This window comes from Schistocerca gregaria, unplaced genomic scaffold (genome assembly GCF_023897955.1).
Source record: "Schistocerca gregaria isolate iqSchGreg1 unplaced genomic scaffold, iqSchGreg1.2 ptg000244l, whole genome shotgun sequence".
Taxonomy (NCBI): domain Eukaryota; kingdom Metazoa; phylum Arthropoda; class Insecta; order Orthoptera; family Acrididae; genus Schistocerca; species Schistocerca gregaria.
In genome coordinates this window covers 9,888,808-10,032,986 of record NW_026061753.1, presented here as the reverse complement: position 1 = coordinate 10,032,986, position 144,179 = coordinate 9,888,808, and positions in this window count along the sequence as shown.

Here is a 144,179-nt window from a genome sequence, read left to right as displayed (position 1 = left end):
CGTTTCCGAGAGTAGAGCGGCCAATGTGACGATCTGTCTTTAAGTCGATTCGATAACAAATGACGAAAACGGACGGATTTCTCAGGTTTTTATTACATATGAACACTTTTCACATTCTCCCGTGCAACTCGGCTGCTAGTCCTCCTTTCATGCTGAATCTTAAGGTCCTAGCTCATGTCCAAGGCACCAAAGCCAGGTAAAAAGTCAATAATCGATACCCAAAACTTGAATTGGATTACTTCTTACTGGCTAGTACATCAACTTAGATGCTTCATCTGTTTCCTACTATGGTGATTTTAGTGTCTCCGCATACCGCAGCTCGCGACATAGCCTTGCAGACGATAAATACAAGCGTTTCAGAGAGAAGAGCGGCCAATGTCACGATCTGGCTTTAAGTCGATTCGATAACAAATGACGAAAACGGACGAATTTCTCAGGTTTTTACTGCATATGAACACTTTTCACATTCTCCCGTGCTACTCTGCTGCTAGTCCTCCTTTCATGCAGAATCTTATGGTCCTAGCTCATGTCCAAGGCACCAAAGCTAGCTAAAAAGTCATTAATCGATACCTAAAACTTGAATTGTACTACTTCTTACTGGCTATTATATCAACTTAGAAGCCTCATCTGTGTTCTACTATGCTGCTTGTAGTATCTCAGCATACCGCAGCATGCGACATAGCTTTGCAGACGATAAGTACAAGCGTTTCAAGGAGAAGAGCGGCCAATGTGACGATCTGGCTTTAAGTCGATTCGATAACAAATGACGAAAACGGACGAATTTCTCAGGTTTTTACTACATATGAACAATTTTCACATTCTCCCGTGCAACTCGGCTGTTAGTCCTCCTTTCATGCAGAATCTTAAGGTCCTAGCTCATGTCCAAGGCACCAAAGCCAGATAAAAAGTCAATAATCGATACCTAAAACTTGAATTGGACTACTTCTTACTGGCTATTACTTCAACTTAGAACCTTCATCTGTGTTCTACTATGGTGCTTTTCCTGTTTCCGCCTACGGCAACACGCGACATAGCTTTGCAGACGATAAGTACAACCGTTTCCGAGAGCAGAGCGGCCAATGTGACGATCTGGCTTTAAGTCGATTCGATAACAAATTACGAAAACGGACGGATTTCTTAGCTTTTTACTACATATGAACACTTTTCACATTCTCCCCTGCAACTCGGCTGCTAGTCCTCCTTTCATGCAGAATCTTAAGGTCCTAGCTCATGTCCAAGGCACCAAAGCCAGCTAAAAAGTCAATAATAGATACCTAACACTTGAATTGTACTACTTCTTACTGGCTATTACATCAACTTAGAAGCTTGGTCTGTGTTCTACTATGGTGATTTTAGTGTCTCCGCATACCGCAGCACGCGACATTGCTTTGTAGACGATAAGTACAACCGTTTCAGAGAGAAGAGCGGCCAATGTGACGATCTGGCTTTAAGTCGATTCGATAACAAATGACGAAAACGGACGGATTTCTCAGGTTTTCACTACATATGAACACTTTTCACATTCTCCCGTGCTACTCGGCTGCTAGTCCTCCTTTCATGCAGAATCTTAAGGTCCTAGCTCATGTCCAAGGCACCAAAGCCAGCTAAAAAGTCAATAATCGATACTTAAAACTTGAATTCTACTACTTCTTACTGGCTATTACATCAACTTAGAAGCTTCATCTGTGTTCTACTATGGTGCTTTTAGTGTGTCCACATACCGCAGCACGCGACATAGCTTTGCAGACGATATGTACAACCGTTTAGAGAGAAGAGCGGCCAATGTGACGATCTGGCTTTAAGTCGATTCGATAACAAATTACGAAAACGGACGGATTTCTAAGGTTTTTACTACATATGAACACTTTTCACATTCTCCCGTGCAACTCGGCTGCTAGTAATCCTTTCATGCAGAATGTTAAGGTCCTAGCACATGTCCAAGGCACCAAAGCCAGCTAAAAAGTCAATAATCGATACCTAAGACTTGAATTGTACTACTTCTTACTGGCTATTACATTAACTTAGAAGCTTAATCTGTGTTCTACTATGGTGCTTTTAGTGTCTCCGCATACCGCAGCACGTGACATAGCTTAGTAGACGATAAGTACAACCGTTTCAGAGAGAAGAGCGGCCAATGTGACGATCTGGCTTTAAGTCGATTCGATAACAAATGACGAAAACGGACGGATTTCTCAGGTTTTTATGACATATGAACACCTTTCACATTCTCCCGTGCAACTCGGCTGCTAGTCCTCCTTTCATGCTGAATCTTAAGGTCCTAGCTCATGTCCAAGGCACCAAAGCCAGCTAAAAAGTCAATAATCGATAACTAAAACTTGAGTTGTACTATTTCTTACTGGCTATTACATCAACTTAGAAGGTTCATCTGTGTGCTACTATGGTGCTTTTAGTGTCTCCACATACCGCAGTACGCGACATAGCTTTGCAGACGATAAGTACAACCGTTTCAGAGAGAAGAGCGGCCAATGTGATGATCTGGCTTTAAGTCGATTCGATAACAAATGACGAAAGCGGACGGATTTCTCAGGTTTTTACTACATATGAAGACTTTTCACATTCTCCCGTGCTACTCGGCTGCTAGTCCTCCTTTCATGCAGAGTCTTAAGGTCCTAGCTCATGTCCAAGGCATCAAAGCTATTTAAAAAGTCAATAATCGATACCTAAAACTTGAATTGTACTACTTCTTACTGGCTATTACATCAACTTAGAAGCTTCATCTGTGTTCTACTATGGTGCTTTTAGTGTCTCCGCATACCGCAGCACGCGACATTGCTTTGTAGACGATAAGTACAACCGTTTCAGAGAGAAGAGCGGCCAATGTGACGATCTGGCTTTAAGTCGATTCGATAACAAATGACGAAAACGGACGGATTTCCTAGGTTTTTACTACATATGAACACTTTTCACATTCTCCCGTGCAACTCGGCTGGTAGTAATCCTTTCATGCAGAATGTTAAGGTCCTAGCTCATGTCCAAGGCACCAAAGCCAGCTAAAAAGTCAATAATCGATACCTAAAACTTGAATTGTACTACTTCTTACTGGCTATTACATCAACTTAGAAGCTTCATCTGTGTTCTACTATGGTGCTTTTCGTTTCTCCGCATACCGCAGCACGCGACATAGTTTTACAGACGATAAGTACAACCGTTTCAGAGAGAAGAGCGGCCAATGTGACGATCTGGCTTTAAGTCGATTCGATAACAAATGACGAAAACGGACGGATTTCTCAGGTTTTTACTACATATGAACACTTTTCACATTCTCCCGTGCAACTCGGCTGATAGTCCTCCTTCATGCAAAATCTTAATTTCCTAGCTCGTGTCCAAGGCACCAAAGAAGGGTAAATGTCATTAACCGATACATAAAACTTTACTGTACTACTTCTTACTGGCTATTACATCAACTTAGAAGCTTCATCTGTGTTCTACTATGGTGCTTTTCCTGTTTCCGCCTACGGCAACACGCGACATAGCTTTGCAGACGATAAGTACAACCGTTTCAGAGAGAAGAGCGACCAATGTGACGATCTGGCTTTAAGTCGATTCGATAACAAATGACGAAAACGGACGGATTTCTCAGGTATTTTTTTACATATGAACACTTTACACATTCTCCCGTGCAACTCGGCTGCTAGTCCTCCTTACGTGCAGAATCTTAAGGTCCTAGCTCATGTCGAAGGCACCAAAGACAGCTAAAAAGTCAATAATCGATACCTAAAACTTGAATTGTACTACTTCTTACTGGCTATTACATCAACTTAGAAGCTTCATCTGTGTTCTACTATGGTGCTTTTAGTGTCTCCACATACCGCAGCACGTGACATAGCTTTGTAGACGATAAGTACAACCGTATCAGAGAGAAGAGCGGCCAATGTGACGATCTGACTTTAAGTCGATTCGATAACAAAGGACGAAAACGGACGGATTTCTCAGGTTTTTATTACATATGAACACTTTTCACATTCTCCCGTGCAACTCGGCTGCTAGTCCTCCTTTCATGCAGAATCTTAAGGTCCTAGCTCATGTCCAAGGCATCAAAGCCAGCTAAAAAGTCAATAATCGATACCTAAAACTTTAATTGTACTACTTCTTACTGGCTATTACATCAACTTAGAAGCTTCATCTGTGTTCTACTATGGTGCTTTTATTGTGTCCACATACCGCAGCACGCGACATAGCTTTGCAGACGATAAGTACAACTTTTTCAGAGAGAAGAGCGGCCAATGTGACGATCTGGCTTTAAGTCGATTCGATAACAAATGACGAAAACGGACGGATTTCTCAGGTTTTTACTACATATGAACACTTTTCACATTCTCCCGTGCAACTCGGCTGCTAGTCCTCCTTTCATGTAGAATCTTAAGGTCCTAGCTTTTTCAAGGCACCAAAGCCAGCTAAAAAGTCAATAATCGATACCTAAAACTTGAATTGGATTACTTCTTACTGGGTATTACATCAACTTAGATGCTTCATCTGTGTTCTACTATGGTAATTTTAGTTTCTCCACATACCGCAGCACGCGATATAGCTTTGCAGACGATAAGTACAACCGTTTCAGAGAGAATAGCGGCCAATGTGACGATCTGGCTTTAAGTCGATTCGATAACAAATGACGAAAACGGATGGATTTCTAAGGTTTTTACTACATATGAACACTTTTCACATTCTCCCGTGCAACTCGGCTGCTAGTCCTCCTTTCATGCAGAATTTTAAGGTACTAGCTCATGAACAAGGCACCAAAGCCAGCTAAAAAGTCAATAATCGATACCTAAAACTTGAATTCTACTACTTCTTACTGGCTTTACATCAACTTAGAAGCTTCATCTGTGTTCTACTATGGTGCTTTTATTGTGTCCACATACCGCAGCACGCGACATAGCTTTGCAGACGATAAGTACAACTTTTTCAGAGAGAAGAGCGGCGAATGTGACGATCTGGCTTTAAGTCGATTCGATAACAAATGACGAAAACGGACGGATTTCTAAGGTTTTTACTACATATGAACACTTTTCACATTCTCCCGTGCAACTCAGCTGGTAGTAATCCTTTCATGCAGAATGTTAAGGTCCTAGCTCATGTCCAAGGCACCAAAGCCAGCTAAAAAGTCAATAATCGATACCTACATATAATTGTACTACTTCTTCCTGGCTATTACATCAACTTAGAAGCTACATCTGTGTTCTTCTATGGTGCTTTTCGTTTCTCCGCATACCGCAGCACGCGACATAGTTTTACAGACGATAAGTACAACCGTTTCAGAGAGAAGAGCGGCCAATGTGACGATCTGGCTTTAAGTCGATTCGATAACAAATGACGAAAACGGACGGATTTCTCAGATTTTTACTACATATGAACACTTTTCACATTTTCCCGTGCAACTCGGCTGATAGTCCTCCTTCATGCAAAATCTTAATTTCCTAGCTCGTGTCCAAGGCACCAAAGAAGGGTAAATGTCATTAACCGATACCTAAAACTTTAATTGTACTACTTCTTACTGGCTATTACATCAACTTAGAAGCTTCATCTGTGTTCTACTATGGTGCTTTTCCTGTTTCCGCCTACGGCAACACGCGACATAGCTTTGCAGACGATAAGTACAACCGTTTCCGAGAGCAGAGCGGCCAATATCACGATCTGGCTTTAAGTCGATTCAATAACAAATGACGAAAACGGACGGATTTCTCAGGTTTTTACTACATATGAACACTTTTCTCATTCTCCCGTGCAACTCGGCTGCTAGTCCTCCTTTCATGCAGAATTTTAAGGTACTAGCTCATGAACAAGGCACCAAAGCCAGCTAAAAAGTCAATAATCGATACCTAAAACTTGAATTCTACTACTTCTTACTGGCTATTACATCAACTTAGAAGCTTCATCTGTGTTCTACTATGGTGCTTTTATTGTGTCCACATACCGCAGCACGCGACATAACTTTGCAGACGATAAGTACAACTTTTTCAGAGAGAAGAGCGGCCAATGTGACGATCTGGCTTTAAGTCGATTCGATAACAAATGACGAAAACGGACGGATTTCTAAGGTTTTTACTACATATGAACACTTTTTACATTCTCCCGTGCAACTCAGCTGGTAGTAATCCTTTCATGCAGAATGTTAAGGTCCTACCTCATGTCCAAGGCACCAAAGCCAGCTAAAAAGTCAATAATCGATACCTAAATTTAATTGTACTACTTCTTCCTGGCTATTACATCAACTTAGAAGCTTCATCTGTGTTCTTCTATGGTGCTTTTCGTTTCTCCGCATACCGCAGCACGCGACATAGTTTTACAGACGATAAGTACAACCGTTTCAGAGAGAAGAGCGGCCAATGTGACGATCTGGCTTTAAGTCGATTCGATAACAAATGACGAAAACGGACGGATTTCTCAGATTTTTACTACATATGAACACTTTTCACATTCTCCCGTGCAACTCGGCTGATAGTCCTCCTTCATGCAAAATCTTAATTTCCTAGCTCGTGTCCAAGGCACCAAAGAAGGGTAAATGTCATTAACCGATACCTAAAACTTTAATTGTACTACTTCTTACTGCCTATTACATCAACTTAGAAGCTTCATCTGTGTTCCACTATGGTGCTCTTCCTGTTTCCGCCTACGGCAACACGCGACATAGCTTTGCAGACGATAAGTACAACCGTTTCCGAGAGCAGAGCGGCCAATGTGACGATCTGGCTTTAAGTCGATTCGATAACAAATGACGAAAACGGACGGATTTCTCAGGTTTTTACTACATATGAACACTTTTCACATTCTCCCGTGCAACTCGGCTTCTAGTCCTCCTTTCATGCTGAATCTTAAGGTCCTAGCTCATGTCCAAGGCACCGAAGCTAGCTAAAAAGTCAATAATCGATACCTAAAACTTGATTTGTACTACTTCTTACTGGCTATTACATCAACTTAGAAGCTTCATCTGTGTTCTACTATGCTGCTTGTAGTGTCTCAGCATACCGCAGCATGCGACATAGCTTTGCAGACGATAAGTACAACCGTTTCAGAGAGAAGAGCGACCAATGTGACGATGTGGCTTTAAGTCGATTCGATAACAAATGACGAAAACGGACGGATTTCTCAGGTATTTTTTTACATATGAACACTTTACACATTCTCCCGTGCAACTTGGCTGCTAGTCCTCCTTACATGCAGAATCTTAAGGTCCTAGCTCATGTCGAAGGCACCAAAGCCAGCTAAAAATCAATAATCGATACCTAAAACTTGAATTGTACTACTTCTTACTGGCTATTACATCAACTTAGAAGCTTCATCTGTGTTCTACTATGGTGCTTTTAGTGTCTCCACATACCGCAGCACGTGACATAGCTTTGTAGACGATAAGTACAACCGTATCAGAGAGAAGAGCGGCCAATGTGACGATCTGACTTTAAGTCGATTCGATAACAAATGACGAAAACGGACGGATTTCTCAGGTTTTTATTACATATGAACACTTTTCACATTCTCCCGTGCAACTCGGCTGCTAGTCCTCCTTTCATGCAGAATCTTTAGGTCCAAGCTCATGTCCAAGGCACCATAGCCAGCTAAAAAGTCAATAATCGATACCTAAAACTTTAATTGTACTACTTCTTACTGGCTATTACATCAACTTAGAAGCTTCATCTGTGTTCTACTATGGTGCTTTTATTGTGTCCACATACCGCAGCACGCGACATAGCTTTGCAGACGATAAGTACAACTTTTTCAGAGAGAAGAGCGGCCAATGTGACGATCTGGCTTTAAGTCGATTCGATAACAAATGACGAAAACGGACGGATTTCTCAGGTTTTTACTACATATGAACACTTTTCACATTCTCCCGTGCAACTCGGCTGCTAGTCCTCCTTTTATGCGGAATCTTAAGGTCCTAGCTCATGTCCAAGGCACCAAAGCCAGCTAAAAAGTCAATAATCGATACCTAAAACTTGAATTGGATTACTTCTTACTGGCTATAACATCAACTTAGATGCTTCATCTGTGTTCTGCTATGGTAATTTTAGTTTCTCCACATACCGCAGCACGCGACATAGCTTTGCAGACGATAAGTACAACCGTTTCAGAGAGAATAGCGGCCAATGTGTCGATCTGGCTTTAAGTCGATTCGATAACAAATGACGAAAACGGATGGATTTCTAAGGTTTTTACTACATTTGAACACTTTTCACATTCTCCCGTGCAACTCGGCTGCTAGTCCTCCTTTCATGCAGAATTTTAAGGTACTAGCTCATGTCCAAGGCACCAAAGCCAGCTAAAAAGTCAATAATCGATACCTAAAACTTGAATTGTACTACTTCTTACTGGCTATTACATCAACTTAGAAGCTCCATCTGTGTTCTACTATGGTGCTTTTAGTGTCTCCGCATACCGCAGCACGCGACATAGCTTTGCAGACGATAAGTACAACCGTTTCAGAGAGAAGAGCGGCCAATGTGACGATCTGGCTTTAAGTCGATTCGATCACAAATGACGAAAACGGACGGATGTCTCAGGTTTTTAATACATATGAACACTTTTCACATTCTCCCGTGCAACCGGACTGCTAGTCCTCTTTTTATGCAGAATCTTAAAGTCCTAGCTCATGTCCAAGGCACAAAAAGCCAGCTAAAAAGTCAATAATCGATACCTAAATCATGAATTGGTCTACTTCTTACTGGCTATTACATCAACTTAGAAGCTTCATCTGTGTTCTACTATGGTGCTTTTCTGTTTCCGCCTACGGCAAAACGCGACATTGCTTTGCAGACGATAAGTACAACCGTTTGAGAGCAGAGCGGCCAATGTGACGATCTGGCTTTAAGTCGATTCGATAACAAATGACGAAAACGGACGGATTACTCAGGTTCTTACTTCATATGAACACTTTTTACATTCTCCCCTGCAACTCGGCTGCTAGTCCTCCTTTCATGCAGAATCTTAAGGTCCTAGCTCATGTCCAAGGCACCAAAGCCAGCTAAAAAGTCAATAATCGACACCTAAAACTTGAATTGTACTACTTCTTACTGGCTATTACATCAACTTAGAAGCTTCATCTGTGTTCTACTATGCTGCTTGTAGTGTCTCAGCATACCGCAGCATGCGACATAGCTTTGCAGACGATAAGTACAAGCGTTTCAGAGAGAAGAGCGGCAAATAAAACGATGTGGCTTTAAATCGATTCGATAACAAATGACGAAAACGGACGAATTTCCCAGGTTTTTACTACATATGATCACTTTTCACATTCTCCCGTGCTACTCGGCTGCTAGTCCTCCTTTCATGCAGAATCTGAAGGTCCCAGCTCATGTCCAAGGCACCAAAGCCAGCTAAAAAGTCAATAATCGATACCTAAAACTTGAATTGGACTACTTCTTACTCGCTATTACATCAACTTAGAAGTTTCATCTGTGTTCTACTATGGTGCTTTTCCTGTTTCCGCCTACGGCAACACGCGACATAACTTTGCAGACGATAAGTACAACCGTTTCCGAGAGCTGAGCGGCCAATGTGACGATCTGGCTTTAAGTCGATTCGATAACAAATGACGAAAACGGAGGGATTTCTCAGGTTTTTACTACATATGAACACTTTTCACATTTTCCCCTGCAACTCGGCTGCTAGTCCTCCTTTCATGCAGAATCTTAAGGTCCTAGCTCATATCCAAGGCACCAAAGCCAGCTAAAAAGTCAATAATCGATACCTAAAACTTGAATTGTACTACTTCTTACTGGCTATTACATCAACTTAGAAGCTTGGTCTGTGTTCTACTATGGTTATTTTAGTGTCTCCGCATACCGCAGCACGCGACATAGCTTTGCAGACGATAAGTACAACCGTTTCAGAGAGAAGAGCGGCCAATGTGACGATCTGGCTTTAAGTCGATTCGATAACAAATGACGAAAACGGACGAATTTCCCAGGTTTTTACTACATATGAACACTTTTCACATTCTCCCATGCTACTCGGCTGCTAGTCCTCCTTTCATGCAGAATCTTAAGGTCCTAGCTCATGTCCAAGGCACCAATGCTAGCTAAAAAGTCAATAATCGATACCTAAAACTTGAATTCTACTACTTCTTACTGGCTATTACATCAACTTAGAAGCTTCATCTGTGTTCTACTATGGTGCTTTTAGTGTCTCCACATACCGCAGCACGCGACATAGCTTTGCAGACGATAAGTACAACCGTTTCAGAGAGAAGAGCGGCCAATGTGACGATCTGGCTTTAAGTCGATTCGATAACAAATGATGAAAACGGACGGAATTCTAAGGTTTTTACTACATATGAACACTTTTCACAATCTCCCGTGCAACTCGGCTGCTAGTCCTCCTTTCATGCAGAATCTTAAGGTCCTAGCTCATGTCCAAGGCACCAAAGCCAGCCAAAAAGTCAATAATCGATACCTAAAACTTGAATTGTACTACTTCTTCCTGGCTATTACATCAACTTAGAAGCTTCATCTGTGTTCTACTACGGTGCTTTTAGTTTCTCCGCATACCGCAACACGCGACATAGTTTTACAGACGATAAGTACAACCGTTTCAGAGAAAAGAGCGGCCAATGTGACGATCTGGCTTTAAGTCGATTCGATAACAAATGACGAAAACGGACGGATTTCTCAGGTTTTTACTACATATGAACACTTTTCACATTCTCCCGTGCAACTCGGCTGATAGTCCTCCTTCATGCAAAATCTTAATTTCCTAGCTCGTGTCCAAGACACCAAAGAAGGGTAAAAGTCATTAACCGATACCTAAAACTTTAATTGTACTACTTCTTACTGGCTATTACATCAACTTAGAAGCTTCATCTGTGTTCTACTATGTTGCTTTTATTGTGTCCGCATACCGCAGCACGCGACATAGCTTTGCAGACGATAAGTACAACTTTTTCAGAGAGAAGAGCGGCCAATGTGACGATCTGGCTTTAAGTCGATTCGATAACAAATGACGAAAACGGACGGATTTCTCAGGTTTTTACTACATATGAAGACTTTTCACATTCTCCCGTGCAACTCGGCTGCTAGTCCTCCTTTCATGCAGAATCTTAAGGTCCTAGCTCATGTCCAAGGCACCAAAGCCAGCTAAAAAGTCAATAATCGATACCTAAAACTTGAATTGGACTACTTCTTACTCGCTATTACATCAACTTAGAAGCTTCATCTGTGTTCTACTATGGTGATTATCCTGTTTCCGCCTACGGCAACACGCGACATAGCTTTGCAGACGATAAGTACAACCGTTTCAGAGAGAAAAGCGGCCAATGTGACGATCTGGCTTTAAGTCGATTCGATAACAAATGACGAAAACAGACGGATTTCTCAGGTTTTTTCTACATATGAACACTTTTCACATTTTCCCCTGCAACTCGGCTGCTAGTCCTCCTTCCATGCAGAATCTTAAGGTCCTAGCTCATGTCCAATGCACCAAAGCCAGCTAAAAAGTCAATAATCGATACCTACAACTTGAATTGGATTACTTCTTACTTCCTATTACATCAACTTAGATGTTTCATCTGTGTTCTACTTTGGTGCTTTTAGTGTCTCCACATACCGCAGCACATGACATAGCTTTGCAATCGATAAGTACAACCGTTTCAGAGAGAAGAGCGGCCAATGTGACGATCTGACTTTAAGTCGATTCGATAACAAATGACGAAAACGGACGGATTTCTCAGGTTTTTATTACATATAAACACTTTTCACATTCTCCCGTGCAACTCGGCTGCTAGTCCTCCTTTCTTGCAGAATCTTAAGGTCCTAGCTCATGTCCAATGCACCAAAGCCAGCTAAAAAGTCAATAATCGATACCTACAACTTGAATTGGATTACTTCTTACTTCCTATTACATCAACTTAGATGTTTCATCTGTGTTCTACTATGGTGCTTTTAGTGTCTCCACATACCGCAGCACGCGACATAGCTTTGCAGACGATAAGTACAACCGTTTCAGAGAGAAGAGCGGCCAATGTGACGATCTGGCTTTAAGTCGATTCGATAATAAATGACGAAAACGGATGGATTTCTAAGGTTTTTACTACATATGAACACTTTTCACATTTTCCCGTGCAACTCGGCTGCTAGTCCTCCTTTCATGCAGAATCTTAAGGTACTAGCTCATGTCCAAGGCACCAAAGCCAGCTAAAAAGTCAATAATCGATACCTAAAACTAGAATTGTACTACTTCTTACTGGCTATTACATCAACTTAGAAGCTTCATCTGTGTTCTACTATGGTGCTTTTCTGTTTCCGCCTACGGCAACAAGCGACATAGCTTTGCAGACGATAAGTACAACCGTTTCCGAGAGTAGAGCGGCCAATGTGACGATCTCGCTTTAAGTCGATTCGATAACAAATGACGAAAACGGACGGATTTCTCAGGTTTTTACTACATATGAACACTTTTCACATTCTCCCGTGCAACTCGGCTGCTAGTCCTCCTTTCATGCAGAATCTTAAGGTCCTAGCTCATGTCCAAGGCACCAAAGCCAGCTAAAAAGTCAATAATCGATACCTAAAACTTGAATTGGACTACTTCTTACTCGCTATTACATCAACTTAGAAGCTTCATCTGTGTTCTACTATGGTGATTTTCCTGTTTCCGCCTACGGCAACACGCGACATAGCTTTGCAGACGATAAGTACAACCGTTTCAGAGAGAACAGAGGCCAATGTGACGATCTGGCTTTAAGTCGATTAGATAACAAATGACGAAAACAGACGGATTTCTCAGGTTTTTTCTACATATGAACACTTTTCACATTTTCCCCTGCAACTCGGCTGCTAGTCCTCCTTTCATGCAGAATCTTAAGGTCCTAGCTCATGTCCAAGGCACCAAAGCCAGCTAAAAAGTCAATAATCGATACCTAAAACATGAATTGTACTACTTCTTACTGGCTATTAGATCAACTTAGAAGCTTCATCTGTGATCTCATATGGTGCTTTTAGTGTCTCCACATACCGCAGCACGTGACATAGCTTTGTAGACGATAAGTACAACCGTTTCAGAGAGAAGAGCGGCCAATGTGACGATCTGACTTTAAGTCGATTCGACAACAAATGACGAAAACGGACGGATTTCTCAGGTTTTTATTACATATGAACACTTTTCACAGTCTCCCGTGCAACTCGGCTGCTAGTCCTCCTTTCATGCAGAATCTTAAGGTCCTAGCTCATGTCCAAGGCACCAAAGCCAGCTAAAAAGTCAATAATCGATAATTACAACTTGAATTGTATTACTTCTTACTTCCTATTACATCAACTTAGATGCTTCATCTGTGTTCTACTATGGTGCTTTTAGTGTCTCCACATACCGCAGCACGCGACATAGCTTTGCAGACGATAAGTACAACCGTTTCAGAGAGAAGAGCGGAAAATGTGACGATCTGGCCTTAAGTCGATTCGATAACAAATGACGAAAACGGATGGATTTCTAAGGTTTTTACTACATATGAACACCTTTCACATTCTCCCGTGCAACTCGGCTGCTAGTCCTCCTTTCATGCAGAATGTTAAGGTCCTAGCTCATGTCCAAGGCACCAAAGCCAGCTAAAAAGTCAATAATCGATACCTAAAACTAGAATTGTACTACTTCTTACTGGCTATTACATCAGCTTAGAAGCTTCATCTGTGTTCTACTATGGTGCTTTTCTGTTTCCGCCTACGGCAACAAGCGACATAGCTTTGCAGACGATAAGTACAACCGTTTCCGAGAGTAGAGCGGCCAATGTGACGATCTCGCTTTAAGTCGATTCTATAACAAATGACGAAAACGGACGGATTTCTCAGGTTTTTACTTCATATGAACACTTTTTACATTCTCCCCTGCAACTCGGCTGCTATTCCACCTTTCATGCAGAATCTTAAGATCCTAGCTCATGTCCAAGGCACCAAAGCCAGCTAAAAAGTCAATAATCGATACCTAAAACTTCAATTGTACTACTTCTTACTGGCTATTACATCAACTTAGAAGCTTCATCTGTGTTCTACTATGGTGATTTTAGTGTCTCCGCATACCGCAGGACGCGACATAGCTTTGCAGACGATAAGTACAAGCGTTTCAGAGAGAAGAGCGGCCAATGTGACGATCTGGCTTTAAGTCGATTCGATAACAAATGACGAAAACGGACCGATTTCTCAGGTTTTACTACATATGAACACTTTTCACATACTCCCCTGCAACGCGGCCGCTAGTCCTCGTTTCATGCAGAATCATAAGGTCCTAGCTCATGTCCAAGGCACTAAAGCCAGCTAAAAAGTCAATAATCGATACCTAAATCTTGAATTGAACTACTTCTTACTGGCTATTACATCAACTTAGAAGCATCATTTGTGTTCTACTATGGTGCTTTTAATGTCTCCGCATATCGCAGCACGCGACATAGCTTTGTAGACGATAAGTACAACCGTTTCAGAGAGAAGAGCGGCCAATGTGACGATCTGGCTTTAAGTCGATTCGATAACAAATGACGAAAACGGACGGATTTCTCAGGTTTTTACTACATATGAACACTTTTCACATTCTCCCGTGCAACTCGGCTGGTAGTCCTCCCTCATGCAAAATCTTAAGTTCCTAGCTCGTGTCCAAGGCACCAAAGAAGGGTTAAAAGTCAATAACCGATACTTAAAACTTTAATTGTAATACTTCTTACTGGCTATTACATCAACTTAGAAGCTTCATCTGTGTTCTACTATGGTGCTTTTAGTGTCTCCGCATACCGCAGCATGCGACATAGCTTTGCAGACGATAAGTACAACCGTTTCAGAGAGAAGAGCGGCCAATGTGACGATCTGGCTTTAAGTCGATTCAATAACAAATGACGAAAACGGACGGATGTCTCAGGTTTTTAATAGATATGAACACTTTTCACATTCTCCCGTGCAACTGGGCTGCTAGTCCTCCTTTTATGCAGAATCTTAAAGTCCTAGCTCATGTCCAAGGCACCAAAGCCAGCTAAAAGTCAATAATCAATACCTAAAACTTGAATTGTACTACTTCTTCCTGGCTATTACATCAACTTAGAAGCTTCATCTGTGTTCTACTACGGTGCTTTTAGTTTATCCGCATACCGCAGCACGCGACATAGTTTTGCAGACGATGAGTACAACCGTTTCAGAGAGAAGAGCGGCCAATGTGACGATCTGTCTTTAAGTGGATTCGATAACAAATGACGAAAATGGATTGATTTCTCAGGTTTTTACTACATATGAACACTTTTCACATACTCCCGTGCAACGCGGCCGCTAGTCCTCGTTTCATGCAGAATCATAAGGTCCTAGCTCATGTCCAAGGCACAAAGCCAGCTAAAAAGTCAATAATCGATACCTAAATCTTGAATTAGACTACTTCTTACTGGCTATTACATCAACTTAGAAGCATCATTTGTGTTCTACTATGGTGCTTTTAATGTCTCCGCATTTCGCAGCACGCGACATAGCTTTGTAGACGATAAGTACAACCGTTTCAGAGAGAAGGGCGGCCAATGTGACGATCTGGCTTTAAGTCGATTCGATAACAAATGACGAAAACGGACGGATTTCTCAGGTTTTTACTACATATGAACACTTTTCACATTCTCCCGTGCAACTCGGCTGCTAGTCCTCCCTCATGCAAAATCTTAAGTTCCTAGCTCGTGTCCAAGGCACCAAAGAAGGGTAAAAAGTCAATAACCGATACCTAAAACTTGAATTGTACTACTTCTTACTTTCTATTACATCAACTTAGAAGCTTCATCTGTGTTCTACTATGGTGCTTTTAGTGTCTCCGCATACCGCAGCACGCGACATAGCTTTGCAGACGATAAGTACAACCGTTTCAGAGAGAAGAGCGGCCAATGTGACGATCTGGCTTTAAGTCGATTCGATAACAAATGACGAAAACGGACGGATGTCTCAGGTTTTTAATACATATGAACACTTTTCACATTCTCCCGTGCAACTGGGCTGCTAGTCCACCTGTTATGCAGAATCTTATAGTCCTAGCTCATGTCCAAGGCACCAAAGCCAGCTAAAAAGTCAATAATCGATACCTAAAACTTGAATGGTATTACTTCTTACTGGCTATTACAGCAACTTAGAAGTTTCATCTGTGTTCTACTATGGTGCTTTTAGAGCCTCCGCATACCGCAGCACGCGACATAGCTTTGCAGACGATAAGTACAACCGTTTCCGAGAGCAGAGCGGCCAATGTGACGATCTGGCTTTAAGTCGATTCGATAACAAATGAAGAAAACGGACCGATTTCTCAGGTTTTTACAACATATGAACACTTTTCACATTCTCCCTTGCAACTCGGTTGCTAGTCCTCCTTTCATGCAAAATCTTAAGGTCCTAGCTCATGTCCAAGGCACCAAAGCCAGCTAAAAAGTCAATAATCAATACCTAAAACTTGAATTGTACTACTTCTTACTGGCTATTACATCAACGTAGATGCTTCATCTGTGTTCTACTATGGTGCTTTTAGTGTCTCCGCATACCGCAGCACGCGACATAGTTTTGCAGACGATAAGTACAAGTGTTTCAGAGAGAAGAGCGGCCAATGTGACGATCTGGCTTTAAGTCGATTCGATAACAAATGAAGAAAACGGACCGATTTCTCAGGTTTTTACAACATATGAACACTTTTCACATTCTCCCTTGCAACTCGGTTGCTAGTCCTCCTTTCATGCAAAATCTTAAGGTCCTAGCTCATGTCCAAGGCACCAAAGCCAGCTAAAAAGTCAATAATCAATACCTAAAACTTGAATTGTACTACTTCTTACTGGCTATTACATCAACGTAGATGCTTCATCTGTGTTCTACTATGGTGCTTTTAGTGTCTCCGCATACCGCAGCACGCGACATAGCTTTGCAGACGATAAGTACAACCGTTTCAGAGAGAAGAGCGGCCAATGTAACGATCAGGCTTTAAGTCGATTCGATAACAAATGACGAAAACGGACGGATGTCTCAGGTTTTTAATACATATGAACACTTTTCACATTCTCCCGTGCAACTGGGCTTCTAGTCCTCCTTTTATGCAGAATCTTAAAGTCCTAGCTCATGTCCAAGGCACCAAAGCCAGCTAAAAAGTCAATAATCGATACCTAAATCTTGAATGGTATTACTTCTTACTGGCTATTACAGCAACTTAGAAGTTTCATCTGTGTTCTACTATGGTGCTTTTAGAGCCTCCGCATACCGCAGCACGCGACATAGCTTTGCAGACGATAAGTACAACCGTTTCCGAGAGCAGAGCGGCCAATGTGACGATCTGGCTTTAGGTCGATTCGATAACAAATGACGAAAACGGACGGATTTCTCAGGTTTTTACTTCATATGAGCACTTTTTACATTCTCCCCTGCAACTCGGCTGCTAGTCTTCCTTTCATGCAGAATCTTAAGGTCCTAGCTCATGTCCAAGGCACCAAAGCCAGCTAAAAAGTCAATAATCGATACCTAAAACTTGAATTGTACTACTTCTTACTGGCTATTACATCAACTGAGAAGGTTCATCTGTGTTCTACTATGGTGCTTTTAGTGTCTCCGCATACCGCAGCACGCGACATAGCTTTGCAGACGATAAGTACAAGTGTTTCAGAGAGAAGAGCGGCCAATGTGACGATCTGGCTTTAAGTCGATTCGATAACAAATGACGAAAACGGACCGATTTCTCAGGTTTTTACTACATATGAACACTTTTCACATTCTCCCTTGCAACTCGCCTGCTAGTCCTCCTTTCATGCAGAATCTTAAGGTCCTAGCTCATGTCCAAGGCACCAAAGCCAGCTAAAAAGTCAATAATCGATACCTAAATCTTGAATTGGACTACTTCTTACTGGCTATTACATCAACTTAGAAGCATCATTTGTGTTCTACTATGGTGCTTTTAGTGTCTCCGCATATCGCAGCTCGCGACATAGCTTTGTAGAGGATAAGTACAACCGTTTCCGAGAGAAGAGCGGCCAATGTGACGATCTTGCTTTAAGTAGATTCGATAACAAATGATGAAAACGGACGAATTTCTCAGGTTTTGCTACATATGAACACTTTTCACATTCTCAAGTGCAACTCGGCTGCTAGTCCTCCTTTCATGCAGAATCATAAGGTCCTAGCTCATGTCCAAGGCACCAAAGCTAGCTAAATGTCAATAATCCATAATTAAAACTTGAATTGTACTACTTCTTACTGGCTATTACATCAACTTAGAAGCTTCATCTGTGTTCTACTATGGTGCTTTTAGTGTCTCCGCAAACCGCAGCATGCGACATAGCTTTGCAATCGATAAGTTCAACCGTTTCAGAGTGAAGAGCGGCTAATGTGACGATCTGGCTTTAAGACGATTCGATAACAAATGACGAAAACGGACGGATTTCTCGGGTTTTTACTACATATGAATACTTTTCACATTCTCCCATGCAAATCGGCTGCTAGTCCTCCATTCATGCAGAATGTTAAGGTCCTAGCTCATGTCCAAGGCACCAAAGCCAGCTAAAAAGTCAATAGTCGATACCTAAAACTGGAATTGTACTACTTCCTCCTGGGTATTACGTCAAATTAGAAGCTTCATCTGTGTTCTACTATGGTGCTTTTATTGTCTCCGCATACCGCAAAATGCGACATAGCTTTGCAGACGATAAGTACAACTTTTTCAGAGAGAAGAGCGGCCAATGTGACGATCTGGCTTTAAGTCGATTCGATAACAAAAAACAAAAATGGACGGATATCTCAGGTTTTTACTACATATGAACACTTTTCACATTCTCCCGTGCAATTCGGCTGCTAACCCTCCTTTCATGCAGAATATTAAGGTCCTAGCTCATGTCCAAGGCACCAAAGCCAGCTAAAAATTCAATATTCAATACCTAAAACTTGACTTGTACTACTTCTTACTGGCTATTACATCAACTTAGAAGCTTGATCTGTGTTCTACTATGGTGTTTTAGTGTCTCAGCATACCGCACACGTGACATAGCTTTGCAGACGATAAGTACAACCGTTTCAGAGAGAAGAGCGGCCAATGTGACGATCTGGCTTTAAGTCGATTCGATAACAAAAGACGAAAACGGACGGATTTCTCAGGTTTTTACTACATATGAACACTTTTCACATTCTCCCGTGCAACTCGGCTGCTAGTCCTCCTTTCATGCAGAATCATAAGGTCCTAGCTCATGTCCAAGGCACCAAAGCTAGCTCAAAAGTCAATAATCGATACCTAAAACTTGAATTGTACTACTTCTTACTGGCTATTACATCAACTTAGAAGCTTCATGTGTGTTCTACTATGGTGCTTTTAGTGTCTCCGCATACCGCAGCACGCGACATAGCTTTGCAATCGGTAAGTACAACCGTTTCAGAGAGAAGAGCGGCTAATTTGACGATCTGGCTTTAAGTCGATTCGATAACAAATGACGAAAACGGACGAATTTCTTAGGTTTTTACTACATATGAACACTTTTCACATTCTCCCGTGCAACTCGGCTGCTAGTCCTCCTTTCATGCAGAATCTTAAGGTCCTAGCTCATGTCCAAGGCACCAAAGCCAGCTAAAAAGTCAATAATCGATACCTAAAACTTGAATTGTACTACTTCTTACTGGCTATTACATCAACTTAGAAGCTTCATCTGGGTTCTACTATGGTGCTTTTAGTGTCTCCAAATACCGCAGTACGCAACATAGCTTTGCAGACGATAAGTACAACCGTTTCAGAGAGAAGAGCGGCCAATGTGACGATCTGGCTTTAAGTAGATTCCATAATAAATGACGAAAACGGACGGATTTCTTAGATTTTTACTACATATGAACACTTTTCACATTCTCCCGTGCAACTCGGCTGCTAGTCCTCCTTTCATGCAGAATCTTAAGGTCCCAGCTCATGTCCAAGGCACAAAAGCCAGCTAAAAGGTCAATATTCAATACCTAATACTTGTATTGTACTACTTCTTACTGGCTATTACATCAACTTAGAAGCTTGATCTGTGTTCTACTATAGTGCTTTTAGTTTCTCAGCATACCGCAGCATGCGACATAGCTTTGCAGACGATAAGTACAACCGTTTCAGAGAGAAAAGCGGCCAATGTGTCGATCTGGCTTTAAGTCGATTCGATAACAAATGACGAAAACGGACGGATTTCTCAGGTTTTTACTATATATGAACACTTTTCACATACTCCCGTGCAACTGAGCCTCTAGTCCTCCTTTCATGCAGAATCTTAAGGTCTTAGCTCATGTCCAAGGCACCAAAGCCACCTAAAAAGTCAATAATCGATACCTAAAACGCGAATTGTACTACTTCTTACTGGATATTGCATCAACTTAGAAGCTTCATCTGTGTTCTACTGTGGTGATTTTAGTGTCCCCGCATACCGCAGCACGTGACATAGCTTTGCAGACGATAAGTACAACCGTTTCAGAGAGAAGAGCGGCCAATGTGACGATCTGGCTTTAAGTCGATTCGATAACAAATGACGAAAACGGACGGATTTCTCAGGTTTTTACTACATATGAACACTTTTCACATTCTCCCGTGCAACTCGGTTGTTAGTCCTCCTTCATGCAAAATCTTAAGTTCCTAGCTCGTGTCCAAGGCACCAAAGAAGTGTAAAAAGTCAATAACCGATACCTAAAACTTGAATTTTACTTCTTCTTACTGGCTATTACATCAACTTAGAAGCTTCATCTGTGTTCTACTATGGTGCTTTTAGTGTGTCCGCATACCGCAGCACGCGACATAGCATTGCAGACGATAAGTACAACCGTTTCAGAGAGAAGAGCGGCCAATGTGACGATCTGGCTTTAAGTCGATTCGATAACAAATGACGAAAACGGACGGATGTCTCAGGTTTTTACTGCATATGAACACGTTTCACATTCTCCCGTGCAACTCGGCTGCTAGTCCTCCTTTCATGCAGAATCTTAAGGTCCTAGCTCATGTCCAAGGCACCAAAGCTAGCAAAAAAGTCAATAATCGATACCTAAAACTTGAATTGTACTACTTCTTACTGGCTATTACAACAACTTAGAAGCTTCATCTGTGTTCTACTATGATTATTTTAGTGTCTCCGCATACCGCAGCACGCGACATATCTTTGTAGACGATAAGTACAACCGTGTCAGAGAGAAGAGCGACCAATGTGACGATCTGGCTTTAAGTCGATTCGATAACAAATAACGAAAACGGACGGATTTCTCAGGTATTTTTTTACATATGAACACTTTTCACATTCTCCTGGGCAACTCGGCTACTAGTCCTCCTTTCATGCAGAATCTTAACGTCCTAGCTCATGTCCAAGGCACCAAAGCCAGCTAAAAATTCAGTAATCGATACCTAAAACTTGAATTGGACTACTTCTTACTGGCTATTACATCAACTTAAATGCTTCATCTGTGTTCTACTATGGTGATTTTAGTGTCACCGCATACCGCAGCACGCGACATAGCTTTCCAGACGATAAGTACAACCGTTTCAGAGAGAAGAGCGGCCAATGTGACGATCTGGCTTTAAGTCGATTCGATAACAAATGACGAAAACGGACGGGGTTCTGAGGTTTTTACTACATATGAACACTTTTCACATTCTCCCGTGCAACTCGGCTGCTAGTCCTCCTTTAATGCAGAATCTTAAGGTCCTAGCTCATGTCCAAGGCACCAAAGCCAGCTAAAAAGTCAATAATCGATACCTAAAACTTGAATTCTACTACATCTTACTGGCTATTACATCAACTTAGAAGCTTTATCTGTGTTCTACTATGGTGCTTTTAGTGTCTCCGCATACCGCAGCACGCGACATAGCTTTGCAGACGATAAGTACAACCGTTTCAGAGAGAAGAGCGGCCAATGTGACGATCTGGCTTTAAGTCGATTCGATAACAAATGACGAAAACGGACGGATGTCTCAGGTTTTTAATACATATGAACACTTTTCACATTCTCCCGTGCAACTGGGCTGCTAGTCCTCCTTTTATGCAGAATCTTAAAGTCCAAGCTCATGTCCAAGGCACCAAAGCCAGCTAAAAAGTCAATAATCGATACCTAAAACTTGAATGGTATTACTTCTTACTGGCTATTACAGCAACTTAGAAGTTTCATCTGTGTTCTACTATGGTGCTGTTAGAGTCTCCTCATACCGCAGCACGCGACATAGCTTTGCAGACGATACGTACAACCGTTTCCGAGAGCAGAGCGGCCAATGTGACGATCTGGCTTTAAGTCGATTCGATAACAAATGACGAAAACGGACGGATTTCTCAGGTTTTTACTTCATATGAACACTTTTTACATTCTCCCCTGCAACTCGGCTGCTAGTCCTCGTTTCATGCAGAATCTTAAGGTCCTAGCTCATGTCCAAGGCACCAAAGCCAGCTAAAAAGTCAATAATCGATACCTAAAACTTGAATTGTACTACATCTTCCTGGCTATTACATCAACTTAGAAGCTTCATCTGTGTTCTACTACGGTGCTTTTAGTTTCTCCGCATACCGCAGCACGCGACATAGTTTTAAAGACGATAAGTACAACCGTTTCAGAGAAAAGAGCGGCCAATGTGACGATCTGGCTTTAAGTCGATTCGATAACAAATGACGAAAACGGACGGTTTTCTCAGGTTTTTACTACATATGAACACTTTTCACATTCTCCCGTGCATCTCGGCTGATAGTCCTCCTTCATGCAAAATCTTAATTTCCTAGCTCGTGTCCAAGGCACCAAAGAAGGGTAAAAGTCATTAACCGATACCTAAAACTTTAATTGTACTACTTCTTACTGGCTATTACATCAACTTAGAAGCTTCATCTGTGTTCTACTATGGTGCTTTTATTGTGTCCGCATACCGCAGCACGCGACATAGCTTTGTAGACGATAAGTACAACCGTTTCAGAGAGAAGAGCGGTCAATGTGACGATCTGGCTTTAAGTCGATTCGATAACAAATGACGAAAACGGACTAATTTCTCAGGTTTTTAATACATATGAACACTTTTCACATTCTCCCGTGCTACTCGGCTGCTAGTCCTCCTTTCATGCAGAATCTTAACGTCCTAGCTCATGTCCAAGGCACCAAAGCCAGCTAAAAAGTCAATAATCGATACCTAAAACTTGAATTGTACTACTTCTTACTGGCTATTACATCAACTTAGAAGCTTCATCTGTGTTCTACTATGGTGCTTTTCCTGTTTCCGCCTACGGCAACACGCGACATAGCTTTGCAGACGATAAGTACAACCGTTTCCGAGAGCAGAGCGGCCAATGTGACGATCTGTCTTTAAGTCGATTCGATAACAAATGACGAAAACGGACGGATTTCTCAGGTTTTTACTACATATGAACACTTTTCACATACTCCCGTGCAACGCGGCCGCTAGTCTTCGTTTCATGCAGAATCATAAGGTCCTAGCTCATGTCCAAGGCACACCAAAGCCAGCTAAAAAGTCAATAATCGATACCTAAATCTTGAATTGGACTACTTCTTACTGGCTATTACATCAACTTAGAAGCATCATTTGTGTTCTACTATGGTGCTTTTAGTGTCTCCGCATATCGCAGCACGCGACATAGCTTTGTAGACGATAAGTACAACCGTTTCAGAGAGAAGAGCGGCCAATGTGACGATCTGGCTTTAAGTCGATTCGATAACAAATGACGAAAACGGACCGATTTCTCAGGTTTTTACTACATATGAACACTTTTCACATTCTCCTTTGCAACTAGGCTGCTAGTCCTCCTTTCATGCAGAATCTTAAGGTCCTAGCTCATGTCCAAGGCACCAAAGCCAGCTAAAAAGTCAATAATCAATACCTAAAACTTGAATTCTACTACTTCTTCCTGGCTATTACGTCAACGTAGAAGCTACATCTGTGTTCTACTACGGTGCTTTTAGCTTCTCCGCATACCGCAGCACGCGACATATTTTTGCAGACGATAAGTACAACCGTTTCAGAGAGAAGAGCGGCCATTGTGACGATCTGGCTTTAAGTCGATTCGATAACAAATGACGAAAACGGACAGATTTCTCAGGTTTTTACTACATATGAACACTTTTCACATTTTCTCGTGCAACTCGGCTGCTAGTCCTCCCTCATGCAAAATCTTAAGTTCCTAGCTCGTGTCCAAGGCACCAAAGAAGGGTAAAAATCAATAACCGATACCTAAAACTTTAAATGTACTACTTCTTACTGGCTATTACATCAACTTAGAAGCTTCATCTGTGTTCTACTTTGCTGCTTGTAGTGTCTCAGCATACCGCAACATGCGACATAGCTTTGCAGACGATAAGTACAAGCGTTTCAGAGAGAAGAGCGACCAATGTGACGATCAGGCTTTAAGTCGATTCGAAAACAAATGACGAAAACGGACGAATTTCTCAGGTTTTTACTACTTATGAACACTTTTCACATTCTCCCGTGCAACTCGGCTGCTAGCCCTCCTTTCATGCAGAATATTAAGGTCCTAGCTCATGTCCGAGGCACCAAAGCCAGCTAAAAATTCAATATTCAATACCTAAAACTTGAATTGTACTACTTCTTACTGGCTATTACATCAACTTAGAAGCTTGATCTGTGTTCTACTATGGTGCTTTTAGTGTCTCAGCATACCGCAGCACGCGACATAGATTTGCAGACAATAAGTACAACCGTTTCAGAGAGAAGAGCGGCCAATGTGACGACCTGGCTTTAAGTCGATTCGATAACAAATGACGAAAACGGACGGATTTCTCAGGTTTTTACTACATATGAACACTTTTCACATTCTCCCGTGCAACTCGGCTGCTAGTCCTCCTTCCATGCAGAATCATAAGGTCCTAGCTCATGTCCAAGGCACCAAAGCTAGCTAAAAAGTCAATAATCGATACCTAAAACTTGAATTGTACTACTTGTTACTATCTATTACATCAACTTAGAAGCTTCATCTGTGTTCTACTATGGTGCTTTTCTGTTTCCGCCTACGGCAACACGCGACATAGCTTTGCAGACGATAAGTACAACCGTTTCTGAGAGCAGAGCGACCAATGTGACGATCTGGCTTTAAGTCGATTCGATAACAAATGACGAAAACGGACGGATTGCTCAGGTCTTTACTTCATATGAACACTTTTTACATTCTCCCCTGCAACTCGGCTGCTAGTTCTCTTTTCATGCAGAATCTTAAGGTCCTAGCTCATGTAAAAGGCATCAAAGCTATTTAAAAAGTCAATAATCGATACCTAAAACTTGAATTTTACTACTTCTTACTGGCTATTACATCAACTTAGAAGCTTCATCTGTGTTCTACTATGGTGCTTTTAGTGTCTCCGCATACCGCAGCACGCGACATTGCTTTGTAGACGATAAGTACAACCGTTTCAGAGAGAAAAGCGGCCAATGTGTCGATCTGGCTTTAAGTCGATTCGATAACAAATGACGGAAACGGACGGATTTCTCAGGTTTTTACTACATATGAACACTTTTCACATTCTCCCGTGCAACTCGGCTGCTAGTCCTCCTTTCATGCAGAATCTTAAGGTCCTAGCTCATGTCCAAGGCACCAAAGCCAACTAAAAGGTCAATAATCGATACCTAAATCTTGAATTCTACTACTTCTTACTGGCTATTACATCATCTTAGAAGCTTCATCTGTGTTCTACTATGGTGCCTTTAGTGTCTCCGAATACCGCAGTACGCGACATAGCTTTGTAGACGATAAGTACAACCGTTTCAGAGAGAAGAGCGGCCAATGTGACGATCTGGCTTTAAGTAGATTCGATAATAAATGACAAAAACGGACGGATTTCTCAGGTTTTTACTACATATGAACACTTTTCACATTCTCCCGTGAAACTCGGCTGCTAGTCCTCCTTACATGCAGAATCTTAAGGTCCCAGTTCATGTCCAAGGCACAAAAGCCAGCTAAAAGGTCAATATTCAATACCTAATACTTGTATTGTACTACTTCTTACTGGCTATTACATCAACTTAGAAGCTTGATCTGTGTTCTACTATAGTGCTTTTAGTGTCTCAGCTTACCGCAGCACGCGACATAGCTTTGCAGACGATAAGTACAACCGTTTCAGAGAGAAGAGCGGCCAATGTGACGATCTGGCTTTAAGTCGATTCGAAAACAAATGACGAAAACGGACGAATTTCTCAGGTTTTTACTACTTATGAACACTTTTCACATTCTCCCGTGCAACTCGGCTGCTAGCCCTCCTTTCATGCAGAATATTAAGGTCCTAGCTCATGTCCGAGGCACCAAAGCCAGCTAAAAATTCAATATTCAATACCTAAAACTTGAATTGTACTACTTCTTACTGGCTATTACATCAACTTAGAAGCTTGATCTGTGTTCTACTATGGTGCTTTTAGTGTCTCAGCATACCGCAGCACGCGACATAGATTTGCAGACAATAAGTACAACCGTTTCAGAGAGAAGAGCGGCCAATGTGACGACCTGGCTTTAAGTCGATTCGATAACAAATGACGAAAACGGACGGATTTCTCAGGTTTTTACTACATATGAACACTTTTCACATTCTCCCGTGCAACTCGGCTGCTAGTCCTCCTTCCATGCAGAATCATAAGGTCCTAGCTCATGTCCAAGGCACCAAAGCTAGCTAAAAAGTCAATAATCGATACCTAAAACTTGAATTGTACTACTTGTTACTATCTATTACATCAACTTAGAAGCTTCATCTGTGTTCTACTATGGTGCTTTTCTGTTTCCGCCTACGGCAACACGCGACATAGCTTTGCAGACGATAAGTACAACCGTTTCTGAGAGCAGAGCGACCAATGTGACGATCTGGCTTTAAGTCGATTCGATAACAAATGACGAAAACGGACGGATTGCTCAGGTCTTTACTTCATATGAACACTTTTTACATTCTCCCCTGCAACTCGGCTGCTAGTTCTCTTTTCATGCAGAATCTTAAGGTCCTAGCTCATGTAAAAGGCATCAAAGCTATTTAAAAAGTCAATAATCGATACCTAAAACTTGAATTTTACTACTTCTTACTGGCTATTACATCAACTTAGAAGCTTCATCTGTGTTCTACTATGGTGCTTTTAGTGTCTCCGCATACCGCAGCACGCGACATTGCTTTGTAGACGATAAGTACAACCGTTTCAGAGAGAAAAGCGGCCAATGTGTCGATCTGGCTTTAAGTCGATTCGATAACAAATGACGAAAACGGACGGATTTCTCAGGTTTTTACTACATATGAACACTTTTCACATTCTCCCGTGCAACTCGGCTGCTAGTCCTCCTTTCATGCAGAATCTTAAGGTCCTAGCTCATGTCCAAGGCACCAAAGCCAACTAAAAGGTCAATAATCGATACCTAAATCTTGAATTCTACTACTTCTTACTGGCTATTACATCATCTTAGAAGCTTCATCTGTGTTCTACTATGGTGCCTTTAGTGTCTCCGAATACCGCAGTACGCGACATAGCTTTGTAGACGATAAGTACAACCGTTTCAGAGAGAAGAGCGGCCAATGTGACGATCTGGCTTTAAGTAGATTCGATAATAAATGACAAAAACGGACGGATTTCTCAGGTTTTTACTACATATGAACACTTTTCACATTCTCCCGTGAAACTCGGCTGCTAGTCCTCCTTACATGCAGAATCTTAAGGTCCCAGTTCATGTCCAAGGCACAAAAGCCAGCTAAAAGGTCAATATTCAATACCTAATACTTGTATTGTACTACTTCTTACTGGCTATTACATCAACTTAGAAGCTTGATCTGTGTTCTACTATAGTGCTTTTAGTGTCTCAGCTTACCGCAGCACGCGACATAGCTTTGCAGACGATAAGTACAACCGTTTCAGAGAGAAAAGCGGCCAATGTGTCGATCTGGCTTTAAGTCGATTCGATAACAAATGACGAAAACGGACGGATTTCTCAGGTTTTTACTACATATGAACACTTTTCACATACTCCCGTGCAACTGAGCTGCTAGTCCTCCTTTCATGCAGAATCATAAGGTCCTAGCTCATGTCCAAGGCACCAAAGCCAGCTAAAAAGTCAATAATCGATACCTAAAACGCGAATTATACTACTTCTTACTGGATATTGCATCAACTTAGAAGCTTCATCTGTGTTCTACTGTGGTGATTTTAGTGTCTCCGCATACCGCAGCACGTGACATAGCTTTGCAGACGATAAGTACGACCGTTTCAGAGAGAAGAGCGGCCAATATGACGATCTGGCTTTAAGTCGATTCGATAACAAATGACGAAACGGACGGATGTCTCAGGTTTTTACTGCGTGTGAACACTTTTCACATTCTCCCGTGCAACTCGGCTGCTAGTCCTCCTTTCATGCAGAATCTTAAGGTCCTAGCTCATGTCCAAGGCACCAAAGCTAGCTAAAAAGTCAATAATCGATACCTAAAACTTGAATTGTACTACTTCTTACTGGCTATTACAACAACTTAGAAGCTTCATCTGTGTTCTACTATGGTGATTTTAGTGTCTCCGCATACCGCAGCACGCGACATATCTTTGTAGACGATAAGTACAACCGTGTCAGAGAGAAGAGCGACCAATGTGACGATCTGGCTTTAAGTCGATTCGATAACAAATGACGAAAACGGACGGATTTCTCTGGTTTTTACTACATATGAACACTTTTCACATTCTCCCGTGCAACTCGGCTGCTAGTCCTCCTTTCATGCAGAATCTTAACGTCCTAGCTCATGTCCAAGGCACCAAAGCCAGCTAAAAAGTCAATAATCGATACCTAAAACTTGAATTGGACTACTTCTTCCTGGCTATTACATCAACTTAGATGCTTCATGTGTGTTCTACTATGGTGATTTTAGTGTCTCCGCATACCGCAGCACACGACATAGCTTTGCAGACGATAAGTACAACCGTTTCAGAGAGAAGAGCGGCCAATGTGACGATCTGGCTTTAAGTCGATTCGATAACAAATGACGAAAACGGACGGAGTTCTCAGGGTTTTACTACATATGAACACTTTTCACATTTTCCCGTGCAACTCGGCTGCTAGTCCTAATTTAATGCATAATCTTAAGGTCCAAGCTCATGTCCAAGGCACCAGAGCCAGCTAAAAAGTCAATAATCGATACCTAAAACTTGAATGCTACTGTTTCTTACTGGCTATTACATCAACTTAGAAGCTTCATCTGTGTTCTACTATGGTGCTTTTAGTGTCTCCACATACCGCAGCACGCGACATGGCTTTGCAGACGATAAGTACAACCGTTTCAGAGAGAAGAGCGGCCAATGTGACGATCTGGCTTTAAGTCGATTCGATAACAAATGACGAAAACGGACGGATGTCTCAGGTTTTTACTACATATGAACACTTTTCACATTCTCCCATGCAACTCGGCTGCTAGTCCTCCTTTTATGCAGAATCTTAAAGTCCTAGCTCATGTCCAAGGCACAAAAGCCAGCTAAAAAGTCAATAATCAATACCTAAAACTTGAATTGTACTACTTCTTCCTGGCTATTACATCAACTTAGAAGCTTTATCTGTGTTCTACTACGGTGCTTTTAGTTTCTCCGCATACCGGTGCACGCGACATAGTTTTACAGACGATCAGTACAACCGTTTCAGAGAGAAGAGCGGCCAATGTGACGATCTGGCTTTAAGTCGATTCGATAACAACTGACGAAAACGGACGGATTTCTCAGGTTTTTACTATATATGAACACTTTTCACATTCTCCCGTGCAACTCGGCTGCTAGTCCTCCTTTCATGCAGAATCATAAGGTCCTAGCTCATGTCCAAGGCACCAAAGCTAGCTAAAAAGTCAATAATCGATACCGAAACGCGAATTGTACTACTTCTTACTGGCTATTACATCAACTTAGAAGCTTCATCTGTGTTCTACTATGGTGCTTTTAGTGTCTCCGCATACCGCAGCACGCGACATAGCTTTGCAATCGATAAGTACAACCGTTTCAGAGAGAAAAGCGGCTAATTTGACGATCTGGCTTTAAGTCGATTCGATAACAAATGACGAAAACGGACGGATTTCTCGGGTTTTTACTACATATTAACACTTTTCACATTCTCCCATGCAAATCGGCTGCTAGTATTCCTTTCATACAGAATGTTAAGGTCCTAGCTTTTGTCCAAGGCTCCAAAGCCAGCTAAAAATTCAATAATCGATACCTAAAACTTGAATTGTACTACTTCTTCCTGGCTATTACGTCAACTTAGAAGCTTCATCTGTGTTCTACTATGGTGCTTTTAGTGTCTCCGCATACCGCAGCACGCGACATAGCTTTGCAGACAATAAGTACAACCGTTTCAGAGAAAAGAGCGGCCAATGTGACGATCTGGCTGTAAGTCGATTCGATAACAAATGACGAAAACGGACGAATTTCTTAGGTTTTTACTACATATGAAAACTTTTCACATTCTCCCGTGCAACTCGGCTGCTAGTCCTCCTTTCATGCAGAATCTTAAGGTCCTAGCTCATGTCCAAGGCACCAAAGCCAGCTAAAAAGTCAATAATCGATACCTAAATCTTGAATTGGACTACTTCTTACTGGCTATTACATCAACTTAGAAGCTTCAACTGTGTTCTACTATGGTGCTTTTCCTGTTTCCGCCTACGGCAACACGCGACATAGCTTTGCAGACGATAAGTACAACCGTTTCAGAGAGAAGAGCGGCCAATGTGACGATCTGGCTTTAAGTCGTTTCGATAACAAATGACGAAAACGGATGGATTTCTCAGGTTTTTACTACATATGAACACTTTTCACATTCTCCCGTGCTACTCGGCTGCTAGTCCTCCTTTCATGCAGAATCTTAAGGTCCTAGCTCATGTCCAAGGCACCAAAGCTAGCTAAAAAGTCAATAATCGATACCTAAAACTTGAATTGTACTACTTCTTACTGGCTATTACATCAACTTAGAAGCCTCATCTGTGTTCTACTATGCTGCTTGTGGTGTCTCAGCATACCGCAGCATGCGACATAGCTTTGCAGACGATAAGTACAAGCGTTTCAGAGAGAAGAGCGGCCAATGTGACGATCTGGCTTTAAGTCGATTCGATAACAAATGACGAAAACGGGCGAATTTCTCAGGTTTTTACTACATATGAACACTTTTCACATTCTCCCGTGCTACTCGGCTGCTAGTCCTCCTTTCATGCAGAATTTTAAGGTCCTAGCTCATGTCCAAGGCATCAAAGCTAGCAAAAAAGTCAATAATCGATACCTAAAACTTGAATTGTACTACTTCTTACTGGCTATTACATCAACTTAGAAGCTTCATCTGTGTTCTACTATGGTGCTTTTAGTGTCTCCGCATACCGCAGCACGCGACATTGCTTTGTAGACGATAAGTACAACCGTTTCAGAGAGAAGAGCGGCCAATGTGACGATCTGGCTTTAAGTCGATTCGATAACAAATGACGAAAACGTACGGATTTCTCAGGTTTTTACTACATATGAACACTTTTCACATTTTCCCGTGCAACTCGGCGGCTAGTCCTAATTTAATGTAGAATCTTAAGGTCCAAGCTCATGTCCAAGGCACCAGAGCCAGCTAAAAAGTCAATAATCGATACCTAAAACTTGAATGCTACTATTTCTTACTGGCTATTACATCAACTTAGAAGCTTCATCTGTGTTCTACTATGGTGCTTTTAGTGTCTCCACATACCGCAGCACGCGACATGGCTTTGCAGACGATAAGTACAACCGTTTCAGAGAGAAGAGCGGCCAATGTGACGATCTGGCTTTAAGTCGATTCGATAACAAATGACGAAAACGGACGGATGTCTCAGGTTTTTACTACATATGAACACTTTTCACATTCTCCCGTGCTACTCGGCTGCTAGTCCTCCTTTTATGCAGAATCTTAAAGTCCTAGCTCATGTCCAAGGCACAAAAGCCAGCTAAAAAGTCAATAAACAATACCTAAAACTTGAATTGTACTACTTCTTCCTGGCTATTACATCAACTTAGAAGCTTTTTCTGTGTTCTACTACGGTGTTTTTAGTTTCTCCGCATACCGGTGCACGCGACATAGTTTTACAGACGATAAGTACAACCGTTTCAGAGAGAAGAGCGGCCAATGTGACGATCTGGCTTTAAGTCGATTCGATAACAAATGACGAAATCGGACGGATTTCTCAGGTTTTTACTATATATGAACACTTTTCACATTCTCCCGTGCAACTCGGCTGCTAGTCCCCCTTTCATGCAGAATCATAAGGTCCTAGCTCATGTCCAAGGCACCAAAGCTAGCTAAAAAGTCAATAATCGATACCGAAACGCGAATTGTACTACTTCTTACTGGCTATTACATCAACTTAGAAGCTTCATCTGTGTTCTACTATGGTGCTTTTAGTGTCTCCGCATACCGCAGCACGCGACATAGCTTTGCAATCGATAAGTACAACCGTTTCAGAGAGAAGAGCGGCTAATTTGACGATCTGGCTTTAAGTCGATTCGATAACAAATGACGAAAACGGACGGATTTCTCGGGTTTTTACTACATATTAACACTTTTCACATTCTCCCGTGCAAATCGGCTGCTAGTATTCCTTTCATACAGAATGTTAAGGTCCTAACTTTTGTCCAAGGCTCCAAAGCCAGCTAAAAAGTCAATAATCGATACCTAAAACTTGAATTGTACTACTTCTTCCTGGCTATTACGTCAACTTAGAAGCTTCATCTGTGTTCTACTATGGTGCTTTTAGTGTCTCCGCATACCGCAGCACGCGACATAGCTTTGCAGACGATAAGTACAACCGTTTCAGAGAGAAGAGCGGCCAATGTGACGATCTGGCTGTAAGTCGATTCGATAACAAATGACGAAAACGGACGAATTTCTCAGGTTTTTACTACATATGAACACTTTTCACATTCTCCCGTGATACTCGGCTGCTAGTCCTCCTTTCATGCAGAATCTTAAGGTCCTAGCTCATGTCCAAGGCACCAAAGCTAGCTAAAAAGTCAATAATCGATACCTAAAACTTGAATTGTACTACTTCTTACTGGCTATTACATCAACTTAGAAGCTTCATCTGTGTTCTACTATGCTGCTTGTAGTGTCTCAGCATACCGCAGCATGCGACATAGCTTTGCAGACGATAAGTACAAGCGTTTCAGAGAGAAGAGCGGCCAATGTGACGATCTGGCTTTAAGTCGATTCGATAACAAATGACGAAAACGGACGAATTTCTCAGGTTTTTACTACATATGAACACTTTTCACATTCTCCCGTGCAACTCGGCTGCTAGTCCTCCTTTCATGCAGAATCTTAAGGTCTTAGCTCATGTCCAAGGTACCAAAGCCAGCTAAAAAGGCTATAATGGATACCTAAAACTTGAATTGTACTACTTCTTACTGGCTATTACATCAACTTAGAAGCTTCATCTGTGTTCTACTATGGTGCATTTAGTGTCTCCGCATACCGCAGCACGCGACATAGCTTTGCAGACGATAAGTACAACCGTTTCAGAGAGAAGAGCGGCCAATGTGACGATCTGGCTTTAAGTCGATTCGATAACAAATGACGAAAACGGACGGATTTCTAAGGTTTTAACTACATATGAACACTTTTCACATTCTCCCGTGCAACTCGGCTGGTAGTTATCCTTTCATGCAGAATGTTAAGGTCCTAGATCATGTCCAAGGCACCAAAGCCAGCTAAAAAGTCAATAATCGATACCTAAAACTTGAATTGTACTACTTCTTACTGGCTATTACATCAACGTAGTAGCTCCATCTGTGTTCTACTATGGTGATTTTAGTGTCTCCGCATACCGCAGCACGCGACATAGCTTTGTAGACGATAAGTACAACCGTTTCAGAGAGAAGAGCGGTCAATGTGACGATCTGGCTTTAAGTCGATTCGATAACAAATGACGAAAACGGACGAATTTCTCAGGTTTTTACTACATATGAACACTTTTCACATTCTCCCGTGCTACTCGGCTGCTAGTCCTCCTTTCATGCAGAATCTTAAGGTCCTAGCTCATGTCCAAGGCACCAAAGCCAGCTAAAAAGTCAATAATCGATACCTAAAACTTGAATTGTACTACTTCTTCCTGGCTATTACATCAACTTAGAAGCTTTATCTGTGTTCTACTACGGTGCTTTTAGTTTCTCCGCATACCGGTGCACGCGACATAGTTTTACAGACGATTAGTACAATCGTTTCAGAGAGAAGAGCGGCCAATGTGACGATGTGGCTTTAAGTCGATTCGATAACAAATGACGAAAACGGACGGATATCTCAGGTTTTTACTATATATGAACACTTTTCACATTCTCCCGTGCAACTCGGCTGCTAGTCCTCCTTTCATGCAGAATCATAAGGTCCTAGCTCATGTCCCAGGCACCAAAGCTAGCTAAAAAGACAATAATCGATACCGAAACGCGAATTGTACTACTTCTTACTGGCTATTACATCAACTTAGAAGCTTCATCTGTGTTCTACTATGGTGCTTTTAGTGTCTCCGCATACCGCAGCACGCGACATAGCTTTGCAATCGATAAGTACAACCGTTTCAGAGAGAAGAGCGGCTAATTTGACGATCTGGCTTTAAGTCGATTCGATAACAAATGACGAAAACGGACGGATTTCTCGGGTTTTTACTACATATTAACACTTTTCACATTCTCCCATGCAAATCGGCTGCTAGTATTCCTTTCATACAGAATGTTAAGGTCCTAACTTTTGTCCGAGGCTCCAAAGCCAGCTAAAAAGTCAATAATCGATACCTAAAACTTGAATTGTACTACTTCTTCCTGGCTATTACGTCAACTTAGAAGCTTCATCTGTGTTCTACTATGCTGCTTTTAGTGTCTCCGCATACCGCAGCACGCGACATAGCTTTGCAGACAATAAGTACAACCGTTTCAGAGAGAAGAGCGGCCAATGTGACGATCTGGCTTTAAGTCGATTCGATAACAAATGACGAAAACGGACGAATTTCTTAGGTTTTTACTACATATGAAAACTTTTCACATTCTCCCGTGCAACTCGGCTGCTAGTCCTCCTTTCATGCAGAATCTTAAGGTCGTAGCTCATGTCCAAGGCACCAAAGCCAGCTAAAAAGTCAATAATCGATACCTAAATCTTGAATTGGACTACTTTTTACTGGCTATTACATCAACTTAGAAGCTTCATCTGTGTTCTACTATGGTGCTTTTCCTGTTTCCGCCTACGGCAACACGCGACATAGCTTTGCAGACGATAAGTACAACCGTTTCAGAGAAAAGAGCGGCCAATGTGACGATCTGGCTTTAAGTCGTTTCGATAACAAATGACGAAAACGGATGGATATCTCAGGTTTTTACTACATATGAACACTTTACACATTCTCCCGTGCAACTCGGCTGCTAGTCCTCCTTTATTGGAGAATCTTAAGGTCCTAGCTCATGTCCAAGGCACCAAAGCCAGCTAAAAAGTCAATAATCGATACCTAAAACGCGAATTGTACTACTTCTTACTGCATATTACATCAACTTAGAAGCTTCATCTGTGTTCTACTGTTGTGATTTTAGTGTCTCCGCATACCGCAGCACGTGACATAGCTTCGCAGACGATAAGTACAAGTGTTTCAGAGAGAAAAGCGGCCAATGTGACGATCTGACTTTAAGTCGATTCGATAACAAATGACGAAAACGGACGAATTTCTCAGGTTTTTACTACATATGAACACTTTTCACATTCTCCCGTGCTACTCGGGTGCTAGTCCTCCTTTCATGCAGAATCTTAAGGTCCTAGCTCATGTCCAAGGCACCAAAGCTAGCTAAAAAGTCAATAAAAGATACCTAAAACTTGAATTGTACTACTTCTTACTGGCTATTACATCAACTTAGAAGCCTCATCTGTGTTCTACTATGCTGCTTGTAGTGTCTCAGCATACCGCAGCATGCGACATAGCTTTGCAGACGATAAGTACAAGCGTTTCAGAGAGAAGAGCGGCCAATGTGACGATCTGGCTTTAAGTCGATTCGATAACAAATGACGAAAACGGACGAATTTCTCAGGTTTTTACTACATATGAACACTTTTCACATTCTCCTGTGCTACTTGGCTGCTAGTTCTCCTTTCATGCAGAATCTTAAGGTCCTAGCTCATGTCCAAGGCATCAAAGCTAGCAAAAAAGTCAATAATCGATACCTAAAACTTGAATTGTACTACTTCTTACTGGCTATTACATCAACTTAGAAGCTTCATCTGTGTTCTACTATGGTGCATTTACTGTCTCCGCATACCGCTGCACGCGACATAGCTTTGCAGACGATAAGTACAACCGTTTCAGAGAGAAGAGCGGCCAATGTGACGATCTGGCTTTAAGTCGATTCGATAACAAATGACGAAAACGGACGGATTTCTAAGGTTTTTACTACATATGAACACTTTTCACATTCTCCCGTGCAACTCGGCTGGTAGTTATCCTTTCATGCAGAATGTTAAGGTCCTAGCTCATGTCCAAGGCACCAAAGCCAGCTAAAAAGTCAATAATCGATACCTAAATCTTGAATTGTACTACTTCTTACTGGCTATTACATCAACTTAGAAGCTTCATCTGTGTTCTACTATGGTGCTTTTCCTGTTTCCGCCCACGGCAACACGCGACATAGCTTTGCAGACGATAAGTACAACCGTTTCCGAGAGCAGAGCGGCCAATGTGACGATCTGGCTTTAAGTCGATTCGATAACAAATGACGAAAACGGACGAAATTCTCAGGTTTTTACTATATATGAACACTTTTCACATTCTCCCGTGCTACTCGGCTGCTAGTCCTCCTTTCATGCTGAATCTTAAGGTCCTAGCTCATGTCCAAGGCACCAAAGCTAGCTAAAAAGTCAATAATCGATACCTAAAACTTGAATTGTACTACTTCTTACTGGCTATTACATCAACTTAGAAGCTTCATCTGTGTTCTACTATGCTGCTTGTAGTGTCTCAGCATACCGCAGCATGCGACATAGCTTTGCAGACGATAAGTACAAGCGTTTCAGAGAGAAGAGCGGCCAATGTGACGATCTGGCTTTAAGTCGATTCGATAACAAATGACGAAAACGGACGAATTTCCCAGGTTTTTACAACATATGAACACTTTTCACATTCTCCCGTGCTACTCGGCTGCTAGTCCTCCTTTCATGCAGAATCTTAAGGTCCTAGCTCATGTCCAAGGCACCAAAGCTAGCTAAAAAGTCAATAATCGATACCTAAAACTTGAATTGTACTACTTCTTACTCGCTATTACATCAACTTAGTAGCTCCATCTGTGTTCTACTATGGTGATTTTAGTGTCTCCGCATACCGCAGCACGCGACATAGCTTTGTAGACGATAAGTACAACCGTTTCAGAGAGAAGAGCGGTCAATGTGACGATCTGGCTTTAAGACGATTCGATAACAAATGACGAAAACGGACTAATTTCTCAGGTTTTTAATACATATGAACACTTTTCACATTCTCCCGTGCTACTCGGCTGCTAGTCCTCCTTTCATGCAGAATCTTAACGTCCTAGCTCATGTCCAAGGCACCAAAGCCAGCTAAAAAGTCAATAATCGATACCTAAAACTTGAATTGTACTACTTCTTACTGGCTATTACATCAACTTAGAAGCTTCATCTGTGTTCTACTATGGTGCTTTTCCTGTTTCCGCCTACGGCAACACGCGACATAGCTTTGCAGACGATAAGTACAACCGTTTCCGAGAGCAGAGCGGCCAATGTGACGATCTGTCTTTAAGTCGATTCGATAACAAATGACGAAAACGGACAGATTTCTCAGGTTTTTACTACATATGAACACTTTTCACATTTTCCCCTGCAACTCGGCTGCTAGTCCTCCTTTCATGCAGAATCTTAAGGTCCTAGCTCATGTCCAAGTCACCAAAGCTAGCTAAAAAGTCAATAATCGATACCTAAAACTTGAATTGGACTATTTCTTACTCGCTATTACATCAACTTAGAAGCTTCATCTGTGTTCTACTATGGTGCTTTTCCTGTTTCCGCGTACGGCAACACCCGACATAGCTTTGCAGACGATAAGTACAACCGTTTCCGAGAGCAGAGCGGCCAATGTGACGATCTGGCTTTAAGTCGATTCGATAACAAATGACGAAAACGGACGGATTTCTCAGGTTTTTACTTCATATGAACACTTTTTACATTCTCCCCTGCAACTCGGCTGCTAGTCGTCCTTTCATGCAGAATCTTAAGGTCCTAGCTCATGTCCAAGGCACCAAAGCCAGCTAAAATGTCAATAATGGATACCTAAAACTTGAATTGGACTACTTCTTACTCGCTATTACATCAACTTAGAAGCTTCATCTGTGTTCTACTATGGTGCTTTTAGTGTCTCCACATACCGCAGCACGCGACATAGCTTTGCAGACGATAAGTACAACCGTTTCAGAGAGAAGAGCAACCAATGTGACGATCTGGCTTTAAGTCGATTCGATAACAAATGACGAAAACGGACGGATTTCTTAGGTTTTTACTACATATGAACATTTTTCACATTCTCCTGGGCAACTCGGCTGCTAGTCCTCCTTTCATGCAGAATGTTAAGGTCCTAGCTCATGTCCAAGGCACCAAAGCCAGCTAAAAAGTCAATAATCGATACCTAAAACTTGAATTGTACTACTTCTTCCTGGCTATTACATCAACTTAGAAGCTTCATCTGTGTTCTACTACGGTGCTTTTAGTTTCTCCGCATACCGCAGCACGCGACATAGTTTTAAAGACGATATGTACAACCGTTTCAGAGAAAAGAGCGGCCAATGTGACGATCTGGCTTTAAGTCGATTCGATAACAAAAGACGAAAACGGACGGATTTCTCAGGTTTTTACTACATATGAACACTTTTCACATTCTCCCTTGCAACTCGGCTGATAGTCCTCCTTCATGCAAAATCTTAATTTCCTAGCTCGTGTCCAAGGCACCAAAGAAGGGTAAAAGTCATTAACCGATACCTAAAACTTTAATTGTACTACTTCTTACTGGCTATTACATCAACTTAGAAGCTACATCTGTGTTCTACTATGGTGCTTTTATTGTGTCCGCATACCGCAGCACGCGACATAGCTTTGCAGACGATAAGTACAACTTTTTCAGAGAGAAGAGCGGCCAATGTGACGATCTGGCTTTAAGTCGATTCGACAACAAATGACGAAAACGGACGGATTTCTCAGGTTTTTACTACATATGAAGACTTTTCACATTCTCCCGTGCAACTCGGCTGCTAGTCCTCCTTTCATGCAGAATCTTAAGGTACTAGCTCATGTCCAAGGTACCAAATCCAGCAAAAAAGTCAATAATCGATACCAAAAACTTGAATTCTACTACTTCTTACTGGCTATTACATCAACTTAGAAGCTTCATCTGTGTTCTACTATGGTGCTTTTAGTGTCTCCGCATACCGCAGCACGCGACATAGCTTTGCAGACGATAAGTACAATCGTTTCAGAGAGAAGAGCGGCCAATGTGACGATCTGGCTCTATGACGATTCGATAACAAATGACGAAAACGGACGGATTTCTCTGGTTTTTACTACATATGAACACTTTTCACATTCTCCCGTGCAACTCGGCTGCTAGTCCTCCTTTCATGCAGAATCTTAAGGTCCTAGCTCATGTCCAAGGCACCAAAGCCAGCTAAAAAGTCAATAATCGATACCTAAAACTTGAATTGGACTACTTCTTACTCGCTATTACATCAACTTAGAAGCTTCATCTGTGTTCTACTATGGTGCTTTTCCTGTTTCCGCCTACGGCAACACGCGACATAGCTTTGCAGACGATAAGTACAACCGTTTCAGAGAGAAGAGCGGCCAATGTGACGATCTGGCTTTAAGTCGATTCGATAACAAATGACAAAAACAGACGGATGTCTCAGGTTTTTTACTTCATATGAACACTTTTTACATTCTCCCTTGCAACTCGGCTGCTAGTCCTCCTTTCATGCAGAATCTTAAGGTCCAGCTCATGTCCAAGGCACCAAAGCCAGCTAAAACGTCAATAATCGATACCTAAAACTTTAATTGTACAACTTCTTACTGGCTATTACATCAACTTAGAAGCTTCATCTGTGTTCTACTATGGTGATTTTAGTGTTACCGCATACCGCAGCACGCGACATAGCTTTGCAGACGATAAGTACAAGCGTTTCAGAGAGAAGAGCGGCCAATGTGACGATCTGGCTTTAAGTCGATTCGATAACAAATGACGAAAACGGACCGATTTCTCAGGTTTTTACTACATATGAACACTTTTCACATTCTCCCTTGCAACTCGGCTGCTAGTCCTCCTTTCATGCAGAATCTTAAGGTCCTAGCTCATGTCCAAGGCACCAAAGCCAGCTAAAAAGTCAATAATCAATACCTAAAACTTGAATTGTACTACTTCTTCCTGGCTATTACATCAACTTAGAAGCTTCATCTGTGTTCTACTACGGTGCTTTTAGTTTCTCCGCATACCGCAGCACGCGACATAGCTTTGTAGACGATAAGTACAACCGTTTCAGAGAGAAGAGCGGTCAATGTGACGATCTGGCTTTAAGTCGATTCGATAACAAATGACGAAAACGGACGAATTTCTCAGGTTTTTACTACATATGAACACTTTTCACATTCTCCCGTGCTACTCGGCTGCTAGTCCTCCTTTCATGCAGAATCTTAAGGTCCTAGCTCATGTCCAAGACACCAAAGCCAGCTAAAAAGTCAATAATCGATACCTAAAACTTGAATTGTACTACTTCTTCCTGGCTATTACATCAACTTAGAAGCTTTATCTGTGTTCTACTACGGTGCTTTTAGTTTCTCCGCATACCGGTGCACGCGACATAGTTTTACAGACGATTAGTACAATCGTTTCAGAGAGAAGAGCGGCCAATGTGACGATGTGGCTTTAAGTCGATTCGATAACAAATGACGAAAACGGACGGATATCTCAGGTTTTTACTATATATGAACACTTTTCACATTCTCCCGTGCAACTCGGCTGCTAGTCCTCCTTTCATGCAGAATCATAAGGTCCTAGCTCATGTCCCAGGCACCAAAGCTAGCTAAAAAGACAATAATCGATACCGAAACGCGAATTGTACTACTTCTTACTGGCTATTACATCAACTTAGAAGCTTCATCTGTGTTCTACTATGGTGCTTTTAGTGTCTCCGCATACCGCAGCACGCGACATAGCTTTGCAATCGATAAGTACAACCGTTTCAGAGAGAAGAGCGGCTAATTTGACGATCTGGCTTTAAGTCGATTCGATAACAAATGACGAAAACGGACGGATTTCTCGGGTTTTTACTACATATTAACACTTTTCACATACTCCCATGCAAATCGGCTGCTAGTATTCCTTTCATACAGAATGTTAAGGTCCTAACTTTTGTCCGAGGCTCCAAAGCCAGCTAAAAAGTCAATAATCGATACCTAAAACTTGAATTGTACTACTTCTTCCTGGCTATTACGTCAACTTAGAAGCTTCATCTGTGTTCTACTATGCTGCTTTTAGTGTCTCCGCATACCGCAGCACGCGACATAGCTTTGCAGACAATAAGTACAACCGTTTCAGAGAGAAGAGCGGCCAATGTGACGATCTGGCTTTAAGTCGATTCGATAACAAATGACGAAAACGGACGAATTTCTTAGGTTTTTACTACATATGAAAACTTTTCACATTCTCCCGTGCAACTCGGCTGCTAGTCCTCCTTTCATGCAGAATCTTAAGGTCGTAGCTCATGTCCAAGGCACCAAAGCCAGCTAAAAAGTCAATAATCGATACCTAAATCTTGAATTGGACTACTTCTTACTGGCTATTACATCAACTTAGAAGCTTCATCTGTGTTCTACTATGGTGCTTTTCCTGTTTCCGCCTACGGCAACACGCGACATAGCTTTGCAGACGATAAGTACAACCGTTTCAGAGAAAAGAGCGGCCAATGTGACGATCTGGCTTTAAGTCGTTTCGATAACAAATGACGAAAACGGATGGATATCTCAGGTTTTTACTACATATGAACACTTTACACATTCTCCCGTGCAACTCGGCTGCTAGTCCTCCTTTATTGGAGAATCTTAAGGTCCTAGCTCATGTCCAAGGCACCAAAGCCAGCTAAAAAGTCAATAATCGATACCTAAAACGCGAATTGTACTACTTCTTACTGCATATTACATCAACTTAGAAGCTTCACCTGTGTTCTACTGTTGTGATTTTAGTGTCTCCGCATACCGCAGCACGTGACATAGCTTCGCAGACGATAAGTACAAGTGTTTCAGAGAGAAAAGCGGCCAATGTGACGATCTGACTTTAAGTCGATTCGATAACAAATGACGAAAACGGACGAATTTCTCAGGTTTTTACTACATATGAACACTTTTCACATTCTCCCGTGCTACTCGGGTGCTAGTCCTCCTTTCATGCAGAATCTTAAGGTCCTAGCTCATGTCCAAGGCATCAAAGCTAGCTAAAAAGTCAATAAAAGATACCTAAAACTTGAATTGTACTACTTCTTACTGGCTATTACATCAACTTAGAAGCCTCATCTGTGTTCTACTATGCTGCTTGTAGTGTCTCAGCATACCGCAGCATGCGACATAGCTTTGCAGACGATAAGTACAAGCGTTTCAGAGAGAAGAGCGGCCAATGTGACGATCTGGCTTTAAGTCGATTCGATAACAAATGACGAAAACGGACGAATTTCTCAGGTTTTTACTACATATGAACACTTTTCACATTCTCCTGTGCTACTTGGCTGCTAGTTCTCCTTTCATGCAGAATCTTAAGGTCCTAGCTCATGTCCAAGGCATCAAAGCTAGCAAAAAAGTCAATAATCGATACCTAAAACTTGAATTGTACTACTTCTTACTGGCTATTACATCAACTTAGAAGCTTCATCTGTGTTCTACTATGCTGCTTGTAGTGTCTCAGCATACCGCAGCATGCGACATAGCTTTGCAGACGATAAGTACAAGCGTTTCAGAGAGAAGAGCGGCCAATGTGACGATCTGGCTTTAAGTCGATTCGATAACAAATGACGAAAACGGACGAATTTCCCAGGTTTTTACAACATATGAACACTTTTCACATTCTCCCGTGCTACTCGGCTGCTAGTCCTCCTTTCATGCAGAATCTTAAGGTCCTAGCTCATGTCCAAGGCACCAAAGCTAGCTAAAAAGTCAATAATCGATACCTAAAACTTGAATTGTACTACTTCTTACTCGCTATTACATCAACTTAGTAGCTCCATCTGTGTTCTACTATGGTGATTTTAGTGTCTCCGCATACCGCAGCACGCGACATAGCTTTTTAGACGATAAGTACAACCGTTTCAGAGAGAAGAGCGGTCAATGTGACGATCTGGCTTTAAGTCGATTCGATAACAAATGACGAAAACGGACTAATTTCTCAGGTTTTTAATACATATGAACACTTTTCACATTCTCCCGTGCTACTCGGCTGCTAGTCCTCCTTTCATGCAGAATCTTAACGTCCTAGCTCATGTCCAAGGCACCAAAGCCAGCTAAAAAGTCAATAATCGATACCTAAAACTTGAATTGTACTACTTCTTACTGGCTATTACATCAACTTAGAAGCTTCATCTGTGTTCTACTATGGTGCTTTTCCTGTTTCCGCCTACGGCAACACGCGACATAGCTTTGCAGACGATAAGTACAACCGTTTCCGAGAGCAGAGCGGCCAATGTGACGATCTGTCTTTAAGTCGATTCGATAACAAATGACGAAAACGGACAGATTTCTCAGGTTTTTACTACATATGAACACTTTTCACATTTTCCCCTGCAACTCGGCTGCTAGTCCTCCTTTCATGCAGAATCTTAAGGTCCTAGCTCATGTCCAAGTCACCAAAGCTAGCTAAAAAGTCAATAATCGATACCTAAAACTTGAATTGGACTATTTCTTACTCGCTATTACATCAACTTAGAAGATTCATCTGTGTTCTACTATGGTGCTTTTCCTGTTTCCGCGTACGGCAACACCCGACATAGCTTTGCAGACGATAAGTACAACCGTTTCCGAGAGCAGAGCGGCCAATGTGACGATCTGGCTTTAAGTCGATTCGATAACAAATGACGAAAACGGACGGATTTCTCAGGTTTTTACTTCATATGAACACTTTTTACATTCTCCCCTGCAACTCGGCTGCTAGTCGTCCTTTCATGCAGAATCTTAAGGTCCTAGCTCATGTCCAAGGCACCAAAGCCAGCTAAAATGTCAATAATGGATACCTAAAACTTGAATTGGACTACTTCTTACTCGCTATTACATCAACTTAGAAGCTTCATCTGTGTTCTACTATGGTGCTTTTAGTGTCTCCACATACCGCAGCACGCGACATAGCTTTGCAGACGATAAGTACAACCGTTTCAGAGAGAAGAGCAACCAATGTGACGATCTGGCTTTAAGTCGATTCGATAACAAATGACGAAAACGGACGGATTTCTTAGGTTTTTACTACATATGAACATTTTTCACATTCTCCTGGGCAACTCGGCTGCTAGTCCTCCTTTCATGCAGAATGTTAAGGTCCTAGCTCATGTCCAAGGCACCAAAGCCAGCTAAAAAGTCAATAATCGATACCTAAAACTTGAATTGTACTACTTCTTCCTGGCTATTACATCAACTTAGAAGCTTCATCTGTGTTCTACTACGGTGCTTTTAGTTTCTCCGCATACCGCAGCACGCGACATAGTTTTAAAGACGATATGTACAACCGTTTCAGAGAAAAGAGCGGCCAATGTGACGATCTGGCTTTAAGTCGATTCGATAACAAAAGACGAAAACGGACGGATTTCTCAGGTTTTTACTACATATGAACACTTTTCACATTCTCCCTTGCAACTCGGCTGATAGTCCTCCTTCATGCAAAATCTTAATTTCCTAGCTCGTGTCCAAGGCACCAAAGAAGGGTAAAAGTCATTAACCGATACCTAAAACTTTAATTGTACTACTTCTTACTGGCTATTACATCAACTTAGAAGCTACATCTGTGTTCTACTATGGTGCTTTTATTGTGTCCGCATACCGCAGCACGCGACATAGCTTTGCAGACGATAAGTACAACTTTTTCAGAGAGAAGAGCGGCCAATGTGACGATCTGGCTTTAAGTCGATTCGACAACAAATGACGAAAACGGACGGATTTCTCAGGTTTTTACTACATATGAAGACTTTTCACATTCTCCCGTGCAACTCGGCTGCTAGTCCTCCTTTCATGCAGAATCTTAAGGTACTAGCTCATGTCCAAGGTACCAAATCCAGCAAAAAAGTCAATAATCGATACCAAAAACTTGAATTCTACTACTTCTTACTGGCTATTACATCAACTTAGAAGCTTCATCTGTGTTCTACTATGGTGCTTTTAGTGTCTCCGCATACCGCAGCACGCGACATAGCTTTGCAGACGATAAGTACAATCGTTTCAGAGAGAAGAGCGGCCAATGTGACGATCTGGCTCTATGACGATTCGATAACAAATGACGAAAACGGACGGATTTCTCTGGTTTTTACTACATATGAACACTTTTCACATTCTCCCGTGCAACTCGGCTGCTAGTCCTCCTTTCATGCAGAATCTTAAGGTCCTAGCTCATGTCCAAGGCACCAAAGCCAGCTAAAAAGTCAATAATCGATACCTAAAACTTGAATTGGACTACTTCTTACTCGCTATTACATCAACTTAGAAGCTTCATCTGTGTTCTACTATGGTGCTTTTCCTGTTTCCGCCTACGGCAACACGCGACATAGCTTTGCAGACGATAAGTACAACCGTTTCAGAGAGAAGAGCGGCCAATGTGACGATCTGGCTTTAAGTCGATTCGATAACAAATGACAAAAACGGACGGATGTCTCAGGTTTTTTACTTCATATGAACACTTTTTACATTCTCCCTTGCAACTCGACTGCTAGTCCTCCTTTCATGCAGAATCTTAAGGTCCAGCTCATGTCCAAGGCACCAAAGCCAGCTAAAACGTCAATAATCGATACCTAAAACTTGAATTGTACAACTTCTTACTGGCTATTACATCAACTTAGAAGCTTCATCTGTGTTCTACTATGGTGATTTTAGTGTTACCGCATACCGCAGCACGCGACATAGCTTTGCAGACGATAAGTACAAGCGTTTCAGAGAGAAGAGCGGCCAATGTGACGATCTGGCTTTAAGTCGATTCGATAACAAATGACGAAAACGGACCGATTTCTCAGGTTTTTACTACATATGAACACTTTTCACATTCTCCCTTGCAACTCGGCTGCTAGTCCTCCTTTCATGCAGAATCTTAAGGTCCTAGCTCATGTCCAAGGCACCAAAGCCAGCTAAAAAGTCAATAATCAATACCTAAAACTTGAATTGTACTACTTCTTCCTGGCTATTACATCAACTTAGAAGCTTCATCTGTGTTCTACTACGGTGCTTTTAGTTTCTCCGCATACCGCAGCACGCGACATAGCTTTGTAGACGATAAGTACAACCGTTTCAGAGAGAAGAGCGGTCAATGTGACGATCTGGCTTTAAGTCGATTCGATAACAAATGACGAAAACGGACGAATTTCTCAGGTTTTTACTACATATGAACACTTTTCACATTCTCCCGTGCTACTCGGCTGCTAGTCCTCCTTTCATGCAGAATCTTAAGGTCCTAGCTCGAGTCCAAGGCACCAAAGCCAGCTAAAAAGTCAATAATCGATACCTAAAACTTGAATTGTACTACTTCTTCCTGGCTATTACATCAACTTAGAAGCTTTATCTGTGTTCTACTACGGTGCTTTTAGTTTCTCCGCATACCGGTGCACGCGACATAGTTTTACAGACGATTAGTACAATCGTTTCAGAGAGAAGAGCGGCCAATGTGACGATGTGGCTTTAAGTCGATTCGATAACAAATGACGAAAACGGACGGATATCTCAGGTTTTTACTATATATGAACACTTTTCACATTCTCCCGTGCAACTCGGCTGCTAGTCCTCCTTTCATGCAGAATCATAAGGACCTAGCTCATGTCCCAGGCACCAAAGCTAGCTAAAAAGACAATAATCGATACCGAAACGCGAATTGTACTACTTCTTACTGGCTATTACATCAACTTAGAAGCTTCATCTGTGTTCTACTATGGTGCTTTTAGTGTCTCCGCATACCGCAGCACGCGACATAGCTTTGCAATCGATAAGTACAACCGTTTCAGAGAGAAGAGCGGCTAATTTGACGATCTGGCTTTAAGTCGATTCGATAACAAATGACGAAAACGGACGGATTTCTCGGGTTTTTACTACATATTAACACTTTACACATTCTCCCATGCAAATCGGCTGCTAGTATTCCTTTCATACAGAATGTTAAGGTCCTAACTTTTGTCCGAGGCTCCAAAGCCAGCTAAAAAGTCAATAATCGATACCTAAAACTTGAATTGTACTACTTCTTCCTGGCTATTACGTCAACTTAGAAGCTTCATCTGTGTTCTACTATGCTGCTTTTAGTGTCTCCGCATACCGCAGCACGCGACATAGCTTTGCAGACAATAAGTACAACCGTTTCAGAGAGAAGAGCGGCCAATGTGACGATCTGGCTTTAAGTCGATTCGATAACAAATGACGAAAACGGACGAATTTCTTAGGTTTTTACTACATATGAAAACTTTTCACATTCTCCCGTGCAACTCGGCTGCTAGTCCTCCTTTCATGCAGAATCTTAAGGTCGTAGCTCATGTCCAAGGCACCAAAGCCAGCTAAAAAGTCAATAATCGATACCTAAATCTTGAATTGGACTACTTCTTACTGGCTATTACATCAACTTAGAAGCTTCATCTGTGTTCTACTATGGTGCTTTTCCTGTTTCCGCCTACGGCAACACGCGACATAGCTTTGCAGACGATAAGTACAACCGTTTCAGAGAAAAGAGCGGCCAATGTGACGATCTGGCTTTAAGTCGTTTCGATAACAAATGACGAAAACGGATGGATATCTCAGGTTTTTACTACATATGAACACTTTACACATTCTCCCGTGCAACTCGGCTGCTAGTCCTCCTTTATTGGAGAATCTTAAGGTCCTAGCTCATGTCCAAGGCACCAAAGCCAGCTAAAAAGTCAATAATCGATACCTAAAACGCGAATTGTACTACTTCTTACTGCATATTACATCAACTTAGAAGCTTCATCTGTGTTCTACTGTTGTGATTTTAGTGTCTCCGCATACCGCAGCACGTGACATAGCTTCGCAGACGATAAGTACAAGTGTTTCAGAGAGAAAAGCGGCCAATGTGACGATCTGACTTTAAGTCGATTCGATAACAAATGACGAAAACGGACGAATTTCTCAGGTTTTTACTACATATGAACACTTTTCACATTCTCCCGTGCTACTCGGGTGCTAGTCCTCCTTTCATGCAGAATCTTAAGGTCCTAGCTCATGTCCAAGGCACCAAAGCTAGCTAAAAAGTCAATAAAAGATACCTAAAACTTGAATTGTACTACTTCTTACTGGCTATTACATCAACTTAGAAGCCTCATCTGTGTTCTACTATGCTGCTTGTAGTGTCTCAGCATACCGCAGCATGCGACATAGCTTTGCAGACGATAAGTACAAGCGTTTCAGAGAGAAGAGCGGCCAATGTGACGATCTGGCTTTAAGTCGATTCGATAACAAATGACGAAAACGGACGAATTTCTCAGGTTTTTACTACATATGAACACTTTTCACATTCTCCTGTGCTACTTGGCTGCTAGTTCTCCTTTCATGCAGAATCTTAAGGTCCTAGCTCATGTCCAAGGCATCAAAGCTAGCAAAAAAGTCAATAATCGATACCTAAAACTTGAATTGTACTACTTCTTACTGGCTATTACATCAACTTAGAAGCTTCATCTGTGTTCTACTATGGTGCATTTAGTGTCTCCGCATACCGCAGCACGCGACATAGCTTTGCAGACGATAAGTACAACCGTTTCAGAGAGAAGAGCGGCCAATGTGACGATCTGGCTTTAAGTCGATTCGATAACAAATGACGAAAACGGACGGATTTCTAAGGTTTTTACTACATATGAACACTTTTCACATTCTCCCGTGCAACTCGGCTGGTAGTTATCCTTTCATGCAGAATGTTAAGGTCCTAGCTCATGTCCAAGGCACCAAAGCCAGCTAAAAAGTCAATAATCGATACCTAAATCTTGAATTGTACTACTTCTTACTGGCTATTACATCAACTTAGAAGCTTCATCTGTGTTCTACTATGGTGCTTTTCCTGTTTCCGCCCACGGCAACACGCGACATAGCTTTGCAGACGATAAGTACAACCGTTTCCGAGAGCAGAGCGGCCAATGTGACGATCTGGCTTTAAGTCGATTCGATAACAAATGACGAAAACGGACGAATTTCTCAGGTTTTTACTATATATGAACACTTTTCACATTCTCCCGTGCTACTCGGCTGCTAGTCCTCCTTTCATGCTGAATCTTAAGGTCCTAGCTCATGTCCAAGGCACCAAAGCTAGCTAAAAAGTCAATAATCGATACCTAAAACTTGAATTGTACTACTTCTTACTGGCTATTACATCAACTTAGAAGCTTCATCTGTGTTCTACTATGCTGCTTGTAGTGTCTCAGCATACCGCAGCATGCGACATAGCTTTGCAGACGATAAGTACAAGCGTTTCAGAGAGAAGAGCGGCCAATGTGACGATCTGGCTTTAAGTCGATTCGATAACAAATGACGAAAACGGACTAATTTCCCAGGTTTTTACAACATATGAACACTTTTCACATTCTCCCGTGCTACTCGGCTGCTAGTCCTCCTTTCATGCAGAATCTTAAGGTCCTAGCTCATGTCCAAGGCACCAAAGCTAGCTAAAAAGTCAATAATCGATACCTAAAACTTGAATTGTACTACTTCTTACTCGCTATTACATCAACTTAGTAGCTCCATCTGTGTTCTACTATGGTGATTTTAGTGTCTCCGCATACCGCAGCACGCGACATAGCTTTGTAGACGATAAGTACAACCGTTTCAGAGAGAAGAGCGGTCAATGTGACGATCTGGCTTTAAGTCGATTCGATAACAAATGACGAAAACGGACTAATTTCTCAGGTTTTTAATACATATGAACACTTTTCACATTCTCCCGTGCTACTCGGCTGCTAGTCCTCCTTTCATGCAGAATCTTAACGTCCTAGCTCATGTCCAAGGCACCAAAGCCAGCTAAAAAGTCAATAATCGATACCTAAAACTTGAATTGTACTACTTCTTACTGGCTATTACATCAACTTAGAAGCTTCATCTGTGTTCTACTATGGTGCTTTTCCTGTTTCCGCCTACGGCAACACGCGACATAGCTTTGCAGACGATAAGTACAACCGTTTCCGAGAGCAGAGCGGCCAATGTGACGATCTGTCTTTAAGTCGATTCGATAACAAATGACGAAAACGGACAGATTTCTCAGGTTTTTACTACATATGAACACTTTTCACATTTTCCCCTGCAACTCGGCTGCTAGTCCTCCTTTCATGCAGAATCTTAAGGTCCTAGCTCATGTCCAAGTCACCAAAGCTAGCTAAAAAGTCAATAATCGATACCTAAAACTTGAATTGGACTATTTCTTACTCGCTATTACATCAACTTAGAAGCTTCATCTGTGTTCTACTATGGTGCTTTTCCTGTTTCCGCGTACGGCAACACCCGACATAGCTTTGCAGACGATAAGTACAACCGTTTCCGAGAGCAGAGCGGCCAATGTGACGATCTGGCTTTAAGTCGATTCGATAACAAATGACGAAAACGGACGGATTTCTCAGGTTTTTACTTCATATGAACACTTTTTACATTCTCCCCTGCAACTCGGCTGCTAGTCGTCCTTTCATGCAGAATCTTAAGGTCCTAGCTCATGTCCAAGGCACCAAAGCCAGCTAAAATGTCAATAATGGATACCTAAAACTTGAATTGGACTACTTCTTACTCGCTATTACATCAACTTAGAAGCTTCATCTGTGTTCTACTATGGTGCTTTTAGTGTCTCCACATACCGCAGCACGCGACATAGCTTTGCAGACGATAAGTACAACCGTTTCAGAGAGAAGAGCAACCAATGTGACGATCTGGCTTTAAGTCGATTCGATAACAAATGACGAAAACGGACGGATTTCTTAGGTTTTTACTACATATGAACATTTTTCACATTCTCCTGGGCAACTCGGCTGCTAGTCCTCCTTTCATGCAGAATGTTAAGGTCCTAGCTCATGTCCAAGGCACCAAAGCCAGCTAAAAAGTCAATAATCGATACCTAAAACTTGAATTGTACTACTTCTTCCTGGCTATTACATCAACTTAGAAGCTTCATCTGTGTTCAACTACGGTGCTTTTAGTTTCTCCGCATACCGCAGCACGCGACATAGTTTTAAAGACGATATGTACAACCGTTTCAGAGAAAAGAGCGGCCAATGTGACGATCTGGCTTTAAGTCGATTCGATAACAAAAGACGAAAACGGACGGATTTCTCAGGTTTTTACTACATATGAACACTTTTCACATTCTCCCTTGCAACTCGGCTGATAGTCCTCCTTCATGCAAAATCTTAATTTCCTAGCTCGTGTCCAAGGCACCAAAGAAGGGTAAAAGTCATTAACCGATACCTAAAACTTTAATTGTACTACTTCTTACTGGCTATTACATCAACTTAGAAGCTACATCTGTGTTCTACTATGGTGCTTTTATTGTGTCCGCATACCGCAGCACGCGACATAGCTTTGCAGACGATAAGTACAACTTTTTCAGAGAGAAGAGCGGCCAATGTGACGATCTGGCTTTAAGTCGATTCGACAACAAATGACGAAAACGGACGGATTTCTCAGGTTTTTACTACATATGAAGACTTTTCACATTCTCCCGTGCAACTCGGCTGCTAGTCCTCCTTTCATGCAGAATCTTAAGGTACTAGCTCATGTCCAAGGTACCAAATCCAGCAAAAAAGTCAATAATCGATACCAAAAACTTGAATTCTACTACTTCTTACTGGCTATTACATCAACTTAGAAGCTTCATCTGTGTTCTACTATGGTGCTTTTAGTGTCTCCGCATACCGCAGCACGCGACATAGCTTTGCAGACGATAAGTACAATCGTTTCAGAGAGAAGAGCGGCCAATGTGACGATCTGGCTCTATGACGATTCGATAACAAATGACGAAAACGGACGGATTTCTCTGGTTTTTACTACATATGAACACTTTTCACATTCTCCCGTGCAACTCGGCTGCTAGTCCTCCTTTCATGCAGAATCTTAAGGTCCTAGCTCATGTCCAAGGCACCAAAGCCAGCTAAAAAGTCAATAATCGATACCTAAAACTTGAATTGGACTACTTCTTACTCGCTATTACATCAACTTGGAAGCTTCATCTGTGTTCTACTATGGTGCTTTTCCTGTTTCCGCCTACGGCAACACGCGACATAGCTTTGCAGACGATAAGTACAACCGTTTCAGAGAGAAGAGCGGCCAATGTGACGATCTGGCTTTAAGTCGATTCGATAACAAATGACAAAAACGGACGGATGTCTCAGGTTTTTTACTTCATATGAACACTTTTTACATTCTCCCTTGCAACTCGGCTGCTAGTCCTCCTTCCATGCAGAATCTTAAGGTCCAGCTCATGTCCAAGGCACCAAAGCCAGCTAAAACGTCAATAATCGATACCTAAAACTTGAATTGTACAACTTCTTACTGGCTATTACATCAACTTAGAAGCTTCATCTGTGTTCTACTATGGTGATTTTAGTGTTACCGCATACCGCAGCACGCGACATAGCTTTGCAGACGATAAGTACAAGCGTTTCAGAGAGAAGAGCGGCCAATGTGACGATCTGGCTTTAAGTCGATTCGATAACAAATGACGAAAACGGACCGATTTCTCAGGTTTTTACTACATATGAACACTTTTCACATTCTCCCTTGCAACTCGGCTGCTAGTCCTCCTTTCATGCAGAATCTTAAGGTCCTAGCTCATGTCCAAGGCACCAAAGCCAGCTAAAAAGTCAATAATCAATACCTAAAACTTGAATTGTACTACTTCTTCCTGGCTATTACATCAACTTAGAAGCTTCATCTGTGTTCTACTACGGTGCTTTTAGTTTCTCCGCATACCGCAGCACGCGACATAGTTTTGCAGACGATAAGTACAACCGTTTCAGAGAGAAGAGCGGCCAATGTGACGATCTAGCTTTAAGTCGATTCGATAACAAATGACGAAAATGGACGGATTTCTCAGGTTTTTACTACATATGAACACTTTTCACATACTCCCGTGCAACGCGGCCGCTAGTCCTCGTTTCATGCAGAATCATAAGGTCCTAGCTCATGTCCAAGGCACCAAAGCCAGCTAAAAAGTCAATAATCGATACCTAAATCTTGAATTGGACTACTTCTTACTGGCTATTACATCAACTTAGAAGCATCGTTTGTGTTCTACTATGGTGCTTTTAGTGTCTCCGCATATCGCAGCACGCGACATAGCTTTGTAGACGATAAGTACAACCGTTTCAGAGAGAAGAGCGGCCAATGTGACGATCTGGCTTTAAGTCGATTCCAAAACAAATGACGAAAACGGACGAATTTCTCAGGTTTTTACTACTTATGAACACTTGTCACATTCTCCCGTGCAACTCGGCTGCTAGTCCTCCTTTCATGCCGAATCTCAAGGTCCTAGCTCATGTCCAAGGCACCAAAGCCAGCTAAAAAGTCAATAATCAATACCTAAAACTTGAATTGTACTACTTCTTCCTGGCTATTACGTCAACGTAGAAGCTACAACTGTGTTCTACTACGGCTCTTTTAGTTTCTCCGCATACCGCAGCACGCGACATAGTTTTGCAGACGATAAGTACAACCGTTTCAGAGAGAAGAGCGGCCATTGTGACGATCAGGCTTTAAGTCGATTCAATAACAAAAGACGAAAACAGACGGATTTCTCAGGTTTTTACTACATATGAACACTTTTCACATTCTCCCATGCATATCGGCTGCTAGTCCTCCTTTCATGCAGAATGTTAAGGTCCTAGCTCATGTCCAAGGCACCAAAGCCAGCTAAAAAGTCAATAGTCGATACCTAAAACTTGAATTGTACTACTTCTTCCTGGCTATTACGTCAAATTAGAAGCTTCATCTGTGTTTTACTATGGTGCTTTTATTGTCTCCGCATACCGCAGCATGCGACATAGCTTTGCAGACGATAAGTACAACCGTTTCAGAGAGAAGAGCGGCCAATGTGACGATCTGGCTTTAAGTCGATTCGATAACAAATGACAAAAACGGACGAATTTCTTAGGTTTTTACTACATATGAACACTTTTCACATTCTCCCGTGCAACTCGGCTGCTAGTCCTACTTTCATGCAGAATCTTAAGGTCCTAGCTCATGTCCAAGGCACCAAAGCCAGCTAAAAAGTCAATAATCAATACCTAAAACTTGAATTGTACTACTTCTTACTGGCTATTACATCAACTTAGAAGCTTCATCTGTGTTCTACTATGCTGCTTGTAGTGTCTCAGCATACCGCAGCAAGCGATATAGCTTTGCAGACGATAAGTACAAGCGTTTCAGAGAGAAGAGCGGCCAATGTGACGATCTGGCTTTAAGTCGATTCCAAAACAAATGACGAAAACGGACGAATTTCTCAGGTTTTTACTACTTATGAACACTTTTCACATTCTCCCGTGCAACTCGGCTGCTAGTCCTCCTTTCATGCCGAATCTCAAGGTCCTAGCTCATGTCCAAGGCACCAAAGCCAGCTAAAAAGTCAATAATCAATACCTAAAACTTGAATTGTACTACTTCTTCCTGGCTATTACGTCAACGTAGAAGCTACAACTGTGTTCTACTACGGCTCTTTTAGTTTCTCCGCATACCGCAGCACGCGACATAGTTTTGCAGACGATAAGTACAACCGTTTCAGAGAGAAGAGCGGCCATTGTGACGATCTGGCTTTAAGTCGATTCGATAACAAATGACGAAAACAGACGGATTTCTCAGGTTTTTACTACATATGAACACTTTTCACATTCTCCCATGCATATCGGCTGCTAGTCCTCCTTTCATGCAGAATGTTAAGGTCCTAGCTCATGTCCAAGGCACCAAAGCCAGCTAAAAAGTCAATAGTCGATACCTAAAACTTGAATTGTACTACTTCTTCCTGGCTATTACGTCAAATTAGAAGCTTCATCTGTGTTTTACTATGGTGCTTTTATTGTCTCCGCATACCGCAGCATGCGACATAGCTTTGCAGACGATAAGTACAACCGTTTCAGAGAGAAGAGCGGCCAATGTGACGATCTGGCTTTAAGTCGATTCGATAACAAATGACAAAAACGGACGAATTTCTTAGGTTTTTACTACATATGAACACTTTTCACATTCTCCCGTGCAACTCGGCTGCTAGTCCTACTTTCATGCAGAATCTTAAGGTCCTAGCTCATGTCCAAGGCACCAAAGCCAGCTAAAAAGTCAATAATCAATACCTAAAACTTGAATTGTACTACTTCTTACTGGCTATTACATCAACTTAGAAGCTTCATCTGTGTTCTACTATGCTGCTTGTAGTGTCTCAGCATACCGCAGCAAGCGATATAGCTTTGCAGACGATAAGTACAAGCGTTTCAGAGAGAAGAGCGGCCAATGTGACGATCTGGCTTTAAGTCGATTCCAAAACAAATGACGAAAACGGACGAATTTCTCAGGTTTTTACTACTTATGAACACTTTTCACATTCTCCCGTGCAACTCGGCTGCTAGTCCTCCTTTCATGCAGAATCTTAAGGTCCTAGCTCATGTCAAAGGCACCAAAGCTAGCTAAAAAGTCAATAATCGATACCTAAAACTTGAATTGTACTACTTCTTACTGGCTATTACATCAACTTAGAAGCTTCATCTGTGTTCTACTATGATGCTTTTAGTGCCTCCGCATACCGCAGCACGCGACATAGCTTTGCAGACGATAAGTACAAGCGTTTCAGAGAGAAGAGCGGCCAATGTGACGATCTGGCTTTAAGCCGATTCGATAACAAATGACGAAAACGGACGGATGTCTCAGGTTTTTACTACATATGAACACTTTTCACATTCTCCCGTGCAACTTGGCTGATAGTCCTCCTTCATGCAAAATCTTAATTTCCTAGAACGTGTCCAAGGCACCAAAGAAGGGTAAAAGGTCATTAACTGATACCTAAAACTTCAATTGTAATACTTCTTACTGGCTATTACATCAACTTAGAAGCTTCATCTGGGTTCTACTATGGTGCTTTTAGTGTGTCCGCATACCGCAGCACGCGACATAGCTTTGCAGACGATAAGTACAACTTTTTCGGAGGGAAGAGCGGCCAATGTGACGACCTGTCTTTAAGTCGATTCGATAACAAATGACGTAAATGGACGGATATCTCAGGTTTTAACTACAAATGAACACTTTTCACATTCTCCCGTGCAACTCGGCTGCTAGCCCTCCTTTCATGCAGAATATTAAGGTCCTAGCTCATGTCCAAGGCACCAAAGCCAGTTAAAAATTCAATATTCAATACCTAAAACTTGAATTGTACTACTTCTTACTCGCTATTACATCAACTTAGAAGCTTCATCTGTGATCTACTATGGTGCTTTTAGTGTCTCCGCATACCGCAGCACGCGACATAGCTTTGCAATCGATAAGTACAACCGTTTCAGAAAGAAGAGCGGCTAATTTCACGATCTGGCTTTAAGTCGATTCGATAACAAATGACGAAAACGGACGGATTTTTAAGGTTCTTATTACATATGAACACTTTTCACATTCTCCCATGCAACTCGGCTGCTAGTCCTCCTTTCATGCAGATTCTTAAGGTCCTAGCTCATGTCCAAGGCACCAAAGCCAGCTAAAAAGTAAATAATCAGAACCTAAAACTTGAATTGTACTACTTCTTACTGGCTATTACATCAACTTAGAAGCTGGATCTGTGTTCTACTATGGTGCTTTTAGTGTCTCCGCATAACGCAGCACGCGACATAGCTTTGTAGACGATAAGTACAACCGTTTCAGAGAGAAGAGCGGCCAATGTGACGATCTGGCTTTAAGTCGATTCGATAACAAATGACGAAAACGGACCGATTTCTCAGGTTTTTACTACATATGAACACTTTTCACATTCTCCCGTGCAACTCGGCTGCTAGTCCTCCTTTAATGCAGAATCTTAAGGTCCTAGCTCATGTCCAAGGCACCAGAGCCAACTAAAAAGTCAATAATCGATACCTAAAACTTGAATTCTACTACTTCTTACTGGCTATTACATCAACTTAGATGTTTCATCTGTGTTCTACTATGGTGCTTTTAGTGTCTCCACATACCGCAGCACGCGACATAGCTTTGCAGACGATAAGTACAACCGTTTCAGAGAGAAGAGCGGCCAATGTGACGATCTGGCTTTAAGTCGATTCGATAACAAATGACGAAAACGGACCGATTTCTCAGGTTTTTACTACATATGAACACTTTTCCCATTCTCCCGTGCAACTCGGCTGCTAGTCCTCCTTTAATGCAGAATCTTAAGGTCCTAGCTCATGTCCAAGGCACCAGAGCCAACTAAAAAGTCAATAATCGATACCTAAAACTTGAATTCTACTACTTCTTACTGGCTATTACATCAACTTAGAAGCTTCATCTGTGTTCTACTATGGTGCTTTTAGTGTCTCCACATACCGCAGCACACGACATGGCTTTGCAGACGATAAGTACAACCGTTTCAGAGAGAAGAGCGGCCAATAGGACGATCTGGCTTTAAGTCGATTCGATAACAAATGACGAAAACGGACGGATTTCTAAGGTTTTTACTACATATGAACACTTTTCACATTCTCCCGTGCTACTCGGCTGCTAGTCCTCCTTTCATGCAGAATCTTAAGGTCCTAGCTCATGTCCAAGGCACCAAAGCCAGCTAAAAAGTCAATAATCGATACCTAAAACTTGAATTTTACTACTTCTTACTGGCTATTACAACAATGTAGAAGCTTCATCTGTGTTCTACTATGGTGCTTTAAGTGCCTCCGCATACTGCAGCACGCGACATAGCTTTGCAGACGATAAGTACAAGCGTTTCAGAGAGAAGAGCGGCCAATGTGACGATCTGGCTTTAAGTCGATTCGATAACAAATGACGAAAACGGACGGATGTCTCAGGTTTTTACCACATATGAACACTTTTCACATTCTCCCATGCAACTCGGCTGCTAGTCCTCCTTTCATGCAGAATCTTAAAGTCCTAGCTCATGTCCAAGTCACCAAAGCCAGCTAAAAAGTCAATAATCAATACCTAAAACTTGAATTGTACTACTTCTTCCTGGCTATTACATCAACTTAGAAGCTTCATCTGTGTTCTACTACGGTGCTTTGAGTTTCTCCGCATACCGGTGCACGCGACATAGTTTTACAGATGATAAGTACAACCGTTTCAGAGAGAAGAGCGGAAAATCTGACGATCTGGCTTTAAGTCGATTCGATAACAAATGACGAAATCGGACGGATTTCTCAGGTTTTTGCTACATATGAACACTTTTCACATTCTCCCGTGCAACTCGGCTGATAGTCCTCCTTCATGCAAAATCTTAATTTCCTATCTCGTGTCCAAGGCACCAAAGAAGGGTAAAAAGTCATTAACTGATACCTAAAACTTTAATTGTACTACTTCTTACTGGCTATTACATCAACTTAGAAGCTTCATCTGTGTTCTACTATGGTGCTTTTAGTGTCTCAGCATACCGCAGCACGCGACATAGCTTTGCAGACGATAAGTACAACCGTTTCAGAGAAAAGAGCGGCCAATGTGACGATCTGGCTTTAAGTCGATTCGATAACAAATGACGAAAACGGACGGATTTCTCAGGTCTTTACTATATATGAACACTTTTCACATTCTCCCGTGCAACTCGGCTGCTAGTCCTCCTTCATGCAAAATCTTAAGTTCCTAGATCGTGTCCAAGGCACCAAAGAAGGGTACAAAGTCAATAACCGATACATAAAACTTTAATTGTACTACTTCTTACTGGCAATTACATCAACTTAGAAGCTTCATCTGTGTTCTACTATGGTGCTTTTAGTGTCTCTGCATATCGCAGCACGCGACATAGCTTCGTAGACGATAAGTACAACCGTTTCAGAGAGACGAGAGGCCAATGTGACGATCTTGCTTTAAGTAGATTCGATAACAAATGACGAAAACGGACGGATTTCTCAGGTTTTTACTACATATGAACACTTTTCACATTCTCCCGTGCAACTCGGCTGCTAGTCCTCCTTCCATGCAGAATCATAAGGTCCTAGCTCATGTCCAAGGCACCAAAGCTAGCTAAAAAGTCAATAATCGATACCTAAAACCTGAATTGTACTACTTCTTACTGGCTATTACATCAACTTAGAAGCTTCATCTGTGTTCTACTATGGTGCTTTTAGTGTCTCCGCATACCGCAGCACGCGACATAGCTTTGCAATCGATAAGTACAACCGTTTCAGAGAGAAGAGCGGCTAATTTAACGATCTGGCTTTAAGTCGATTCGATAACAAATGACGAAAACGGACGGATTTCTCGGGTTTTTACTACATATGAACACTTTTCACATTCTCCCATGCAAATCGGCTGCTAGTATTCCTTTCATATAGAATGTTAAGGTCCTAGCTTTTGTCCAAGGCACCAAAGCCAGCTAAAAAGTCAATAATCGATACCAAAAACTTGAATTCTACTACTTCTTACTGGCTATTACATCAACTTAGAAGCTTCATCTGTGTTCTACTATGGTGCTTTTAGTGTCTCCGCATACCGCAGCACGCGACATAGCTTTGCAGACGATAAGTACAATCGTTTCAGAGAGAAGAGCGGCCAATGTGACGATCTGGCTCTATGACGATTCGATAACAAATGACGAAAACGGACGGATTTCTCTGGTTTTTACTACATATGAACACTTTTCACATTCTCCCGTGCAACTCGGCTGCTAGTCCTCCTTTCATGCAGAATCTTAAGGTCCTAGCTCATGTCCAAGGCACCAAAGCCAGCTAAAAAGTCAATAATCGATACCTAAAACTTGAATTGGACTACTTCTTACTCGCTATTACATCAACTTAGAAGCTTCATCTGTGTTCTACTATGGTGCTTTTCCTGTTTCCGCCTACGGCAACACGCGACATAGCTTTGCAGACGATAAGTACAACCGTTTCAGAGAGAAGAGCGGCCAATGTGACGATCTGGCTTTAAGTCGATTCGATAACAAATGACGCAAATGGACGGATGTCTCAGGTTTTTACTTCATATGAACACTTTTTAAATTCTCCCCTGCAACTCGGCTGCTAGTCCTCCTTTCATGCAGAATCTTAAGGTCCTAGCTCATGTCCAAGGCACCAAAGCCAGCTAAAACGTCAATAATCGATACCTAAAACTTGAATTGTACTACTTCTTACTGGCTATTACATCAACTTAGAAGCTTCATCTGTGTTCTACTATGGTGATTTTAGTGTTACCGCATACCGCAGCACGCGACATAGCTTTGCAGACGATAAGTACAAGCGTTTCAGAGAGAAGAGCGGCCAATGTGACGATCTGGCTTTAAGTCGATTCGATAACAAATGACGAAAACGGACCGATTTCTCAGGTTTTTACTACATATGAACACTTTTCACATTCTCCCTTGCAACTCGGCTGCTAGTATTCCTTTCATGCAGAATCTTAAGGTCCTAGCTCATGTCCAAGGCAACAAAGCCAGCTAAAAAGTCAATAATCAATACCTAAAACTTGAATTGTACTACTTCTTCCTGGCTATTACATCAACTTAGAAGCTTCATCTGTGTTCTACTATGGTGCTTTTAGTTTCTCCGCATACCGCAGCACGCGACATAGTTTTGCAGACGATAAGTACAACCGTTTCAGAGAGAAGAGCGGCCAATGTGACGATATAGCTTTAAGTCGATTCGATAACAAATGACGAAAATGGACGGATTTCTCAGGTTTTTACTACATATGAACACTTTTCACATACTCCCGTGCAACGCGGCCGCTAGTCCTCGTTTCATGCAGAATCATAAGGTCCTAGCTCATGTCCAAGGCACCAAAGCCAGCTAAAAAGTCAATAATCGATACCTAAATCTTGAATTGGACTACTTCTTACTGGCTATTACATCAACTTAGAAGCATCGTTTGTGTTCTACTATGGTGCTTTTAGTGTCTCCGCATATCGCAGCACGCGAAATAGCTTTGTAGACGATAAGTACAACCGTTTCAGAGAGAAGAGCGGCCAATGTGACGATCTGGCTTTAAGTCGATTCGATAACAAATGACGAAAACGGACCGATTTCTCAGGTTTTTACTACATATGAACACTTTTCACATTCTCCCTTGCAACTAGGCTGCTAGTCCTCCATTCATGCAGAATCTTAAGGTCCTAGCTCATGTCCAAGGCACCAAAGCCAGCTAAAAAGTCAATAATCAATACCTAAAACTTGAATTGTACTACTTCTTCCTGGCTATTACGTCAACGTAGAAGCTACAACTGTGTTCTACTACGGCTCTTTTAGTTTCTCCGCATACCGCAGCACGCGACATAGTTTTGCAGACGATAAGTACAACCGTTTCAGAGAGAAGAGCGGCCATTGTGACGATCTGGCTTTAAGTCGATTCGATAACAAATGACGAAAACGGACGGATTTCTCAGGTTTTTACTACATATGAACACTTTTCACATTCTCCCATGCATATCGGCTGCTAGTCCTCCTTTCATGCAGAATGTTAAGGTCCTAGCTCATGTCCAAGGCACCAAAGCCAGCTAAAAAGTCAATAGTCGATACCTAAAACTTGAATTGTACTACTTCTTCCTGGCTATTACGTCAAATTAGAAGCTTCATCTGTGTTTTACTATGGTGCTTTTATTGTCTCCGCATACCGCAGCATGCGACATAGCTTTGCAGACGATAAGTACAACCGTTTCAGAGAGAAGAGCGGCCAATGTGACGATCTGGCTTTAAGTCGATTCGATAACAAATGACAAAAACGGACGAATTACTTAGGTTTTTACTACATATGAACACTTTTCACATTCTCCCGTGCAACTCGGCTGCTAGTCCTACTTTCATGCAGAATCTTAAGGTCCTAGCTCATGTCCAAGGCACCAAAGCCAGCTAAAAAGTCAATAATCAATACCTAAAACTTGAATTGTACTACTTCTTACTGGCTATTACATCAACTTAGAAGCTTCATCTATGTTCTACTATGCTGCTTGTAGTGTCTCAGCATACCGCAGCATGCGATATAGCTTTGCAGACGATAAGTACAAGCGTTTCAGAGAGAAGAGCGGCCAATGTGACGATCTGGCTTTAAGTCGATTCGAAAACAAATGACGAAAACGGACGAATTTCTCAGGTTTTTACTACTTATGAACACTTTTCACATTCTCCCGTGCAACTCGGCTGCTAGTCCTCCTTTCATGCAGAATCTTAAGGTCCTAGCTCATGTCCAAGGCACCAAAGCTAGCTAAAAAGTCAATAATCGATACCTAAAACTTGAATTGTACTACTTCTTACTGGCTATTACATCAACTTAGAAGCTTCATCTGTGTTCTACTATGATGCTTTTAGTGCCTCCGCATACCGCAGCACGCGACATAGCTTTGCAGACGATAAGTACAAGCGTTTCAGAGAGAAGAGCGGCCAATGTGACGATCTGGCTTTAAGCCGATTCGATAACAAATGACGAAAACGGACGGATGTCTCAGGTTTTTACTACATATGAACACTTTTCACATTCTCCCGTGCAACTTGGCTGATAGTCCTCCTTCATGCAAAATCTTAATTTCCTAGAACGTGTCCAAGGCACCAAAGAAGGGTAAAAGGTCATTAACTGATACCTAAAACTTCAATTGTAATACTTCTTACTGGCTATTACATCAACTTAGAAGCTTCATCTGGGTTCTACTATGGTGCTTTTAGTGTGTCCGCATACCGCAGCACGCGACATAGCTTTGCAGACGATAAGTACAACTTTTTCGGAGGGAAGAGCGGCCAATGTGACGACCTGTCTTTAAGTCGATTCGATAACAAATGACGTAAATGGACGGATATCTCAGGTTTTAACTACAAATGAACACTTTTCACATTCTCCCGTGCAACTCGGCTGCTAGCCCTCCTTTCATGCAGAATATTAAGGTCCTAGCTCATGTCCAAGGCACCAAAGCCAGTTAAAAATTCAATATTCAATACCTAAAACTTGAATTGTACTACTTCTTACTCGCTATTACATCAACTTAGAAGCTTGATCTGTGTTCTACTATGGTGCTTTTAGTGTCTCAGCATACCGCAGCACGCGACATAGCTTTGCAGACGATAAGTACAACCGTTTCAGAGAGAAGAGCGGCCAATGTGACGATCTGGCTTTAAGTCGATTCAATAACAAATCACGAAAACGGACGGATTTCTCAGGTTTTTACGACATATGAACACTTTTCACATTCTCCCGTGCAACTCGGCTGCTAGTCCTCCTTTCATGCAGATTCTTAAGGTCCTAGCTCATGTCCAAGGCACCAAAGCCAGCTAAAAAGTAAATAATCAGAACCTAAAACTTGAATTGTACTACTTCTTACTGGGTATTACATCAACTTAGAAGCTGGATCTGTGTTCTACTATGGTGCTTTTAGTGTCTCCGCATAACGCAGCACGCGACATAGCTTTGCAGACGATAAGTACAACCGTTTCAGAGAGAAGAGCGGCCAATGTGACGATCTGGCTTTAAGTCGATTCGATAACAAATGACGAAAACGGACCGATTTCTCAGGTTTTTACTACATATGAACACTTTTCACATTCTCCCGTGCAACTCGGCTGCTAGTCCTCCTTTAATGCAGAATCTTAAGGTCCTAGCTCATGTCCAAGGCACCAGAGCCAACTAAAAAGTCAATAATCGATACCTAAAACTTGAATTCTACTACTTCTTACTGGCTATTACATCAACTTAGAAGCTTCATCTGTGTTCTACTATGGTGCTTTTAGTGTCTCCACATACCGCAGCACACGACATGGCTTTGCAGACGATAAGTACAACCGTTTCAGAGAGAAGAGCGGCCAATGTGACGATCTGGCTTTAAGTCGATTCGATAACAAATGACGAAAACGGACGGATGTCTCAGGTTTTTACCACATATGAACACTTTTCACATTCTCCCATGCAACTCGGCTGCTAGTCCTCCTTTCATGCAGAATCTTAAAGTCCTAGCTCATGTCCAAGGCACCAAAGCCAGCTAAAAAGTCAATAATCAATACCTAAAACTTGAATTGTACTACTTCTTCCTGGCTATTACATCAACTTAGAAGCTTCATCTGTGTTCTACTACGGTGCTTTGAGTTTCTCCGCATACCGGTGCACGCGACATAGTTTTACAGATGATAAGTACAACCGTTTCAGAGAGAAGAGCGGAAAATCTGACGATCTGGCTTTAAGTCGATTCGATAACAAATGACGAAATCGGACGGATTTCTCAGGTTTTTGCTACATATGAACACTTTTCACATTCTCCCGTGCAACTCGGCTGATAGTCCTCCTTCATGCAAAATCTTAATTTCCTATCTCGTGTCCAAGGCACCAAAGAAGGGTAAAAAGTCATTAACTGATACCTAAAACTTTAATTGTACTACTTCTTACTGGCTATTACATCAACTTAGAAGCTTCATCTGTGTTCTACTATGGTGCTTTTAGTGTCTCAGCATACCGCAGCACGCGACATAGCTTTGCAGATGATAAGTACAACCGTTTCAGAGAAAAGAGCGGCCAATGTGACGATCTGGCTTTAAGTCGATTCGATAACAAATGACGAAAACGGACGGATTTCTCAGGTCTTTACTATATATGAACACTTTTCACATTCTCCCGTGCAACTCGGCTGCTAGTCCTCCTTCGTGCAAAATCTTAAGTTCCTAGATCGTGTCCAAGGCACCAAAGAAGGGTACAAAGTCAATAACCGATACATAAAACTTTAATTGTACTACTTCTTACTGGCAATTACATCAACTTAGAAGCTTCATCTGTGTTCTACTATGGTGCTTTTAGTGTCTCTGCATATCGCAGCACGCGACATAGCTTCGTAGACGATAAGTACAACCGTTTCAGAGAGACGAGAGGCCAATGTGACGATCTTGCTTTAAGTAGATTCGATAACAAATGACGAAAACGGACGGATTTCTCAGGTTTTTACTACATATGAACACTTTTCACATTCTCCCGTGCAACTCGGCTGCTAGTCCTCCTTTCATGCAGAATCATAAGGTCCTAGCTCATGTCCAAGGCACCAAAGCTAGCTAAAAAGTCAATAATCGATACCTAAAACCTGAATTGTACTACTTCTTACTGGCTATTACATCAACTTAGAAGCTTCATCTGTGTTCTACTATGGTGCTTTTAGTGTCTCCGCATACCGCAGCACGCGACATAGCTTTGCAATCGATAAGTACAACCGTTTCAGAGAGAAGAGCGGCTAATTTAACGATCTGGCTTTAAGTCGATTCGATAACAAATGACGAAAACGGACGGATTTCTCGGGTTTTTACTACATATGAACACTTTTCACATTCTCCCATGCAAATCGGCTGCTAGTATTCCTTTCATACAGAATGTTAAGGTCCCAGCTTTTGTCCAAGGCACCAAAGCCAGCTAAAAAGTCAATAATCGATACCAAAAACTTGAATTCTACTACTTCTTACTGGCTATTACATCAACTTAGAAGCTTCATCTGTGTTCTACTATGGTGCTTTTAGTGTCTCCGCATACCGCAGCACGCGACATAGCTTTGCAGACGATAAGTACAATCGTTTCAGAGAGAAGAGCGGCCAATGTGACGATCTGGCTCTATGACGATTCGATAACAAATGACGAAAACGGACGGATTTCTCTGGTTTTTACTACATATGAACACTTTTCACATTCTCCCGTGCAACTCGGCTGCTAGTCCTCCTTTCATGCAGAATCTTAAGGTCCTAGCTCATGTCCAAGGCACCAAAGCCAGCTAAAAAGTCAATAATCGATACCTAAAACTTGAATTGGACTACTTCTTACTCGCTATTACATCAACTTAGAAGCTTCATCTGTGTTCTACTATGGTGCTTTTCCTGTTTCCGCCTACGGCAACACGCGACATAGCTTTGCAGACGATAAGTACAACCGTTTCAGAGAGAAGAGCGGCCAATGTGACGATCTGGCTTTAAGTCGATTCGATAACAAATGACGAAAACGGACGGATGTCTCAGGTTTTTACCACATATGAACACTTTTCACATTCTCCCATGCAACTCGGCTGCTAGTCCTCCTTTCATGCAGAATCTTAAAGTCCTAGCTCATGTCCAAGGCACCAAAGCCAGCTAAAAAGTCAATAATCAATACCTAAAACTTGAATTGTACTACTTCTTCCTGGCTATTACATCAACTTAGAAGCTTCATCTGTGTTCTACTACGGTGCTTTGAGTTTCTCCGCATACCGGTGCACGCGACATAGTTTTACAGATGATAAGTACAACCGTTTCAGAGAGAAGAGCGGAAAATCTGACGATCTGGCTTTAAGTCGATTCGATAACAAATGACGAAATCGGACGGATTTCTCAGGTTTTTGCTACATATGAACACTTTTCACATTCTCCCGTGCAACTCGGCTGATAGTCCTCCTTCATGCAAAATCTTAATTTCCTATCTCGTGTCCAAGGCACAAAAGAAGGGTAAAAAGTCATTAACTGATACCTAAAACTTTAATTGTACTACTTCTTACTGGCTATTACATCAACTTAGAAGCTTCATCTGTGTTCTACTATGGTGCTTTTAGTGTCTCAGCATACCGCAGCACGCGACATAGCTTTGCAGACGATAAGTACAACCGTTTCAGAGAAAAGAGCGGCCAATGTGACGATCTGGCTTTAAGTCGATTCGATAACAAATGACGAAAACGGACGGATTTCTCAGGTCTTTACTATATATGAACACTTTTCACATTCTCCCGTGCAACTCGGCTGCTAGTCCTCCTTCGTGCAAAATCTTAAGTTCCTAGATCGTGTCCAAGGCACCAAAGAAGGGTACAAAGTCAATAACCGATACATAAAACTTTAATTGTACTACTTCTTACTGGCAATTACATCAACTTAGAAGCTTCATCTGTGTTCTACTATGGTGCTTTTAGTGTCTCTGCATATCGCAGCACGCGACATAGCTTCGTAGACGATAAGTACAACCGTTTCAGAGAGACGAGAGGCCAATGTGACGATCTTGCTTTAAGTAGATTCGATAACAAATGACGAAAACGGACGGATTTCTCAGGTTTTTACTACATATGAACACTTTTCACATTCTCCCGTGCAACTCGGCTGCTAGTCCTCCTTTCATGCAGAATCATAAGGTCCTAGCTCATGTCCAAGGCACCAAAGCTAGCTAAAAAGTCAATAATCGATACCTAAAACCTGAATTGTACTACTTCTTACTGGCTATTACATCAACTTAGAAGCTTCATCTGTGTTCTACTATGGTGCTTTTAGTGTCTCCGCATACCGCAGCACGCGACATAGCTTTGCAATCGATAAGTACAACCGTTTCAGAGAGAAGAGCGGCTAATTTAACGATATGGCTTTAAGTCGATTCGATAACAAATGACGAAAACGGACGGATTTCTCAGGTTTTTACTACATATGAACACTTTTCACATTCTCCCATGCAAATCGGCTGCTAGTATTCCTTTCATACAGAATGTTAAGGTCCTAGCTTTTGTCCAAGGCACCAAAGCCAGCTAAAAAGTCAATAATCGATACCAAAAACTTGAATTCTACTACTTCTTACTGGCTATTACATCAACTTAGAAGCTTCATCTGTGTTCTACTATGGTGCTTTTAGTGTCTCCGCATACCGCAGCACGCGACATAGCTTTGCAGACGATAAGTACAATCGTTTCAGAGAGAAGAGCGGCCAATGTGACGATCTGGCTCTATGACGATTCGATAACAAATGACGAAAACGGACGGATTTCTCTGGTTTTTACTACATATGAACACTTTTCACATTCTCCCGTGCAACTCGGCTGCTAGTCCTCCTTTCATGCAGAATCTTAAGGTCCTAGCTCATGTCCAAGGCACCAAAGCCAGCTAAAAAGTCAATAATCGATACCTAAAACTTGAATTGGACTACTTCTTACTCGCTATTACATCAACTTAGAAGCTTCATCTGTGTTCTACTATGGTGCTTTTCCTGTTTCCGCCTACGGCAACACGCGACATAGCTTTGCAGACGATAAGTACAACCGTTTCAGAGAGAAGAGCGGCCAATGTGACGATCTGGCTTTAAGTCGATTCGATAACAAATGACGCAAATGGACGGATGTCTCAGGTTTTTACTTCATATGAACACTTTTTAAATTCTCCCCTGCAACTCGGCTGCTAGTCCTCCTTTCATGCAGAATCTTAAGGTCCTAGCTCATGTCCAAGGCACCAAAGCCAGCTAAAACGTCAATAATCGATACCTAAAACTTGAATTGTACTACTTCTTACTGGCTATTACATCAACTTAGAAGCTTCATCTGTGTTCTACTATGGTGATTTTAGTGTTACCGCATACCGCAGCACGCGACATAGCTTTGCAGACGATAAGTACAAGCGTTTCAGAGAGAAGAGCGGCCAATGTGACGATCTGGCTTTAAGTCGATTCGATAACAAATGACGAAAACGGACCGATTTCTCAGGTTTTTACTACATATGAACACTTTTCACATTCTCCCTTGCAACTCGGCTGCTAGTATTCCTTTCATGCAGAATCTTAAGGTCCTAGCTCATGTCCAAGGCAACAAAGCCAGCTAAAAAGTCAATAATCAATACCTAAAACTTGAATTGTACTACTTCTTCCTGGCTATTACATCAACTTAGAAGCTTCATCTGTGTTCTACTACGGTGCTTTTAGTTTCTCCGCATACCGCAGCACGCGACATAGTTTTGCAGACGATAAGTACAACCGTTTCAGGGAGAAGAGCGGCCAATGTGACGATCTAGCTTTAAGTCGATTCGATAACAAATGACGAAAATGGACGGATTTCTCAGGTTTTTACTACATATGAACACTTTTCACATACTCCCGTGCAACGCGGCCGCTAGTCCTCGTTTCATGCAGAATGTTAAGGTCCTAGCTCATGTCCACGGCACCAAAGCCAGCTAAAAAGTCAATAGTCGATACCTAAAACTTGAATTGTACTACTTCTTACTGGCTATTACATCAACTTAGAAGCTTCATCTGTGTTCTACTATGCTGCTTGTAGTGTCTCAGCATACCGCAGCATGCGATATAGCTTTGCAGACGATAAGTACAAGCGTTTCAGAGAGAAGAGCGGCCAATGTGACGATCTGGCTTTAAGTCGATTCGAAAACAAATGACGAAAACGGACGAATTTCTCAGGTTTTTACTACTTATGAACACTTTTCACATTCTCCCGTGCAACTCGGCTGCTAGTCCTCCTTTCATGCAGAATCTTAAGGTCCTAGCTCATGTCCAAGGCACCAAAGCTAGCTAAAATGTCAATAATCGATACCTAAAACTTGAATTGTACTACTTCTTACTGGCTATTACATCAACTTAGAAGCTTCATCTGTGTTCTACTATGATGCTTTTAGTGCCTCCGCATACCGCAGCACGCGACATAGCTTTGCAGACGATAAGTACAAGCGTTTCAGAGAGAAGAGCGGCCAATGTGACGATCTGGCTTTAAGCCGATTCGATAACAAATGACGAAAACGGACGGATGTCTCAGGTTTTTACTACATATGAACACTTTTCACATTCTCCCGTGCAACTTGGCTGATAGTCCTCCTTCATGCAAAATCTTAATTTCCTAGAACGTGTCCAAGGCACCAAAGAAGGGTACAAAGTCAATAACCGATACATAAAGCTTTAATTGTACTACTTCTTACTGGCAATTACATCAACTTAGAAGCTTCATCTGTGTTCTACTATGGTGCTTTTAGTGTCTCTGCATATCGCAGCACGCGACATAGCTTCGTAGACGATAAGTACAACCGTTTCAGAGAGACGAGAGGCCAATGTGACGATCTTGCTTTAAGTAGATTCGATAACAAATGACGAAAACGGACGGATTTCTCAGGTTTTTACTACATATGAACACTTTTCACATTCTCCCGTGCAACTCGGCTGCTAGTCCTCCTTTCATGCAGAATCATAAGGTCCTAGCTCATGTCCAAGTCACCAAAGCTAGCTAAAAAGTCAATAATCGATACCTAAAACTTGAATTGTACTACTTCTTACTGGCTATTACATCAACTTAGAAGCTTCATCTGTGTTCTACTATGGTGCTTTTAATGTCTCCGCATACCGCAGCACGCGACATAGCTTTGCAATCGATAAGTACAACCGTTTCAGAGAGAAGAGCGGCTAATTTAACGATCTGGCTTTAAGTCGATTCGATAACAAATGACGAAAACGGACGGACTTCTCGGGTTTTTACTACATATGAACACTTTTCACATTCTCCCATGCAAATCGGCTGCTAGTATTCCTTTCATACAGAATGTTAAGGTCCTAGCTTTTGTCCAAGGCACCAAAGCCAGCTAAAAAGTCAATAATCGATACCTAAAACTTGAATTGTACTACTTCTTCCTGGCTATTACATCAACTTAGAAGCTTCATCTGTGTTCTACTATGGTGCTTTTAGTGTCTCCGCATACCGCAGTACGCGACATAGCTTTGCAGACGATAAGTACAACCGTTTCAGAGAGAAGAGCGGCCAATGTGACGATCTGGCTTTAAGTCGATTCGATAACAAATGACGAAAACGGACGGATTTCTCAGGTTTTTACTACATATGAACACTTTTCACATACTCCCGTGCAACGCGGCCGCTAGTCCTCGTTTCATGCAGAATGTTAAGGTCCTAGCTCATGTCCACGGCACCAAAGCCAGCTAAAAAGTCAATAGTCGATACCTAAAACTTGAATTGTACTACTTCTTCCTGGCTATTACGTCAAATTAGAAGCTTCATCTGTGTTTTACTGTGGTGCTTTTATTGTCTCCGCATACCGCAGCATGCGACATAGCTTTGCAGACGATAAGTACAACCGTTTCAGAGAGAAGAGCGGCCAATGTGACGATCTGGCTTTACGTCGATTCGATAACAAATGACGAAAACGGACGGATGTCTTAGGTTTTTACTACATATGAACACTTTTCACATTTTCCCGTGCTACTCGGCTGCTAGTCCTCCTTTCATGCAGAATCTTAAGGTTCTAGCTCATGTCCAAGGCACCAAAGCCAGCTAAAAAGTCAATAATCAATACCTAAAACTTGAATTGTACTACTTCTTACTGGCTATTACATCAACTTAGAAGCTTCATCTGTGTTCTACTATGCTGCTTGTAGTGTCTCAGCATACCGCAGCATGCGATATAGCTTTGCAGACGATAAGTACAAGCGTTTCAGAGAGAAGAGCGGCCAATGTGACGATCTGGCTTTAAGTCGATTCGAAAACAAATGACGAAAACGGACGAATTTCTCAGGTTTTTACTACTTATGAACACTTTTCACATTCTCCCGTGCAACTCGGCTGCTAGTCCTCCTTTCATGCAGAATCTTAAGGTCCTAGCTCATGTCCAAGGCACCAAAGCTAGCTAAAATGTCAATAATCGATACCTAAAACTTGAATTGTACTACTTCTTACTGGCTATTACATCAACTTAGAAGCTTCATCTGTGTTCTACTATGATGCTTTTAGTGCCTCCGCATACCGCAGCACGCGACATAGCTTTGCAGACGATAAGTACAAGCGTTTCAGAGAGAAGAGCGGCCAATGTGACGATCTGGCTTTAAGCCGATTCGATAACAAATGACGAAAACGGACGGATGTCTCAGGTTTTTACTACATATGAACACTTTTCACATTCTCCCGTGCAACTTGGCTGATAGTCCTCCTTCATGAAAAATCTTAATTTCCTGGAACGTGTCCAAGGCACCAAAGAAGGGTAAAAAGTCATTAACTGATACCTAAAACTTTAATTGTAATACCTCTTACTGGCTATTACATCAACTTAGAAGCTTCATCTGGGTTCTACTATGGTGCTTTTAGTGTGTCTGCATACCGCAGCACGCGACATAGCTTTGCAGACGATAAGTACAACTTTTTCGGAGGGAAGAGCGGCCTATGTGACGACCTGTCTTTAAGTCGATTCGATAACAAATGACGTAAATGGACGGATATCTCAGGTTTTAACTACAAATGAACACTTTTCACATTCTCCCGTGCAACTCGGCTGCTAGCCCTCCTTTCATGCAGAATATTAAGGTCCTAGCTCATGTCCAAGGCACCAAAGCCAGTTAAAAATTCAATATTCAATACCTAAAACTTGAATTGTACTACTTCTTACTCGCTTTTACATCAACTTAGAAGCTTGATCTGTGTTCTACTATGGTGCTTTTAGTGTCTCAGCATACCGCAGCACGCGACATAGCTTTGCAGACGATAAGTACAACCGTTTCAGAGAGAAGAGCGGCCAATGTGACGATCTGGCTTTAAGTCGATTCGATAACAAATCACGAAAACGGACGGATTTCTCAGGTTTTTACTACATATGAACACTTTTCACATTCTCCCGTGCAACTCGGCTGCTAGTCCTCCTTTCATGCAGAATCATAAGGTCCTAGCTCATGTCCAAGGCACCAAAGCTAGCTAAAAAGTCAATAATCGATACCTAAAACTTGAATTGTACTACTTCTTACTGGCTATTACATCAACTTAGAAGCTTCATCTGTGTTCTACTATGGTGCTTTTAGTGTCTCCGCATACCGCAGCACGCGACATAGCTTTGCAATCGATAAGTACAACCGTTTCAGAAAGAAGAGCGGCTAATTTCACGATCTGGCTTTAAGTCGATTCGATAACAAATGACGAAAACGGACGGATTTCTCGGGTTTTTACTACATATGAACACTTTTCACATTCTCCCATGCAACTCGGCTGCAAGTCCTCCTTTCATGCAGATTCTTAAGGTCCTAGCTCATGTCCAAGGCACCAAAGCCAGCTAAAAAGTAAATAATCAGAACCTAAAACTTGAATTGTACTACTTCTTACTGGCTATTACATCAACTTAGAAGCTTGATCTGTGTTCTACTATGGTGCTTTTAGTGTCTCCGCATAACGCAGCACGCGACATAGCTTTGCAGACGATAAGTACAACCGTTTCAGAGAGAAGAGCGGCCAATGTGACGATCTGGCTTTAAGTCGATTCGATAACAAATGACGAAAACGGACCGATTTCTCAGGTTTTTACTACATATGAACACTTTTCACATTCTCCCGTGCAACTCGGCTGCTAGTCCTCCTTTAATGCAGAATCTTAAGGTCCTAGCTCATGTCCAAGGCACCAGAGCCAACTAAAAAGTCAATAATCGATACCTAAAACTTGAATTCTACTACTTCTTACTGGCTATTACATCAACTTAGAAGCTTCATCTGTTTTCTACTATGGTGCTTTTAGTGTCTCCACATACCGCAGACGATAAGTACAACCGTTTCAGAGAGAAGAGCGGCCAATATGACGATCTGGCTTTAAGTCGATTCGATAACAAATGACGAAAACGGACGGATTTCTAAGGTTTTTACTACATATGAACACTTTTCACATTCTCCCGTGCTACTCGGCTGCTAGTCCTCCTTTCATGCAGAATCTTAAGGTCCTAGCTCATGTCCAAGGCACCAAAGCCAGCTAAAAAGGCAATAATCGATACCTAAAACTTGAATTTTTCTACTTCTTACTGGCTATTACAACAATGTAGAAGCTTCATCTGTGTTCTACTATGGTGCTTTAAGTGCCTCCGCATACCGCAGCACGCGACATAGCTTTGCAGACGATAAGTACAAGCGTTTCAGAGAGAAGAGCGGCCAATGTGACGATCTGGCTTTAAGTCGATTCGATAACAAATGACGAAAACGGACGGATGTCTCAGGTTTTGACCACATATGAACACTTTTCACATTCTCCCATGCAACTCGGCTGCTAGTCCTCCTTTCATGCAGAATCTTAAAGTCCTAGCTCATGTCCAAGGCACCAAAGCCAGCTAAAAAGTCAATAATCAATACCTAAAACTTGAATTCTACTACTTCTTCCTGGCTATTACATCAACTTAGAAGCTTCATCTGTGTTCTACTATGGTGCTTTTAGTGTCTCAGCATACCGCAGCACGCGACATAGCTTTGCAGACGATAAGTACAACCGTTTCAGAGAAAAGAGCGGCCAATGTGACGATCTGGCTTTAAGTCGATTCGATAACAAATGACGAAAACGGACGGATTTCTCAGGTCTTTACTATATATGAACACTTTTCACATTCTCCCGTGCAACTCGGCTGCTAGTCCTCCTTCATGCAAAATCTTAAGTTCCTAGCTCATGTCCAAGTCACCAAAGCTAGCTAAAAAGTCAATAATCGATATGAAAACTTTTCACATTCTCCCGTGCAACTCGGCTGCTAGTCCTCCTTCATGCAAAATCTTAAGTTTCTAGCTCGTGTCCAAGGCACCAAAGAAGGGTAAAAAGTCAATAACCGATACATAAAACTTGAAATTTATTTCTTCTTACTGGCTATTACATCAACTTAGAAGCTTCATCTGTGTTCTACTATGGTGCTTTTAGTGTGTCCGCATACCGCAGCACGCGACATAGCTTTGCAGACGATAAGTGCAACCGTTTCAGAGAGAAGAGCAGCCAATGTGACGATCTGGCTTTAAGTCGATTCGATAACAAATGACGAAAACGTACGGATTTCTCAGGTTTTTACTACATATGAACACTTTTCACATTCTCCCATGCAACTCGGCTGCTAGACCTCCTTTCATGCAGAATCTTAAGGTCCTAGCTCATGTCCAAGGCACCAAAGCCAGCTAAAAAGTCAATAATCGATACCTAAAACTTGAATTGGATTACTTCTTACTGGCTATTACATCAACTTTGATGCTTCATCTGTGTTCTACTATGGTGATTTTAGTGTCTCCGCATACCGCAGCACGCGACATAGCTTTGCAGACGATAGGTACAAGCGTTTCAGAGAGAAGAGCGGCCAATGTGACAATCTGGCTTTAAGTCGATTCGATAACAAATCACGAAAACGGACGGATTTCTAAGGTTTTTACTACATATGAACACTTTTCACGTTCTCCCGTGCAACTCGGCTGCTAGTCCTCCTTTCATGCAGAATGTTAAGGTCCTAGCTCATGTCCAAGGCACCAAAGCCAGCTAAAAAGTCAATAATCGTTAACTAAAACTTGAATTTTACTACTTCTTGCTGGGTATTACATCAACTTAGAAGCTTCATCTGTGTTCTACTATGGTGCTTTTAGTGTCTCCGCATACCGCAGCACGCGACATAGCTTTGCAGACGATAAGTACAACCGTTTCAGTGAGAAGAGCGGCCAATGTGACGATCTGGCTTTAAGTCGATTCGATAACAAATGACGTAAACGGACGGATTTCTCAGGTTTTTTTTATTTTTAGATATGAACACTTTTCACATTCTCCCGTGCAACTCGGCTGCTAGTCCTCCTTTCATGCAGAATCTTAAGGTCCTAGCTCATGTCCAAGGCACCAAAGCCAGCTAAAAAGTCAATAACAGATACCTAAAACTTGAATGTTACTACTTCTTACTGGCTATTACATCAGCTTAGAATCTTCATCTGTGTTCTACTATTGTGCTTTTAGTGTATCCGCATACCGCAGCACGCGACATAGCTTTGCAGACGATAAGTACAACCGTTTCAGTGAGAAGAGCGGCCAATGTGACGATCTGGCTTTAAGTCGATTCGATAACAAATGACGAAAACGGACGGATGTCTCAGGTTTTTACTGCATATGAACACTTTTCACATTCTCCCATGTAACTCGGCTGCTAGTCCTCCTTTCATGCAGAATGTTAAGGTCCTAGCTCATGTCCAAGTCACCAAAGCCAGCTAAAAAGTCAATAATCGATAGCTAAAACTTGAATTGGATTACTTCTTACTGGCTATTACATCAACTTAGATGCTTCATCTGTGTTCTACTATGGTGATTTTAGTGTCTCCGCATACCGCAGCACGCGACATAGCTTTGCAGACGATAGGTACAAGCGTTTCAGAGAGAAGAGCGGCCAATGTGACAATCTGGCTTTAAGTCGATTCGATAACAAATCACGAAAACGGACGGATTTCTAAGGTTTTTACTACATATGAACACTTTTCACGTTCTCCCGTGCAACTCGGCTGCTAGTCCTCCTTTCATGCAGAATGTTAAGGTCCTAGCTCACGTCCAAGGCACCAAAGCCAGCTAAAAAGTCAATAATCGTTAACTAAAACTTGAATTTTACTACTTCTTGCTGGGTATTACATCAACTTAGAAGCTTAATCTGTGTTCTACTATGGTGCTTTTAGTGTCTCCGCATACCGCAGCACGCGACATAGCTTTGCAGACGATAAGTACAACCGTTTCAGTGAGAAGAGCGGCCAATGTGACGATCTGGCTTTAAGTCGATTCGATAACAAATGACGAAAACGGACGGATGTCTCAGGTTTTTACTGCATATGAACACTTTTCACATTCTCCCATGCAACTCGGCTGCTAGTCCTCCTTTCATGCAGAATATTAAGGTCCTAGCCCATGTCCAAGGCACCAAAGCCAGCTAAAAAGTCAATAATCGATACCTAAATCTTGAATTGGACTACTTCTTACTTGCTATTACATCAACTTAGAAGCTTCATCTGTGTTCTACTAAAGTGCTTTTCCTGTTTCCGCCTACGGCAACACGCGACATACCTTTGAAGGCGATAAGTACAACCGTTTCAGAGAGAAGAGCGCCCAATGTGACGATCTGGCTTTAAGTCGATTCGATAACAAATGACGAAAACAGACGGATTTCTCAGGTTTTAACTACTTATGAACACTTTTCACATTCTCCCGTGCAACTCGGCTGCTAGTCCTACTTTCATGCAGAATCTTAAGGTCCTAGCTAATGTCCAAGGCACCAAAGCCAGCTAAAAGTTCCATATTCAATACCAAAAACTTGAATTGTACTACTTCTTACTGGCTATTACATCAACTTAGAAGCTTCATCTGTGTTCTATTATGGTGCTTTTAGTGTCTCAGCATACCGCAGCACGCGACATAGCTTTGCAGACGATAAGTACAACCGTTTCAGAGAGAAGAGCGGCCAATGTGTCAATCTGGCCTTAAGTCGATTCGATAACAAATGACGAAAACGGACGGATTTCTCCGGTTTTTACTACATATTAACACTTTTCACATTCTCCCGTGGAACTCGGCTGCTAGTCCTCCTTTCATGCAGAATCTTAAGGTCCTAGCTCATGTCCAAAGCACGACAGCCAGCTAAAAAGTCAATAATCGATACCTAAAACTTGAATTGGACTACTTCTTACTGGCTATTACATCAACTTAGATGCTTCATCTGTGTTCTACTATGGTGATTTCAGTGTCTCCGCATACCGCAGCACGCGACATAGCTTTGCAGACGAGAAGTACAACCGTTTCAGAGAGAAGAGCGGCCAATGTGACGATCTGGCTTTCAGTCGATTCGATAACAAATGACGAAAACGGACGGATTTCTCAGGTTTTTACTACATATGAACACTTTTCACATTCTCCCGTGCAACTCGGCTGCAAGACCTCCTTCATGCAAAGTCTTAAGTTCCTACCTCGTGCCCAAGGCACCAAAGCCAGCTAAAAAGTCAATAACAGATACCTAAAACTTGAATTTTACTACTTCTTACTGGCTATTACATCAACTTAGAATCTTCATCTGTGTTCTACTATTGTGCTTTTAGTGTATCCGCATTCCGCAGCACGCGACATAGCTTTGCAGACGATAAGTACAACCGTTTCAGTGAGAAGAGCGGCCAATGTGACGATCTGGCTTTAAGTCGATTCGATAACAACTGACGAAAACGGACGGATGTCTCAGGTTTTTACTGCATATGAACACTTTTCACATTCTCCCATGTAACTCGGCTGCTAGTCCTCCTTTCATGCAGAATCGTAAGGTCCTAGCTCATGTCCAAGTCACCAAAGCCAGCTAAAAAGTCAATAATCGATAGCTAAAACTTGAATTGGATTACTTCTTACTGGCTATTACATCAACTTAGATGCTTCATCTGTGTTCTACTATGGTGATTTTAGTGTCTCCGCATACCGCAGCACGCGACATAGCTTTGCAGACGATAAGTACAACCGTTTCAGAGAGAAGAGCGGCCAATGTGACGATCTGGCTTTAAGTCGATTCGATAACAAATGACGGAAACGGACGGATTTCTCAGGTTTTTACTACATATGAACACTTTTCACATTCTCCCGTGCAACTCGGCTGCTAGTCCTCCTTTCATGTAGAATCTTATGGTCCTAGCTCATGTCCAAGGCACCAAAGCCAGCTAAAAAGTAAATAATCGATACCTAAAACTTGAATTGTACTACTTCTTCCTTTGTATTACATCAACTTAGAAGCTTCATCTGTGTTCTACTATGGTGCTTTTAGTGTCTCAGCATACCGCAGCACGCGACGTAGCTTTGCAGACGATAAGTACAACCGTTTCAGAGAGAAGAGCGGCCAATGTGTCGATCTGGCTTTAAGTCGATTCGATAACAAATGACGAAAACGGACGGATTTCTTAGGTTTTTACTACATATGAACACTTTTCACATTCTCCCGTGCAACTCGGCTGCTAGTCCTCCTTTCATGCAGAGTCTTAAGGTCCTAGCTCATGTCCAAGGCACCAAAGCCAGCTAAAAGGTCCATATTCAATACTTAAAACTTGAATTGTACTACTTCTTACTGGCTATTACATCAACTTAGAAGCTTCATCTGTGTTCTACTATGGTGATTTTAGTGTCTCCGCATACCGCAGCACGCGACATAGATTTGCAGATGATAAGTACAAGCGTTTCAGAGAGAAGAGCTGCCAATGTGACGATCTGGCTTTAAGTCGATTCGATAACAAATGACGAAAACGGACGGATTTCTCAGGTTTTTACTACATATGAACACATTTCACATTCTCCCGTGCAACTCGGCTGCTAGTCCTTCTTTCATGCAGAATCTTAAGGTCCTAGCTCATGTCCAAGGCACCAAAGCCAGCTAAAAAGTCAATAATCGATACCTAAAACTTGAATTCTACTACTTCTTACTGGCTATTACATCAACTTAGAAGCTTCATCTGTGTTCTACTATGGTGCTTTTACTCTCTCCACATACCGCAGCACGCGACATAGCTTTGCAGACGATAAGTGCAACCGTTTCAGTGAGAAGAGCGGCCAATGTGACAATCTGGCTGTAAGTCGATCGATAACAAATGACGAAAACGGACGGATTTCTAAGGTTTTTATTACATATGAACAGTTTTCACATTCTCCCATGTAACTCGGCTGCTAGTCCTCCTTTCATGCAGAATGTTAAGGTCCTAGCTCATGTTCAAGGCACCAAAGCCAGCTAAAAAGTCAATAATCGATACCTAAAACTTGAATTGTACTACTTCTTACTGGCTATTACATCAACTTAGAAGCTTCATCTGTTTTCTACTATGGTGATTTTAGTGTCTCCGGATACCGCAGTACACGACATAGCTTTGCAGACGATAAGTACAAGCGTTTCAGAGAGAAGAGCGGCCAATGTGACGATCTGGCTTTAAGTCGATTCGATAACAAATGACGAAAACGGACGGATTTCTTAGGTTTTTACTACATATGAACACTTTTCACATACTCCCATGCAACTCGGCTGCAAGTCCTCCTTTCATGCAGAATCTTAAGGTCCTAGCTCATGTCCAAGGCACCAAAGCCAGCTAAAAAGTCAATAATCGATACCTAAAACTTGAATTGTACTACTTCTTACTGGCTATTACATCAACTTAGAAGCTTCATCTGTGTTCTACTATGCTGCTTTTAGTGTCTCCACATACCACAGCACGCGACATAGCTTTGCAGACTATAAGTACAACCGTTTCAGAGAGAAGAGCGGCCAATGTGACGATCTGGCTTTAAGTCGATTCGATAACAAGTGACGAAGACGGACGGATTTTTAAGGTTTTTATTACATATGAACACTTTTCACATTCTCCCGAGCAACTCGGCTGCTAGTATTCCTTTCATGCAGAATCGTAAGGTCCTAGCTCATGTCCAAGGCAACAATCCCAGCTAAAAAGTCAGTAATCGATACCTAAAACTAGAATTGTACTACTTCTTGCTGGCTACTACATCAACTTAGAAGCTTCATCTGTGTTCTACTATGGTGCTTTTAGTGTCTCCGCATACCGCAGCACGCGACATAGCTTTGCAATCGATAAGTACAACCGTTTCAGAGAGAAGAGCGGCCAATGTGACGATTTGGCTTTAAGTCGATTCGATAACAAATGACGAAAACGGGCGGATGTCTCAGGTTTTTACTAGATATGAACACTTTTCACATTCTCCCGTGCAACTGGGCTGCTAGTCCTCCTTTTATGCAGAATCTTAAAGTCCTAGCTCATGTCCAAGGCACCAAAGCCAGCTAAAAAGTCAATAATCGATACCTAAAACTTGAATTGTACTACTTCTTACTGGCTATTACATCAACTTAGAAGCTTCATCTGTGTTCTACTATGGTGCTTTTCCTGTTTCCGCCTACGGCAACACGCGACATAGCTTTGCAGACGAGAAGTACAACCTTTTCCGAGAGAAGAGCGGCCAATGTGACGATCTTGCTTTAAGTCGATTCGATAACAAATGACGAAAACGGACGGATTTCTCAGGTTTTTACTACATATGAACACTTTTCACATTCACGCGTGCAACTCGGCTGCTAGTCCTCCTTTAATGCAGAATCTTAAGGTCCTAGCTCATGTCCAAGGCACCAAAGCCAGCTAAAAGGTCAATATTCAATACCTAAAGCTTGAATTGGATTACTTCTTACTGGCTATTACATCAACTTAGATGGTTCATCTGTGTTCTACTATGGTGCTTTTAGTGTGTCCGCATACCGCAGCACGCGACATAGCTTTGCAGACGATAAGTACAACCGTTTCAGAGAGAAGAGCGGCCAATGTGTCGATCTGGCTTTAGGTCGATTCGATAACAAATGACGAAAACGGACGGATTTCTCAGGTTTTTACTACATATGAACACTTTTCACATTCTCCCGTGCAACTCGGCTGCTAGTCCTCCTTTCATGCAGAATCTTAAGGTAATAGCTCATGTCCAAGGCACCAAAGCCAGCTAAAAAGTCAATAATCGATACCTAAAACTTGAATTGTACTACTTCTTACTGGCTATTACATCAACTTAGATGCTTCATCTGTGTTCTACTATGGTGATTTTAGTGTCTCCGCATACCGCAGCACGCGACATAGCTTTGCAGACGATAAGTACAAGCGTTTCAGAGAGAAGAGCGGCCAATGTGACGATCTGGCTTTAAGTCGATTCGATAACAAATGACGAAAACGGACGGATGTCTCAGGTTTTTACTAGATATGAACACTTTTCACATTCTCCCGTGCACCTGGGCTGCTAGTCCTCCTTTTATGCAGAATCTTAAAGTCCTAGCTCATGTCCAAGGCACCAAAGCCAGCTAAAAAGTCAATAATCGATACCTAAAACTTGAATTGTACTACTTCTTACTGGCTATTACATCAACATAGAAGCTTCATCTGTGTTCTACTATGGTGCTTTTACTCTCTCCACATACCGCAGCAAGCGACATAGCTTTGCAGACGATAAGTACAACCGTTTCAGTGAGAAGAGCGGCCAATGTGACGATCTGGCTTTAAGTCGATTCGATAACATATGACGAAAACGGACGGATTTCTAAGGTTTTTATTACATATGAACAGTTTTCACATTCTCCCATGTAACTCGGCTGCTAGTCCTCCTTTCATGCAGAATGTTAAGGTCCTAGCTCATGTTCAAGGCACCAAAGCCAGCTAAAAAGTCAATAATCGATACCTAAAACTTGAATTGTACTACTTCTTCCTTTGTATTACATCAACTTAGAAGCTTCATCTGTGTTCTACTATGCTGGTTTTAGTGTCTCCACATACCGCAGCACGCGACATAGCTTTGCAGACTATAAGTACAACCGTTTCAGAGAGAAGAGCGGCCAATGTGTCGATCTGGCTTTAAGTCGATTCGATAACAAGTGACGAAGACGGACGGATTTTTAAGGTTTTTATTACATATGAACACTTTTCACATTCTCCCGAGCAACTCGGCTGCTAGTATTCCTTTCATGCAGAATCGTAAGGTCCTAGCTCATGTCCAAGGCAACAATCCCAGCTAAAAAGTCAGTAATCGATACCTAAAACTAGAATTGTACTACTTCTTGCTGGCTACTACATCAACTTAGAAGCTTCATCTGTGTTCTACTATGGTGCTTTTAGTGTCTCCGCATACCGCAGCACGCGACATAGCTTTGCATACGATAAGTACAACCGTTTCAGAGAGAAGAGCGGCCAATGTGACGATTTGGCTTTAAGTCGATTCGATAACAAATGACGAAAACGGGCGGATGTCTCAGGTTTTTACTAGATATGAACACTTTTCACATTCTCCCGTGCACCTGGGCTGCTAGTCCTCCTTTTATGCAGAATCTTAAAGTCCTAGCTCATGTCCAAGGCACCAAAGCCAGCTAAAAAGTCAATAATCGATACCTAAAACTTGAATTGTACTACTTCTTACTGGCTATTACATCAACTTAGAAGCTTCATCTGTGTTCTACTATGGTGCTTTTCCTGTTTCCGCCTATGGCAACACGCGACATAGCTTTGCAGACGAGAAGTACAACCTTTTCCGAGAGAAGAGCGGCCAATGTGACGATCTTGCTTTAAGTCGATTCGATAACAAATGACGAAAACGGACGGATTTCTCAGGTTTTTACTACATATGAACACTTTTCACATTCACGCGTGCAACTCGGCTGCTAGTCCTCCTTTAATGCAGAATCTTAAGGTCCTAGCTCATGTCCAAGGCACCAAAGCCAGCTAAAACGTCAATATTCAATACCTAAAGCTTGAATTGGATTACTTCTTACTGGCTATTACATCAACTTAGATGGTTCATCTGTGTTCTACTATGGTGCTTTTAGAGTGTCCGCATACCGCAGCACGCGACATAGCTTTGCAGACGATAAGTACAACCGTTTCAGAGAGAAGAGCGGTCAATGTGTCGATCTGGCTTTAGGTCGATTCGATAACAAATGACGAAAACGGACGGATTTCTCAGGTTTTTACTACATATGAACACTTTTCACATTCTCCCGTGCAACTCGGCTGCTAGTCCTCCTTTCATGCAGAATCTTAAGGTAATAGCTCATGTCCAAGGCACCAAAGCCAGCTAAAAAGTCAATAATCGATACCTAAAACTTGAATTGTACTACTTCTTACTGGCTATTACATCAACTTAGATGCTTCATCTGTGTTCTACTATGGTGATTTTAGTGTCTCCGCATACCGCAGCACGCGACATAGCTTTGCAGACGATAAGTACAAGCGTTTCAGAGAGAAGAGCGGCCAATGTGACGATCTGGCTTTAAGTCGATTCGATAACAAATGACGAAAACGGACGGATGTCTCAGGTTTTTACTAGATATGAACACTTTTCACATTCTCCCGTGCACCTGGGCTGCTAGTCCTCCTTTTATGCAGAATCTTAAAGTCCTAGCTCATGTCCAAGGCACCAAAGCCAGCTAAAAAGTCAATAATCGATACCTAAAACTTGAATTGTACTACTTCTTACTGGCTATTACATCAACTTAGAAGCTTCATCTGTGTTCTACTATGGTGCTTTTACTCTCTCCACATACCGCAGCAAGCGACATAGCTTTGCAGACGATAAGTACAACCGTTTCAGTGAGAAGAGCGGCCAATGTGACGATCTGGCTTTAAGTCGATTCGATAACATATGACGAAAACGGACGGATTTCTAAGGTTTTTATTACATATGAACAGTTTTCACATTCTCCCGTGTAACTCGGCTGCTAGTCCTCCTTTCATGCAGAATGTTAAGGTCCTAGCTCATGTTCAAGGCACCAAAGCCAGCTAAAAAGTCAATAATCGATACCTAAAACTTGAATTGTACTACTTCTTCCTTTGTATTACATCAACTTAGAAGCTTCATCTGTGTTCTACTATGGTGATTTTAGGGTCTCCGCATACCGCAGTACGCGACATAGCTTTGCAGACGATAAGTACAAGCGTTTCAGAGAGAAGAGCGGCCAATGTGACGATCTGGCTTTAAGTCGATTCGATAACAAATGACGAAAACGGTCGGATTTCTTAGGTTTTTACTACATGTGAAGACTTTTCACATTCTCCCGTGCAACTCGGCTGCTAGTCCTCCTTTCATGCAGAATGTTAAGGTCCTAGCTCATGTCCAAGGCACCAAAGCCAGCTAAAAAGTCAATAATCGATACGTAAAACTTGAATTGTACTACTTATTCCTTTGTATTACATCAACTTAGAAGCTTCATCTGTGTTCTACTATGGTGCTTTTAGTGTCTCCGCATACCGCAGCACGCGTCATAGCTTTGCAGACGATAAGTGCAAGTGTTTCAGAGAGAAGAGCGGCCAATGTGACGATCTGGCTTTAAGCCGATTCGATAACAAACGACGAAAACGGACGGATTCTTAAGGTTTTTATTACATATGAACAGTTTTCACATTCTCCCATGTAACTCGGCTGCTAGTCCTCTTTTCATGCAGAATCTTAAGGTCCTAGCTCATGTCCAAGGCACCAAAGCCAGCTAAAAAGTCAATAATCGATACCTAAAACTTGAATTGTACTACTTCTTACTGGCTATTACATCAACTTAGAAGCTTCATCTGTGTTCTACTATGGTGATTTTACTCTCTCCACATACCGCAGCACGCGACATAGCTTTGCAGACGATAAGTACAACCGTTTCAGTGAGAAGAGCGGCCAATGTGACGATCTGGCCGTAAGTCGATTCGATAACAAATGACGAAAACGGACGGATTTCTAAGGTTTTTATTACATATGAACAGTTTTCACATTCTCCCATGTAACTCGGCTGCTAGTCCTCCTTTAATGCAGAATGTTAAGGTCCTAGCTCATGTTCAAGGCACCAAAGCCAGCTAAAAAGTCAATAATCGATACCTAAAACTTGAATTGTACTACTTCTTACTGGCTATTACATCAACTTAGAAGCTTCATCTGTGTTCTACTATGGTGCTTTTCCTGTTTCCGCCTACGGCAACACGCGACATAGCTTTGCAGACGAGAAGTACAACCTTTTCCGAGAGAAGAGCGGCCAATGTGACGATCTTGCTTTAAGTCGATTCGATAACAAATGACGAAAACGGACGGATTTCTCAGGTTTTTACTACATATGAACACTTTTCACATTCACGCGTGCAACTCGGCTGCTAGTCCTCCTTTAATGCAGAATCTTAAGGTCCTAGCTCATGTCCAAGGCACCAAAGCCAGCTAAAAGGTCAATATTCAATACCTAAAGCTTGAATTGGATTACTTCTTACTGGCTATTACATCAACTTAGATGGTTCATCTGTGTTCTACTATGGTGCTTTTAGTGTGTCCGCATACCGCAGCACGCGACATAGCTTTGCAGACGATAAGTACAACCGTTTCAGAGAGAAGAGCGGCCAATGTGTCGATCTGGCTTTAGGTCGATTCGATAACAAATGACGAAAACGGACGGATTTCTCAGGTTTTTACTACATATGAACACTTTTCACATTCTCCCGTGCAACTCGGCTGCTAGTCCTCCTTTCATGCAGAATCTTAAGGTAATAGCTCATGTCCAAGGCACCAAAGCCAGCTAAAAAGTCAATAATCGATACCTAAAACTTGAATTGTACTACTTCTTACTGGCTATTACATCAACTTAGATGCTTCATCTGTGTTCTACTATGGTGATTTTAGTGTCTCCGCATACCGCAGCACGCGACATAGCTTTGCAGACGATAAGTACAAGCGTTTCAGAGAGAAGAGCGGCCAATGTGACGATCTGGCTTTAAGTCGATTCGATAACAAATGACGAAAACGGACGGATGTCTCAGGTTTTTACTAGATATGAACACTTTTCACATTCTCCCGTGCACCTGGGCTGCTAGTCCTCCTTTTATGCAGAATCTTAAAGTCCTAGCTCATGTCCAAGGCACCAAAGCCAGCTAAAAAGTCAATAATCGATACCTAAAACTTGAATTGTACTACTTCTTACTGGCTATTACATCAACTTAGAAGCTTCATCTGTGTTCTACTATGGTGCTTTTCCTGTTTCCGCCTACGGCAACACGCGACATAGCTTTGCAGACGAGAAGTACAACCTTTTCCGAGAGAAGAGCGGCCAATGTGACGATCTTGCTTTAAGTCGATTCGATAACAAATGACGAAAACGGACGGATTTCTCAGGTTTTTACTACATATGAACACTTTTCACATTCACGCGTGCAACTCGGCTGCTAGTCCTCCTTTAATGCAGAATCTTAAGGTCCTAGCTCATGTCCAAGGCACCAAAGCCAGCTAAAAGGTCAATATTCAATACCTAAAGCTTGAATTGGATTACTTCTTACTGGCTATTACATCAACTTAGATGGTTCATCTGTGTTCTACTATGGTGCTTTTAGTGTGTCCGCATACCGCAGCACGCGACATAGCTTTGCAGACGATAAGTACAACCGTTTCAGAGAGAAGAGCGGTCAATGTGTCGATCTGGCTTTAGGTCGATTCGATAACAAATGACGAAAACGGACGGATTTCTCAGGTTTTTACTACATATGAACACTTTTCACATTCTCCCGTGCAACTCGGCTGCTAGTCCTCCTTTCATGCAGAATCTTAAGGTAATAGCTCATGTCCAAGGCACCAAAGCCAGCTAAAAAGTCAATAATCGATACCTAAAACTTGAATTGTACTACTTCTTACTGGCTATTACATCAACTTAGATGCTTCATCTGTGTTCTACTATGGTGATTTTAGTGTCTCCGCATACCGCAGCACGCGACATAGCTTTGCAGACGATAAGTACAAGCGTTTCAGAGAGAAGAGCGGCCAATGTGACGATCTGGCTTTAAGTCGATTCGATAACAAATGACGAAAACGGACGGATGTCTCAGGTTTTTACTAGATATGAACACTTTTCACATTCTCCCGTGCACCTGGGCTGCTAGTCCTCCTTTTATGCAGAATCTTAAAGTCCTAGCTCATGTCCAAGGCACCAAAGCCAGCTAAAAAGTCAATAATCGATACCTAAAACTTGAATTGTACTACTTCTTACTGGCTATTACATCAACTTAGAAGCTTCATCTGTGTTCTACTATGGTGCTTTTACTCTCTCCACATACCGCAGCAAGCGACATAGCTTTGCAGACGATAAGTACAACCGTTTCAGTGAGAAGAGCGGCCAATGTGACGATCTGGCTTTAAGTCGATTCGATAACATATGACGAAAACGGACGGATTTCTAAGGTTTTTATTACATATGAACAGTTTTCACATTCTCCCGTGTAACTCGGCTGCTAGTCCTCCTTTCATGCAGAATGTTAAGGTCCTAGCTCATGTTCAAGGCACCAAAGCCAGCTAAAAAGTCAATAATCGATACCTAAAACTTGAATTGTACTACTTCTTCCTTTGTATTACATCAACTTAGAAGCTTCATCTGTGTTCTACTATGGTGATTTTAGGGTCTCCGCATACCGCAGTACGCGACATAGCTTTGCAGACGATAAGTACAAGCGTTTCAGAGAGAAGAGCGGCCAATGTGACGATCTGGCTTTAAGTCGATTCGATAACAAATGACGAAAACGGTCGGATTTCTTAGGTTTTTACTACATGTGAAGACTTTTCACATTCTCCCGTGCAAATCGGCTGCTAGTCCTCCTTTCATGCAGAATGTTAAGGTCCTAGCTCATGTCCAAGGCACCAAAGCCAGCTAAAAAGTCAATAATCGATACGTAAAACTTGAATTGTACTACTTATTCCTTTGTATTACATCAACTTAGAAGCTTCATCTGTGTTCTACTATGGTGCTTTTAGTGTCTCCGCATACCGCAGCACGCGTCATAGCTTTGCAGACGATAAGTGCAAGTGTTTCAGAGAGAAGAGCGGCCAATGTGACGATCTGGCTTTAAGCCGATTCGATAACAAACGACGAAAACGGACGGATTCTTAAGGTTTTTATTACATATGAACAGTTTTCACATTCTCCCATGTAACTCGGCTGCTAGTCCTCTTTTCATGCAGAATCTTAAGGTCCTAGCTCATGTCCAAGGCACCAAAGCCAGCTAAAAAGTCAATAATCGATACCTAAAACTTGAATTGTACTACTTCTTAGTGGCTATTACATCAACTTAGAAGCTTCATCTGTGTTCTACTATGGTGATTTTACTCTCTCCACATACCGCAGCACGCGACATAGCTTTGCAGACGATAAGTACAACCGTTTCAGTGAGAAGAGCGGCCAATGTGACGATCTGGCCGTAAGTCGATTCGATAACAAATGACGAAAACGGACGGATTTCTAAGGTTTTTATTACATATGAACAGTTTTCACATTCTCCCATGTAACTCGGCTGCTAGTCCTCCTTTAATGCAGAATGTTAAGGTCCTAGCTCATGTTCAAGGCACCAAAGCCAGCTAAAAAGTCAATAATCGATACCTAAAACTTTAATTGTACTACTTCTTACTGGCTATTACATCAACTTAGAAGCTTCATCTGTGTTCTACTATGGTGATTTTAGTGTCTCCGCATACCGCAGCACGCGACATAGCTTTGCAGACGATAAGTACAACCGTTTCAGAGAGAAGAGCGGCCAATGTGACGATCTGGCTTTAAGTCGATTCGATAACAAATGACGGAAACGGACGGATTTCTCAGGCTTTTACTACATATGAACACTTTTCACATTCTCCCGTGCAACTCGGCTGCTAGTCGTCCTTTAATGCAGAATGTTAAGGTCCTAGCTCATGTCCAAGGCACCAAAGCCAGCTAAAAAGTCAATAATCGATACCTAAAACTTGAATTGTACTACTTCTTACTGGCTATTACATCAACTTAGAAGCTTCATCTGTCTTCTACTATGGTGCTTTTACTCTCTCCACATACCGCAGCACGCGACATAGCTTTGCAGACGATAAGTACAACCGTTTCAGTGAGAAGAGCGGCCAATGTGACGATCTGGCTTTAAGTCGATTCGATAACAAATGACGAAAACAGACGGATTTCTAAGGTTTTTATTACATATGAACAGTTTTCACATTCTCCCATGTAACTCGGCTGCTAGTCCTCCTTTCATGCAGAATGTTAACGTCCTAGCTCATGTTCAAGGCACTAAAGCCAGCTAAAAAGTCAATAATCGATACCTAAAACTTAAATTGTACTACTTCTTACTGGCTATTACATCAACTTAGAAGCTTCATCTGTGTTCTACTAAGGTGATTTTAGTGTCTCCGCATACCGCAGTACGCGACATAGCTTTGCAGACGATAAGTACAAGCGTTTCAGAGAGAAGAGCGGCCAATGTGACGATCTGGCTTTAAGTCGATTCGATAACAAATGACGAAAACGGACGGATTTCTTAGGTTTTTACTACATATGAACACTTTTCACATTCTCCCATGCAACTCGGCTGCAAGTCCTCCTTTCATGCAGAATCTTAAGGTCCTAGCTCATGTCCAAGGCACCAAAGCCAGCTAAAAAGTCAATAATCGATACCTAAAACTTGAATTGTACTACTTCTTACTGGCTATTACATCAACTTAGAAGCTTCATCTGTGTTCTACTATGGTGCTTTTCCTGTTTCCGCCTACGGCAACACGCGACATAGCTTTGCAGACGAGAAGTACAACCTTTTCCGAGAGAAGAGCGGCCAATGTGACGATCTTGCTTTAAGTCGATTCGATAACAAATGACGAAAACGGACGGATTTCTCAGGTTTTTACTACATATGAACACTTTTCACATTCACGCGTGCAACTCGGCTGCTAGTCCTCCTTTAATGCAGAATCTTAAGGTCCTAGCTCATGTCCAAGGCACCAAAGCCAGCTAAAAGGTCAATATTCAATACCTAAAGCTTGAATTGGATTACTTCTTACTGGCTATTACATCAACTTAGATGGTTCATCTGTGTTCTACTATGGTGCTTTTAGTGTGTCCGCATACCGCAGCACGTGACATAGCTTTGCAGACGATAAGTACAACCGTTTCAGAGAGAAGAGCGGCCAATGTGTCGATCTGGCTTTAAGTCGATTCGATAACAAATGACGAAAACGGACGGATTTCTCAGGTTTTTACTACATATGAACACTTTTCACATTCTCCCGTGCAACTCGGCTGCTAGTCCTCCTTTCATGCAGAATCTTAAGGTAATAGCTCATGTCCAAGGCACCAAAGCCAGCTAAAAAGTCAATAATCGATACCTAAAACTTGAATTGTACTACTTCTTACTGGCTATTACATCAACTTAGATGCTTCATCCGTGTTCTACTATGGTGATTTTAATGTCTCCGCATACCGCAGCACGCGACATAGCTTTGCAGACGATAAGTACAAGCGTTTCAGAGAGAAGAGCGGCCAATGTGACGATCTGGCTTTAAGTCGATTCGATAACAAATGACGAAAACGGACGGATGTCTCAGGTTTTTACTAGATATGAACACTTTTCACATTCTCCCGTGCACCTGGGCTGCTAGTCCTCCTTTTATGCAGAATCTTAAAGTCCTAGCTCATGTCCAAGGCACCAAAGCCAGCTAAAAAGTCAATAATCGATACCTAAAACTTGAATTGTACTACTTCTTACTGGCTATTACATCAACTTAGAAGCTTCATCTGTGTTCTACTATGGTGCTTTTAGTGTCTCCGCATACCGCAGCACGCAACATAGCTTTGCAGACGATAAGTACAAGCGTTTCAGAGAGAAGAGCGGCCAATGTGACGATCTGGCTTAAGTCGATTCGATAACATATGACGAAAACGGACGGATTTCTAAGGTTTTTATTACATATGAACAGTTTTCACATTCTCCCGTGTAACTCGGCTGCTAGTCCTCCTTTCATGCAGAATGTTAAGGTCCTAGCTCATATTCAAGGCACCAAAGCCAGCTAAAAAGTCAATAATCGATACCTAAAACTTGAATTGTACTACTTCTTCCTTTGTATTACATCAACTTAGAAGCTTCATCTGTGTTCTACTATGGTGATTTTAGGGTCTCCGCATACCGCAGTACGCGACATAGCTTTGCAGACGATAAGTACAAGCGTTTCAGAGAGAAGAGCGGCCAATGTGACGATCTGGCTTTAAGTCGATTCGATAACAAATGACGAAAACGGTCGGATTTCTTAGGTTTTTACTACATGTGAAGACTTTTCACATTCTCCCGTGCAAATCGGCTGCTAGTCCTCCTTTCATGCAGAATGTTAAGGTCCTAGCTCATGTCCAAGGCACCAAAGCCAGCTAAAAAGTCAATAATCGATACCTAAAACTTGAATTGTACTACTTATTCCTTTGTATCCCATCAACTTAGAAGCTTCATCTGTGTTCTACTATGGTGCTTTTAGTGTCTCCGCATACCGCAGCACGCGTCATAGCTTTGCAGACGATAAGTGCAAGTGTTTCAGAGAGAAGAGCGGCCAATGTGACGATCTGGCTTTAAGCTGATTCGATAACAAATGACGAAAACGGACGGATTCTTAAGGTTTTTATTACATATGAACAGTTTTCACATTCTCCCATGTAACTCGGCTGCTAGTCCTCCTTTCATGCAGAATCTTAAGGTCCTAGCTCATGTCCAAGGCACCAAAGCCAGCTAAAAAGTCAATAATCGATACCTAAAACTTGAATTGTACTTCTTCTTACTGGCTATTACATCAACTTAGAAGCTTCATCTGTGTTCTACTATGGTGATTTTACTCTCTCCACATACCGCAGCACGCGACATAGCTTTGCAGACGATAAGTACAACCGTTTCAGTGAGAAGAGCGGCCAATGTGACGATCTGGCTGTAAGTCGATTCGATAACAAATGACTAAAACGGACGGATTTCTAAAGTTTTTATTACATATGAACAGTTTTCACATTCTCCCATGTAACTCGGCTGCTAGTCCTCCTTTAATGCAGAATGTTAAGGTCCTAGCTCATGTTCAAGGCACCAAAGCCAGCTAAAAAGTCAATAATCGATACCTAAAACTTTAATTGTACTACTTCTTACTGGCTATTACATCAACTTAGAAGCTTCATCTGTGTTCTACTATGGTGATTTTAGTGTCTCCGCATACCGCAGCACGCGACATAGCTTTGCAGACGATAAGTACAACCGTTTCAGAGAGAAGAGCGGCCAATGTGACGATCTGGCTTTAAGTCGATTCGATAACAAATGACGGAAACGGACGGATTTCTCAGGTTTTTACTACATATGAACACTTTTCACATTCTCCCGTGCAACTCGGCTGCTAGTCGTCCTTTAATGCAGAATGTTAAGGTCCTAGCTCATGTCCAAGGCACCAAAGCCAGCTAAAAAGTCAATAATCGATACCTAAAACTTGAATTCTACTACTTCTTACTGGCTATTACATCAACTTAGAAGCTTCATCTGTGTTCTACTATGGTGCTTTTACTCTCTCCACATACCGCAGCACGCGACATAGCTTTGCAGACGATAAGTACAACCGTTTCAGTGAGAAGAGCGGCCAATGTGACGATCTGGCTGTAAGTCGATTCGATAACAAATGACGAAAACGGACGGATTTCTAAGGTTTTTATTACATATGAACACTTTTCACATTCTCCCATGTAACTCGGCTGCTAGTCCTCCTTTCATGCAGAATGTTAAGGTCCTAGCTCATGTTCAAGGCACTAAAGCCAGCTAAAAAGTCAATAAACGATACCTAAAACTTGAATTGTACTACTTCTTACTGGCTATTACATCAACTTAGAAGCTTCATCTGTGTTCTACTATGGTGATTTTAGTGTCTCCGCATACCGCAGTACGCGACATAGCTTTGCAGACGATAAGTACAAGCGTTTCAGAGAGCAGAGCGGCCAATGTGACGATCTGGCTTTAAGTCGATTCGATAACAAATGACGAAAACGGACGGATTTCTTAGGTTTTTACTACATATGAACACTTTTCACATTCTCCCGTGCAACTCGGCTGCTAGTCCTCCTTTCATGCAGAGTCTTAAGGTCCTAGCTCATGTCCAAGGCACCAAAGCCAGCTAAAAGGTCCATATTCAACACTTAAAACTTGAATTGTACTACTTCTTACTGGCTATTACATCAACTTAGAAGCTTGATCTGTGTTCTACTATGGTGCTTATAGTGTGTCAGCATACCGCAGCACGCGACATAGCTTTGCAGACGATAAGTACAACCGTTTCAGAGAGAAGAGCGGCCAATGTGTCGCTCTGGCTTTAAGTCGATTCGATAACAAATGACGAAAACGGACGGATGTCTCAGAATTTTACTACATATGAACACTTTTCACATTCTCCCGTGCAACTCGGCTGCTAGTCCTCCTTTCATGCAGAATCTTAAGGTCCTAGCTCATGTCCAAGGCACCAAAGCCAGCTAAAAAGTCAATAATCGATACCTAAAACTTGAATTGTACTACTTCTTACTGGCTATTACATCAACTTAGAAGCTTCATCTGTGTTCTACTATGGTGCTTTTAGTGTCTCCGCATACCGCAGCACGCAACATAGCTTTGCAGACGATAAGTACAAGCGTTTCAGAGAGAAGAGCGGCCAATGTGACGATCTGGCTTAAGTCGATTCGATAACATATGACGAAAACGGACGGATTTCTAAGGTTTTTATTACATATGAACAGTTTTCACATTCTCCCGTGTAACTCGGCTGCTAGTCCTCCTTTCATGCAGAATGTTAAGGTCCTAGCTCATATTCAAGGCACCAAAGCCAGCTAAAAAGTCAATAATCGATACCTAAAACTTGAATTGTACTACTTCTTCCTTTGTATTACATCAACTTAGAAGCTTCATCTGTGTTCTACTATGGTGATTTTAGGGTCTCCGCATACCGCAGTACGCGACATAGCTTTGCAGACGATAAGTACAAGCGTTTCAGAGAGAAGAGCGGCCATTGTGACGATCTGGCTTTAAGTCGATTCGATAACAAATGACGAAAACGGTCGGATTTCTTAGGTTTTTACTACATGTGAAGACTTTTCACATTCTCCCGTGCAAATCGGCTGCTAGTCCTCCTTTCATGCAGAATGTTAAGGTCCTAGCTCATGTCCAAGGCACCAAAGCCAGCTAAAAAGTCAATAATCGATACCTAAAACTTGAATTGTACTACTTATTCCTTTGTATCCCATCAACTTAGAAGCTTCATCTGTGTTCTACTATGGTGCTTTTAGTGTCTCCGCATACCGCAGCACGCGTCATAGCTTTGCAGACGATAAGTGCAAGTGTTTCAGAGAGAAGAGCGGCCAATGTGACGATCTGGCTTTAAGCTGATTCGATAACAAATGACGAAAACGGACGGATTCTTAAGGTTTTTATTACATATGAACAGTTTTCACATTCTCCCATGTAACTCGGCTGCTAGTCCTCCTTTCATGCAGAATCTTAAGGTCCTAGCTCATGTCCAAGGCACCAAAGCCAGCTAAAAAGTCAATAATCGATACCTAAAACTTGAATTGTACTTCTTCTTACTGGCTATTACATCAACTTAGAAGCTTCATCTGTGTTCTACTATGGTGATTTTACTCTCTCCACATACCGCAGCACGCGACATAGCTTTGCAGACGATAAGTACAACCGTTTCAGTGAGAAGAGCGGCCAATGTGACGATCTGGCTGTAAGTCGATTCGATAACAAATGACTAAAACGGACGGATTTCTAAAGTTTTTATTACATATGAACAGTTTTCACATTCTCCCATGTAACTCGGCTGCTAGTCCTCCTTTAATGCAGAATGTTAAGGTCCTAGCTCATGTTCAAGGCACCAAAGCCAGCTAAAAAGTCAATAATCGATACCTAAAACTTTAATTGTACTACTTCTTACTGGCTATTACATCAACTTAGAAGCTTCATCTGTGTTCTACTATGGTGATTTTAGTGTCTCCGCATACCGCAGCACGCGACATAGCTTTGCAGACGATAAGTACAACCGTTTCAGAGAGAAGAGCGGCCAATGTGACGATCTGGCTTTAAGTCGATTCGATAACAAATGACGGAAACGGACGGATTTCTCAGGTTTTTACTACATATGAACACTTTTCACATTCTCCCGTGCAACTCGGCTGCTAGTCGTCCTTTAATGCAGAATGTTAAGGTCCTAGCTCATGTCCAAGGCACCAAAGCCAGCTAAAAAGTCAATAATCGATACCTAAAACTTGAATTCTACTACTTCTTACTGGCTATTACATCAACTTAGAAGCTTCATCTGTGTTCTACTATGGTGCTTTTACTCTCTCCACATACCGCAGCACGCGACATAGCTTTGCAGACGATAAGTACAACCGTTTCAGTGAGAAGAGCGGCCAATGTGACGATCTGGCTGTAAGTCGATTCGATAACAAATGACGAAAACGGACGGATTTCTAAGGTTTTTATTACATATGAACACTTTTCACATTCTCCCATGTAACTCGGCTGCTAGTCCTCCTTTCATGCAGAATGTTAAGGTCCTAGCTCATGTTCAAGGCACTAAAGCCAGCTAAAAAGTCAATAAACGATACCTAAAACTTGAATTGTACTACTTCTTACTGGCTATTACATCAACTTAGAAGCTTCATCTGTGTTCTACTATGGTGATTTTAGTGTCTCCGCATACCGCAGTACGCGACATAGCTTTGCAGACGATAAGTACAAGCGTTTCAGAGAGCAGAGCGGCCAATGTGACGATCTGGCTTTAAGTCGATTCGATAACAAATGACGAAAACGGACGGATTTCTTAGGTTTTTACTACATATGAACACTTTTCACATTCTCCCGTGCAACTCGGCTGCTAGTCCTCCTTTCATGCAGAGTCTTAAGGTCCTAGCTCATGTCCAAGGCACCAAAGCCAGCTAAAAGGTCCATATTCAACACTTAAAACTTGAATTGTACTACTTCTTACTGGCTATTACATCAACTTAGAAGCTTGATCTGTGTTCTACTATGGTGCTTATAGTGTGTCAGCATACCGCAGCACGCGACATAGCTTTGCAGACGATAAGTACAACCGTTTCAGAGAGAAGAGCGGCCAATGTGTCGCTCTGGCTTTAAGTCGATTCGATAACAAATGACGAAAACGGACGGATGTCTCAGGTTTTTACTACATATGAACACTTTTCACATTCTCCCGTGCAACTCGGCTGCTAGTCCTCCTTTCATGCAGAATCTTAAGGTCCTAGCTCATGTCCAAGGCACCAAAGCCAGCTAAAAAGTCAATAATCGATACCTAAAACTTGAATTGTACTACTTCTTACTGGCTATTACATCAACTTAGATGCTTCATCTGTGTTCTACTATGGTGCTTTTACTCTCTCCACATACCGCAGCACGCGACATAGCTTTGCAGACGATAAGTACAACCGTTTCAGTGAGAAGAGCGGCCAATGTGACGATCTGGCTTTAAGTCGATTCGATAACATATGACGAAAACGGACGGATTTCTAAGGTTTTTATTACATATGAACAGTTTTCACATTCTCCCGTGTAACTCGGCGGCTAGTCCTCCTTTCATGCAGAATGTTAAGGTCCTAGCTCATGTTCAAGGCACCAAAGCCAGCTAAAAAGTCAATAATCGATACCTAAAACTTGAATTGTACTACTTCTTCCTTTGTATTACATCAACTTAGAAGCTTCATCTGTGTTCTACTATGGTGATTTTAGGGTCTCCGCATACCGCAGTACGCGACATAGCTTTGCAGACGATAAGTACAAGCGTTTCAGAGAGAAGAGCGGCCAATGTGACGATCTGGCTTTAAGTCGATTCGATAACAAATGACGAAAACGGTCGGATTTCTTAGGTTTTTACTACATGTGAAGACTTTTCACATTCTCCCGTGCAAATCGGCTGCTAGTCCTCCTTTCATGCAGAATGTTAAGGTCCTAGCTCATGTCCAAGGCACCAAAGCCAGCTAAAAAGTCAATAATCGATACGTAAAACTTGAATTTTACTACTTCTTCCTTTGTATTACATCAACTTAGAAGCTTCATCTGTGTTCTACTATGGTGCTTTTAGTGTCTCCGCATACCGCAGCACGCGTCATAGCTTTGCAGACGATAAGTGCAAGTGTTTCAGAGAGAAGAGCGAGCAATGTGACGATCTGGCTTTAAGCCGATTCGATAACAAATGACGAAAACGGACGGATTCTTAAGGTTTTTATTACATATGAACAGTTTTCACATTCTCCCATGTAACTCGGCTGCTAGTCCTCCTTTCATGCAGAATCTTAAGGTTCTAGCTCATGTCCAAGGCACCAAAGCCAGCTAAAAAGTCAATAATCGATACCTAAAACTTGAATTGTACTACTTCTTACTGGCTATTACATCAACTTAGAAGCTTCATCTGTGTTCTACTATGGTGATTTTACTCTCTCCACATACCGCAGCACGCGACATAGCTTTGCAGACGATAAGTACAACCGTTTCAGTGAGAAGAGCGGCCAATGTGACGATCTGGCTTTAAGTCGATTCGATAACAAATGACGAAAACGGACGGATTTCTTAGGTTTTTACTACATATGAACACTTTTCACATTCTCCCGTGCAACTCGGCTGCTAGTCCTCCTTTCATGCAGAGTCTTAAGGTCCTAGCTCATGTCCAAGGCACCAAAGCCAGCTAAAAGGTCCATATTCAACACTTAAAACTTGAATTGTACTACTTCTTACTGGCTATTACATCAACTTAGAAGCTTGATCTGTGTTCTACTATGGTGCTTATAGTGTGTCAGCATACCGCAGCACGCGACATAGCTTTGCAGACGATAAGTACAACCGTTTCAGAGAGAAGAGCGGCCAATGTGTCGCTCTGGCTTTAAGTCGATTCGATAACAAATGACGAAAACGGACGGATGTCTCAGGTTTTTACTACATATGAACACTTTTCACATTCTCCCGTGCAACTCGGCTGCTAGTCCTCCTTTCATGCAGAATCTTAAGGTCCTAGCTCATGTCCAAGGCACCAAAGCCAGCTAAAAAGTCAATAATCGATACCTAAAACTTGAATTGTACTACTTCTTACTGGCTATTACATCAACTTAGATGCTTCATCTGTGTTCTACTATGGTGCTTTTACTCTCTCCACATACCGCAGCACGCGACATAGCTTTGCAGACGATAAGTACAACCGTTTCAGTGAGAAGAGCGGCCAATGTGACGATCTGGCTTTAAGTCGATTCGATAACATATGACGAAAACGGACGGATTTCTAAGGTTTTTATTACATATGAACAGTTTTCACATTCTCCCGTGTAACTCGGCGGCTAGTCCTCCTTTCATGCAGAATGTTAAGGTCCTAGCTCATGTTCAAGGCACCAAAGCCAGCTAAAAAGTCAATAATCGATACCTAAAACTTGAATTGTACTACTTCTTCCTTTGTATTACATCAACTTAGAAGCTTCATCTGTGTTCTACTATGGTGATTTTAGGGTCTCCGCATACCGCAGTACGCGACATAGCTTTGCAGACGATAAGTACAAGCGTTTCAGAGAGAAGAGCGGCCAATGTGACGATCTGGCTTTAAGTCGATTCGATAACAAATGACGAAAACGGTCGGATTTCTTAGGTTTTTACTACATGTGAAGACTTTTCACATTCTCCCGTGCAAATCGGCTGCTAGTCCTCCTTTCATGCAGAATGTTAAGGTCCTAGCTCATGTCCAAGGCACCAAAGCCAGCTAAAAAGTCAATAATCGATACGTAAAACTTGAATTTTACTACTTCTTCCTTTGTATTACATCAACTTAGAAGCTTCATCTGTGTTCTACTATGGTGCTTTTAGTGTCTCCGCATACCGCAGCACGCGTCATAGCTTTGCAGACGATAAGTGCAAGTGTTTCAGAGAGAAGAGCGAGCAATGTGACGATCTGGCTTTAAGCCGATTCGATAACAAATGACGAAAACGGACGGATTCTTAAGGTTTTTATTACATATGAACAGTTTTCACATTCTCCCATGTAACTCGGCTGCTAGTCCTCCTTTCATGCAGAATCTTAAGGTCCTAGCTCATGTCCAAGGCACCAAAGCCAGCTAAAAAGTCAATAATCGATACCTAAAACTTGAATTGTACTACTTCTTACTGGCTATTACATCAACTTAGAAGCTTCATCTGTGTTCTACTATGGTGATTTTACTCTCTCCACATACCGCAGCACGCGACATAGCTTTGCAGACGATAAGTACAACCGTTTCAGTGAGAAGAGCGGCCAATGTGACGATCTGGCTGTAAGTCGATTCGATAACAAATGACGAAAACGGACGGATTTCTAAAGTTTTTATTACATATGAACAGTTTTCACATTCTCCCATGTAACTCGGCTGCTAGTCCTCCTTTAATGCAGAATGTTAAGGTCCTAGCTCATGTTCAAGGCACCAAAGCCAGCTAAAAAGTCAATAATCGATACCTAAAACTTGAATTCTACTACTTCTTACTGGCTATTACATCAACTTAGAAGCTTCATCTGTGTTCTACTATGGTGATTTTAGTGCCTCCGCATACCGCAGCACGCGACATAGCTTTGCAGACGATAAGTACAACCGTTTCAGAGAGAAGAGCGGCCAATGTGACGATCTGGCTTTAAGTCGATTCGATAACAAATGACGGAAACGGACGGATTTCTCAGGTTTTTACTACATATGAACACTTTTCACATTCTCCCGTGCAACTCGGCTGCTAGTCGTCCTTTAATGCAGAATGTTAAGGTCCTAGCTCATGTCCAAGGCACCAAAGCCAGCTAAAAAGTCAATAATCGATACCTAAAACTTGAATTGTACTACTTCTTACTGGCTATTACATCAACTTAGAAGCTTTAACTGAGTTCTACTATGCTGCTTTTAGTGTCTCCACATACCGCAGCACGCGACATAGCTTTGCAGACTATAAGTACAACCGTTTCAGAGAGAAGAGCGGCCAATGTGACGATCTGGCTTTAAGTCGATTCGATAACAAGTGACGAAAACGGACGGATTTTTAAGGTTTTTATTACATATGAACACTTTTCACATTCTCCCGTGTAACTCGGCTGCTAGTCCTCCTTTCATGCAGAATCGTAAGGTCCTAGCTCATGTCCAAGGCAACAATCCCAGCTAAAAAGTCAATAATCGATACCTAAAACTAGAATTGTACTACTTCTTACTGGCTATTACATCAACTTAGAAGCTTCATCTGTGTTCTACTATGGTGCTTTTAGTGTCTCCGCATACCGCAGCACGCGACATAGCTTTGCATACGATAAGTACAACCGTTTCAGAGAGAAGAGCGGCCAATGTGACGATTTGGCTTTAAGTCGATTCGATAACAAATGACGAAAACGGACGGATGTCTCAGGTTTTTACTAGATATGAACACTTTTCACATTCTCCCGTGCAACTGGGCTGCTAGTCCTCCTTTTATGCAGAATCTTAAAGTCCTAGCTCATGTCCAAGGCACCAAAGCCAGCTAAAAAGTCAATAATCGATACCTAAAACTTGAATTGTACTACTTCTTACTGGCTATTACATCAACTTAGAAGCTTCATCTGTGTTCTACTATGGTGCTTTTCCTGTTTCCGCCTACTGCAACACGCGACATAGCTTTGCAGACGAGAAGTACAACCTTTTCCGAGAGAAGAGCGGCCAATGTGACGATCTTGCTTTAAGTCGATTCGATAACAAATGACGAAAACGGACGGATTTCTCAGGTTTTTACTACATATGAACACTTTTCACATTCACGCGTGCAACTCGGCTGCTAGTCCTCCTTTAATGCAGAATCTTAAGGTCCTAGCTCATGTCCAAGGCACCAAAGCCAGGTAAAAGGTCAATATTCAATACCTAAAGCTTGAATTGGATTACTTCTTACTGGCTATTACATCAACTTAGATGGTTCATCTGTGTTCTACTATGGTGCTTTTAGTGTGTCCGCACACCGCAGCACGCGACATAGCTTTGCAGACGATAAGTACAACCGTTTCAGAGAGAAGAGCGGCCAATGTGTCGATCTGGCTTTAAGTCGATTCGATAACAAATGACGAAAACGGACGGATTTCTCAGGTTTTTACTACATATGAACACTTTTCACATTCTCCCGTGCAACTCGGCTGCTAGTCCTCCTTTCATGCAGAATCTTAAGGTAATAGCTCATGTCCAAGGCACCAAAGCCATCTAAAAAGTCAATAATCGATACCTAAAACTTGAATTGTACTACTCCTTACTGGCTATTACATCAACTTAGATGCTTCATCTGTGTTCTACTATGGTGATTTTAGTGTCTCCGCATACCGCAGCACGCGACATAGCTTTGCAGACGATAAGTACAAGCGTTTCAGAGAGAAGAGCGGCCAATGTGACGATCTGGCTTTAAGTCGATTCGATTACAAATGACGAAAACGGACGGATTTCTCAGGTTTTTACTACATATGAACACATTTCACATTCTCCCGTGCAACTCGGCAGCTAGTCCTCCTTTCATGCAGAATCTTAAGGTCCTAGCTCATGTCCAAGGCACCAAAGCCAGCTAAAAAGTCAATAATCGATACCTAAAACTTGAATTGTACTACTTCTTACTGGCTATTACATCAACTTAGAAGCTTCATCTGTGTTCTACTATGGTTATTTTACTCTCTCCACATACCGCAGCACGCGACATAGCTTTGCAGACGATAAGTACAACCATTTCAGTGAGAAGAGCGGCCAATGTGACGATCTGGCTGTAAGTCGATTCGATAACAAATGACGAAAACGGACGGATTTCTAAGGTTTTTATTACATATGAACAGTTTTCACATTCTCCCATGTAACTAGGCTGCTAGTCCTCCTTTAATGCAGAATCTTAAGGTCCTAGCTCATGTTCAAGGCACCAAAGCCAGCTAAAAAGTCAATAATCGATACCTAAAACTTTAATTGTACTACTTCTTACTGGCTATTACATCAACTTAGAACCTTCATCTGTGTTCTACTATGGTGATTTTAGTGTCTCCGCATACCGCAGCACGCGACATAGCTTTGCAGACGATAAGTACAACCGTTTCAGAGAGAAGAGCGGCCAATGTGACGATCTGGCTTTAAGTCGATTCGATAACAAATGACGAAAACGGACGGATTTCTCAAGTTTTTACTACATATGAACACATTTCACATTCTCCCGTGCAACTCGGCTGCTAGTCCTTCTTTCATGCAGAATCTTAAGGTCCTAGCTCATGTCCAAGGCACCAAAGCCAGCTAAAAAGTCAATAATCGATACCTAAAACTTGAATTCTACTACTTCTTACTGGCTATTACATCAACTTAGAAGCTTCATCTGTGTTCTACTATGGTGCTTTTACTCTCTCCACATACCGCAGCACGCGACATAGCTTTGCAGACGATAAGTACAACCGTTTCAGTGAGAAGAGCGGCCAATGTGACGATCTGGCTGTAAGTCGATTCGATAACAAATGACGAAAACGGACGGATTTCTAAGGTTTTTATTGCATATGAACAGTTTTCACATTCTCCCATGTAACTCGGCTGCTAGTCCTCCTTTCATGCAGAATGTTAAGGTCCTAACTCATGTTCAAGGCACCAAAGCCAGCTAAAAAGTCAATAATCGATACCTAAAACTTGAATTGTACTACTTCTTACTGGCTATTACATCAACTTAGAAGCTTCATCTGTGTTCTACTATGGTGATTTTAGTGTCTCCGCATACCGCAGTACGCGACATAGCTTTGCAGACGATAAGTACAAGCGTTTCAGAGAGAAGAGCGGCCAATGTGACGATCTGGCTTTAAGTCGATTCGATAACAAATGACGAAAACGGACGGATTTCTTAGGTTTTTACTACATATGAACACTTTTCACATTCTCCCATGCAACTCGGCTGCAAGTCCTCCTTTCATGCAAATCTTAAGGTCCTAGCTCATGTCCAAGGCACCAAAGCCAGCTAAAAAGTCAATAATCGATACCTAAAACTTGAATTGTACTACTTCTTACTGGCTATTACATCAACTTAGAAGCTGCAACTGTGTTCTACTATGCTGCTTTTAGTGTCTCCACATACCGCAGCACGCGACATAGCTTTGCAGACTATATATACAACCGTTTCAGGGAGAAGAGCGGCCAATATGACGATCTGGCTTTAAGTCGATTCGATAACAAGTGACGAAAACGGACTGATTTTTAAGGTTTTTATTACATATGAACACTTTTCACATTCTCCCGTGCAACTCGGCTGCTAGTCCTCCTTTCATGCAGAATCGTAAGGTCCTAGCTCATGTCCAAGGCAACAATCCCAGCTAAAAAGTCAATAATCGATACCTAAAACTAGAATTGTACTACTTCTTACTGGCTATTACATCAACTTAGAAGCTTCATCTGTGTTCTACTATGGTGCTTTTAGTGTCTCCGCATACCGCAGCACGCGACATAGCTTTGCATACGATAAGTACAACCGTTTCAGAGAGAAGAGCGGCCAATGTGACGATTTGGCTTTAAGTCGATTCGATAACAAATGACGAAAACGGACGGATGTCTCAGGTTTTTACTAGATATGAACACTTTTCACATTCTCCCGTGCAACTGGGCTGCTAGTCCTCCTTTTATGCAGAATCTTAAAGTCCTAGCTCATGTCCAAGGCACCAAAGCCAGCTAAAAAGTCAATAATCGATACCTAAAACTTGAATTGTACTACTTCTTACTGGCTATTACATCAACTTAGAAGCTTCATCTGTGTTCTACTATGGTGCTTGTCCTGTTTCCGCCTACTGCAACACGCGACATAGCTTTGCAGACGAGAAGTACAACCTTTTCCGAGAGAAGAGCGGCCAATGTGACGATCTTGCTTTAAGTCGATTCGATAACAAATGACGAAAACGGACGGATTACTCAGGTTTTTACTACATATGAACACATTTCACATTCACGCGTGCAACTCGGCTGCTAGTCCTCCTTTAATGCAGAATCTTAAGGTCCCAGCTCATGTCCAAGGCACCAAAGCCAGCTAAAAGGTCAATATTCAATACCTAAAGCTTGAATTGGATTACTTCTTACTGGCTATTACATCAACTTAGATGGTTCATCTGTGTTCTACTATGGTGCTTTTAGTGTGTCCGCATACCGCAGCACGCGACATAGCTTTGCAGACGATAAGTACAACCGTTTCAGAGAGAAGAGCGGCCAATGTATCGATCTGGCTTTAAGTCGATTCGATAACAAATGACGAAAACGGACGGATTTCTCAGGTTTTTACTACATATGAACACTTTTCACATTCTCCCGTGCAACTCGGCTGCTAGTCCTCCTTTCATGCAGAATCTTAAGGTAATAGCTCATGTCCAAGGCACCAAAGCCAGCTAAAAAGTCAATAATCGATACCTAAAACTTGAATTGTACTACTCCTTACTGGCTATTACATCAACTTAGATGCTTCATCTGTGTTCTACTATGGTGATTTTAGTGTCTCCGCATACCGCAGCACGCGACATAGCTTTGCAGACGATAAGTACAACCGTTTCAGAGAGAAGAGCGGCCAATGTGACGATCTGGCTTTAAGTCGATTCGATAACAAATGACGAAAACGGACGGATTTCTCAGGTTTTTACTACATATGAACACATTTCACATTCTCCCGTGCAACTCGGCTGCTAGTCCTCCTTTCATGCAGAATCTTAAGGTCCTAGCTCATGGCCAAGGCACCAAAGCCAGCTAAAAAGTCAATAATCGATACCTAAAACTTGAATTCTACTACTTCTTACTGGCTATTACATCAACTTAGAAGCTTCATCTGTGTTCTACTATGGTGCTTTTACTCTCTCCACATACCGCAGCACGCGACATAGCTTTGCAGACGATAAGTACAACCGTTTCAGTGAGAAGAGCGGCCAATGTGACGATCTGGCTTTAAGTCGATTCGATAACATATGACGAAAACGGACGGATTTCTAAGGTTTTTATTACATATGAAGAGTTTTCACATTCACCCGTGTAACTCGGCTGCTAGTCCTCCTTTCATGCAGAATGTTAAGGTCCTAGCTCATGTTCAAGGCACCAAAGCCAGCTAAAAAGTCAATAATCGATACCTAAAACTTGAATTGTACTACTTCTTCCTTTGTATTACATCAACTTAGAAGCTTCATCTGTGTTCTACTATGGTGATTTTAGGGTCTCCGCATACCGCAGTACGCGACATAGCTTTGCAGACGATAAGTACAAGCGTTTCAGAGAGAAGAGCGGCCAATGTGACGATCTGGCTTTAAGTCGATTCGATAACAAATGAGGAAAACGGACGGATTTCTCAGGTTTTTACTACATATGAACACTTTTCACATTCACGCGTGCAACTCGGCTGCTAGTCCTCCTTTAATGCAGAATCTTAAGGTCCTAGCTCATGTCCAAGGCACCAAAGCCAGCTAAAAGGTCAATATTCATTACCTAAAGCTTCAATTGGATTACTTCTTACTGGCTATTACATCAACTTAGATGGTTCATCTGTGTTCTACTATGGTGCTTTTAGTGTGTCCGCATACCGCAGCACGCGACATAGCTTTGCAGACGATAAGTACAACCGTTTCAGAGAGAAGAGCGGCCAATGTGTCGATCTGGCTTTAAGTCGATTCGATAACAAATGACGAAAACGGACGGATTTCTCAGGTTTTTACTACATATGAACACTTTTCACATTCTCCCGTGCAACTCGGCTGCTAGTCCTCCTTTCATGCAGAATCTTAAGGTAATAGCTCATGTCCAAGGCACCAAAGCCAGCTAAAAAGTCAATAATCGATACCTAAAACTTGAATTGTACTACTTCTTACTGGCTATTACATCAACTTAGAAGCTTCATCTGTGTTCTACTATGCTGCTTTTAGTGTCTCCACATACCGCAGCACGCGACATAGCTTTGCAGACTATAAGTACAACCGTTTCAGAGAGAAGAGCGGCCAATGTGACGATCTGGCTTTAAGTCGATTCGATAACAAATGACGAAAACGGACGGATCTCTCAGGTTTTTACTACATATGAACACTTTTCACATTCACGCGTGCAACTCGGCTGCTAGTCCTCCTTTAATGCAGAATCTTAAGGTCCTAGCTCATGTCCAAGGCACCAAAGCCAGCTAAAAGGTCAATATTCAATACCTAAAGCTTGAATTGGATTACTTCTTACTGGCTATTACATCAACTTAGATGGTTCATCTGTGTTCTACTATGGTGCTTTTAGTGTGTCCGCATACCGCAGCACGCGACATAGCTTTGCAGACGATAAGTACAACCGTTTCAGAGAGAAGAGCGGCCAATGTGTCGATCTGGCTTTAAGTCGATTCGATAACAAATGACGAAAACGGACGGATTTCTCAGGTTTTTTCTACATATGAACACTTTTCACATTCTCCCGTGCAACTCGGCTGCTAGTCCTCCTTTCATGCAGAATCTTAAGGTAATAGCTCATGTCCAAGGCACCAAAGCCAGCTAAAAAGTCAATAATCGATACCTAAAACTTGAATTGTACTACTTCTTACTGGCTATTACATCAACTTAGATGCTTCATCTGTGTTCTACTATGGTGATTTTAGTGTCTCCGCATACCGCAGCACGCGACATAGCTTTGCAGACGATAAGTACAAACGTTTCAGAGAGAAGAGCGGCCAATGTGACGATCTGGCTTTAAGTCGATTCGATAACAAATGAAGAAAACGGACGGATTTCTCAGGTTTTTACTACATATGAACACATTTCACATTCTCCCGTGCAACTCGGCTGCTAGTCCTCCTTTCATGCAGAATCTTAAGGTCCTAGCTCATGTCCAAGGCACGAAAGCCAGCTAAAAAGTAAATAATCGATACCTAAAACTTGAATTGTACTACTTCTTCCTCTGTATTACATCAACTTAGAAGCTTCATCTGTGTTCTACTATGGTGCTTTTACTCTCTCCACATACCGCAGCACGCGACATAGCTTTGCAGACGATAAGTACAACCGTTTCAGTGAGAAGAGCGGCCAATGTGACGATCTGGCTTTAAGTCGATTCGATAACATATGACGAAACCGGACGGATTTCTAAGGTTTTTATTACATATGAACAGTTTTCACATTCTCCAGTGTAACTCGGCTGCTAGTCCTCCTTTCATGCAGAATGTTAAGGTCCTAGCTCATGTTCAAGGCAGCAAAGCCAGCTAAAAAGTCAATAATCGAATCCTAAAACTTGAATTGTACTACTTCTTACTGGCTATTACATCAACTTAGAAGCTTCATCTGTGTTCTACTATGCTGCTTTTAGTGTCTCCACATACCGCAGCACGCGACATAGCTTTGCAGACTATAAGTACAACCGTTTCAGAGAGAAGAGCGGCCAATGTGACGATCTGGCTTTAAGTCGATTCGATAACAAGTGACGAAAACGGACGGATTTTTAAGGTTTTTATTACATATGAACACTTTTCACATTCTCCCGTGCAACTCGGCTGCTAGTCCTCCTTTCATGCAGAATCGTAAGGTCCTAGCTCATGTCCAAGGCAACAAACCCAGCTAAAAAGTCAATAATCGATACCTAAAACTTGAATTGTACTACTTCTTACTGGCTATTTCATCAACTTAGAAGCTTCATCTGTGTTCTACTATGGTGCTTTTAGTGTCTCCGCATACCGCAGCACGCGACATAGCTTTGCATACGATAAGTACAACCGTTTCAGAGAGAAGAGCGGCCAATGTGACGATTTGGCTTTAAGTCGATTCGATAACAAATGACGAAAACGGACGGATGTCTCAGGTTTTTACTAGATATGAACACTTTTCACATTCTCCCGTACAACTGGGCTGCTAGTCCTCCTTTTATGCTGAATCTTAAAGTCCTAGCGCATGTCCAAGGCACCAAAGCCAGCTAAAAAGTCAATAATCGATACCTAAAACTTGAATTGTACTACTTCTTACTGGCTATTACATCAACTTAGAAGCTTCATCTGTGTTCTACTATGGTGCTTTTCCTGTTTCCGCCTACGGCAACACGCGACATAGGTTTGCAGACGAGAAGTACAACCTTTTCCGAGAGAAGAGCGGCCAATGTGACGATCTGGCTTTAAGTCGATTCGATAACAAATGACGAAAACGGACGGATCTCTCAGGTTTTTACTACATATGAACACTTTTCACATTCACGCGTGCAACTCGGCTGCTAGGCCTCCTTTAATGCAGAATCTTAAGGTCCTAGCTCATGTCCAAGGCACCAAAGCCAGCTAAAAGGTCAATATTCAATACCTAAAGCTTGAATTGGATTACTTCTTACTGGCTATTACATCAACTTAGATGGTTCATCTGTGTTCTACTATGGTGCTTTTAGTGTGTCCGCATACCGCAGCACGCGACATAGCTTTGCAGACGATAAGTACAACCGTTTCAGAGAGAAGAGCGGCCAATGTGTCGATCTGGCTTTAAGTCGATTCGATAACAAATGACGAAAACGGACGGATTTCTCAGGTTTTTACTACATATGAACACTTTTCACATTCTCCCGTGCAACTCGGCTGCTAGTCCTCCTTTCATGCAGAATCTTAAGGTAATAGCTCATGTCCAAGGCATCAAAGCCAGCTAAAAAGTCAATAATCGATACCTAAAACTTGAATTGTACTACTTCTTACTGGCTATTACATCAACTTAGATGCTTCATCTGTGTTCTACTATGGTGATTTTAGTGTCTCCGCATACCGCAGCACGCGACATAGCTTTGCAGACGATAAGTACAAGCGTTTCAGAGAGAAGAGCGGCCAATGTGACGATCTGGCTTTAAGTCGATTCGATAACAAATGACGAAAACAGACGGATTTCTCAGGTTTTTACTACATATGAACACATTTCACATTCTCCCGTGCAACTCGGCTGCTAGTCCTCCTTTCATGCAGAATCTTAAGGTCCTAGCTCATGTCCAAGGCACCAAAGCCAGCTAAAAAGTAAATAATCGATACCTAAAACTTGAATTGTACTACTTCTTCCTTTGTATTACATCAACTTAGAAGCTTCATCTGTGTTCTACTATGGTGATTTTAGTGTCTCCGCATACCGCAGCACGCGACATAGCTTTGCAGACGATAAGTACAAGCGTTTCAGTGAGAAGAGCGGCCAATGTGACGATCTGGCTGTAAGTCGATTCGATAACATATGACGAAAACGGACGGATTTCTAAGGTTTTTATTACATATGAAGAGTTTTCACATTCTCCCGTGTAACTCGGCTGCTAGTCCTCCTTTCATGCAGAATCTTAAGGTCCTAGCTCATGTCCAAGGCACCAAAGCCAGCTAAAAAGTCAATAATCGATACCTAAAACTTGAATTGTACTACTTCTTACTGGCTATTACATCAACTTAGAAGCTTCATCTGTGTTCTACTATGGTGCTTTTACTCTCTCCACATACCGCAGCACGCGACATAGCTTTGCAGACGATAAGTACAACCGTTTCAGTGAGAAGAGCGGCCAATGTGACGATCTGGCTTTAAGTCGATTCGATAACATATGACGAAAACGGACGGATTTCTAAGGTTTTTATTACATATGAAGAGTTTTCACATTCTCCCATGCAACTCGGCTGCTAGTCCTCCTTTCATGCAGAATCTTAAGGTCCTAGCTCATGTCCAAGTCACCAAAGCCAGCTAAAAAGTCAATAATCGATAGCTAAGACTTGAATTGGATTACTTCTTACTGGCTATTACATCAACTTAGATGCTTCATCTGTGTTCTACTATGGTGATTTTAGTGTCTCCGCATACCGCAGCACGCGACATAGCTTTGCAGACGATAAGTACAAGTGTTTCAGAGAGAAGAGCGGCCAATGTGACGATCTGGCTTTAAGTCGATTCGATAACAAATGACGAAAACGGACGGATTTCTCAGGCTTTTACTACATATGAACACATTTCACATTCTCCCGTGCAACTCGGCTGCTAGTCCTCCTTTCATGCAGAATCTTAAGGTCCTAGCTCATGTCCAAGGCACCAAAGCCAGCTAAAAAGTCAATAATCGATACCTAAAACTTGAATTCTACTACTTCTTACTGGCTATTACATCAGCTTAGAAGCTTCATCTGTGTTCTACTATGCTGCTTCTAGTGTCTCCACATACCGCAGCACGCGACATAGCTTTGCAGACTATAAGTACAACCGTTTCAGAGAGAAGAGCGGCCAATGTGACGATCTGGCTTTAAGTCGATTCGATAACAAGTGACGAAAACGGACGGATTTTTAAGGTTTTTATTACATATGAACACTTTTCACATTCTCCCGTGCAACTCGGCTGCTAGACCTCCTTTCATGCAGAATCGTAAGGTCCTAGCTCATGTCCAAGGCAACAAACCCACCTAAAAAGTCAATAATCGATACCTAAAACTTGAATTGTACTACTTCTTACTGGCTATTACATCAACTTAGAAGCTTCATCTGTGTTCTACTATGGTGCTTTTCCTGTCTCCGCCTACGGCAACACGCGACATAGGTTTGCAGACGAGAAGTACAACCTTTTCCGAGAGAAGAGAGGCCAATGTGACGATCTGGCTTTAAGTCGATTCGATAACAAATGACGAAAACGGACGGATTTCTCAGGTTTTTACTACATATGAACACTTTTCACATTCACGCGTGCAACTCGGCTGCTAGTCCTCCTTTAATGCAGAATCTTAAGGTCGTAGCCCATGTCCAAGGCATCAAAGCTAGCTAAAAGGTCAATATTCAATACCTAAAGCTTGAATTGGATTACTTCTTACTGGCTATTACATCAACTTAGATGGTTCATCTGTGTTCTACTATGGTGCTTTTAGTGTGTCCGCATACCGCAGCACGCGACATAGCTTTGCAGACGATAAGTACAACCGTTTCAGAGAGAAGAGCGGCCAATGTGTCGATCTGGCTTTAAGTCGATTCGATAACAAATGACGAAAACGGACGGATTTCTCAGGTTTTTACTACATATGAACACTTTTCACATTCTCCCGTGCAACTCGGCTGCTAGTCCTCCTTTCATGCAGAAACTTAAGGTCCTAGCTCATGTCCAAGGCACCAAAGCCAGCTAAAAAGTAAATAATCGATACCTAAAACTTGAATTGTACTACTTCTTACTGGCTATTACATCAACTTAGATGCTTCATCTGTGTTCTACTATGGTGATTTTAGTGTCTCCGCATACCGCAGCACGCGACATAGCTTTGCAGACGATAAGTACAACCGTTTCAGGGAGAAGAGCGGCCAATGTGACGATCTGGCTTTAAGTCGATTCGATAACAAATGACGAAAACGGACGGATTTCTCAGGTTTTTACTACATATGAACACATTTCACATTCTCCCGTGCAACTCGGCTGCTAGTCCTCCTTTCATGCAGAATCTTAAGGTCCTAGCTCATGTCCAAGGCACCAAAGCCAGCTAAAAAGTCAATAATCGATACCTAAAACTTGAATTGTACTACTTCTTCCTTTGTATTACATCAACTTAGAAGCTTCATCTGTGTTCTACTATGGTGCTTTTACTCTCTCCACATACCGCAGCACGCGACATAGCTTTGCAGACGATAAGTACAACCGTTTCAGTGAGAAGAGCGGCCAATGTGACGATCTGGCTTTAAGTCGATTCGATAACATATGACGAAACCGGACGGATTTCTAAGGTTTTTATTACATATGAACAGTTTTCACATTCTCCAGTGTAACTCGGCTGCTAGTCCTCCTTTCATGCAGAATGTTAAGGTCCTAGCTCATGTTCAAGGCACCAAAGCCAGCTAAAAAGTCAATAATCGATACCTAAAACTTGAATTGTACTACTTCTTACTGGCTATTACATCAACTTAGAAGCTTCATCTGTGTTCTACTTTGCTGCTTTTAGTGTCTCCACATACCGCAGCACGCGACATAGCTTTGCAGACTATAAGTACAACCGTTTCAGAGAGAAGAGCGGCCAATGTGACGATCTGGCTTTAAGTCGATTCGATAACAAGTGACGAAAACGGACGGATTTTTAAGGTTTTTATTACATATGAACACTTTTCACATTCTCCCGTGCAACTCGGCTGCTAGTCCTCCTTTCATGTAGAATCGTAAGGTCCTAGCTCATGTCCAAGGCAACAAACCCAGCTAAAAAGTCAATAATCGATACCTAAAACTTGAATTGTACTACTTCTTACTGGCTATTTCATCAACTTAGAAGCTTCATCTGTGTTCTACTATGGTGCTTTTAGTGTCTCCGCATACCGCAGCACGCGACATAGCTTTGCATACGATAAGTACAACCGTTTCAGAGAGAAGAGCGGCCAATGTGACGATTTGGCTTTAAGTCGATTCGATAACAAATGACGAAAACGGACGGATGTCTCAGGTTTTTACTAGATATGAACACTTTTCACATTCTCCCGTGCAACTGGGCTGCTAGTCCTCCTTTTATGCAGAATCTTAAAGTCCTAGCTCATGTCCAAGGCACCAAAACCAGCTAAAAAGTCAATAATCGATACCTAAAACTTGAATTGTACTACTTCTTACTGGCTATTACATCAACTTAGAAGCTTCATCTGTGTTCTACTATGGTGCTTTTCCTGTTTCCGCCTACGGCAACACGCGACATAGGTTTGCAGACGAGAAGTACAACCTTTTCCGAGAGAAGAGCGGCCAATGTGACGATCTGGCTTTAAGTCGATTCGATAACAAATGACGAAAACGGACGGATCTCTCAGGTTTTTACTACATATGAACACTTTTCACATTCACGCGTGCAACTCGGCTGCTAGTCCTCCTTTAATGCAGAATCTTAAGGTCCTAGCTCATGTCCAAGGCACCAAAGCCAGCTAAAAGGTCAATATTCAATACCTAAAGCTTGAATTGGATTACTTCTTACTGGCTATTACATCAACTTAGATGGTTCATCTGTGTTCTACTATGGTGCTTTTAGTGTGTCCGCATACCGCAGCACGCGACATAGGTTTGCAGACGATAAGTACAACCGTTTCAGAGAGAAGAGCGGCCAATGTGTCGATCTGGTTTTAAGTCGATTCGATAACAAATGATGAAAACGGACGGATTTCTCAGGTTTTTACTACATATGAACACTTTTCACATTCTCCCGTGCAACTCGGCTGCTAGTCCTCCTTTCATGCAGAATCTTAAGGTAATAGCTCATGTCCAAGGCACCAAAGCCAGCTAAAAAGTCAATAATCGATACCTAAAACTTGAATTGTACTACTTCTTACTGGCTATTACATCAACTTAGATGCTTCATCTGTGTTCTACTATGGTGATTTTAGTGTCTCCGCATACCGCAGCACGCGACATAGCTTTGCAGACGATAAGTGCAAGTGTTTCAGAGAGAAGAGCGGCCAATGTGACGATCTGGCTTTAAGCCGATTCTATAACAAATGACGAAAACGGACGGATTTTTAAGGTTTTTATTACATATGAACACTTTTCACATTCTCCCGTGCAACTCGGCTGCTAGTCCTCCTTTCATGCGGAATCTTAAGGTCCTAGCTCATGTCCAAGGCACCAAATCCAGCTAAAAAATCAATAATCGATACCTAAAACTTGAATTGTACTACTTCTTACTGGCTATTACATCAACTTAGAAGCTTCATCTGTGTTCTACTATGGTGCTTTTCCTGTTTCCGCCTACGGCAACACGCGACATAGCTTTGCAGACGATAAGTACAACCGTTTCAGAGAGAAGAGCGGCCAATGTGACGATCTGGCTTTAAGTCGATTCGATAACAAATGACGAAAACGGACGGATTTCTCAGGTTTTTACTACATATGAACACTTTTCACATTCACCCGTGCAACTCGGCTGCTAGTCCTCCTTTAATGCAGAATCTTAAGGTCCTAGCTCATGTCCAAGGCACCAAAGCCAGCTGAAAGGTCAATATTCAATACCTAAAACTTGAATTGGATTACTTCTTACTGGCTATTACATCAACTTAGATGCTTCATCTCTGTTCTACTATGGTGCTTTTAGTGTGTCCGCAAACCGCAGCACGCGACATAGCTTTGCAGACGATAAGTACAACCGTTTCAGAGAGAAGAGCGGCCAATGTGACGATCTGGCTTTAATTCGATTCGATAACAAATGACGAAAACGGACGGATGTCTCAGGTTTTTACTGCATATGAACACTTTTCACATTCTCCCATGCAACTCGGCTGCTAGTCCTCCTTTCATGCAGAATCTTAAGGTCCTAGCTCATGTCCAAGTCACCAAAGCCAGCTAAAAAGTCAATAATCGATAGCTAAGACTTGAATCGGATTACTTCTTACTGGCTATTACATCAACTTAGATGCTTCATCTGTGTTCTACTATGGTGATTTTAGTGTCTCCGCATACCGCAGCACGCGACATAGCTTTGCAGACGATAAGTACAAGCGTTTCAGAGAGAAGAGCGGCCAATGTGACGATCTGGCTTTAAGTCGATTCGATAACAAATGACGAAAACGGACGGATTTCTCAGGTTTTTACTACATATGAACACATTTCACATTCTCCCGTGCAACTCGGCTGCTAGTCCTCCTTTCATGCAGAATCTTAAGGTCCTAGCTCATGTCCAAGGCACCAAAGCCAGCTAAAAAGTCAATAATCGATACCTAAAACTTGAATTCTACTACTTCTTACTGGCTATTACATCAACTTAGAAGCTTCATCTGTGTTCTACTATGGTGCTTTTACTCTCTCCACATACCGCAGCACGCGACATAGCTTTGCAGACGATAAGTACAACCGTTTCAGTGAGAAGAGCGGCCAATCTGACGATCTGGCTTTAAGTCGATTCGATAACATATGACGAAAACGGACGGATTTCTAAGGTTTTTATTACATATGAAGAGTTTTCACATTCTCCCGTGTAACTCGGCTGCTAGTCCTCCTTTCATGCAGAATGTTAAGGTCCTAGCTCATGTTCAAGGCACCAAAGCCAGCTAAAAAGTCAATAATCGATACCTAAAACTTGAATTGTACTACTTCTTACTGGCTATTACACCAACTTAGAAGCTTCATCTGTGTTCTACTATGGTGATTTTAGGGTCTCCGCATACCGCAGTACGCGACATAGCTTTGCAGACGATAAGTACAAGCGTTTCAGAGAGAAGAGCGGCCAATGTGACGATCTGGCTGTAAGTCGATTCGATAACAAATGACGAAAACGGACGGATTTCTAAGGTTTTTATTACATATGAACAGTTTTCACATTCTCCCATGTAACTCGGCTGCTAGTCCTCCTTTAATGCAGAATCTTAAGGTCCTAGCTCATGTCCATGGCACCAAAGCCAGCTGAAAGGTCAATATTCAATACCTAAAACTTGAATTGGATTACTTCTTACTGGCTATTACATCAACTTAGATGCTTCATCTCTGTTCTACTATGGTGCTTTTAGTGTGTCCGCATACCGCAGCACGCGACATAGCTTTGCAGACGATAAGTACAACCGTTTCAGAGAGGAGAGCGGCCAATGTGACGATCTGGCTTTAATTCGATTCGATAACAAATGACGAAAACGGACGGATGTCTCAGGTTTTTACTGCATATGAACACTTTTCACATTCTCCCATGCAACTCGGCTGCTAGTCCTCCTTTCATGCAGAATGTTAAGGTCCTAGCTCATGTTCAAGGCACCAAAGCCAGCTAAAAAGTCAATAATCGATACCTAAAACTTGAATTGTACTACTTCTTACTGGCTATTACATCAACTTAGAAGCTTCATCTGTGTTCTACTATGGTGATTTTAGGGTCTCCGCATACCGCAGTACGCGACATAGCTTTGCAGACGATAAGTACAAGCGTTTCAGAGAGAAGAGCGGCCAATGCGACGATCTGGCTTTAAGTCGATTCGATAACAAATGAAGAAAACGGACGGATTTCTTAGGTTTTTACTACATGTGAAGACTTTTCACATTCTCCCGTGCAAATCGGCTGCTAGTCCTCCTTTCATGCAGAATGTTAAGGTCCTAGCTCATGTCCAAGTCACCAAAGCCAGCTAAAAAGTCAATAATCGATAGCTAAGACTTGAATTGGATTACTTCTTACTGGCTATTACATCAACTTAGATGCTTCATCTGTGTTCTACTATGGTGATTTTAGTGTCTCCGCATACCGCAGCACGCGACATAGCTTTGCAGACGATAAGTACAAGCGTTTCAGAGAGAAGAGCGGCCAATGTGACGATCTGGCTTTAAGTCGATTCGATAACAAATGACGAAAACGGACGGATTTCTCAGGTTTTTACTACATATGAACACATTTCACATTCTCCCGTGCAACTCGGCTGCTAGTCCTCCTAACATGCAGAATCTTAAGGTCCTAGCTCATGTCCAAGGCACCAAAGCCAGCTAAAAAGTCAATAATCGATACCTAAAACTTGAATTCTACTACTTCTTACTGGCTATTACATCAACTTAGAAGCTTCATCTGTGTTCTACTATGGTGCTTTTACTCTCTCCACATACCGCAGCACGCGACATAGCTTTGCAGACGATAAGTACAACCGTTTCAGTGAGAAGAGCGGCCAATGTGACGATCTGGCTTTAAGTCGATTCGATAACATATGACGAAAACGGACGGATTTCTAAGGTTTTTATTACATATGAAGAGTTTTCACATTCTCCCGTGTAACTCGGCTGCTAGTCCTCCTTTCATGCAGAATGTTAAGGTCCTAGCTCATGTTCAAGGCACCAAAGCCAGCTAAAAAGTCAATAATCGATACCTAAAACTTGAATTGTACTACTTCTTACTGGCTATTACACCAACTTAGAAGCTTCATCTGTGTTCTACTATGGTGATTTTAGGGTCTCCGCATACCGCAGTACGCGACATAGCTTTGCAGACGATAAGTACAAGCGTTTCAGAGAGAAGAGCGGCCAATGTGACGATCTGGCTTTAAGTCGATTCGATAACAAATGAAGAAAACGGACGGATTTCTTAGGTTTTTACTACATGTGAAGACTTTTCACATTCTCCCGTGCAAATCGGCTGCTAGTCCTCCTTTCATGCAGAATGTTAAGATCCTAGCTCATGTCCAAGGCACCAAAGCCAGCTAAAAAGTCAATAATCGATACCTAAAACTTGAATTCTACTACTTCTTACTGGCTATTACATCAACTTAGAAGCTTCATCTGTGTTCTACTATGGTGCTTTTACTCTCTCCACATACCGCAGCACGCGACATAGCTTTGCAGACGATAAGTACAACCGTTCAGTGAGAAGAGCGGCCAATGTGACGATCTGGCTTTAAGTCGATTCGATAACAAGTGACGAAAACGGACGGATTTTTAAGGTTTTTATTACATATGAACACTTTTCACATTCTCCCGTGCAACTCGGCTGCTAGTCCTCCTTTCATGCAGAATCGTAAGGTCCTAGCTCATGTCCAAGGCACCAAAGCCAGCTAAAAAGTCAATAATCGATACCTAAAACTTGAATTGTACTACTTCTTACTGGCTATTACATCAACTTAGATGCTTCATCTGTGTTCTACTATGGTGATTTTAGTGTCTTCGCATACCGCAGCACGCGACATAGCTTTGCAGACGATAAGTACAAGCGTTTCAGAGAGAAGAGCGGCCAATGTGACGATCTGGCTTTAAGTCGATTCGATAACAAATGACGAAAACGGACGGATTTCTCAGGTTTTTACTACATATGAACACATTTCACATTCTCCCGTGCAACTCGGCTGCTAGTCCTCCTTTCATGCAGAATCTTAAGGTCCTAGCTCATGTCCAAGGCACCAAAGCCAGCTAAAAAGTCAATAATCGATACCTAAAACTTGAATTCTACTACTTCTTACTGGCTATTACATCAACTTAGAAGCTTCATCTGTGTTCTACTATGGTGCTTTTACTCTCTCCACATACCGCAGCACGCGACATAGCTTTGCAGACGATAAGTACAACCGTTTCAGTGAGAAGAGCGGCCAATGTGACGATCTGGCTTTAAGTCGATTCGATAACAAATGACGAAAACGGACGGATGTCTCAGGTTTTTATTACATATGAACAGTTTTCACATTCTCCAGTGTAACTCGGCTGCTAGTCCTCCTTTCATGCAGAATGTTAAGGTCCTAGCTCATGTTCAAGGCACCAAAGCCAGCTAAAAAGTCAATAATCGATACCTAAAACTTGAATTGTACTACTTCTTACTGGCTATTACATCAACTTAGAAGCTTCATCTGTGTTCTACTATGCTGCTTTTAGTGTCTCCACATACCGCAGCACGCGACATAGCTTTGCAGACTATAAGTACAACCGTTTCAGAGAGAAGAGCGGCCAATGTGACGATCTGGCTTTAAGTCGATTCGATAACAAGTGACGAAAACGGACGGATTTTTAAGGTTTTTATTACATATGAACACATTTCACATTCTCCCGTGCAACTCGGCTGCTAGTCCTCCTTTCATGCAGAATCTTAAGGTCCTAGCTCATGTCCAAGGCACCAAAGCCAGCTAAAAAGTCAATAATCGATACCTAAAACTTGAATTCTACTACTTCTTACTGGCTATTACATCAACTTAGAAGCTTCATCTGTGTTCTACTATGGTGCTTTTACTCTCTCCACATACCGCAGCACGCGACATAGCTTTGCAGACGATAAGTACAACCGTTTCAGTGAGAAGAGCGGCCAATGTGACAATCTGGCTTTAAGTCGATTCGATAACAAATGACGAAAACGGACGGATGTCTCAGGTTTTTATTACATATGAACAGTTTTCACATTCTCCAGTGTAACTCGGCTGCTAGTCCTCCTTTCATGCAGAATGTTAAGGTCCTAGCTCATGTTCAAGGCACCAAAGCCAGCTAAAAAGTCAATAATCGATACCTAAAACTTGAATTGTACTACTTCTTACTGGCTATTACATCAAATTAGAAGCTTCATCTGTGTTCTACTATGGTGCTTTTAGTGTCTCCGCATACCGCAGCACGCGACATAGCTTTGCATACGATAAGTACAACCGTTTCAGAGAGAAGAGCGGCCAATGTGACGATTTGGCTTTAAGTCGATTCGATAACAAATGACGAAAACGGACGGATGTCTCAGGTTTTTACTAGATATGAACACTTTTCACATTCTCCCGTGCAACTGGGCTGCTAGTCCTCCTTTTATGCAGAATCTTAAAGTCCTAGCTCATGTCCAAGGCACCAAAGCCAGTTAAAAAATCAATAATCGATACCTAAAACTTGAATTGTACTACTTCTTACTGGCTATTACATCAACTTAGAAGCTTCATCTGTGTTCTACTATGGTGCTTTTCCTGTTTCCGCCTACGGCAACACGCGACATAGGTTTGCAGACGAGAAGTACAACCTTTTCCGAGAGAAGAGCGGCCAATGTGACGATCTGGCTTTAAGTCGATTCGATAACAAATGACGAAAACGGACGGATCTCTCAGGTTTTTACTACATATGAACACTTTTCACATTCACGCGTGCAACTCGGCTGCTAGTCCTCCTTTAATGAAGAATCTTAAGGTCCTAGCTCATGTCCAAGGCACCAAAGCCAGCTAAAAGGTCAATATTCAATACCTAAAGCTTGAATTGGATTACTTCTTACTGGCTATTACATCAACTTAGATGGTTCATCTGTGTTCTACTATGGTGCTTTTAGTGTGTCCGCATACCGCAGCACGCGACATAGCTTTGCAGACGATAAGTACAACCGTTTCAGAGAGAAGAGCGGCCAATGTGTCGATCTGGCTTTAAGTCGATTCGATAACAAATGACGAAAACGGACGGATTTCTCAGGTTTTTACTACATATGAACACTTTTCACATTCTCCCGTGAAACTCGGCTGCTAGTCCTCCTTTCATGCAGAATCTTAAGGTAATAGCTCATGTCCAAGGCACCAAAGCCAGCTAAAAAGTCAATAATCGATACCTAAAACTTGAATTGTACTACTTCTTACTGGCTATTACATCAACTTAGATGCTTCATCTGTGTTCTACTATGGTGATTTTAGTGTCTCCGCATACCGCAGCACGCGACATAGCTTTGCAGACGATAAGTACAAGCGATTCAGAGAGAAGAGCGGCCAATGTGACGATCTGGCTTTAAGTCGATTCGATAACAAATGACGAAAACTGACGGAATTTTCAGGTTTTTACTACATATGAACACATTTCACATTCTCCCGTGCAACTCGGCTGCTAGTCCTCCTTTCATGCGGAATCTTAAGGTACTAGCCCATGTCCAAGGCACCAAATCCAGCTAAAAAATCAATAATCGATACCTAAATCTTGAATTGTACTACTTCTTACTGGCTATTACATCAACTTAGAAGCTTCATCTGTGTTCTACTATGGTGCTTTTCCTGTTTCCGCCTACGGCAACACGCGACATAGCTTTGCAGACGATAAGTACAACCGTTTCAGAGAGAAGAGCGGCCAATGTGACGATCTGGCTTTAAGTCGATTCGATAACAAATGACGAAAACGGACGGATTTCTCAGGTTTTTACTACATATGAACACTTTTCACTTTCACCCGTGCAACTCGGCTACTAGTCCTCCTTTAATGCAGAATCTTAAGGTCCTAGCTCATGTCCAAGGCACCAAAGCCAGCTGAAAGGTCAATATTCAATACCTAAAACTTGAATTGGATTACTTCTTACTGGCTATTACATCAACTTAGATGCTTCATCTCTGTTCTACTATGGTGCTTTTAGTGTGTCCGCATACCGCAGCACGCGACATAGCTTTGCAGACGATAAGTACAACCGTTTCAGAGAGAAGAGCGGCCAATGTGACGATCTGGCTTTAATTCGATTCGATAACAAATGACGAAAACGGACGGATGTCTCAGGTTTTTACTGCATATGAACACTTTTCACATTCTCCCATGCAACTCGGCTGCTAGTCCTCCTTTCATGCAGAATCTTAAGGTCCTAGTTCATGTCCAAGTCACCAAAGCCAGCTAAAAAGTCAATAATCGATAGCTAAGACTTGAATTGGATTACTTATTACTGGCTATTACATCAACTTAGATGCTTCATCTGTGTTCTACTATGGTGATTTTAGTGTCTCCGCATACCGCAGCACGCGACATAGCTTTGCAGACGATAAGTACAACCGTTTCAGAGAGAAGAGCGGCCAATGTGACGACCTGGCTTTAAGTCGATTCGATAACAAATGACGGAAACGGACGGATTTCTCAGGTTTTTACTACATATGAACACTTTTCACATTCTCCCGTGCAACTCGGCTGCTAGTACTCCTTTCATGCAGAGTCTTAAGGTCCTAGCTCATGTCCAAGGCACCAAAGCCAGCTAAAAAGTCAATAATCGATACCTAAAACATGAATTGTACTACTTCTTACTGGCTATTACATCAACTTAGAAGCTTCATCTGTGTTCTACTATGGTGCTTTTAGTGTCTCCGCATACCGCAGCACGCGACATAGCTTTGCAGACGATAAGTGCAAGTGTTTCAGAGAGAAGAGCGGCCAATGTGACGATCTGGCTTTAAGCCGATTCTATAACAAATGACGAAAACGGACGGATTTTTAAGGTTTTTATTACATATGAACACTTTTCACATTCTCCCGTGCAACTCGGCTGCTAGTCCTCATTTCATGCGGAATCTTAAGGTCCTAGCTCATGTCCAAGGCACCAAATCCAGCTAAAAAATCAATAATCGATACCTAAAACTTGAATTGTACTACTTCTTACTGGCTATTACATCAACTTAGAAGCTTCATCTGTGTTCTACTATGGTGCTTTTCCTGTTTCCGCCTACGGCAACACGCGACATAGCTTTGCAGACGATAAGTACAACCGTTTCAGAGAGAAGAGCGGCCAATGTGACGATCTGGCTTTAAGTCGATTCGATAACAAATGACGAAAACGGACGGATTTCTCAGGTTTTTACTACATATGAACACTTTTCACATTCACCCGTGCAACTCGGCTGCTAGTCCTCCTTTAATGCAGAATCTTACGGTCCTAGCTCATGTCCAAGGCACCAAAGCCAGCTGAAAGGTCAATATTCAATACCTAAAACTTGAATTGGATTACTTCTTACTGGCTATTACATCAACTTAGATGCTTCATCTCTGTTCTACTATGGTGCTTTTAGTGTGTCCGCATACCGCAGCACGCGACATAGCTTTGCAGACGATAAGTACGACCGTTTCAGAGAGAAGAGCGGCCAATGTGACGATCTGGCTTTAATTCGATTCGATAACAAATGACGATAACGGACGGATGTCTCAGGTTTTTACTGCATATGAACACTTTTCACATTCTCCCATGCAACTCGGCTGCTAGTCCTCCTTTCATGCAGAATCTTAAGGTCCTAGCTCATGTCCAAGGCACCAAAGCCAGCTGAAAGGTCAATATTCAATACCTAAAACTTGAATTGGATTACTTCTTACTGGCTATTACATCAACTTAGATGCTTCATCTCTGTTCTACTATGGTGCTTTTAGTGTGTCCGCATACCGCAGCACGCGACATAGCTTTGCAGACGATAAGTACAACCGTTTCAGAGAGAAGAGCGGCCAATGTGACGATCTGGCTTTAATTCGATTCGATAACAAATGACGAAAACGGACGGATGTCTCAGGTTTTTACTGCATATGAACACTTTTCACATTCTCCCATGCAACTCGGCTGCTAGTCCTCCTTTCATGCAGAATCTTAAGGTCCTAGTTCATGTCCAAGTCACCAAAGCCAGCTAAAAAGTCAATAATCGATAGCTAAGACTTGAATTGGATTACTTATTACTGGCTATTACATCAACTTAGATGCTTCATCTGTGTTCTACTATGGTGATTTTAGTGTCTCCGCATACCGCAGCACGCGACATAGCTTTGCAGACGATAAGTACAACCGTTTCAGAGAGAAGAGCGGCCAATGTGACGACCTGGCTTTAAGTCGATTCGATAACAAATGACGGAAACGGACGGATTTCTCAGGTTTTTACTACATATGAACACTTTTCACATTCTCCCGTGCAACTCGGCTGCTAGTACTCCTTTCATGCAGAGTCTTAAGGTCCTAGCTCATGTCCAAGGCACCAAAGCCAGCTAAAAAGTCAATAATCGATACCTAAAACATGAATTGTACTACTTCTTACTGGCTATTACATCAACTTAGAAGCTTCATCTGTGTTCTACTATGGTGCTTTTAGTGTCTCCGCATACCGCAGCACGCGACATAGCTTTGCAGACGATAAGTGCAAGTGTTTCAGAGAGAAGAGCGGCCAATGTGACGATCTGGCTTTAAGCCGATTCTATAACAAATGACGAAAACGGACGGATTTTTAAGGTTTTTATTACATATGAACACTTTTCACATTCTCCCGTGCAACTCGGCTGCTAGTCCTCATTTCATGCGGAATCTTAAGGTCCTAGCTCATGTCCAAGGCACCAAATCCAGCTAAAAAATCAATAATCGATACCTAAAACTTGAATTGTACTACTTCTTACTGGCTATTACATCAACTTAGAAGCTTCATCTGTGTTCTACTATGGTGCTTTTCCTGTTTCCGCCTACGGCAACACGCGACATAGCTTTGCAGACGATAAGTACAACCGTTTCAGAGAGAAGAGCGGCCAATGTGACGATCTGGCTTTAAGTCGATTCGATAACAAATGACGAAAACGGACGGATTTCTCAGGTTTTTACTACATATGAACACTTTTCACATTCACCCGTGCAGCTCGGCTGCTAGTCCTCCTTTAATGCAGAATCTTACGGTCCTAGCTCATGTCCAAGGCACCAAAGCCAGCTGAAAGGTCAATATTCAATACCTAAAACTTGAATTGGATTACTTCTTACTGGCTATTACATCAACTTAGATGCTTCACCTCTGTTCTACTATGGTGCTTTTAGTGTGTCCGCATACCGCAGCACGCGACATAGCTTTGCAGACGATAAGTACGACCGTTTCAGAGAGAAGAGCGGCCAATGTGACGATCTGGCTTTAATTCGATTCGATAACAAATGACGATAACGGACGGATGTCTCAGGTTTTTACTGCATATGAACACTTTTCACATTCTCCCATGCAACTCGGCTGCTAGTCCTCCTTTCATGCAGAATCTTAAGGTCCTAGTTCATGTCCAAGTCACCAAAGCCAGCTAAAAAGTCAATAATCGATAGCTAAGACTTGAATTGGATTACTTCTTACTGGCTATTACATCAACTTAGATGCTTCATCTGTGTTCTACTATGGTGATTTTAGTGTCTCCGCATACCGCAGCACGCGACATAGCTTTGCAGACGATAAGTACAACCGTTTCAGAGAGAAGAGCGGCCAATGTGACGACCTGGCTTTAAGTCGATTCGATAACAAATGACGGAAACGGACGGATTTCTCAGGTTTTTACTACATATGAACACTTTTCACATTCTCCCGTGCAACTCGGCTGCTAGTACTCCTTTCATGCAGAGTCTTAAGGTCCTAGCTCATGTCCAAGGCACCAAAGCCAGCTAAAAAGTCAATAATCGATACCTAAAACATGAATTGTACTACTTCTTACTGGCTATTACATCAACTTAGAAGCTTCATCTGTGTTCTACTATGGTGCTTTTAGTGTCTCTGCATACCGCAGCACGCGACATAGCTTTGCAGACGATAAGTACAACCGTTTCAGAGAGAAGAGCGGCCAATGTGACGATCTGGCTTTAAGTCGATTCGATAACAAATGACGAAAACGGACGGATTTTTAAGGTTTTTATTACATATGAACACTTTTCACATTCTCCCGTGCAACTCGGCTGCTAGTCCTCCTTTCATGCAGAATCGTAAGGTCCTAGCTCATGTCCAAGGCACCAAAGCCAGCTAAAAATTCAATAATCGATACCTAAAACTTGAATTGTACTACTTCTTACTGGCTATTACATCAACTTAGAAGCTTCATCTGTGTTCTACTATGGTGCTTTTAGTGTCTCCGCATACCGCAGCACGCGACATAGCTTTGCAGACGATAAGTACAACCGTTTCAGAGAGAAGAGCGGCCAATGTGTCGATCTGGCTTTAAGTCGATTCGATAACAAATGACGAAAACGGACGGATTTCTCAGGTTTTTACTACATATGAACACTTTTCACATTCTCCCGTGCAACTCGGTTGCTAGTCCTCCTTTCATGCAGAATCTTAAGGTAATAGCTCATGTCCAAGGCACCAAAGCCAGCTAAAAAGTCAATATTCAATACCTAAAACTTGAATTGGATTACTTCTTACTGGCTATTACATCAACTTAGATGCTTCATCTCTGTTCTACTATGGTGCTTTTAGTGTGTCCGCATACCGCAGCACGCGACATAGCTTTGCAGACGATAAGTACAGCCGTTTCAGAGAGAAGAGCGGCCAATGTGACGATCTGGCTTTAATTCGATTCGATAACAAATGACGAAAACGGACGGATGTCTCAGGTTTTTACTGCATATGAACACTTTTCACATTCTCCCATGCAACTCGGCTGCTAGTCCTCCTTTCATGCAGAATCTTAAGGTCCTAGTTCATGTCCAAGTCACCAAAGCCAGCTAAAAAGTCAATAATCGATAGCTAAGACTTGAATTGGATTACTTCTTACTGGCTATTACATCAACTTAGATGCTTCATCTGTGTTCTACTATGGTGATTTTAGTGTCTCCGCATACCGCAGCACGCGACATAGCTTTGCAGACGATAAGTACAACCGTTTCAGAGAGAAGAGCGGCCAATGTGACGACCTGGCTTTAAGTCGATTCGATAACAAATGACGGAAACGGACGGATTTCTCAGGTTTTTACTACATATGAACACTTTTCACATTCTCCCGTGCAACTCGGCTGCTAGTCCTCCTTTCATGCAGAATGTTAAGGTCCTAGCTCATGTCCAAGGCACCAAAGCCAGCTAAAAAGTCAATAATCGATACCTAAAACATGAATTGTACTACTTCTTACTGGCTATTACATCAACTTAGAAGCTTCATCTGTGTTCTACTATGGTGCTTTTAGTGTCTCCGCATACCGCAGCACGCGACATAGCTTTGCAGACGATAAGTGCAAGTGTTTCAGAGAGAAGAGCGGCCAATGTGACGATCTGGCTTTAAGCCGATTCTATAACAAATGACGAAAACGGACGGATTTTTAAGGTTTTTATTACATATGAACACTTTTCACATTCTCCCGTGCAACTCGGCTGCTAGTCCTCCTTTCATGCGGAATCTTAAGGTCCTAGCTCATGTCCAAGGCACCAAATCCAGCTAAAAAATCAATAATCGATACCTAAAACTTGAATTGTACTACTTCTTACTGGCTATTACATCAACTTAGAAGCTTCATCTGTGTTCTACTATGGTGCTTTTCCTGTTTCCGCCTACGGCAACACGCGACATAGCTTTGCAGACGATAAGTACAACCGTTTCAGAGAGAAGAGCGGCCAATGTGACGACCTGGCTTTAAGTCGATTCGATAACAAATGACGGAAACGGACGGATTTCTCAGGTTTTTACTACATATGAACACTTTTCACATTCTCCCGTGCAACTCGGCTGCTAGTACTCCTTTCATGCAGAGTCTTAAGGTCCTAGCTCATGTCCAAGGCACCAAAGCCAGCTAAAAAGTCAATAATCGATACCTAAAACATGAATTGTACTACTTCTTACTGGCTATTACATCAACTTAGAAGCTTCATCTGTGTTCTACTATGGTGCTTTTAGTGTCTCTGCATACCGCAGCACGCGACATAGCTTTGCAGACGATAAGTACAACCGTTTCAGAGAGAAGAGCGGCCAATGTGACGATCTGGCTTTAAGTCGATTCGATAAGAAATGACGAAAACGGACGGATTTTTAAGGTTTTTATTACATATGAACACTTTTCACATTCTCCCGTGCAACTCGGCTGCTAGTCCTCCTTTCATGCAGAATCGTAAGGTCCTAGCTCATGTCCAAGGCACCAAAGCCAGCTAAAAATTCAATAATCGATACCTAAAACTTGAATTGTACTACTTCTTACTGGCTATTACATCAACTTAGAAGCTTCATCTGTGTTCTACTATGGTGCTTTTAGTGTCTCCGCATACCGCAGCACGCGACATAGCTTTGCAGACGATAAGTACAACCGTTTCAGAGAGAAGGGCGGCCAATGTGTCGATCTGGCTTTAAGTCGATTCGATAACAAATGACGAAAACGGACGGATTTCTCAGGTTTTTACTACATATGAACACTTTTCACATTCTCCCGTGCAACTCGGCTGCTAGTCCTCCTTTCATGCAGAATCTTAAGGTAATAGCTCATATCCAAGGCACCAAAGCCAGCTAAAAAGTCAATAATCGATACCTAAAACTTGAATTCTACTACTTCTTACTGGCTATTACATCAACTTAGAAGCTTCTTCTGTGTTCTACTATGGTGCTTTTACTCTCTCCACATACCGCAGCACGCGACATAGCTTTGCAGACGATAAGTACAACCGTTTCAGTGAGAAGAGCGGCCAATGTGACGATCTGGCTTTAAGTCGATTCGATAACATATGACGAAACCGGACGGATTTCTAAGGTTTTTATTACATATGAACACTTTTCACATTCTCCCGTGCAACTCGGCTGCTAGTCCTCCTTTCATGCGGAATCTTAAGGTCCTAGCTCATGTCCAAGGCACCAAATCCAGCTAAAAAATCAATAATCGATACCTAAAACTTGAATTGTACTACTTCTTACTGGCTATTACATCAACTTAGAAGCTTCATCTGTGTTCTACTATGGTGCTTTTCCTGTTTCCGCCTACGGCAACACGCGACATAGCTTTGCAGACGATAAGTACAACCGTTTCAGAGAGAAGAGCGGCCAATGTGACGATCTGGCTTTAAGTCGATTCGATAACAAATGACGAAAACGGACGGATTTCTCAGGTTTTTACTACATATGAACACTTTTCACATTCACCCGTGCAACTCGGCTGCTAGTCCTCCTTTAATGCAGAATCTTACGGTCCTAGCTCATGTCCAAGGCACCAAAGCCAGCTGAAAGGTCAATATTCAATACCTAAAACTTGAATTGGATTACTTCTTACTGGCTATTACATCAACTTAGATGCTTCATCTCTGTTCTACTATGGTGCTTTTAGTGTGTCCGCATACCGCAGCACGCGACATAGCTTTGCAGACGATAAGTACAACCGTTTCAGAGAGAAGAGCGGCCAATGTGACGATCTGGCTTTAATTCGATTCGATAACAAATGACGATAACGGACGGATGTCTCAGGTTTTTACTGCATATGAACACTTTTCACATTCTCCCATGAAACTCGGCTGCTAGTCCTCCTTTCATGCAGAATCTTAAGGTCCTAGTTCATGTCCAAGTCACCAAAGCCAGCTAAAAAGTCAATAATCGATAGCTAAGACTTGAATTGGATTACTTCTTACTGGCTATTACATCAACTTAGATGCTTCATCTGTGTTCTACTATGGTGATTTTAGTGTCTCCGCATACCGCAGCACGCGACATAGCTTTGCAAACGATAAGTACAACCGTTTCAGAGAGAAGAGCGGCCAATGTGACGACCTGGCTTTAAGTCGATTCGATAACAAATGACGGAAACGGACGGATTTCTCAGGTTTTTACTACATATGAACACTTTTCACATTCTCCCGTGCAACTCGGCTGCTAGTACTCCTTTCATGCAGAGTCTTAAGGTCCTAGCTCATGTCCAAGGCACCAAAGCCAGCTAAAAAGTCAATAATCGATACCTAAAACATGAATTGTACTACTTCTTACTGGCTATTACATCAACTTAGAAGCTTCATCTGTGTTCTACTATGGTGCTTTTAGTGTCTCTGCATACCGCAGCACGCGACATAGCTTTGCAGACGATAAGTACAACCGTTTCAGAGAGAAGAGCGGCCAATGTGACGATCTGGCTTTAAGTCGATTCGATAACAAATGACGAAAACGGACGGATTTTTAAGGTTTTTATTACATATGAACACTTTTCACATTCTCCCGTGCAACTCGGCTGCTAGTCCTCCTTTCATGCAGAATCGTAAGGTCCTAGCTCATGTCCAAGGCACCAAAGCCAGCTAAAAATTCAATAATCGATACCTAAAACTTGAATTGTACTACTTCTTACTGGCTATTACATCAACTTAGAAGCTTCATCTGTGTTCTACTATGGTGCTTTTAGTGTCTCCGCATACCGCAGCACGCGACATAGCTTTGCAGACGATAAGTACAACCGTTTCAGAGAGAAGAGCGGCCAATGTGTCGATCTGGCTTTAAGTCGATTCGATAACAAATGACGAAAACGGACGGATTTCTCAGGTTTTTACTACATATGAACACTTTTCACATTCTCCCGTGCAACTCGGCTGCTAGTCCTCCTTTCATGCAGAATCTTAAGGTAATAGCTCATGTCCAAGGCACCAAAGCCAGCTAAAAAGTCAATAATCGATACCTAAAACTTGAATTCTACTACTTCTTACTGGCTATTACATCAACTTAGAAGCTTCTTCTGTGTTCTACTATGGTGCTTTTACTCTCTCCACATACCGCAGCACGCGACATAGCTTTGCAGACGATAAGTACAACCGTTTCAGTGAGAAGAGCGGCCAATGTGACGATCTGGCTTTAAGTCGATTCGATAACATATGACGAAACCGGACGGATTTCTAAGGTTTTTATTACATATGAACAGTTTTCACATTCTCCCGTGTAACTCGGCTGCTAGTCCTCCTTTCATGCAGAATGTTAAGGTCCTAGCTCATGTTCAAGGCACCAAAGCCAGCTAAAAAGTCAATAATCGATACCTAAAACTTGAATTGTACTACTTCTTACTGGCTATTACATCAACTTAGAAGCTTCATCTGTGTTCTACTATGCTGCTTTTAGTGTCTCCACATACCGCAGCACGCGACATAGCTTTGCAGACTATAAGTACAACCGTTTCAGAGAGAAGAGCGGCCAATGTGACGATCTGGCTTTAAGTCGATTCGATAACAAGTGACGAAAACGGACGGATTTTTAATGTTTTTATTACATATGAACACTTTTCACATTCTCCCGTGCAACTCGGCTGCTAGTCCTCCTTTCATGCAGAATCGTAAGGTCCTAGCTCATGTCCAAGGCAACAAACCCAGCTAAAAAGTCAATAATCGATACCTAAAACTTGAATTGTACTACTTCTTACTGGCTATTACATCAACTTAGAAGCTTCATCTGTGTTCTACTATGGTGCTTTTAGTGTCTCCGCATACCGCAGCACGCGACATAGCTTTGCATACGATAAGTACAACCGTTTCAGAGAGAAGAGCGGCCAATGTGACGATTTGGCTTTAAGTCGATTCGATAACAAATGACGAAAACGGACGGATGTCTCAGGTTTTTACTAGATATGAACACTTTTCACATTCTCCCGTGCAACTGGGCTGCTAGTCCTCCTTTTATGCAGAATCTTAAAAGTCCTAGCTCATGTCCAAGGCACCAAAGCCAGCTAAAAAGTCAATAATCGATACCTAAAACTTGAATTGTACTACTTCTTACTGGCTATTACATCAACTTAGAAGCTTCATCTGTGTTCTACTATGGTGCTTTTCCTGTTTCCGCCTACGGCAACACGCGACATAGGTTTGCAGACGAGAAGTACAACCTTTTCCGAGAGAAGAGCGGCCAATGTGACGACCTGGCTTTAAGTCGATTCGATAACAAATGACGGAAACGGACGGATTTCTCAGGTTTTTACTACATATGAACACTTTTCACATTCTCCCGTGCAACTCGGCTGCTAGTACTCCTTTCATGCAGAGTCTTAAGGTCCTAGCTCATGTCCAAGGCACCAAAGCCAGCTAAAAAGTCAATAATCGATACCTAAAACATGAATTGTACTACTTCTTACTGGCTATTACATCAACTTAGAAGCTTCATCTGTGTTCTACTATGGTGCTTTTAGTGTCTCTGCATACCGCAGCACGCGACATAGCTTTGCAGACGATAAGTACAACCGTTTCAGAGAGAAGAGCGGCCAATGTGACGATCTGGCTTTAAGTCGATTCGATAACAAATGACGAAAACGGACGGATTTTTAAGGTTTTTATTACATATGAACACTTTTCACATTCTCCCGTGCAACTCGGCTGCTAGTCCTCCTTTCATGCAGAATCGTAAGGTCCTAGCTCATGTCCAAGGCACCAAAGCCAGCTAAAAATTCAATAATCGATACCTAAAACTTGAATTGTACTACTTCTTACTGGCTATTACATCAACTTAGAAGCTTCATCTGTGTTCTACTATGGTGCTTTTAGTGTCTCCGCATACCGCAGCACGCGACATAGCTTTGCAGACGATAAGTACAACCGTTTCAGAGAGAAGAGCGGCCAATGTGTCGATCTGGCTTTAAGTCGATTCGATAACAAATGACGAAAACGGACGGATTTCTCAGGTTTTTACTACATATGAACACTTTTCACATTCTCCCGTGCAACTCGGCTGCTAGTCCTCCTTTCATGCAGAATCGTAAGGTCCTAGCTCATGTCCAAGGCACCAAAGCCAGCTAAAAAGTCAATAATCGATACCTAAAACTTGAATTCTACTAGTTCTTACTGGCTATTACATCAACTTAGAAGCTTCTTCTGTGTTCTACTATGGTGCTTTTACTCTCTCCACATACCGCAGCACGCGACATAGCTTTGCAGACGATAAGTACAACCGTTTCAGTGAGAAGAGCGGCCAATGTGACGATCTGGCTTTAAGTCGATTCGATAACATATGACGAAACCGGACGGATTTCTAAGGTTTTTATTACATATGAACAGTTTTCACATTCTCCCGTGTAACTCGGCTGCTAGTCCTCCTTTCATGCAGAATGTTAAGGTCCTAGCTCATGTTCAAGGCACCAAAGCCAGCTAAAAAGTCAATAATCGATACCTAAAACTTGAATTGTACTACTTCTTACTGGCTATTACATCAACTTAGAAGCTTCATCTGTGTTCTACTATGCTGCTTTTAGTGTCTCCACATACCGCAGCACGCGACATAGCTTTGCAGACTATAAGTACAACCGTTTCAGAGAGAAGAGCGGCCAATGTGACGATCTGGCTTTAAGTCGATTCGATAACAAGTGACGAAAACGGACGGATTTTTAATGTTTTTATTACATATGAACACTTTTCACATTCTCCCGTGCAACTCGGCTGCTAGTCCTCCTTTCATGCAGAATCGTAAGGTCCTAGCTCATGTCCAAGGCAACAAACCCAGCTAAAAAGTCAATAATCGATACCTAAAACTTGAATTGTACTACTTCTTACTGGCTATTACATCAACTTAGAAGCTTCATCTGTGTTCTACTATGGTGCTTTTAGTGTCTCCGCATACCGCAGCACGCGACATAGCTTTGCATACGATAAGTACAACCGTTTCAGAGAGAACAGCGGCCAATGTGACGATTTGGCTTTAAGTCGATTCGATAACAAATGACGAAAACGGACGGATGTCTCAGGTTTTTACTAGATATGAACACTTTTCACATTCTCCCGTGCAACTGGGCTGCTAGTCCTCCTTTTATGCAGAATCTTAAAAGTCCTAGATCATGTCCAAGGCACCAAAGCCAGCTAAAAAGTCAATAATCGATACCTAAAACTTGAATTGTACTACCTCTTACTGGCTATTACATCAACTTAGAAGCTTCATCTGTGTTCTACTATGGTGCTTTTCCTGTTTCCGCCTACGGCAACACGCGACATAGGTTTGCAGACGAGAAGTACAACCTTTTCCGAGAGAAGAGCGGCCAATGTGACGATCTGGCTTTAAGTCGATTCGATAACAAATGACGAAAACGGACGGATTTCTCAGGTTTTTACTACATATGAACACTTTTCACATTCACGCGTGCAACTCGGCTGCTAGTCCTCCTTTAATGCAGAATCTTAAGGTCCTAGCTCATGTCCAAGGCACCAAAGCCAGCTAAAAGGTCAATATTCAATACCTAAAGCTTGAATTGGATTACTTCTTACTGGCTATTACATCAACTTAGATGCTTCATCTGTGTTCTACTATGGTGATTTTAGTGTCTCCGCATACCGCAGCACGCGACATAGCTTTGCAGACGATAAGTACAACCGTTTCAGTGAGAAGAGCGGCCAATGTGACGATCTGGCTTTAAGTCGATTTGATAACATATGACGAAACCGGACGGATTTCTAAGGTTTTTATTACATATGAACAGTTTTCACATTCTCCCGTGTAACTTGGCTGCTAGTCCTCCTTTCATGCAGAATGTTAAGGTCCTAGCTCATGTTCAAGGCACCAAAGCCAGCTAAAAAGTCAATAATCGATACCTAAAACTTGAATTGTACTACTTCTTACTGGCTATTACATCAACTTAGAAGCTTCATCTGTGTTCTACTATGGTGATTTTAGGGTCTCCGCATACCGCAGTACGCGACATAGCTTTGCAGACGATAAGTACAAGCGTTTCAGAGAGAAGAGCGGCCAATGTGACGATCTGGCTTTAAGTCGATTCGATAACAAATGACGAAAACGGACGGATTTCTTAGGATTTTACTACATGTGAAGACTTTTCACATTCTCCCGTGCAAATCGGCTGCTAGTCCTCCTTTCATGCAGAATGTTAAGGTCCTAGCTCATGTCCAAGGCACCAAAGCCAGCTAAAAAGTAAATAATCGATACCTAAAACTTGAATTGTACTACTTCTTCCTTTGTATTACATCAACTTAGAAGCTTCATCTGTGTTCTACTATGGTGCTTTTAGTGTCTCCGCATACCGCAGCACGCGACATAGCTTTGCAGACGATAAGTGCAAGTGTTTCAGAGAGAAGAGCGGCCAATGTGACGATCTGGCTTTAAGCCGATTCTATAACAAATGACGAAAACGGACGGATTTTTAAGGTTTTTATTACATATGAACACTTTTCACATTCTCCCGTGCAACTCGGCTGCTAGTCCTCCTTTCATGCGGAATCTTAAGGTCCTCGCTCATGTCCAAGGCACCAAATCCAGCTAAAAAATCAATAATCGATACCTAAAACTTGAATTGTACTACTTCTTACTGGCTATTACATCAACTTAGAAGCTTCATCTGTGTTCTACTATGGTGCTTTTCCTGTTTCCGCCTACGGCAACACGTGACATAGCTTTGCAGACGATAAGTACAAGCGTTTCAGAGAGAAGAGCGGCCAATGTGACGATCTGGCTTTAAGTCGATTCGATAACAAATGACGAAAACGGACGGATTTCTCAGGTTTTTACTACATATGAACACTTTTCACATTCACCCGTGCAACTCGGCTGCTAGTCCTCCTTTAATGCAGAATCTTAAGGTCCTAGCTCATGTCCAAGGCACCAAAGCCAGCTAAAAGGTCAATATTCAATACCTAAAACTTGAATTGGATTACTTCTTACTGGCTATTACATCAACTTAGATGCTTCATCTCTGTTCTACTATGGTGCTTTTAGTGTGTCCGCATACCGCAGCACGCGACATAGCTTTGCAGACGATAAGTACAACCGTTTCAGAGAGAAGAGCGGCCAATGTGACGATCTGGCTTTAATTCGATTCGATAACAAATGACGAAAACGGACGGATTTCTCAGGTTTTTACTAGATATGAACACTTTTCACATTCTCCCGTGCAACTGGGCTGCTAGTCCTCCTTTTATGCAGAATCTTAAAGTCCTAGCTCATGTCCAAGGCACCAAAGCCAGCTAAAAAGTCAATAATCGATACCTAAAACTTGAATTGTACTACTTCTTACTGGCTATTACATCAACTTAGAAGCTTCATCTGTGTTCTACTATGGTGCTTTTCCTGTTTCCGCCTACGGCAACACGCGACATAGGTTTGCAGACGAGAAGTACAACCTTTTCTGAGAGAAGAGCGGCCAATGTGACGATCTGGCTTTAAGTCGATTCGATAACAAATGACGAAAACGGACGGATTTCTCAGGTTTTTACTACATATGAACACTTTTCACATTCACGCGTGCAACTCGGCTGCTAGTCCTCCTTTAATGCAGAATCTTAAGGTCCTAGCTCATGTCCAAGGCACCAAAGCCAGCTAAAAGGTCAATATTCAATACCTAAAGCTTGAATTGGATTACTTCTTACTGGCTATTACATCAACTTAGATGCTTCATCTGTGTTCTACTATGGTGATTTTAGTGTCTCCGCATACCGCAGCACGCGACATAGCTTTGCAGACGATATGTACAAGCGTTTCAGAGAGAAGAGCGGCCAATGTGTCGATCTGGCTTTAAGTCGATTCGATAACAAATGACGAAAACGGACGGATTTCTCAGGTTTTTACTACATATGAACACTTTTCACATTCTCCCGTGCAACTCGGCTGCTAGTCCTCCTTTCATGCAGAATCTTAAGGTAATAGCTCATGTCCAAGGCACCAAAGCCAGCTAAAAAGTCAATAATCGATACCTAAAACTTGAATTGTACTACTTCTTACTGGCTATTACATCAACTTAGATGCTTCATCTGTGTTCTACTATGGTGATTTTAGTGTCTCCGCATACCGCAGCACGCGTCATAGCTTTGCAGACGATAAGTACAAGCGTTTCAGAGAGAAGAGCGGCCAATGTGACGATCTGGCTTTAAGTCGATTCGATAACAAATGACGAAAACGGACGGATTTCTCAGGTTTTTACTACATATGAACACATTTCACATTCTCCCGTGCAACTCGGCTGCTAGTCCTCCTTTCATGCAGAATCTTAAGGTCCTAGCTCATGTCCAAGGCACCAAAGCCAGCTAAAAAGTCAATAATCGATACCTAAAACTTGAATTGTACTACTTCTTACTGGCTATTACATCAACTTAGAAGGTTCATCTGTGTTCTACTATGGTGCTTTTCCTGTTTCCGCCTACGGCAACACGTGACATAGCTTTGCAGACGATAAGTACAACCGTTTCAGAGAGAACAGCGGCCAATGTGACGATCTGGCTTTAAGTCGATTCGATAACAAATGACGAAAACGGACGGATTTCTCAGGTTTTTACTACATATGAACACTTATCACATTCACCCGTGCAACTCGGCTGCTAGTCCTCCTTTAATGCAGAATATTAAGGTCCTAGCTCATGTCCAAGGCACCAAAGCCAGCTAAAAGGTCAATATTCAATACCTAAAACTTGAATTGGATTACTTCTTACTGGCTATTACATCAACTTAGATGCTTCATCTCTGTTCTACTATGGTGCTTTTAGTGTGTCCGCATACCGCAGCACGCGACATAGCTTTGCAGACGATAAGTACAACCGTTTCAGAGAGAAGAGCGGCCAGTGTGACGATCTGGCTTTAAGTCGATTCGATAACAAATGACGAAAACGGACCGATTTTTAAGGTTTTTATTACATATGAACACTTTTCACATTCTCCCGTGCAACTCGGCTGCTAGTCCTCCTTTCATGCAGAATCGTAAGGTCCTAGCTCATGTCCAAGGCACCAAAGCCAGCTAAAAATTCAATAATCGATACCTAAAACTTGAATTGTACTACTTCTTACTGGCTATTACATCAACTTAGAAGCTTCATCTGTGTTCTACTATGGTGCTTTTAGTGTCTCCGCATACCGCAGCACGCGACATAGCTTTGCAGACGATAAGTACAACCGTTTCAGAGAGAAGAGCGGCCAATGTGACGATCTGGCTTTAAGTCGATTCGATAACAAATGACGAAAACGGACGGATTTTTAAGGTTTTTATTACATATGAACACTTTTCACATTCTCCCGTGCAACTCGGCTGCTAGTCCTCCTTTCATGCAGAATCGTAAGGTCCTAGCTCATGTCCAAGGCACCAAAGCCCGCTAAAAAGTCAATAATCGATACCTAAAACTTAAGTGTACTACTTCTTACTGGCTATTACATCAACTTAGAAGCTTCATCTGTGTTCTACTATGGTGATTGTAGTGTCTCCGCATACCGCAGCACGCGACATAGCTTTGCAGACGATAAGTACAAGCGTTTCAGAGAGAAGAGCGGCCAATGTGACGATCTGGCTTTAAGTCGATTCGATAACAAATGACGAAAACGGACGGATTTCTCAGGTTTTTACTACATATGAACACATTTCACATTCTCCCGTGCAACTCGGCTGCTAGTCCTCCTTTCATGCAGAATCTTAAGGTCCTAGCTCATGTCCAAGGCACCAAAGCCAGCTAAAAAGTCAATAATCGATACCTAAAACTTGAATTGTACTACTTCTTACTGGCTATTACATCAACTTAGAAGCTTCATCTGTGTTCTACTATGGTGCTTTTACTCTCTCCACATACCGCAGCACGCGACATAGCTTTGCAGACGATAAGTACAACCGTTTCAGTGAGAAGAGCGGCCAATGTGACGATCTGGCTTTAAGTCGATTCGATAACATATAACGAAACCGGACGGATTTCTAAGGTTTTTATTACATATGAACAGTTTTCACATTCTCCCGTGTAACTCGGCTGCTAGTCCTCCTTTCATGCAGAATGTTAAGGTCGTAGCTCATGTTCAAGGCACCAAAGCCAGCTAAAAGTCAATAATCGATACCTAAAACTTGAATTGTACTACTTCTTACTGGCTATTACATCAACTTAGAAGCTTCATCTGTGTTCTACTATGGTGATTTTAGGGTCTCCGCATACCGCAGTACGCGACATAGCTTTGCAGACGATAAGTACAAGCGTTTCAGAGAGAAGAGCGGCCAATGTGACGATCTGGCTTTAAGTCGATTCGATAACAAATGACGAAAACGGACGGATTTCTTAGGATTTTACTACATGTGAAGACTTTTCACATTCTCCCGTGCAAATCGGCTGCTAGTCCTCCTTTCATGCAGAATGTTAAGGTCCTAGCTCATGTCCAAGGCACCAAAGCCAGCTAAAAAGTAAATAATCGATACCTAAAACGTGAATTGTACTACTTCTTCCTTTGTATTACATCAACTTAGAAGCTTCATCTGTGTTCTACTATGGTGCTTTTAGTGTCTCCGCATACCGCAGCACGCGACATAGCTTTGCAGACGATAAGTGCAAGTGTTTCAGAGAGAAGAGCGGCCAATGTGACGATCTGGCTTTAAGCCGATTCTATAACAAATGACGAAAACGGACGGATTTTTAAGGTTTTTATTACATATGAACACTTTTCACATTCTCCCGTGCAACTCGGCTGCTAGTCCTCCTTTCATGCGGAATCTTAAGGTCCTAGCTCATGTCCAAGGCACCAAATCCAGCTAAAAAATCAATAATCGATACCTAAAACTTGAATTGTACTACTTCTTACTGGCTATTACATCAACTTAGAAGCTTCATCTGTGTTCTACTATGGTGCTTTTCCTGTTTCCGCCTACGGCAACACGTGACATAGCTTTGCAGACGATAAGTACAACCGTTTCAGAGAGAAGAGCGGCCAATGTGACGATCTGGCTTTAAGTCGATTCGATAACAAATGACGAAAACGGACGGATTTCTCAGGTTTTTACTACATATGAACACTTTTCACATTCACCCGTGCAACTCGGCTGCTAGTCCTCCTTTAATGCAGAATCTTAAGGTCCTAGCTCATGTCCAAGGCACCAAAGCCAGCTAAAAGGTCAATATTCAATACCTAAAACTTGAATTGGATTACTTCTTACTGGCTATTACATCAACTTAGATGCTTCATCTCTGTTCTACTATGGTGCTTTTAGTGTGTCCGCATACCGCAGCACGCGACATAGCTTTGCAGACGATAAGTACAACCGTTTCAGAGAGATGAGCGGCCAATGTGACGATCTGGCTTTAATTCGATTCGATAACAAATGACGAAAACGGACGGATGTCTCAGGTTTTTACTGCATATGAACACTTTTCACATTCTCCCATGCAACTCGGCTGCTAGTCCTCCTTTCATGCAGAATCTTAAGGTCCTAGCTCATGTCCAAGTCACCAAAGCCAGCTAAAAAGTCAATAATCGATAGCTAAGACTTGAATTGGATTACTTCTTACTGGCTATTACATCAACTTAGATGCTTCATCTGTGTTCTACTATGGTGATTTTAGTGTCTCCGCATACCGCAGCACGCGACATAGCTTTGCAGACGATAAGTACAACCGTTTCAGAGAGAAGAGCGGCCAATGTGACGACCTGGCTTTAAGTCGATTCGATAACAAATGACGGAAACGGACGGATTTCTCAGGTTTTTACTACATATGAACACTTTTCACATTCTCCCGTGCAACTCGGCTGCTAGTCCTCCTTTCATGCAGAGTCTTAAGGTCCTAGCTCATGTCCAAGGCACCAAAGCCAGCTAAAAAGTCAATAATCGATACCTAAAACATGAATTGTACTACTTCTTACTGGCTATTACATCAACTTAGAAGCTTCATCTGTGTTCTACTATGGTGCTTTTAGTGTCTCTGCATACCGCAGCACGCGACATAGCTTTGCAGACGATAAGTACAACCGTTTCAGAGAGAAGAGCGGCCAATGTGACGATCTGGCTTTAAGTCGATTCGATAACAAATGACGAAAACGGACGGATTTTTAAGGTTTTTATTACATATGAACACTTTTCACATTCTCCCGTGCAACTCGGCTGCTAGTCCTCCTTTCATGCAGAATCGTAAGGTCCTAGCTCATGTCCAAGGCACCAAAGCCAGCTAAAAATTCAATAATCGATACTTAAAACTTGAATTGTACTACTTCTTACTGGCTATTACATCAACTTAGAAACTTCATCTGTGTTCTACTATGGTGCTTTTAGTGTCTCCGCATACCGCAGCACGCGACATAGCTTTGCAGACGATGAGTACAACCGTTTCAGAGAGAAGAGCGGCCAATGTGACGACCTGGCTTTAAGTCGATTCGATAACAAATGACGGAAACGGACGGATTTCTCAGGTTTTTACTACATATGAACACTTTTCACATTCTCCCGTGCAACTCGGCTGCTAGTCCTCCTTTCATGCAGAATCTTAAGGTCCTAGCATATGTCCAAGGCACCAAAGCCAGCTAAAAAGTCAATAATCAATACCTAAAACTTGAATTGTACTACTTCTTACTGGCTATTACATCAGCTTAGAAGCTTCATCTTTGTTCTACTACGGTGCTTTTAGATTCTCCGCACGCCGCAGAACGCGACATAGTTTTGCAGACGAAAAGTACAACTTTTTCAGAGAGAAGAGCGGCCAATGTGACGATCTGGCTTTAAGTCGATTCGATAACAAATGACGAAAACGGACGGATTTCTCAGGTTTTTACTACATATGAACACTTTTCACATTCACCCGTGGAACTCGGCTGCTAGTCCTCCTTTCATGCTGAATCTTAAGGTCCTAGCTCATGTCCAAGGCACCAAAGCCAGCTAAAGATCAATATTCAATACCAAAAACTTGAATTGTTCTACTTCTTACCGGCTATTACATCAACTTAGAAGCTTGATCTGTGTTCTACTATGGTGCTTTTAGTGTCTCAGCATACCGCAGCACGCGACATAGCTTTGCAGACGATAAGTACAACCGTTTCAGAGAGATGAGTGGCCAATGTGACGATCTGGCTTTATGTCGATTCGATAACAAATGACGAAAACGGACGGATTTCTCAGGTTTTTACTACATATGAACACTTTTCACATTCTCCCGTGCAACTGGGCTGTTAGTCCTCCATCATGCAAAATCTTAAGTTCGTAGCTCGTGTCCAAGGCCCAAAGAAGAGTAAAAAGTCAATAACCGATACCTAAAACTTTAATTGTACTACTTCTTACTAGCTATTACATCAACTTAGAAGCTTCATCTCTGTTCTACTATGGTGCTTTTAGTGTCTCCGCATATCGCAGCACGCGACATAGCTTTGTAGACGATAAGTACAACCGTTTCAGAGAGAAGAGCGGCCAATGTGACGATCTGGCATTAAGTAGGTTCGATAACAAATGACGAAAGCGGACGGAATTCTCAGGTTTTTACTACATATGAACACTTTTCTCATTCTCCCGTGCAACTCGGCTGCTAGTCCTCCTTTCATGCAGAATCTTAATGTCCTAGCTCATGTCCAAGGCACCAAAGCCAGCTAAAAAGTCAATAATCGATACTTAAACTTGAATTGTACTACTTCTTACTGGCTATTACATCAACATAGAAGCTTCATCTGTGTTCTACTATGGTGATTTTAGTGTCTCCGCATACCGCAGCACGCGACATAGCTTTGCAGACGATAATTACAAGCGTTTCAGAGAGAAGAGCGGCCAATGTGACGATCTGGCTTTCAGTCGATTCGATAACAAATGACGAAAACGGACGGATTTCTCAGGTTTTTACTACATATGAACACATTTCACATTCTCCCGTGCAACTCGGCTGCTAGTCCTCCTTTCATGCAGAATCTTAAGGTCCTAGCTCATGTCCAAGGCACCAAAGCCAGCTAAAAAGTCAATAATCGATACCTAAAACTTGAATTGTACTACTTCTTACTGGCTATTACATCAACTTAGAAGCTTCATCTGTGTTCTACTATGGTGATTTTAGGGTCTCCGCATACCGCAGTACGCGACATAGCTTTGCAGACGATAAGTACAAGCGTTTCAGAGAGAAGAGCGGCCAATGTGACGATCTGGCTTTAAGTCGATTCGATAACAAATGACGAAAACGGACGAATTTCTTATGATTTTACTACATGTGAAGACTTTTCACATTCTCCCGTGCAAATCGGCTGCTAGTCCTCCTTTCATGCAGAATGTTAAGGTCCTAGCTCATGTCCAAGGCACCAAAGCCAGCTAAAAAGTAAATAATCGATACCTAAAACTTGAATTGTACTACTTCTTCCTTTGTATTACATCAACTTAGAAGCTTCATCTGTGTTCTACTATGGTGCTTTTAGTGTCTCCGCATACCGCAGCACGCGACATAGCTTTGCAGACGATAAGTGCAAGTGTTTCAGAGAGAAGAGCGGCCAATGTGACGATCTGGCTTTAAGCCGATTCTATAACAAATGACGAAAACGGACGGATTTTTAAGGTTTTTATTACATATGAACACTTTTCACATTCTCCCGTGCAACTCGGCTGCTAGTCCTCCTTTCATGCGGAATCTTAAGGTCCTAGCTCATGTCCAAGTCACCAAAGCCAGCTAAAAAGTCAATAATCGATAGCTAAGACTTGAATTGGATTACTTCTTACTGGCTATTACATCAACTTAGAAGCTTCATCTGTGTTCTACTATGGTGCTTTTAGTGTCTCTGCATACCGCAGCACGCGACATAGCTTTGCAGACGATAAGTACAACCGTTTCAGAGAGAAGAGCGGCCAATGTGACGATCTGGCTTTAAGTCGATTCGATAACAAATGACGAAAACGGACGGATTTTTAAGGTTTTTATTACATATGAACACTTTTCACATTCTCCCGTGCAACTCGGCTGCTAGTCCTCCTTTCATGCAGAATCGTAAGGTCCTAGCTCATGTCCAAGGCACCAAAGCCAGCTAAAAATTCAATAATCGATACCTAAAACTTGAATTGTACTACTTCTTACTGGCTATTACATCAACTTAGAAGCTTCATCTGTGTTCTACTATGGTGCTTTTAGTGTCTCCGCATACCGCAGCACGCGACATAGCTTTGCAGACGATAAGTACAACCGTTTCAGAGAGAAGAGCGGCCAATGTGTCGATCTGGCTTTAAGTCGATTTGATAACAAATGACGAAAACGGACGGATTTCTCAGGTTTTTACTACATATGAACACTTTTCACATTCTCCCGTGCAACTCGGCTGCTAGTCCTCCTTTCATGCAGAATCTTAAGGTAATAGCTCATGTCCAAGGCACCAAAGCCAGCTAAAAAGTCAATAATCGATACCTAATACTTGAATTCTACTACTTCTTACTGGCTATTACATCAACTTAGAAGCTTCTTCTGTGTTCTACTATGGTGCTTTTACTGTCTCCACATACCGCAGCACGCGACATAGCTTTGCAGACGATAAGTACAACCGTTTCAGTGAGAAGAGCGGCCAATGTGACGATCTGGCTTTAAGTCGATTCGATAACATATGACGAAACCGGACGGATTTCTAAGGTTTTTATTACATATGAACAGTTTTCACATTCTCCCGTGTAACTCGGCTGCTAGTCCTCCTTTCATGCAGAATGTTAAGGTCCTAGCTCATGTTCAAGGCACCAAAGCCAGCTAAAAAGTCAATAATCGATACCTAAAACTTGAATTGTGCTACTTCTTACTGGCTATTACATCAACTTAGATGCTTCATCTGTGTTCTACTATGGTGCTTTTACTGTCTCCGCATACCGCAGCACGCGACATAGCTTTGCAGACGATAAGTACAACCGTTTCAGAGAGAAGAGCGGCCAATGTGACGATTTGGCTTTAAGTCGATTCGATAACAAATGACGAAAACGGACGGATGTCTCAGGTTTTTACTAGATATGAACACTTTTCACATTCTCCCGTGCAACTGGGCTGCTAGTCCTCCTTTTATGCAGAATCTTAAAAGTCCTAGCTCATGTCCAAGGCACCAAAGCCAGCTAAAAAGTCAATAATCGATACCTAAAACTTGAATTGTACTACTTCTTACTGGCTATTACATCAACTTAGAAGCTTCATCTGTGTTCTACTATGGTGCTTTTCCTGTTTCCGCCTACGGCAACACGCGACATAGGTTTGCAGACGAGAAGTACAACCTTTTCCGAGAGAAGAGCGGCCAATGTGACGATCTGGCTTTAAGTCGATTCGATAACAAATGACGAAAACGGACGGATTTCTCAGGTTTTTACTACATATGAACACTTTTCACATTCACGCGTGCAACTCGGCTGCTAGTCCTCCTTTAATGCAGAATCTTAAGGTCCTAGCTCATGTCCAAGGCACCAAAGCCAGCTAAAAGGTCAATATTCAATACCTAAAGCTTGAATTGGATTACTTCTTACTGGCTATTACATCAACTTAGATGCTTCATCTGTGTTCTACTATGGTGATTTTAGTGTCTCCGCATACCGCAGCACGCGACATAGCTTTGCAGACGATAAGTACAACCGTTTCAGTGAGAAGAGCGGCCAATGTGACGATCTGGCTTTAAGTCGATTTGATAACATATGACGAAACCGGACGGATTTCTAAGGTTTTTATTACATATGAACAGTTTTCACATTCTCCCGTGTAACTTGGCTGCTAGTCCTCCTTTCATGCAGAATGTTAAGGTCCTAGCT